The sequence below is a fragment of the Hippopotamus amphibius genome, chromosome 8, assembly GCF_030028045.1.
Source record: "Hippopotamus amphibius kiboko isolate mHipAmp2 chromosome 8, mHipAmp2.hap2, whole genome shotgun sequence".
In the NCBI taxonomy this organism is placed as follows: Eukaryota; Metazoa; Chordata; class Mammalia; order Artiodactyla; family Hippopotamidae; genus Hippopotamus; species Hippopotamus amphibius.
The window spans coordinates 77,806,723-77,934,149 of NC_080193.1; the positions used below are offsets into that span (position 1 = coordinate 77,806,723).

A 127,427-nucleotide genomic window follows, 5' to 3' on the forward strand; every position below is an offset into this window, starting at 1 on the left:
AACACTGCAGCGTCATACTTATTGCTTTATGCAAACATATATCATTTTGGAAGTTAAGAGAAGAAATAAGAAATAAATACGTTTATCTGTTTCATAAACCTACATATTTACCGTTTCTGTATCTCTTTACTTCTTCCCATGATTTAAGTTACCACCTGGATTCATTTCCTTTTCCCCTAGAGGACTTTCTATTTCTTGTAAGGCAGGTCTGCTAACAATAAATTCTCTCAGTCTTCATTTATCTGAAAATGCCTTTATTTTACTTTGTTTTTGAGGAATCATTTTACTTGATCCAAAATTTCTGGTTGACAGTTTTCTCTATAGCATTCTGGATATGCCATTCCACTGCCCCGGCTTCCATCCTTTCAGACGAGAGAAGTCAGCCATTATTGTGCTGTTGTTTGCCTTTACAGATGAGTTGTTTTTCTCTTGTTAAGATTTTCTCTTTGTGGTTTCAACATAATTGAGGTCCTACTATGTGGATCGCTTTGTATTTATTTTACTTGGTGTTCACTGATTTTCTTGAATGTGTAGAATAATGTTGTTGTATACACTCTCATGTTGACCATAAGCCCTTTCTTCCATCTGGTGTGGGGGTGATCCTTCAGATTCTTCCTAGAACAGGATGAGCTTTGACTGGGCTGCAGTTTTAACTCAACTGTGTTCTCTGTGGTTAGCCCAACCCCCAGCGTCCTGGGCCACTGACTTTTTGATTTTATCATTTGAACTCGTAGGCATTTAGCTTCAATTTCAGATATTTTTGGTGCATCTTTGGATTCAGCTCTGGCAGAGCCCCAGAATCCAATCACCACAAGAATGTTTGGGATTATGCTGTTTCCTTCTACTTACCATCTTCTACCCTATGGCTGTTTTCTTGGCAAAACTGAGAGGAGGAAATTTCTGGGCCAAGTGATCTGTCCTTGTGTTTGGGGCTCTTCCAGACTCCAATCTGTACCACAAACCCACTCTGTTTTCCAAGATCTGGCTGATTTCCCCTTATCTTTGCAAAGTCTCTCCATCTACGGTAGGATTGCTCTTACCCAGACCAGGTTATGGAAGATGCCTCAGTGTCCTATTCACCTACGAAAGCCTCAGTGCTCTTGGGCATTTTGTTCATCAAGGCTTCCCTGTGTCTGCCACTTTTTGCTAGCTTCACAGAAACATATAATTTCAATTTTGTTTGTTTGTTTTTCTTCTTATCACAGGAATGACGTCTTCTGAGACCTTTTAAACCTTGGCTGGAAGCAGAGATCAAATCTGCAGTTTCAACTGGGTATACCAAACTGTAGAATGAATGCTCTCAACCGCTCTGTTTTACTATTATTTCTAGTCCTGACCTCATAGGGCTGTTGTGAGGATTAAATGAGCTGGTGCATGTATACCCTTAGCACCATGACTGGCAGGCAATGTTTAACAACCAATAGCTATAGTGATGATTACTAAGCACAGTGGCCTTGGGCAGGGCAGGTGCTGGGATGTTCCTGGGACTTGCTTTTAACCATCACCCAGTGTGATGAATCAAGGCGAGGCAGTATTATTCTGAAGCACACTGCTAAAAATGTGACACCTGATGGTTTTTCCAAGCAAGTATTTATTGAGGGCCTAGTATGTGCTGGGCATACTCCTAGGTCCTCATAAACACGGGTTTGTTTCATCCTTGCAGAAAGAATAAGAGGAGGGTCTTACTCTCCGCCCTCCACAGAGATCTGGAGACAAAGGAGAGAGGAAATGTATATATACTGCAATTTCCTGTGAACTCGACTTTTTGTCTTACACATTTTCAAAATACAGTAATATTTAAATTGAGAGATCCTTTCACTGAGACAGTTATTAAACCTCTGACCTTCACAAGTGCAGGTCTGGTGTTATAGATTTTACGTTTGTGTCCCCTAAAATTCATATGTTAAAGTTGAACCCCCAATGTGATGGTATTAGGAGGTGGGGGGTGTGTCTTTGGGAGGAGATTAGGTCATGAGGGGGGAGTGTTCACCAATGGGGTTAGTGCCCTTATAAAAGAGACCCCAGAGAGCTCCCTCACCCTCCTTCTGCCATGTGAGGACACAGGGAGAGGGTGGCCATCTGTAACCCACAAGAAGGCCCTCACCAGAACTGACCATGTGGCACCCTGATCTCAGGCTTCCAGCCTCTGGGACTGTGTGAAATAAATGTCTGTAAGCCACCCAGTCTATAGTAGTCTGTCATAGCACCTGAAAGAATTAAGACATCTGGGTCAAAGTCCAACATCCTCCATGAGGAATAAAGGATTTCCAGTCACACTGGCCTCTGTGACATTCCCTCCATGTCAGGGAGCAGCCAGCTGGTGGGTGTCCCTGGGAACAGCCTATCCATCCCTCCCACTGCCCACACCTGCAGTGGACTGTTGAACCCCTCCTACAGGGGCCTCAGGACCCTTTCCTGAGGGTGGTGTTTGGATGCATGTGACAGGAACCCCGCGGCGGCGTGGCTGGATCAAACAAGGGTGTGTTCTTGTCACTTACACACAATCGGAGTGGGGTGTCCAGGTCTGGGCCGAGTCAGAAAGGTACCAGGACATTTACCTCTTGCTCGCCGTCCTCAGAGCCAGGCGCCGCGCTCCTGGGCGGCGTGGGTTACAGGCATGGGGTGGACACAACAGGGCAAGCCTCCGTGTTGGATCCCGCCGCCCCTCCCCCGGCCCCCAGCAAGTTGCTTCCGGCTGAGTCGCTGCGAAGCTGCTCAGTGAGCAGGGGAGGAACAGCTGGAGCTGCCAGTGGTCCCAGCCCTCCCGGGACGCTGTCGGCGGGAGCGAACGCCTCCCTTGCTTCCCTGGGCCCAGCCCCGGGCGTCCCCTCTGCGCTGGACCCACACGGGCTGGCGCAGAGTGAGGAAGGACCGCCCAGCCCGCAGGAACCGCGCTCCCTCTCAAGCCTCGTCCGCCTGCATCTCGAGCAGGACAGAGATTGCTGCCCCCGTGTCAGCCGGTGAAGCTGCTACCAGCCAGACTCAAAACCCGGCCGGTGGCAGCTCGGGAATGTGCTCCACGTGCTGGAGGCACGTGGCCCTCCGGAAGGCCTGATGGCAGAGTGGACGCCCGCCTGTCCCCACCGCCAGAGCCTGGACCTTCGTTAAGGCTTGGTTCACAGTTTCTCCAGCACAATCTGCCGGCTGCGGCCCGAGGCTCGGCCTCAAGACCCAGGAGGTCTCAAGTTCCCAGGGTGGGTGGCAGCTGCCTCCCTCTTCAGCAAGTCTGAGCACCCGGCCCCACGCGCGGGGGGCGGGGACCGCAGCTGCCAGACGCCTGGGGTTTTGTTCATTCACTGGGTCTGTGAGAGGCGGCCGCGAGGGCGTTTCGCGGGAGCTAAAAGAAAGGCGCCCCACTGCCGCCTGCTGGAGAAGCGTCCAATTAACTAGACAACCTGGAAACCTTCCGAATGTGAACGGCGCCCCCTGCGAGAGCGCAGATGCGGCCTCCTCCGTGGGCTGTAGCTCTCAGCCGAGCGGTGAGTGAGGGCGGAGGACATGAAGGTGAGTGATATCCCCCCCAGCCCCCCTTCCTGATCCTGATAAGCTCCGGGTCTGAGGGGGGCAGACGCATACAAATAAACCGGGGTACCATGGCGAGGGATGCACCACACACTGCAGGCGCCCTGCATCACTCTTCCGCCCAGCCCAGACCCGCACCCTCTCTGGGTGGCCGTGCAGACCCCCGCCCCCTCTGGATGCTGGATTCAGGCCTGACTCAGTCCTCTGGCCCCCGAGACTGGTCCACACCACGGCCTAGAGCCCCAGGCCTCTGTGGTGACCGCGGCTCAGTGAGCTCTCCAAGACCCGCCATCTCCGCCACGGCCGGTTCCCTGCCAGCCCTCATCCTGGAGAGGCCCGTCCATCTCAGAAGTGAGCCTTGTCTCATGTTTTCAGGAACCTGTGAGGAGGGTTCCAACCTCTCCTCCTGGGCCTTTAATGTAAACAGTTGGTCAGAGTGGGTGAGATCCTGAGACCCACCTCGCCGCTGCTCATTGGGCCTCAATTATCTGCTCTTGACAATTCTGGAGGAAGGCAGGCACTTGGAAAAGAATATAGTGTAAGACTGAGAAAGAAGAAAAGAGATGCTGCCTGCTGAGTCCATTTCTGGCTCTGCTACCTACTGCTGTGTGGCCTTGACTGAGTGGCTTAACCTCCCTGTGCCTCTGTTTCCTCTGCTGTAAAATCAGAATAGAGGGCCTATCGATCTGAGTGTTATCAAGATTAAGTGAGTTAGCCCTTGTAAAACGCTTGGGTAATCACTCAGTCAATATTAATGAGGATTGCTGGCAGTTAAGGAAGAACCATGAAAGAATCTGTTGACATGGGTGCTTTAGGAAGACTTAGATGGAGATGGTTAGCAAATATTTACCTACCAGTTACCACAAAAATAAGTTAAATCGATACTTATTCTATATTGCACCATCATACAACTGAACTTCTGTTTTCTAAGAAGGGAAAAAAGCATTCTTATAATTTTAGAAGCTTCGTCATAATCATTCCAAGAACATTTGACTCAAAACCTTGAGACCAAAGCATTTTGAGGCAGAACAAACAGGGATGGGAGGAAGGGGTGGAAGACAAGGCAAGGAATTGAGGATGATTGTTGACTTAAGCAACCGGAGCCCTGAGCCTGGAGAGTGGGGCGCCTGAAAGAGTTCTGGTTTGGACCTGGTACATCTGTTGGACGTAAATGTGCAGCAGTGAAGATGCTGCATGTGCTGCTCTGTCCCCTCATATCTTGAAAACCTGGGCAGGCTTTCACCTTGCATTCGGCCACACATGTTGGGTGTATACCCCACCTAACCCTCAGCCATTTTTTTGGATCAGCCATTATTTTGTTTCCACGATTTTATTATGAAATATTTCAAGCACACAGAAAATTGAAAGGATTTTTATAGGGGAAAACAATATAATGGGGGAGGAGAGACAAAGCTCCCATGCAGGAAAATTCTAAGAAATATATGTAGATACTTGCTTCTAAGGAGATGGAGCCTAACCCCCACCCCTTGAGTGTGGGCTGCTCATGGTGACTCCTTCCTAAGAGGACAGAATTGAAAGAGGGAAGATGAAAGAGCAGCTTTACACTGAAGAAAGCTGACAGCACTAGCTCAGCCAGGAGATCAAGGTCAACACAGCCAGGAAAAGGTCCTGGTGATAGTGTGCACCCTTGATATGCTGTGATGAGGATGGCACTTTGCTTGTGTGGTCTTCCTCCCCTAAACCCATAAGCTCATTTGTATCGTGAGGAAAACATCAGACAAATCCCACCTATGGGAGATGCTACAAAATGCCTCACCACTACTCCTCAAAGCTGTCATAAAAAACAAGGAAAGTCTAAGAGACTGCACAGCCAAGAGGAGATTCCAAAGACATGATGACTAAATGTCATGTCGGATCCTGGATGGGGTCTTGGCATAGGAAAAAGACATTAGGGGAAAACAAAGGATATTTGCGTAAATTATGGACTTTAGTTAGTAATAACACGTATTTTTTCATTAATTGTGACAAATGTTCCATACTAATTTAAGATGTTAATAATAAGAGAAACCAGGTGCAGGGTATAAGGGCACTCTCTGTACTATCTTTGCAATTTTTTTCTGTAAAACTAAAACGCTTCTAAAAAGTAAAGTTTCTTAAAAAACACAACCACCATATATCCACCATGTAAATCTTACCCTTCACACTTTACATCTTTATCACACTTTACATCTTTATCACACATCTACCCCACCCTCTTTTTTTAACAGCCTCTCTTCACTACCGCTTCCTTTTTAATCAAAACGTCACTCAGGAAGCTCAGGACCGCCTGGCACACAACAGCCACAAGGTCTCTGGGTGCCTTCACATTTGTTAGGCTGGATTTGCTCTCTTGATGCCCCCATTCCCCAGGCTTAGCAGCTGCTGAAAACAGAGAGCTCTGCTGCCACCTAGTGGATGTTTAAAATTAAAGCGTTGGGTAAAGGAAAACCAGGAGGCCGGGTAGGCAGAGGGCCCCTCAGGCCGCCAGCTGCTGCGGCCCAGAGTCGACTCCGCCCTAGTCCCTTCCCCACTGACCCCCAACCCGATTCTAATTTAGACCTGGACGTTTCTTAACCCTGGCCCCAATTCTCAATCGTGGGATCATTTTGTAGGGTTATACTATCCTTTTCGAAACAAACAAACAAAACACCCTTTTTGGAAGGGGGCAGAGCATGAGGAGATTGGGAGTTTTCCAGTTTTGCTAGCAGTTGTGACGACCACGGAGAACAGTCTCAGAGCCATGGGTGTCCCCGCCCTGCTGCCTTCTCCGGCAGCAGCAGCTACGGTCCTGAGCGGCCTCGCTGTGCGGGCCAGTCTCTGCCAGATACCGAGGCAAGAGGGGCAGGAAGGGAGCTTCCCGAGGGCGGGCGGCACTGCTCCGCTTTCCCGGGCCTCCTCTGCTGAGGGAGGCCCCTCACCAGGCTGCCCGCCCGCACTTCACGCCCCCGGGTTAGAAGGAACACAGCAAGCACGTCTCCGTTGGGGTTTCCCTGGAGGCAGAGCCTGGGACCAGCGTTCAAATGCTAGGTGGGATTGCGCGGGGGGGCCGGGTTGGGAGGCCCAAGAGGGAGGGCGTACGTGTATACATACAGCTGATTCACTGCACTGTACAGCAGAAACAAACACAAAACTGTAAAGCAACTGCACTCCAATAAAAAAAGAACTCTAGTCCTTTCCTTACAGAGCAGGACGTGAGCCAGGGGAGGGAAAGAATCCAATAAAAGGTGTGTCAGCAACCCATCGACACAGCGGCTTTGGGCAGAGCCCCGCAGGGGAGCGCCTATCCCGCGCAGCGGCCGGCCGTGGGGGAGCGCGGCGTCGGAGGGCAGTAACTGCTGTACTCCCGGTGCCCGGGGCCACACCAGGCAGCTTCCGGAGAGCGGAAGGGGGCTGCGCTGAGGCCCTGCCGGATGCTCCCGGCGTGTCCGTGTGATGCGGGTCGGCACCCGCCCCCCACCTACTCAGCCCCGGGAAGTTGGTCCGGGCGGCCTCGGCCCAGCAGGACCGGGAGCTGTTGGGTGAGGAGCGGTGCCTCCTGCACGCGGGGGAGGCTCCATAAGGCCCGGCGTGGAGGGGGGGCGGTGCGGGGCAGCCCACCGGGGAGGAAGCAGAGGGAGCCGGCCGCCCGCCACTTCACCTGGAAGCTTCCCTAGGCCCTGCCCGCGGCCTCTGTACGCGCTTGAATCTCCAACGAATGGAGGACTCAGCTGCTGAAAAGCGGAGCAGAACCATGCTGCTCGCACGCAACAAGCGAGTGTGCAGGTGATACAGATGTCACCCCCAAGGAACAGGAGTGCTCATGGGCTGAAGCTCACCTTGCGGAGGACGGTGAAAAACAGAAACCTTTCCCCAAATCTCTGGTGCCCGGCTTCCTGAAGGGCTACCTAGAAGAGTGTTTCACAGTTTCAGAGCACACGACCTCCTGCGCAGACACCGCTGCTCGCCACGCTCGGGGACAGAGGGAGGGCCCCCGGTGCACGCGCTGCACCCTCCTGCCCCAGCAGGGAGGGCAGCCGAGGCCCCGTGTGCGGCCCCCGCCCGACGGCCACGCAGGGACCCGGGCATCACCACCCCCGAGGGTTACTGTGGGACCTTGTGCAAGCGTTGGGCCGCGAGGCCCGCGAAGCAACAGCCAACGCCCCATAAGGCGTGAATTCCCGGAGGCAGAAACACCTGCGAGTGGCTGGAAGGCTCTCGACGTGCTTACGGCCTGAGGCTGCGCGCTCCTCGGCTGCGAGGAGCCGGAAGTGTGTGCTGGCGCCGGAAGTGACGTAGCCGCTGGGCGGGCGGTTAGGTGGGCGCGTGCAGGCGGCTTCGGGGGGCGGCGTTTCGGAGCGTGAGTTCCAGGGTCGGCGGAGAGGGCTGTGCGTGCGAGTCTCACCTCGTCCTTCATGCCTTCTCCTCTCTGCCGGGAGGGTCATGAACTGCGGGGAGGACACAGGAGTGGCCGGCGCCCGCCTCGGGCCCTCTGTGCGGTGCGCTGGGCGAAGGCTCCCAGGCGTTGGTGGTAACTCACGGCCTCCGAGGCCCCGCTTCCAGAGCGAGCGCGTGTGAGCGCGGCCGCCCTCTGGGAGCCTTCGCGGCCAAGATCTGTTTGATCCTCACAAATGAGGAAGGAAGAGACCGGGAGAGGGGCTGTGGGAGGAAGCTGAATTCGTGAGAAAGCCTGAATCTCGGTGTGGACCGCTTCTCACCCTCAGTGGGGCGAGGGCTGCCTGCCCGACGTCTTTGGAGAGGCACGACAGACATGTGGGTGGAACTACTTAGAAGAGATTGTAACAAACAAAACGTTGTTATTCAGATTTCAGGTAAGTGCTTTTGGCAAAAGCGTGTCCAGGAGGATGGAGACCCCATCAGCTGACAAGGGTTACAATAAACCTCGAGGACAGGGTTGTGTGCCACGTGTTAGCAGGTGGCCTGGAGGACCTTTCAGGTGCCATTTAACACTGTGCTTCTATAGTTCTTTCACCATCATATTGATGATAATTTCACTCCAGTAACTTACAAACAGTCCTGCCAAGTGCTCAGTTTTACCTTAGCGTGTTAATAATGAAGGGTCACAGAACCAGAGAAAGGATCTACTCCCCAAACGTTGCAGTCTAAGAAGCGATGCTAACATAAGGCTTAATAATACTTAACTGTGAAAAGAAGGGCCAGGGAGCTCCGACATAAGTGAAACCCGCATTTTTGACACCAAAAATAAAACCTCCTCGAATGGGGGGGAAAAAAAAAGACTTAGAGGCTTGTCTATTAACTGTTCCTGGTTACAGTTTGTGACAGAGTTTGTGCTAGTGTCTCTTGATGGGGTTGTTCACAGTGACACAAATGAAATTATAAGACAATAAAAACAAAAAGCTGACAATGCTGTTTCTCCAAAATTTTATTTTAATTTAAATTACAGGGCCAGCCAGATAATCTGATAAGAAATTTACTTCTCCTCAAAAGAAAAGAAATGCTTCCATGGCATTGTTAACAATTGTATACATCTCCACCTTCTTTTTTAAGGGTTAGAAATTACACTGAGTAACTGACTTATGTAAAATTAAACCTTTGTAACACAAAAAGAAACCACTTCCAGCATAATAGTTTTGGTAATATGAATATAGTAAATGATCATAACTTCAAATGCAACTTTTCAACTTTGAATGTTTTCACATTTTTGTTTAAAAACAACAAAAAGACCAAAAGTCTTAACTATCCCCAGATTCCACTGTGATAGTAACACATCAGTGTTTTCTTTGACACGCTGCACCCCTCACTGTCTTCCACACAAAGGCTCTAGTGCTATCACACCACTGCCAAAGTGCAAGCTGTTGTTTCAAGTTCTAAGAACCAGCTTGGCAAGGAAACCTTTCTTCCACTTGGTGTAATTAATGTCTGCACACTAAATACAGATACTCAGCACTGGACCACGAGAACCAGAACGATGCATCACAGTCAAGTCTGCCTTCCTAAACATCTTGGATATTTTCATTTCAGGGATTGCTTTCTCTACTTCCAATAGAAAAACGTGAATTATTTTACACAGATTTTGGTAAAGACAGCCTCAGGAAAACCAACTATAAATGTAGACTGCCATTTCAATTAAATAGAATTATATACATCTATATTTTCTGGAGTTATTTTCCTAACTTGTGCTCCTAGAAGGAGATCTTAAAGCCTGTTGAAACATCAATTGGGAGTCTCACTTTACTGGCTGATAAATAATTCAATTAGTAAGAGGCTAGCAAAGAATAATTATATAAATTTCTTAATCAGCTACAGCCATGCTGAATTCAAACTGGCAAACTGTGATTTTTAAGTTGTTAGTTGTGATCTTCATATCACTAAGATGAACAGATACCATTCTAATAACTTTACGTAGATATATTCTAGGAGACGTTGTTCTGCTGTGGTCACAGTAACAAAAAAGTGGTGCAAAATCAGTTACTTTATAAATACTGATAATTTGCAGCATTAAGGAACAGGACATTAAAAAAAATAAATTTCCCCGTAGGACACCTATGACTAGGAACTCTTTTTTTCCTAAGAGAAGCCAAGGTTTTAATTATTCAGTTTCACAACTATTGTACTGGATTACTTACTCTAAGAAAGAAAAGGTGCTCTACAGAGGTCTCCCACACACACAAAGAATCACCGTTAATTTAGCATAATCGGTATCATTCATAGATCTGGAGAACTCAGACTCATTTCAAATGAATAAGGCCAATATTATGCAGGAAAGTGTAGCTGACTGAGTTCCAGGTCTGTATTGTGGCCTACTGATGGCACCCCATTAGATAACTGAATACAAAGGATTGGTTTACTTTTTTTCTTTTAATGCTGTGATACTTAAATGTTAAATCAGCATTTTCAGGTGATCTGAAGTATTTCAATTACATATGAGCATTCATTTTTTGCAAAAACTCAATATTAGGTAATAGTTACATACTAATACAATAACATTCCTCTGCTGTACAAATTAAATCATTTAAAAGAAATGAGCATTCTAAGAATTATATACAAAAAACCTGTAAGCATTGTTGAAATGAAATGCGAGGTGTCGTTGCTAGCTCTACTGTTTCAAAATACCTTCAAAAAGTAAAATTAACAAATACCCTTCAACATATCCAGGTTTACAAGTCTCAAGAAAATCAAATGTCAAAAAATTCTAGAAAGCTGTGAAAAGCATATATACATTTTCCTTATGAAGCTTCACACTTTTGAGAAGTTGCTAAGTTTCAGTATCAATTTATTTGTGTGTCAACTTTATCCACCCAAGAAGCTCACATCTTGGATACAGTTCCCCTATGATTTCAAATAAAGCTCTGCACGATCTTCCATGAGCGAAGGCACAGAATCTTACCAGGAGTCCGCGCTCAGATCTTTAACAAAGATAAATGCAAACAGGCAGGTTTACTCTGATAATATCAATGCCCTCTTCCCCTAACACACACTGTCACCTATGCATTTGCCTTCACGAACCTAGCCATGTTCAGAACTTCTATAGCAAACAGTCTTTGAATTCTGAAATGACACAAAGATCAAGAAAAAGTCCACATGTGCTCTAGTGTGCAAGAAAGCAGCAGCTATGTTCTCCAACTCGGACTAAAAAAAACAAAAAAGGTAAAATGAAAACCGTTCACTTAACAGCAGATTAGCAGTAATGTTCCTCATGAATCGATAACAGTGCCTGATGCTGAATAGCTAACAGCAAATGCTGAATTTGGATTTAATATTTTAGGTGTTTACTGGAAATTAGGCTTCTTGCTGAGCTGGTCTCTTCAAATCCCTGATCTGTTTAACTAAATAGGTCTTCTCATCGTTAAACTGTTCATCCTCGGTCCTGTCATTCTGGAACTTGCTGAGGAACTCTATAAGTTTGGTCTGGTTCTTGAGGAGGATGTCTAGGATGGGCTGCGTCTTGTTAGGATTGGCTACGAACACCTGCACAGAAAGAAATCAACATCAGCCACAGGGAAAGAACAAGCCATGGAGACATCTATGCTGAAGTTAGCAGAGCACATGTAGTACACATCCAGTGCTTCCCTGGGGCATGTGGTAAAGTTAGGATTGTTAATCCAGAGGTGTTTGCTCTGGAAGACTTTATTTTACAATTAAAAAGTGAGAATTACATGTTTTAGCACAAAAAGGATTGACATACTCACTCATGCTCTGAAATTCAGTAGATGGTATTAAATATAGACTTTGATTTTAGAATAAAATGAGAAGTTATTTCTGAGCACAGGAGGTCAGAATGGATTTTAAGGAAGCATTAAGAAATGGATTACCCTTTACTCTGTGATTAATAATCTTCTATGCCAAAGATAAATGACACTCCTCTACAAATAAACTTTTCTTGTTCCCAAATCCAAATGGTATATACCCTGTTTCTGGGCCTATTTTTGTTTATATGTTGTACCACACAACTATGAAAATTGAACTGAACGGTGCCACTTAGATTACCAAAAGAAACCTAGTAAAATTTCAGCAGTTTGTAAATGAAATGGGGTTAACTAGTATTTATGGTTTTAGTACTCTACCTTAAAAACGTGGAAGGCCTCAAACTGGATGTTACGGCTTTTGTCTCGTAGAAGGTTCATCATTAATTTGAGGTTCTCGGGTTTACTGATATATTTTGTCATAATTGTGAAGTTGTGTCTGTCTAATAGTAGTTCACCGAGAAGCTGAGAAGATAAACAATTATCTCTTCCATTATCATTTAAGATTTGAAGTAAAACCGAAGTTTTAAAAACAATTCATTAAATAATCATCATTATTAAGCACAGACTATTAGTAGGCACTCAAAGGACTGATGAACTGAACTGAATTAGGACCTAAAAGCTAACGAGTGTCTCCTGTTTGTTACTTGAACACTTACCTTTTCTTCTGGGGTTTAAACCTATGGTGAGTCTGACACAGCTCTCTGAAGAGGACATTCAAGTCACATTTGGCCCAGAATCTGAGACTGCCAGAAACTATTCTTTAAATACACATTTGCATCATCTCAGTAAAAAGAAACCATCAAAGAAAATGGTCAGAAGATAAGTTACTGAATAACTATAAACCTTAGCTTAATTTAAAAATAAGTTTACTATTCTTTATTTATCTGAACTTCACAAGACAAAGGGTTTCATGTACAAATTTTCCATATACTTACCCCTAAACATACCAAACTTATTTTATCTTATCTGATTCAGAAAAGTTTATAAAAACACTTTTCTGTTCCTTCTTAAGCAAGGTATCCTGAAGATAATCTAAGCTTTTCTTAGTGACTCCTCAATGTCACTAATGACAAAAGTCTGTGCTTTCAGCTAACTCTATACTTACTGAGTTCTATAGAGCTGATTATACTGTATCAGCCCTTGATTTTAATATCATCCCTGCTTGTTCTAGATTTCTCTTTTTCTGAAATCAGCAGTCACCTCTTCATGTTGTCAGTGTGCCAACTTCTAGTCAAGGACTAGTGTGCAGGTGGGATAACCTGCATGGGGACAGGGATCAAGCTGCAGTCCTTGTGGACAGAGGCAGAAGCAGAGCGGTGGAGAGCATGGCCCCTGGCACCAGCCTGCCTGGGTTCAAATCCTGACTCCCTGCTCCTTGCCAGCTCTGTAACCTTGAGCAAATTATTTAACTTCCTTGTGCCTCAGTTTAATCATCTGTACAATGGGAGTGGACAATGGTACCGATATCTTATGAGAGTGTAGTGAGAAATAAAAGCGTGAATACATGCAAAGCATGTTGGACCCAAGTCTGATAAGAGACATGGAGTAAGGTCTAAGGGAAGGAAAGTGCAAGGATAGAGCTACTTTGCTATGGTTTACTTGCTTTTGTTAATTCCTTTCTGGGTTCCCGGTTATGTTCTAGATACTTGAAGTTTCCAGATAACTGATCTCTAGATAAATAACACATCATCATAGTAAATCAAAAATAACCTGATGTGCAGGAAAACAAATCTATTCTACTTAGGATTTATAAAGAATTTAGAAGAAGAATTCAAAAGCTCAGACAGGTTTCACATCAATCTGAATCACAAAATCTACAACTTTCAAAGTAAGAAGCCCAGTATGCACTCTTAATGGAGGCTCAAAAGTTAGTATTAAGTATGTATAGATTCATTGGGTGTTCATTTTCTGTCACAGAAACCAAAGAAATACTGAAAACGGCTAATTTCAGTTTGATTACCTAGAGGAGGGTGACCAGTAATTTAAAAAATTTCTTTGGACTAAAACTTTAAAAAGTGGGAAATTCCCTGGTTGTCCAGTGGTTAGGACTCTGTGCACTTGCTGCTGAGGGCCCGAGTTCAATCCCTGGTTAGAGAACTAAGAACCCACAGGCTGTACAATGTGGCCAAAAAGAAAAAGAAAAAAAGAAAAAAAATTGACGTTTGGTACAGAGAATACAAATTTGCTGGTAAAATAAATATAGGGATAAATAAATGCCAACGTGGCTGCAAAAAAGAGAGTACAAATTACATTTTTAGAGTACCACTGGTCCTTGAAATTTCTCCATGTGTTCACAAGAAACTGCAGGAATGAAAGACTTGCTTCATATCCATTATTAAGGTCTTAACAAATGGCAGTCTTAATCTTCCTTTCATGTTGGTAATTCTGAAATATTAGGTCTTGAAAGTCTTTCTCCTTATCTAAGCAGCCCAGGAATTCAGAATACCACCCAAGAGGTATTAGCCCTGGAAGCCAATATCCTAGGCCAGCCTCTCTAGCCAGCTTGGCCTCAGAAAACACTGATTCCATCCAACTGGGGGGAGAAGGCCCTCAGATATAAAGAGGTTCCTAGCATAGGGCCACTTCTCTTTGAGGTCACAGGGAAACCTGCACAATATATATTACACTGATATACAGGGAACAATTCCTTAAAGAGCTGCCAGATGTACTGCATCATCCACCCCTGAAAATGAAAGGATTGTTCCTATCAGCGATCAGAATCACCAGCGATCATCTAGCCAGCATACCTGGAAATGGAGAACAGGTTATAGATCCCTGACACTGGACCAAAAGGATGACTGGGAGGCTAGGCCCCACCTGACTGGAACACTTTAGTAGTGACATGTTTCTTACAGCCTTGAGGAAAATAAAGGAAGTAGCTGGTCAGATGGAAAGGAATCTTTTGGAAATCTGGATGGTAGAAAGTGTTCTTATCAAAGGACTCAAAGTATAACAGATGCTCCTGAAGTCCTTTAGTCAATTTGCATAGATAAGGTTTTCAACAGTGATATCCCTATAGTAGGAAGAGAAGCAGGAATGGAGTGTCTTGATCAAAATGAGTTCAGACATCTCTGAGGGGAAGCTCTCTGGGCAGAGTAGAATTTAAAGTGGACCTGGCAAAAAATATAAATGGACTGCAACCCCTCCTGCCCCCAATCCTTTGTGATTCCATCTACAACTCCTGTCAGGACCACTTACTGACAGAATGAGGGGTATGCATTTTATTAACTGCAATAAGAATTTTCTAGAGCAGGGGTCAACAAACTTTCTGTAAAGAACCAGACAGTAAATATTTTAGACTTTACTAGCCATACAGTCTCTGGGGCAGCCATTCAAATCTGCTGTTGTGGCAGAAACAGCCACAGACAATATGTAAATATATGAATGCATCTGTGTTCCAATAAAACTTTACAAAAACAGGCAGTGGGCTGGACTTGGCCCATAGGCTGTAGTTTGCTAACCCCTGTTCCAGAGTTTTAAATCTTTAAGTTTCAAATGGAATTGTCCACATCCTATTTTGATACAAAGCAGCCAAACCTGTCTATGGTTCACAGTGTCACTGCTCACAGCCACCCCTCTCCCCTCACACAGCAAGCCTGTGCCATCTGGGCAGCATTCTTGGGGAGCCCACACCTGCAGTGCCTTCAACTTAGTGATGTGATTCTAAGTTTTAAAAATAGGCTCCAAAATCTAAAATACTTCATTACTAACAGATTAAATCTTCAAAATTCTGTATGTTCCTTTTTGGTATCTCTAACACACAAGGAGGTGAGCAGGGGCAGGTGCCCTGTATGAACCACTGCTGAACCCCACGCTCCTTTCCACAAAAATCTTGACCATGAACAAATGTGTTTCCCTTGCAAAGGTCCAGGACCAATACCAGCATATCTCCCTCTTCCCAAATACACATTTGAAACAAGGGGTGGAGAGAAATGAACTGCTTAAATAATCTGTCATACCTTGAGTGACTGTCTTTTTGTCACATAATTTTCTGAATGAAGTAACTTCTCATATTCACTGAAGAACTAAAAGACAAGAAAACACATATCAGAATTAATTTTTCAAAGACCAGCAGATAACATTAAAAAGCTTGAGCACAAAATTCTAACAGTACAAAGGCCAATCAATCACTGCCCAAGCTCAGCTCCTCCCGCCTGTTTCACACCCATCCTCAGAGTGATACCCACTAGTTACCTCCATGAGGAAGGCACCTGGGACTGGCCCCCTCCCAGCTATAGCGAGGTATGCATATAGCTTAAATCTGGCCCTCTTCTGTTACCCAGACTCCATACACACACAACATAACTCCGTTTCCCCCCACTGTTTTCTCACTGTTGAGTCAGCTCTCATTTCTTGGTGTTAGATTAGAAAATTCTTATTTTTTTTTACCACTCAACTAGTTCAAAGCACAACTACAAGGAGAAAAGTTACCTGTTCTTTCAAAGCAAGAAGAGAAAATAATTAAAAATAGGAGGAGAAATTCAGCACTATTAAATAGGTAGGTGTCCCAAAGAAGGCAGGACTTGAGCTCAAACGTGAATAATGAGAGTGATTTCGTTTAGAAATGGGGAGGAGAGGTACTCTTGGGGGATAAAAAGGGAAGAACACAGCATGAGTGAAGACCTAGAAAATGCAAAATGATACAGATATAAGAGCTGACGAGTGTCCACTAGATTTACAAAATGGTGCTCACTGACAAGAACAGTGTCCCTGGAGCAGAAGCAGAGGAAAGCAGGGAGGTGGGAAATAGAAGTGAGGGACACACAGGGGCTAGGGCCACACTTCCCAAAAGTGAGAAGACAAGGCCAGTTGGCTTTTTGTTTGTTTTAACTATGGACAGGTTTTTAAAGTTCCAAATTTTTGCAGTACTGGTATGAGACTCTGTTGCGTATCAGTGCTTTACCGAGACTTTTCCTTGCTTGTGGTGGGTGGTAGAGGCTGCCTGCTTTGTAATTTGTCCATGTTAAAACTGTTTCTGCCTTTGCTTTATGATGGGTCCTCATCAGCCATTCATCTGTGGTTTAGGGCAGGGGTTGGCAAACTACAGCTCATGGGCTAAATCCAACCCACTTTCTGTTTTTATACAAGTTTTACTAGAACACAGCCATGCTCAATCGTGTATTGTAAATAAATTCTGTTTGTGAAATGTTTATGGCTGCTTTTGCGGTAGAACAGACAGGAGAGCTGACAGAGGCTGCATGGCCATGAAGCCTCAAATATTTACTATCTGGCTGGCCCTTAGTTTAGAGCTTACGCAGAACTGCCTATGCATTCATTCTTTTGCTTATCTCTAGGCAGAGGTGGGATGGCCATATTTAGTATGCAAGCACGTTAGACTTCTCTCTTCTGAGATGGCTGTTAACCCTACCTTCTCTCAAATGATCATCAAGCAAAACAACTGGATCTGCCTTTAATCAGTAACACAGAAACAGGAGCATCTCAAATTCCTGATGGAAAATGCAAGTTACGATTTTCTGCTGCATAATTTTTAGGGTAAGCTTGGTTGCAAGAAATTATCCTCAAGAACTGCCTGGTTAGATTTTATCCCTGGGTCAGCAATAAAGGACTAGCACAGACAGAGGACAGGCACTGTTTGCGCTCCTCAAAGATTTGCTCTCCATGAGCGGCACTTTAGTTCAGCATTTTATTTATTGCAGAGTCACCCTCGGGGACTACGTCCACCAGATGACACTGTAATTCAATTCCCATCTAAGAATGCCAATGGGAGAAATTTGTTCCAGGTCCCAGTGCTAGAAAAGGCTGTTTCTTTTGAATAAACTTTACTGATACTGTGATCTTTACTTGGTTTTGTTTCCCTCTATGCTTTGATTATTAGAAAGCTCAGAGCCAGAGTGTACAGATTTTAGAGCATGTGTTTTTGCGTAATAACTCCACCTCACCTTAACTGAAATTGCCCATATCTCCCCACTTTTGTTCTCCTCCCTCAGACCTGACTACACTGTAGATACATTTCTGTCTGTTGCCACACATAATTTTCTAAAATCCTGTGAACCAGTGTCATCCATCAATAACATTTAGGAAAACACTTTACTGCAGAATTAAAGTGACATCATTGCCTGTAGTAAATTTCTTGGAAATTAGTTTTTATCTTTGGTAGGTTTTAAATTAAGATACTTATATGTTTAATTTAAAAAAAAAACCCTGTGAGATCAGGTGGTAATAAGAATAATAATGCCAATGTTTATTAAATGCTTATGGTGTTCAGGCACTGTGTCTTGCACTTGACACACACATTCTTATCTAATCCTCACAGCAACCCAGTAGTAAGAAAGTGCTATTAGGAGCCTTCTTTTAGAGCTGAAGATTCTAAAGGCACAGAGGGTGACTGCAGGCTGCTGCCCAAGGGCTGTAGCACATGGTGGAGCTGAGACATGAAGCCAAACTCCACGCTTCTAACTACTGTAAAAGGCACCAACAAAATGACTGTGCTTCTGATATAAACCAACAAATGCACAGAAAAAAACCACACCCACATCCCAATGAACCTAGGCAAAAATAAAAATAAATGACCAGCAATGTTTAAGCCATTGATGAGGCTATTTATGAGGGAATTACTATGTACTCAGCACTGTGTTATGTTACTGGGAGTGGGAGAGAAAGACAGGAAAAGGAACACAGACGAATTAGAAAACACAGGTTTTGTCTCCAAGAATCTTCTAATTTAGTCAAGTAGCACAGTGAACAATGAAGTATTAACAATACCTAGGATTTAAAAAATTCAAACTACTGGAAGAATAAAAACCTAAGCCAAATCTTGGGGGAGAGATAGAAATTTTAAGTGGATTGTTATTATTGTAACTTCTTCGGGAGTACCTATGAGGTCTTGGACAATGCCTAAATTAAACTAGCACGGCATAAGGAAGCATCTGTGGATGTCGTGGACAGCACAGATGACACGTGGTGGGAGAGAACACATGACGCTACTGCTGTGACAATCAAGGGCAACCAGCTTATGAGAGCCCCCAGAACTGTTCACAAACCTCTGGAGGTTCTATTACCAGCAAGTCTGACATCAGCTCAAGCTGGAGGGGGCCCTATGACTGGGCTAATACAGTGTATTCATTTTACAAATAAGGATGGACTTCTGAGTCCCCCAGTGGCAAGGGCCTTGGTCCTGGCCATAAGGTATCAGCAGCAGAGCAGGGGCAGAACTGGCTGCTCTGTCCTCTAGGCTAGTGCTCTGCTCGTCTACCTGCTGCTGTCTCCCTTTCTGTTTGTAAGCAGCAGGAATGTGAGCAACTAACAGAAAGTAAGGGGAAGGTAAGAAGTCAGGTAGTAATTTTCTTTTTATCTTAACTGTATATTATCATTCAGCAGCAAAGTGCTTTATTTTCCTTTTCTAAAGCAAAAAAAAAAAAAAAAGATGCAAAGGGCAGTGTGTCATCAAAAAGATAAAATTCTGCTTTGACCAGGTAACGCTCTATACCTCGTTATGGTAGAGAAATGATTACAGCACCAATTAAAAACATTATATTTCCAAAATAAATATTCTGGTACAAAGTCTAATTAAAATCTTTTATTTCTGGTAACAAAACAATGTGCTATTTTAAAACAGTGTTTCATATACTTACTCTATCATAATGTTGTTCCAAAAATTCTGCACTGAGCAATTTATGTCTTGTAAGTAAATCCTACAAAAAGAAAATACACTTTTTACAGTTGTTTGGCATTCAAGTTCTTTTAGAAAAGAGAATCTTAAACATTCCACGCAATTTTTACCTGATAAAACTGTTGTTAAAAATTACTAAAGAAACATTTGAGCATGAATCGTATTGAAAATGTTGATTCTATGTAAGAGCAAATAAAATCATTAATAGTTTGAAATTGTGATTGTAATGATTATGATTCTCACAGGTCTACAGCTCTTAGAAGGAAAAAATAAAAAACGAATTTATAAGGCAAAGGAGATAAAAACTCAAAAAAAGGGAATCAAGAATTGAAATGAAATAAAAGTAAACATTTGGGATAAAATGTCAAATAGCATACTGCTCCTGGTGGAGAAAGAGGAAATTTCTTTAAAGTACTGGAGGTTCCATTTTCTTCCTCCTAAATTCAGTTACACTCAGTTTCATATTGAATGTAGTCTTTTTTCAGAGGTAGAATGCTTTATAAACATGCTCCTAAGTAAGCAGACTAATACTGCAAACATGTAGAACCAAAAGTTAGTATGACCTAAAGTCTAATTCTATATCCCTATGAAATAGAGCTTGTGCCTCACCCCATGGATTTCCCTGGAAACAACTCAAGGATCATTCATTCAGAAAACATCTACTATGTGCCAGATAAAGTTCTAGGTGCTGGGGCTACAAAAACAAAAAGATGTGGTCCCTGCCTTCAAGGACCTAGAAGTTAGTAATGAACAAGCCTTGGTCTCACCAGGTGGGAATGAGAAGGGAAACACATAATGGTGGGAACAGCCAATTCATCTTTGATGAATTCATGAAGAAAATTCCTTTAGAGCTGCCTACTGGGGAAGTCAGTGCCAATAATCCCCTTTCTCTGAACCAACTGTCCTTTTGTTTTCTTTGTTGTTTATGTTCGAGTTACGCAGGTTACAATGAACTGGTGTTTCCTGAAGTATGTCCTGAGAAATGCGCTAAGGAATGTTCCATGGTCAACAGATGAGGGAAGCGCTGCAGCTCTGATTCCATCGTGGGGATCCATCAGGGTTCAGAAGACTCTGAAGGGAGCTCTTCCACTGCCTGCTTGTGAGCAGCCTTCCCTGAAAGGCCTTCCTTGCGCAGGCATCCCCCTGGCCTAGTTACTTCCAACCTCTGGACCTTGACTCAAACACTGCCTCCATGGGGAACCCTTCCTGACTGGTCACCAGCACCAAAGCATGGCCACAGTTATGACTTGACATCTGTGGGATTATTTTATTAATGTCTCTCTCACAATAGGCTGTAAATTCTATAAATACAAGGGTTATGTCTAGTTTTACTAATCTCTGAATCCCCAGCACCTATGGAATACCCAGCACATAGTAAGAGCTTAATATTTAATAAATAAATGAATGAACCAAAAGAATCAGGGAACATGTTTGGGAAAACACCACATTAAGCAGTCTTCAAAGTATGCTTTTAAGAAGACTTCTAACTCACCCCAAAGATTTACAGGTGTTCAAACTGCTGGATAGGGTATGTGTCCTACACCCATGGAAGATCTACCCAATTTCCCCCCAAATCCCCCCTGGGGAATTAAACAGGCAAACTGAGAAAACCTGGAGTTTGAGTACCTTCAAGAATCTGGAAAGAAATGCGATGAGACTTCCCCATATGGGGAAGGAGGAAATGGCAGGGCCAGAAGAATTTATATTATCTTAGTTTATCGGTCCACGGGATCAGATGGGAGGGAGAGAGAAACATGAGAACTTTAAGGTTATATATCAAGCATGCTTGTTAAAGAGCATGTCCCACCTCTAACATGCTATTGTGGTCTGTCTATGACAGTCTTCCCTGAGTTAGGAAACTCAAGGGCTGGGGTTTGTCTGGACAGATCACTGCTCAACCGGGAATTCCCTGGCATTCCAGTGCTTAGGCCTCTGCACTTCCACTGCAGGGGGCCATGGTTTGATCCCTGGTCAGGGAACTAAGATTCCACAAGCTATGTGTTGCAGTCAAAACAACAACAAAAACAAACAAAAACAAAAGAAAATCACTGCTGAACCTCAGGCCCTAAAGACACAGGCAGGCACTCAGAGACTTGTGGAATGAACTGAATGAACAATGAGTAAGTAATTTAGGGACTACTGTGTCTGGACCCATGCAAGACTGTCATGTCTACTTTTTTGTGGCTGTCTTTCTGAAGGCCACTATGAGGAAGTAGAGAGCCAGGAACCAGGTGCTCACTGCTCTGCCATGACATGATAAAAGAGAATGCCAAAGGAGGGGGTCTCAGAGACTACTGCTCTCAACTGGCATTGGATTCTTAGAAACAGGTAGGTAGAAAGTATTTCTCTGAAAAGCAAAGATCCTAAACGTGCTGTGCAAGAGTTTTTTTTCTTTAGGTCTGAGGAAGGTGACTATTTATCCTAAAAGGTGTATCTCCAGCAGAAGCAAGAGGCTCACAGTTGGGCCACACACAACAAGGGGGAAACTCAAATATCTCCCCATTGGAGATTCTACTTCTTATCATCTGGTTTAAGAGACCAGGAAGCTCAGAAAACCACTGCCAATCTAGGAATCACTCACATCTCCATGGCCCTGGGGTATGAGCGACTGGAAAGGGGTGCTGAGGCTGCTAAAGCAGCCCTTCTTTATGGAGAGTAAAACATTAGCAGGGAAGGAACAATTGCTGGGAGCCAGCAAAGAGCAAAAAGGCTGATACTAAGCTGGGAAAAGAGGAGGTGGGGACTTGGGCAGAGCCTCTGTCTTCTGAGAGATGGGAAAAAACCTTACCCTTGGGACTAGAGCCAAGAGCTCTGGAGAGCTCAAACCAGGCTGGAGGTGGCAAAGGGTGGGGGTGGGGACAGAAACCTATACACCAGAAAATGAAGGGAAGTGGTCATGCAGTCGGTGTCTGGTAAGCCACCTGCAAAGTTGACAGAGTGCACGTGGTCCCAGCAGAGCTGCTGGGTCAGCCAACAGGGGACAGAAAGAACATGATTTCGAATTTACCAACCTATCAAAATTCCAATATAGCCAAGGCCCTTGCATTACCCAGAGAAAGGTCAGGGACCCTCTCCCAAGTCCAGCAGATTGAACCAACTTTTAGGGTGGGCTGAATTAAAAAGATTCCTAAAAGTTATATGAGCTGGGTCTCAAACATCATGTTGCAAAGACAGCGTTGGAATCCCTGAAGAAATGCTGCTAACCCAGGGGGCTACCTTCACAGAGTCTTGGCAAGTCGTCTGGCCCAATTCATACTTGATGACTGTCTATGTCCAAGGACAAGAGACTCAATTCTTCCAACTGTGTTGTTCACCTTTGAAGCTCTGAAAGTTAGAAAGTTCTTCCTGTGCTAGAGTCAAAACCTATCCCCAGGTTATTTCCAGAAAACTGTCAGAGTTACAGAACTAGGTTTAAACCATTTTCTCTAGGACCCACTTTAAATACAAGCAGTGCTCTCATGGCAAGTCCCTACCGAGTCTTCTCTTCTCCAGGCTAAATACGTCCAGTTCCTTTAACCACTCCTCGAATGACAGGTTCTGAGTCCCCCTCACCATCTACTGTCTTCTGAAAGTCATCTATTTGTCTATGTGCCTCTTAAAGTGTAGCGCCTGGAACGGAACACATTTATGTGTTGTTACCTTATAAGCTTATAGTGGGGTGAGACCATCAATAGCTCCTTAGGTCACACGTTATGTGGTCACAGGTAGCTTTGGGGCAGCAGCATCATACTGTTTAATTTTACTGGATATATTCAGAATTTTGTTTACTCAGGGTGGGCTCTCTAGTCAGACTGCCTGGGTTCAAATTCTGGCTTCCCCATTTATTGTCTGACTTCACCCAACATTTCTAGGCTTCAGTTTCCTTATCTGTTAAGAAGATAATACCCCCTTCAAAGGGTTGTTTGAGTATGATATGAAATTACCTACATTTTAGTAAATATACTTTGTAATGATTACATTTAGTGTTATCTATTATTATTATGCCTTATTCCCACATCTCATATTTACAGAGCTGAGTCCTCAGGTGGAAGACCTCAGTTCATCTATATTTAATTTCAACCTGTTATATTGTGGCCTTTCTGGATCTTTATGAAACCTTATTTCAGGTTCTTTGTTATCTGCTTTCTATACCTTCATGGCATACATTTATTGTCACCCTTTATCTAAGTCTTTAATAAAAAATGTTCAGCCATGCTAAGGGAAGACAAATCCATTAAAAATTTCTCTCCAGGAGGGTGGCCATCCATTTCCTGGCACCTTATGGATATGGTATTCAATTACTTACGAATTGCTACCCTGAAACCCCATCTAGCTCCTACCTTTTCACTGTTTCCATGAAAACAGACCTGTATAATTATTCAACATCTAATATATCCACATTGTCATAAAGGAATAATTCTAATAGCTACTGTTCACTGTACACATACTGTGTGAGGACACAATAACCCTGACATACTAGTATTACCTACCCTTTGACAGATCAAAAGACTGAGATTAAATCAGCAGCAGAGCTGGAAACTGAATCCAGGCAGCCACGCCCTTAGCCCCCTGATCTACTGGTGTCTATGAGATTAGTATGACTGAACTTGCTTAGTGGATCCATGCTGGCTGTGACTACACGGTTTCCTTTCCAAAATGCTCAGAAATCATCTCTTTAGCAATACCTTCTAGCATCTTACACAGGTATAATATCAATATCAAGCTCCAAGCTCCACAAGCCTCTCTGGGGAATCTACCTTCTTTTACTCTGGAAAATTGGAAATATATTTGTTGGCCTTTCAATGCCCCTCCCCATCTCCTTAACTTCTCAAAAAAAAAAATAAAAATAAAAATAAAAATAAAAAAAAAATCACGCACGAACAAATATTTGGCCACTGATTTACTATCTCAGTACCCCATTTACTCAAGCTATGGATCTTGGACATATTTTAAATAGGTAGTTTTAATTGTCTTTTAACACTCGGCACCTGTTCCTTGGACTTTAAATCCAGGGTAATGGATGAGTGGCACTTATTTGAAAGTTTGTGTGTGGAGAGTGCATTTTCTGGGAAGGTAGCTCTGGTCACATTCTCAAAAGGATCTATTCTTTTCCATTATACAAATGTTCTCTGCACAGAGGACACCAGAAAACCATAAGAGGAGCAGTCCTCCTTCCCTTCTTGTAAGCACATCTGGTGTGAGGCTGAGACCAGCCCTGCTAGTCTTTCTTCCTGCGCTGACCGGACTTTTTAAGGAGGGGTGGGGTGGTAGCTTCGGTCTGTTTGATAGGTCTGTGCCTCTCCTATATTGTCTTAGTTTGGGACTCTGGTCAATTTTGTTTCTTGGAGAGCTCTCTGTTTAGGGGCCTCTTTAGTTAGCTCTCTCCTTTCTATACCATCAGGAGCAGCTGAGACACAGAAGCCAAGCCTGCTCCTCACTGCTCTCTCTTCTAGAGCTCATCCTTAGACTCCTACATGGTTTCAAGGTTCCCCTTCTTCACTAGAGAATACCTGCCTGACTCTGCCCAGTCTTTCCCTCTCTGACTACCACCACCCAACAAGGCTGCTTTACCTACAGTGATTGCATCACCACCATCTTCTTCTTGGTGAGAATTTCATTCAAAGAAGCAATCCTAATGGAGATGAAATTATCAGCAAGGCCCATCAGGACTGTCAGAGACTGGGACTCACATTTGTGGCACAGAGTTGGCACACCTCTCTCACCTCTTTGCCAACTGTGCCATCTGTGCCAGAAGCATGTCACCCGTGTCCTCCCCTTGGTCAGGCGGTCTGGCTGCCTTCTCTTACCCCACCGCTACTCCTCTCCCCTGTCCTCATCGTCCTCCTCCCAGAGTGCCCCATGCTTAGGCTTCTGGCTTCCTTCCCACGCAGGAGTACCCCTTCTTGACACATGGTGCTACTACACCTCCCTTCACAACAGGTCTGCTGCTTCTGAATGGGGCGTCCCCTTCCACCAACATATCCCAGTCGTGAGTCCCATCCCACCAAGTGCAGCGATACCTAAGATGTCATATTTACCACTCTATGTTATCATCTCAAATTCATTTCATTTTCCTTTGTCACATTAACATATAAATCTCTGAGGTCTTACCTAAGGCTCCTGACATCCTCTCTAATGACTCCATGGCACCTCTCACATTATTACCTTATTCTCATTCAATGTGAAACCCTAATGGCCAGGTCCCCAGGCTTTCAAGCCATTTTAAGGGTGTTCATTCACCCCGAGGGACAAATTTTATTCAGAGACCAAGGCATGTGCTCATTATCTCAATGGCTCTTTATACACAGAACTGAACCCTCACAAGAACAGTGGCCACTTGTTACTGTAACCGTGTTCGTGGTTTCTGAGCACACTAGTCTGCAGGTAAGTGTACTAAATTCTGATTATATTAACGTTACAGTTCTGAATATTCACTTATGAGGTTAGACATTTTACGTAAGGGAATGTAACATATAAAGGCTTGCTCTCATTATGAAAAACACTAATAAACATTACTGCTTTATTAACATACCTTAAACAGCACAGAACCTTGCAATTCAAAACAAAAACGTGAATGTTGTACAGTGGTGTCTATCATATGTGTATTTAATTTAAACACACAACAGGGAGATAAGGTAGGCAGGGGAGGGAGGAACAGTGCTGGTGATTCTGCAACCCCCCCACACCCTGCCTCCTGTTAAATAAACAAGCCCTGGCCTGAGCATGAGATGGAAGAGATAAGTCCAACGTGCCCTTGGGCCTGTCCACAATAGGGAAATCTCTGTCCTGAATGTGGTTCTAGAATTTAAGGACATGTATATTCCAAATTAACATGGCCCTGAACAGAAACCAACTACTATACCTGATGCTTAATCAAAGAAACTGCTGCAGTATGTTCCAAACTGGGAGGAAAACCTGATTTTCACATGTATTGTATATCTATATGCCGTACCTGATGGGTAATTTAACAGAGAAATGTACTTTTGACCATACAGGACTTTTGCCTTTTAGACAGGCTTTAGAATCTAACTTTTCCACCCTTTATAAGCTGTGACTCTACTGCATATACCCGAGTCACACATACACATGTAAAATATATCTTCCTTCTTCCCACTAGAGGGCAGCCGTGTATAGACTTGGAAGGTAGAGAAGCTTTAGGAAAAACAACACACCTGTTAATCTCACTTGTATGTATATTTAGAATTCTATAGTTTTTAAGTTACCTTGAATGTGGCAAATGCATCTGAAGCTATGTCAAATGTCGACATTTCGACATATCTGAAGAAATCATAAAACTGTTCTGACCACAAAATGATTTTTGCAAGTGGTTCATGTCTGATGCATTCTCTTAACATTATTCCACAATTTAGAGCTATTTCTGGAGACTCATACCTGCAAAAAGAAAAGACAAACATGACTGCTTTTTCTGCCCCCCATCACCGTTCTTTTAAAACTCGAACAGTTTCAACTTTTAGAACAGGAAGTTTCAGACATGTCCTAACTCAGTGACAGAGCAGGTTACAAAATGCATCTCTCTGAGTCTTCAGAGGGATTTAGTGTAGAGGGCACACACGCGTTAGTTCACGGTGACTGCTCCAACCCAAAGAAAAGTAACAGCTATGAGAGTGATCACGGGAATAAAAGCTCATTACTTTAAGCTAAAAGATTTGAAGAGACGTATTCAGGGCCAACCCTCCAAATTTTACATGTGGTGCTCTCAACACTTCAGAAAAACCAAAAGCTGAATCAAAAAACAATATGAAACAAACAAAACAGTTTCCTGAATTCACAGTATCTAAATGGGTCTATCAAATATACAGCATTTATATTTCATTGTTTCAACTCAATACTCAAAACAGTACTTTCAAGACTGTTGGCAACACATAAACACTACAAAATTGAAAGTCTGCTCTTCAGGATGTCACCACCAAGTGCCTTGTCAGGGATGGCCTGAGGGCTCTTGCAGCAGACACAGCGGACTCCATGGCACCCTTCCTCAGCTCTCCACACAGCCATCCTCTACACCCATCTCAATGTCTCCTGCCTTTTCCTTCCCCGTGATCAGAAAGAGAACTTGTTTTCCTCCCAACCCAGCAGCCTTTTCCATTCTGATACGCATAAAATCTCTCCGGCTGAACCCTGCCATTCTGCTCAAACGCATCACTCTCTTCCTCCAGCTCCTTTCAAGCTGCACACACAGGCTTAATCTCCTTCCCCACTCACAGTGTCCCCTAGCTTCCTGCCATCGAACCTGTTTCCTAACATTTTACTAGTAAAGATGTCTTCTTGGCTAAAACAAATGGTCTTTTCTCATAACATAAATTCTGCTATTTAATTTCCTGACAATGCAGATCTTTGCATCTCTCTCTTTAAAAAAAGAAAGAAAAACTCTCCCAGTTCTCCTTCCTACTTCGTCTGTTCCTATTTCTTGCCTGGCTGAGGTCTTTCCTCCGTTGCCTCCGGCCTGCTAGTGAATGCTCCTAGGATCTCATGGTTCACACCATGGCTTTTAAATTGCCCCAGCTCAGATCTACCCTGGGCTGTAGTTAGGCATCTTCTGTTGCTTCTGGACAAGTTCAGTTAAAGGTCTACCATAAGCTCTACGAGTCTAATATGGTATCACTATCTTGCTTCAGATACCTGAGTCAAAAACAGCTCTAAAAGAACTTTCTTTGATAATGGAAATGTTCTATATCTGTGCTGTCTACTGAGCACTTGAAATTGGCTAGTATGACTGAGGGACAGAATTTTAAACATCATTTAATTGAAATTAATTTTAAATTAAATAATTACATGTTGTTAGTAGGTACTGTATTGAACAGCACAGTTCTAAACCTTCCCCTCTTTATCTACTCCCAACCTTCCCATCTTTAATGTCACCACTCCTTTTAAATACTTCTTTGCAATATCTCAGTTTCATTTTATTTTATCCATTCCCAGTGCTGCATGAAGTCACACCTAGTCACTCAAGTGCTCGCTAACAAGCATTTTTGTTCAAGCTGTCTTAAGGACTCTACCTGACGTACTAGTGTATCAATACCCTTTCCAGCTTAGGAGCTTAAAATGATTTCTTCTTGCTAATCAAATAGATAAACGTCTGGCTTTAGTGTCTAGGCTTCCCCACATCACAGCTACTCCTCTGGTACAACACCCTCTCCTGCTATGCCATAAAGCGGTCTGATTATCTCCTTACAGTTGTCAATCACTGTGTTCATTCTTGCCCTTGTACTTACTCTCTTTTTTCTGCCTATGCAAATTCAAAACGATGTGGAACCTCAGTCCTAAACCCATCTCTGTTACCAACCCTTGCCTTATTGACTAAACCCACATTTTATCCCCTGAAATCCTCCAGCAGTGTTATCTAGTAGTATTATCCTTCTGTTTTACATATGTTCATCACAGATTATCAACAAGATCAAAACCACGTTCCTGTGTATCATTTATGGCATGGCAGCTAGAACGCTGACTGGCTCTTAGGTGATCAAAATGCCTGCTCACAAAATGGCTGATCACACAATTCATCTCTGCTGATCTGTAACAAGGCAGGAGGCTAGAAAGACAAGGGTAAGATACTTTGGTACAACAAGTTGGGCAGGTTTTGATGGCAGTTTGTCAAGCTTGTCTTAAATGATTAAACCATAAACCTATGAGCACAAGGCAAACAGTTATGCTGTACAACCTGTTAGCACTAGAGTGGAGAGCACATTAACATTTAAATCGCCAGTGGAAAAATGACTGCCTCCAGATTTAAATTAACACCAGGAACAAGAGATTATTTTCGAATGCACACTAATACTGGCAGCATGACTTCCCCAAATGTCTAACATCAAAGTATCAATACTTATAGCCTAAGTGGATAATCACACTGCACTGAAGTAGTTAATGCAAACTATTAATCAACAAGAGCAGCAAAAATCTTTTTTTTTTTTTCTTCTTTTTTGGTCACATCGTGTGGCTTGCAGGATCTTAAGTTTCCCCAACCAGGAAGACTGAACCCGGGCCTTCAGCAGTGAAAGCACCAAGTCCTAACCACTGGACTGCCAGGGAAGTCCCCAAAAGCAGAAAAATCTTAAACAGGTAGTTTCAATAGGGCCCTTGGAAGAAACGGCTCTTTCCGGGTCTGAGGCAGGAACCTGTACAAAATGAGCAAGGGACATCTTGTGCCAGATGGCAAGGAAGCTATCAAAGGCAAAGGGGGTCTATCAAATGCAAATGGGGTCTTGCCAAAAGGATAAAGGAGCCAATTTGAAGGAGCTCCCAATAGTCTAAGATGGGGCAATTTGGACATAAAAATTTGGTCATAATGACTGCGATGGATTGAGACACATCAAATATATTTTAAAACTCCCTAAAACTTGAGGTCATAATCGTGCTTAAAACAATAACATATCACTGCTCATCTAAGGAAGTGGCTAGGGTACCAATTGATTATACTAAAAAATGATAAAGTGGAAAAAAATCAAGCACCTATTCTGTCTTTCCTACGGAAGTCACTGGTGAGAAACAAAACACAGTTAATATACAGAGAAAGAGTAACAGAATTAGGAAATCACCATTTTGAACCTAGACAGTGATCCTCAATGGATACTAAAACCATTACATGAAGGGCTGATGGAGAACTTTATAATGGACAGACTGACAGTACCTGCATCCACTGATCAATCTAAATATCCCCAGAAGTAGGACAACCTGCGTTTGCCCAATAGGAAACAATCCCATCACAATTTCATCCATGAATAACTCCTGCCCCCCAAAATTGAAGCTGAATTTAATCAAACTAACTTAAAAGAATAGAGGATAGAAAAACACGGTTTCGTGTGAAACCACAGGATGCAAATCCCAAATATGTGATTTTTCTACAAAACAGATGACCCAGTTGCTTCAACAAATAAATGGTACTAAAAGAAGACGGCAGGAACTATTACAGATTAAAAGAGTTAAGAGTCAATATCAACCAAATTCAGTTTGCGGACCTTGCTTGAAAAACTGATTTAAACAAACTGAGAAATGACATTTTTGGTAAAAATTAAGGAAATCTGAACACTGACTGGGCAGCAGATAATATTAGGTTTTTAAATGATATTATGATCTATGTTAAAAAAATCTTTTATGTATTATGTACTAGGGATGCATAATGAAGTGATGTTATATGTGAGAAGGAAACACAGGAGGCAAGGAATGGATGAAACAAGAATGTTAATAAATATTAATAATTATTAACAAAATGTTAATAACTACTGAAGCCTGGTGATAGGTAGGAAAGCATTTGTCACGTTATTCCTGAGTTTTATATATATTTTCCACAATAAGACTAAAAGGGGTGACGGGAAGGGCTTTGTAGGTTCCCAGCACCAGTGGCTTCTCCATGCTGCTTCTCCTTGCCTTCCTTAGCTGAGATTTCTGCTCTGGCCAGCTCAGTTGAGAGCTTTAAACCTTTTTTAAAAAATATTACCTCAAAAGTCTTACTATACATGACATTAAATAACGTTCCTATCATACCCCTGGCCACTGTACAGTGAAAACACAGGCAGAGTTAACTAATTCATAGATTTTAATAACCATTGCTTTCTACGGAAAAAGGAATATTGGCTTTAAAAATACACAAAGGCATCTGGAAGCTGCTCTAAGAATACCACAATTTCAGACTATTCACTGCATGTTCATACACGCAGCTCTGGATTGATACAACAGAAAAATAAGATGCCAAAAATTCCGTATGGCAACATCTGAAGAAGCAGCATAGATAGTCAGAACTAGAAAGAAGGAAATAGAATGCTGGCATCCGACACATACACTGACTCAAGCTTTGTCTAAACAAGTTTGAACTTGGGGGAACTGTTAAACCACAGAGATATGAATCAGAGTGAGGCAGGCTATAAAGCTGGGGTAGGAGAGCAAGCTGATTCACGCCAACAGCCATACCAGTAAAACGCTTGCCCGCCAATTTAACTGAACACCATCAATGCACACGTACCCAGAGCTGGCAAACAACTCTGGTATGAAACAACGGGGGGTTACCTTGCCAATCAGTGATGAGGGAGAAGAGGATTTTTTTTTTAAGTTTTAGTTTTAAGGCTTTTTTGGTTTTTGATTTTTTTTCTTTTTTTCTTTTTTTTGAAACTGACAGGCTACCCAAAGATAAATGCCTGCTAAGTTCAACAGTAATTCCAGGAAGATGCACTGTGAATTACCAAATTAAGTGGGTTAGTTGAGTGGACACACACAGGTGAAAAGCAAAGGGAAGTACATCATAAACATGTACTCTGTTGACTAAACAAGGTTAAGCTATACAGCATCCAAGCTCCATTTACTGGGCGGCCTTTACAATCGTAGTGTGCATGTACGACCAAGGAAGATGTCTTTAAATACACGATTTAGCTGATATTTCACACAATTAAGGTTTTTACATCTTACAGAGTAGAAACAAGACCACAGAAGACTTTTTTTCTCATATGATTTGAGAATTTAAAGGCCCACAATACACCTAAATTTAAAATCTCACAGACATTTTCAAATTCAGTTTAGCTTGCAGATTAAATTTTAAGGAGGGAAATGTGTTCAAGAACTACAGGATGGGGCTTCCCTGGTGGCACAGTGGTTAAGAATCTGCCTGACAATGCAGGGGACACGGGTTCGAGCCCTGGTTCGGGAAGATCCCACATGCTGCAGAGCAGCTAAGCCCATGTGCTACAACTACTGAGCCTGTGCTCTAGAGCTCGTAAGCCACAACTATTGAGCCCACGTGCCACAACCACTGAAGCCTGCATGCCTAGAGCCCGTGCTCCGCAATAAGAGAAGCCACCGCAATGAGAAGCCCGTGCACCACAACGAAGAGGAGCCCCCATTCTCTGCCACTAGAGAAAGCCTATGTGCAGCAACAAAGACCCAATGAAGCCAATAAATAAATAAATTAATTAATTAAAAACAACTAAGGGAAAATGAGCTGATGAAATGACAGAGAAAATGCTTTCCCATGTTCACCAACCTGTTTTTGCCCAAGACCACCTTTCCTTTTTATTTTTCAAGTCAAAAATACAAGTTTTATTACATTATACATACCCTTTCAATAACATGAACAAAATATTCTGTTGGGTGCAGATGTACTCAACAGTAGGAGTTCTTGTACCAATTTGTCTTCTGAGAATATTGTTGAAAATTTGAGCCACATCTTTCTTGCCCTATTAGGAAGATAAAAATATCAAAATGCCCCAAATAAATTCAAATCAAGGGTACTGCGTATTTATAATTATGACTGAATATCTGACTTTAAAACATTCAAAGACATTAAATTTTCTTATTTTATTTCTACCTTTATAATTTTAAATTCTAAATTTTAATAGTAAAATATTTTTGACATGAATAACATGTTGACAAAGTAAAATCTTACTAGTATAATTTCAATGATTTCTAACTCTCAGAATCATGTTGACTCAGATATGAAAAACAAAACCTTGCTATATGCTTACATTGTTCAGGGATCTGATTCCCATCCAAAGGGAACAAGCAGCTTCAAATAGGATGCTCGTATTGTAAACAATACATATAGCTTCCTTTTATAGTGATGGAAGGAGAAGAAACTGTACTCTGTTAGTATAATAAAAATGAAAGAATTCTGTAAGAAGTTGAGCTTTAATGGCAAGTAGACATATCCTCCTATTAAACTAGGTCTACTTGGGAAAAACTTTACATAGATTAATAATTAAGGTACTAAGTATCACATGATGCAATAGCTCAGAGATCAGAGTTACACCACTGTACTTCACTAAACAAAACAGGTGGATGTTAACGCTATACAGTGAAACCTATAACCAGAAAGCTGCACTAGAAAGTAACACATGCAGAAGCAGACCCCAAGAGATGTTTCAGAACGGCCACTTGTTATGAGGCTGACAGGTCTGTAGGGGAGTGAGTGAAATGCCAGCTTTCCAGCACTAGAGATCACCCTGGGGCCTGTGCTAGGTCAGGAGCAGTGATGGCAATCTCGAAGAACCAGTCTGAAGGGTACACATTTCTTTTAAGTTAAATTTATGTCTCTAAAGTTCCAAATGAATATTAAATTCAGGGCCCAGGTTGCGGAGTGGGATGGGTAGATGAAGGAGAAGGAACTGGATGGCCCAGGGCATTCTCACCCTTGCAGTGGAAATAAAAATTGTTATTGTTGGAATTTGACACTCTATTAAAGGTACATGAAACCAGCGATATAAATGGAAATATCATAGTTATGTTTGTTCTAAAAGATAGGAATACATTTTTATTCTCCTTTATTATCTACTGATAATATGTTCAAGTAACCTATGAATCACACCTTCCCCACCCTTCTCCAAAACTGAATCTGGCTATAGGTGTCTGTCATTTTCTCCCCTGGTTTTTCAAGTAGCTGAACAGACATCCAGTCCCTCAGGATGATAAACACTGGGGCTTAAACAAAGCACAACCATAACAAAGAGAGAGGAGACTGCTCATGACCATGCCAGAGCCCTTCACTACACGCTTCTCAGACTAGGTTTATTCAGACTGGTATCAAGGACGATTCATCTCACTAATAAATGCGCTAAATATCTAACATGGGATTATTTGGCTGTATAAGCTTGGGCAACAATCTCAAATGCCTACCAGGGATGAGAGGAAATGAAAATGAGTGCAGCAGGCCCTGAGGTAGGAAAAGGAGCTGCGCTGTCTATGGCATACCCAATGCCACAGGCTGAGGGGCCACACGAGATCACAGGCCCAATGTTGCCAAATTTTTCAAGGGAAGCCAAAAATTCAAAAGTGTGTATAAAATCTCCTGCTGTTTTAATGTTATCTTAATTTAAATATTTAAAAGCAGTGCCAAGCAAACAAAACACATATAATCGCTACTGTAATGAGTTCTCAGCAGGTTAAAAAAAAAGGAAAGAAAAAAACAACAACAACTAGATGGTCTCTAAGATCCCATCTACCTCAAAAGTTCAAACATTCTATGGTCTTCTTTAGACTGTTTATTCCTTGAGAGCCAAGGACCAGTGAATTATATAAAACAGCAGCTATTTATTAATACAACCTAAATGAAAGGGCATAACAAATACCTAAAAACTTCACATACAATGTAGTGAAAGAGGAGGGAAAAAACCTGGCCTAAGATACTCTTGAGCTCCTGCCCTGGCCCCACTAATTAGGCAGGCAGCCTGGGCATGCTTACAGGTCAGTACTCCTGAGCCAAGAGCCTGACAGGAATCTTAAAATGTTTCAAAGAAGAGCATATATGGAAAAGGACTATGTATAGTTACTGTTTTTGAAAAGTAAAAAGTTGATTTCTTACCTCAAAGTCAATGAGCTGTAAATCAGCTACTAGGGTGCTAAGGAGCCCACTATTATATAGTTCTTGAGCGAGTTGTGCCACTGCTTCTGTCTGTGGCTCTTTTTCATTTGTGCCATACAGAATTTCCTTCATGGCAACCAGATTTTTGGAAACTTCCTCTGTAGCCTGATTTGGGGGAGAGGAGAAAAACAATTCATTTTAACAAACATATATAACATACCTACAATTGCTAAATACCTTCTCTATATATTACACACCCCCAGACCTTTGTACAAGGTACAAAGGTGGGCAAGCCCATCCTTGCCCTCAGGAGTCAAACACTGCATGTGTGTGCACATGTGGGGACTGACATATGAGCTCGACAGGGAAGGCCAGCAGATTTACAACCTGTACACCTGAACACTGAAAACAATGTTGTTACATAGTAGAAACAGAACAGGGAGAAAAGGTTCAGTTCTGCTCAAAAGGGAAGGAAACAACATGGAAGAGGCACCTGAGCTGCCCTTGAGAATGGAGAGACACTGAGAAGCAAGAACTGCCTGGAGAGAAGGAGACTGAGGGGAAGGACTGGCATGAACTGGGGATGAGGGAGAGGAAGCAGCACAGGGCCTGTCAGAGAAAAGGTGTGGAAGGAATAAGGGAGTGATAGAAGAAAGCAAGCTGAAAGAGGCTTTGAATGCAAAGCTAAAATATTACCAATAAAAAAAAAGTCACTAAAAAGCTTCCACTTCTGGCCAAGCTGAAAACAAGGGTCAGATTTACCTTTCCCCACGAAAAAGATCAAAAATTGGAGAAAATATTTGAAACAACAAATTGTAAACATTCAACTTCGGGCAGCACAGGACAGTGATCCTTGAGAGAAGGAAAACAAATGAAGTGAACCTCACAATTGCCCTAGGTTACTGCCTGGAGAGAATTTCCAGGCTACATCACAGGAAGAGGGAAGCCAGGCAGGATAGGTAATCACCACATGAGGAGACAAAGCTGGGAATCTGTGGAGGCCAAGGAGACCTGGTACTTTTGCAGGGCAAAGTACCAGAGAGGTGAGAGCTATGCTGAAGAGACTGCTAGAGACTTGCAAAGACACATTGCTTCTCTAGCTGAGTACTGGTAAGCACATGCATGCGAGGAAAGTACCCAAGGCCTAGAAACAGAGCCATGGAGCTCACGCAAGGCTCCCATCAACTTGATGGAAAACCTCATACTCACAGGCATCAAGCAGAGCTCTCAAAGGGTTTTGTTTCTGCTGTTATAAAAAATTAGCCCTGGACTAAACTCTGCTCTCCAACAAAGCTTAAAAGCAAGCCTGGAAAGAATCGAAACTGGAAAACACAACCAATAAAGAGGGGAAATACCAGTCAACAGAAACAGCTCTGCAAAGTGACACAGATGGTAGAAATTAAAGATATTAAAAGTTACTATAACTATACTCAGTATGTTCAAGGAAAAAATGAGCATGTTAAAGATATGGAAGACACTAAAAAAAAAAAACCCACCAAAATCAAATACTTAAAAATGAAACTACAATTTCTGAAATAAAAATTACACTGGATGGGCTTAACAGCAGATTAGACACTGAGGAAGAAATGGTTAGTGACTATAAAGACAGAGCAATAAAAGCTATCCAAAATGAAACACAAGGAGAGGAGAAAAAAGACAGCACAGCAGTGAGCTGCAGGATGACTCTAAGCAATCTAATACTTGTGTAACTGCGGTCCCCAAAGGAGAGGGAAGGCAGACAAAATATGTGAAGGCAGAATGGCTGAAAAACCTCCAAATTTGATGAAAACTATAATTCCATGGAGCCAAGAAGTTCAAAAAAATCCTAAGCACAAGAAACAGGGAGAAAACTATGCCAAGGCACAGAATAATCAAATTGCTTAAGTTCAGTGAAAAGAAAAGCTTAAAAGCAATTGGGGGGAAACCAGTGGGGGGAAAATATTACAAAGAATCAAAAAGCAAGCAAACAAACAAAAAAAACCAGACTTCTTGACAGAAATGATGCAAGTCAAAACATAGTGTAGGAGAACATCATTAAAGTTCTGGGGAAAAAACAAAACTAAACTGTCAATGCAGAATTCTATACCTAGTAAAAATATTAGCCAAAAATGAAGGTGAAATAAGAATTTTTAAGACATAGAAAAGCTGAAAGATTTTGTCACCAGCAGACCTGCACTATAGGAAATGTTTAAGTAAGTCCTACAGATAGAAGGAGATTCAAGATGAAAATCTGTGTATACAGAAAAGAATGAAGAGCACTGGAGATAGTAATGTGGATAAATTTAAAAGATTTTTCCATTATTAAAAAAGGTCTTAAGACAAGTGGATGTTTAAAGCATAAATAACTATATTCTGGGGTTATGACATACGTAGAACAAGAATATGTGGTAACAACAGCTCAAAAGGCGGGGCGGGGGGTAGTGTTGTCAGGTTTTATACATGAAACAGTATAATATTTCTTGAAGACAAACTACAAGTTAAATGCATAAGTCCTAAAAGAACCACTAAAAACCAAACAGTTCTGGCTAATAAGCCAACAAAGTAGAATATTAAAGATATGTGAAAAACATAAAGGCTATAAAAAGCTAAATAAACTGATGTATCTATGACCAGAAGTATACTTCAGGGAGATTACTCAGCAGATTCAGAGGACATCAGCATTTAATGGTACCTAAAGTATCATCTAAGTCCACGGTACTCCCTTCTACAACTTTCTAAATCTTACCAAATGATCACATTGCTTCTCCTTAAATATTTTCAGTGTCTAGTAGTGCAGCACTAACAGACTTTAGAATCAGACAGCTGTTAGAAAATTTTACAGTGAGACAAACATTGCCTCGCTATAGTGTCTGCTGGTCCTGTAGATAAGGCAGTATCCTAACTTCTCTTCCACATAAAGGCTCCTCGTTGAAAACAGCTTGCCTGTCTTTCTTAAATAGTCTTCTCCAGAAAAACCTCCTTTCAGCTACTTTAACTATCCTCCTAAGAAAAGTAGGATTAACGTTTCAACTCTATCCAGATGGAATGATGCAGAAGACACCAAAACCACTGTGCAAATGTTGCACATTTAATGTAGCTCAGGGCTACCTTTAAGAATTTTTGCAATGATATCATAATTCATTCAAAGCCAGATCTTTGAATAGCACTGCAATGATGGCTTTAACTCTTCTCACTATTTAATTTAATCTCATTAACAGGCCATCATTCAACACTGTGGAGGTACTTCTGAATTCTGAAGGACATCCAAAATGCCAGCTATTGCGCTCATATTTGTATCATCTGAAATCTGATAGGTAGGTTTGCCTCCCATGGCCTCAATCATTAACCAAAATGCCAGAAAAGAAGTGAATGGAGTCTAACATTATGCCTTTGACTTATCATGCTCTTTTCAGTAATGACCTACTAATAATCTTTGGGCGTGGTTGCTCAGCCACTTACATATACACCTATTTCCAAATCATATTCAAAAGGCTTTTTGTGAAATACTTTCATAAAATAAGCATATACTATTTCCTCCACATTTCCTGAATATAAGGAAATGAAATAAAGTTAATTTGGTACAACCTTTTTACCTAAATTTATGCTGATTTCCACTGACTACTGCTTTCTTTTCTAAATGTTTACAAAGTATCTTCCTAATAATCCCATTATGAAACCTTATTCAGCATCGATGTTAAGCAGAATCTTTACCTTTTCAAGTCTGCTGCTACTACCCTATTCTGCTATTGTCTTAGATTTCTGACAGCAGTTTGTTGTCATCCCATACATAAATTTTAAGTACCCTAGAATGTACTTTTTCTGGGCCAGGAGATAATCATTTATCAACAGTAAATGTTCTCTTATAATCTAATTAGAAATGTTGCCTTTTCAATTTCATTTTATTAATCTTTATTCTTAAAATGATTATTGGACTTCCCTGGTGGTGCAGCAGTTAAGAATCCGCCTGCCAATGCAGGGGACATGGGTTTGAGCCCTGGTCCAGGAAGATCCCACATGCCTCGGAGCAACTAAGCCCGTGTGCCACAACTACTGAGCCTGTGCTCTAGAGCCCACGAGCCACAACTACTGAGCCTGAATGCCACAATTACTGAAGCCCGCATGCCTAGAGCCAGTACTCCACAACAAGAGAAGCCACCACAATGAGAAGCCATGCACCGCAACAAAGAGTAGCCTCCATTCGCTGCAACTAGAGAAAGCTTCCTTCCGTGCAGCAACAAAGACCCAATGCAGTCAATAAAAATGAATGAATGAATAAGGAAGGAAGGAAGGAAGGAAGATTCTCTTTGACAGGTAAGAATCTGACATTTAGTAGGTTTTCTGAGTATATTATCTGCTGAATTTATTCAGTGACCCTAAGCAGAGGGGGGCTAAGTAGTAGACCTTAGCCCCCTCTGCTTCTCTGACTAGATCAAAGTTTAGAGGCTCTTAATAACCCTTCATGTGTCTCAGTTTATACTTTGCTGTGAAATCATGATATGATTTCCAGACCATACTCTATGATTTCTGATAGCAAAGGATGAAGAAGTGTTCACTATGAACAAAGGATGCAGATTAATGTGTTCACTATGTTGGGAGGAGAGTGATAGCTAAAGGTATGGGGTTTCTTTTCGAGGTGATAAAGTTTCTAAAATTGACTGGTTGTGTGTGGTTGCACATTATCTGTGAATAAACTAAGAACTACTGAACTGTACACTTTAGAAGGGTGAACGGTATGATATGCAAGCTATATCTCGATAAAGCTGTTTTTAAAGGAGAGAAGCAAGGAAATAGAAAGCTACTTATGGTGCTTCTAGGATGAAAGCATAAAGCCCTCTTCTTCCTTTTAGCAGATGACACTGCCACCTACATTATGAGTGGGGAGGAAAACACCATGGAATTCTCTCCTCTGCTAACCATTATACTCATCCACCTATATTAACCCTCCTACTTCTGGATTCCACTCATCTCCTGCCTTCTCAGGATCTCATCCTGTCTGTTATCTTATCTCCTGCTCATATAGTCAACTCCCCTCTTGCTTGATTCCCCCAAACTCATTTTTAAATATGATCTAGGTTCTCATTAACAAAACTAAACGAGCTCTCCTTTGACTCCTTAACCCCTTCCCAGCTACTGCCTTCCCGTAACTAAACCTCTCAAAACACCTCCCTATGTCTGTTACAGTCCACATCTCTTTCCTATTCACTCTTTAGCCCAATCCCATGTGGCTTCCACAGCTAGTACTTTAAAGCTTTTAGACAGCCACCAATGACCTGCCTACCATTAAAGACAATTTTTAGCCTTCATCACATGTGAGCTCTTGGCAGCATTTGAAGTTGTTGATTACACCTTTCTTTTAAAACCGCTCCTCCCTGTCCTCTGTGACTTACCAACACCCTATTTTTTTTAAACTCCTGTCTCCCTGGTTGCTCCTTCGGTCTCCTTTTTGGCTCATCCTCCTTTAGTGGGCCATTTAAATACTGGGAATTCCTCCAGGCAGAGTACAAGGCCCTCTTCTTCTCATTCTATCATCTCTCCCTAAGTGATCGCATCCACACCCACAACTTTAATTAACACCTAAATGCAGATGCCTCACAGATTCCTATCTCTAATCCAATTCTCTTACTAGTCTATTAAGCAGCCTGCTTGAAGTGTCTCTACTTGGATGTCTCAAAGTACCTCACACCTAATGCATCTAGAATAGAACTCATGATCTTGCCCCAAGGCCTAGTGTTCTTCCCTTGTTTCCTATTTCTGGGAATGAGATGCCACTACTGATGCTCTTATAAAATATCACAAACTTAGGATTCATCCTCGACTCTTCCCTCTTCCTCACCCTGCCCCAATATCTAATTCATCACCAAGTCTCCAAAATCCATCCATTTATACTCCACCATCACCACCCAAGTCAGAGCCACCACAACCCTCGTCTGGACTACTAACTAGCCTATTGACTGGTTCCCTTCAATTCCGTACAGTCCATTTTCACAACTAGAATGATCTTTTCATAACACAAATATGATTAAGATTTGTTCTTAACTCTTAAAATGCTTTGTCTTAAAATGCTTATTGAATCTTTGTGTTTAAAGCGCTTCAATTACCTACTGCTCTGAGGATGGAGAAAATTCCCTTTTAACATGGCCCCTAAAACTCTGCATGGTCTCACCCTACCTCTCTGACCTTACCCTGCACTACAATTCCTCCCCCACTATCTATACACCAATGCTCTGGTCACATTGGTCTCCTTTTGGGGTCCCTGTGCAGGTGGTTTCCTATGTCCACAATGTTTTTAGTGCTCACATTCTGTCCCACCTCCTGGCCAACTTCTACTCTTCCTTCACTGCTCAGCTCAATGATCACTTCCTCAGAGAAGTCTTTTCTCTGGTACTTCTTCACAGTGTTTTTCACAGTTGTATATAACTCTGCTCTTCCTTGTGATTTCTAATTAATCTCTGTTTACTTCTGCTCTGTTAGGAGTCTAGTGCTTACAGGTGCTCCATACATGCTTGATGAGTGACTGAACATGAGTATACACAATCACTGGGACATCAAATCCAGATGAACACTGGATGTAGGGAAATGTGATGTCCTCACACCATAAAGTCAAAGAATTCCTTTTAAAAAGTGGTGCAGACACAGGGACCTGAAGAAAGGACACTCTGCAACATCTCACCAAGAAAATTTAAGGGAATCTATCCAGCAGAGTTACAGTGGTGAGCAAGAAACCCAACTCCCTGTTTTCTTAGAGAAAACAAGTCTGGAAGAACACACACCAAAACTGAGTACAGTGTGCCTATGGGGAGGGGTAAGAAGAATACTTCCACTTTGCACTGGCTGTATTTCAGGTTTGTTTGAATGTTTCACAATTCATATTTTAATTTTTTAAGAGTAAAATAACAAAGGGAACGAGAGAAACAAATCAAAGTGTTCACTATGTTGGTAACAATTGGTTTACCTTATTTCTGCTCCTATTTCCCTCTTTTCACTCTTCCCCACAGGACATCCCCCCTAAATTTTTAACATTTCTAACAAATAACTAAGTATATAGGTCTATATATGTAAACAGGTCTACCAACCACACCTTGAAAAACAGTGCCACATACAATGCCAAATAAAAAGCTAAAGACTAGAACAGGGCTTAACAGATAAAAGGCAGACTCAAACTACTCAGAAGTAGAGAATGGCATCAAGGACAAGAGACTTGCAAACCTGGGTATCTCCATGGTTAATCACCATCTACATAGGATAACCAGCAGTATGATATAAAAGAAAAACTAAAAGGTCATCAACTTTGTTTATGAACAGTCCCGATACATTAGAGCAATTAAGTTCATATTTCAACTGATGACTTCTAATTTTATATATATTTCAACCATTTGTGTGATTTCTGTTTCCCATTACCCAAGTACAAGCTGATTTTTAAAAAGCTTAAAAAAGAAATAAACATGACCAAATATTACTAAAAGATGATCAGAAAAGCTTACAAAGTTAAGTGTTTCACCAGAAAAGGTGATGCAGCAAGAATTTACTGAGTGAAGATGCCACATACAGAACAAATAAACTTGGCCATTCTTGTTTAGATTTCACTTGGTTCCCTCCATCAGCATTCACCTTAGTGACCCTGCCCAGTCCCCCCTCTCTGGCCAGACTGCATTATGTCAATATGTTCTCTGCCTCTCTGACCACATCCTCCTTATCTGCCACCTCCCTGCTTGTCCCCTCACACCTACTAAATAAGTTATTCACACTTACAGCTCCTCGCACACTATACCCTTGTCAAGCTGCTGAGATCATCATGACACCTAATCTACTGGGCTCCTTAATGACCATGTTACCTGTCCTGCCAAAACTGCAAGTTTCAGGGCTGCCTGTGCTCACAGCTCCAGGTCTCCTGCTCCCCTAAACAATGTTGGATGTCCTTTACTGAAAACTTTCTCTACTTCAGCCTCCAGGGTAGAGAAAGTGACAGAACCTGTGCACACATGGTTCACTAAAATTCATGCTGTTCAACTGCTTTCACTCCACCCAGAAACATTCCTTCAAACTGGATTGATTTTTCAATCAGTTACTCCCAACAGCAAATATTTCAAAACTGCTCCACTTCCCACAAGAGACCTTAGTTCTCTTTCTCTGCTCCTCATCTGAACATCTAGCTTCACTTCTCCCATACTGAGACAAGACTTTCTAATGAAAACATCCTCAACTTCCTCAATTCACCTCCATGTATCTCTGTCTCAACCCTGGAGATACACCAGAATCACTTGGAGGACTTTTAAACAAAGATGCTCACTCCCCTAAGACTTACTAATGACAAAAAGAAAAACAGTACTTTTACATGGAGATGCCCCTTAACCATGTGATCATCGTGAATGGTACCGAGACTAGTGACCTCATGTGCCTCCTGAAAGGACACACTGCAAACGGCACTGCATCACTTCTGTAGGTTTTCTTGCCAAAAAGGCATCACCTACATTGAATCATGAGGAAATATCAGCCAAACCCAAATTAAGGGACATTCTACAAAATAGCTGGCCAGTATTTTTCAAGTATCAAGGTCGTGAAGTCAAAGACAGACTGAGAAACTGTTCCTGATTAAAGGAGACTAAGATGTTACGGCCAAATGCAACATGTGATCCTGAACTGGATCCTGGTCCAGAAAAAGGACATTATCAGGACAACTGCGAAAATCTGAAAAAGGTCTGAGGATTAGCTCATAGATTTATTTGATCATTGTACTGTGGCTACATAAAATGGTAACATTCGGGGAAGCAGGGTGAAGGGTACTCTTTCTCAATCATTTCATCAGTCTTAGAAGTTAATCAATCCTCTTATTTTGCTTTTACTTCGCAGGTAAGAGGCAGCCCTCCTTAGTTCCCAGGCTGATGGCTCTATGTATGTGTGGTGGAGAAAGGGCCTCTACATGAGAAGGAGGCTGTCCTTGCCTCAAGTTCCCCCTTGCAATTTTGCCAGTTGTGTGGCCTCATGCAAGGTTGCTGGGCCTGCTGCCTGCTGGGATCCATTCTATTTCTTAAGATCTCAAATTCCAAATGAAGGTTCTCCCAATTCTCTTTTGCCCTGTCATCTACTCTCACTCTCTAGTCCTGGAGGCTTTGTCTCTGCTCAAGTGACCCTGAATGCCTCTCCCCGCTCCCGCCATTCTCCTCCTGATGCCACAGCAGTTACTACCTTGTCTCAGTGCCTGGCCTTGTAGTGCTCTACCTTCTCATCTGCATCTCTCATTTCCCTCACATATATTCAAGGGCATCAGAAAGGACTTGCTTACACTTGTTTATACACTCTTCCCTCCAAAAGGACTGAGACAGTGATTTACACATGGTCTGACTTCATGATTTTGTTAACTGACTGAACTGTTTAGGACATTTCGTGAGTAGAACATGGTGTTCTGAGACACAGATGCTACACTTATGTAGCTGGTAAGCCTCATATTATGTTTCATGGGTACAGACTACTAACAGTAGCCAACTGCTTTATAAATATATGGGCATAAAGGGAAACATGTGAAATAAGCGTCCCCCTCATGATAAATAAGCCCACTCACTTGAGTGGAAAATGATGTAGATCGTGCCTTAACTAACTCACACACTGCTGACCCATCTAGGTGAGAGACACGGAGTCTTAAGTTCCTGGTTGTTTTCTTGTGGCTTTCAAGAAGTGGTTTACCCTGTATGATTCTACTAAGCAGCCATATATATAGTGGGAGTCTGGGGACACCCAGCTGAGCAGTCACAGAGGAGAGAGGCTGAGGTTTGGTAGAGCTTCTCAGAGTCAAGGCCGGGGGAGCTGGGAGGCAGGCATATTTATCCTATGCCATGAAGGCTCACTGACTTCCATAAAGAATCCGTTGGCAACAACTTTATTTCTCATTAGTATCTTTAAAAAATATTTTTAAATTAAACAATTTAAGGCACAGGATCCACTTAAGCAGTAACCAATATTCCAAAGTTCACACCTACCACTCACCTCACTAGTAACAACATCAGAACTATACTTCTTCCTCTCCCAGGGTGAGGAGACAAGTACTTCAAATTTTTAAGGGTGGTGCCCATAATGATTTCTCCAATAAGAACTAAGGCTGTGAGACTTCCCACTGCCTGCTTTCTCATGAAAAAATACAAGGTGGGAAAAAAGCAACTAGCAAGCCAAATACTAGTGCAAGTGGCCTATTTCAAGACTTCCAAAAATTCAGGTGTCTTATGAAATCTCTTGCCTTAAACCCAATGTTCCCACAGTACCCATCCCTGTACCATTTTACCATCATCAGTGGCAACCACTCAGATACAAAGCAGTGATGCAAAAATACATTTTTAGAAGCCAGAGGAGCTGCTCACTCATCCACAGTGCTTCTAGACCATGTCCCTGAAGTGCTCACAGCTCTTATCACCCACACCTCTTCTGCACCCAACAAGGCCCAACTACTCAGTAGATCCCAAATTGGCTAATGGTAGGAGGTGAAAGGTGACAAGGTGTCTACTCACAGATGGAGGTACAGGGTTAATCTGGCGGAGTACAAGACTGGGTCAGCCCTCCCCTTGTCCCCCAATTTTTAATAGATAAAGTTACTTGTAAAGCCTAACTTACTAATATAAAAAGCACACTTAAACACAGTAAGAGTAAAATGGTTAAAGTATAAACATGGCTAATTCAGAAATTAAAAGGCTAATAACCTTAAAAGAAAATATTCTACTTTATAATAATATTAACTTAAAATGATAAAATATTTTTCCCTTCCTATCAGAGGCAAAGACTTTTAGAAGATATACTGGTAGTGGAAAAATAAATTGGTACAACTTTATTGGAGGGCAATTTAGCAAGATGTATCAAAAGGCTTTAAAAGGTGCAATCCCTCTCAATCACCCACTATACTTCTAGAGAACTTACCCTGGGGAAATAGATAATTACACAAAGGTGTAAGTACAAGCAGTGTCATTTACAAAAGCAATGGATCAAAAGTAAAAGTTATCCCACTGAACTGGTTAAATCATGGTGCACCCCTAAAATGGAAGATTATGGCAAGCTTTAAAAACAATTAAGTAGATCTATACTGACATGCAACGATGTTAACATTAAAACTGAAAAACAAACCAGGACCTAGAATAGTGTGATCTTGTGTTTAGTAGCTTACCTGCCCCAGAAAGAGAGGGCGAGAGCTAGAATATGAATGAGAATCTGTGAGGATATCCCACTATCTTAACAGTAGTCATTTCCTAATTAATTAGGATTAGTTTTTCCTTTTATACTCTGTTGAATTTTCTGAATGTTTGGAATGAACATATACTAGAACATAATACTTCATATAGATATAAATATAGAAATCAATTACAACTATTAGGCTTAATGAAGGAAGCACAGCTCCCCTGCACACACATATGTACCCCTACTCCCATGTTACCTACAGAGTGCTTACAACAAGGTAAAGAGGGAGAAGTCACAAATTTCGGCCTCCTCTCCCCTCGTGTAATGATTTCTAATGAATAGGACTTTGGCAAAAAGATACTGAAGTAAAGAGAAAGAGTCTGATGACACTAAGGCTTTGAGCCAGAAAGGCAACATTTCTTAAACTAGTCAGGCAGGAAGAGAGAGACCAATTCTGGGGCAGAGAAAATGAATTCTGAGTTAAATATGTTAAGTCTGAAGGGATGCCTCAGTATGGAATCACAATATCTTAAGTGCTGAAGAGATGTCAGAGATCATCGAAATCAGTGGCTTTTAAATGCTTTTGGGGCTACTGATAATCATACTTCCTACTCCTGCTGTCATCATTTTTCAAAAAAAGTTCTTGTGTAGAACCCCAATATACAAATAAGGATAAAGCAAAACTGGAAAAGTGGATTAAGGGAGAAAGAGCACCTGAAATCATGGCCTACCTGCTTCTTCAGAGTACCCTTTGCACGTTTATGGAACATTAAGTTTAAAAGCAATTACTCAGCCATAAAAAAAAAATGAAATAATGCCGTTTGCAGCAACATGGATGGACTTAGAGATTATCATATTGAGTGAAGTAAGACAGGGAAAGATAAATATCATATGCTATCACTTCTATGTGGGATCTAAAAAGATGATATAAATGAACTTATTTACAAAACAGAAATAGACTCACAGACATAGAAAACAAACTTACGATTATGAGGGGAGGAATGATAAATTAGGAGTTTGGGATTAATATATATACACTACTATATATAAACTAGATAAACAACAAGGACCTACTGTACAGTATAGGGAACTACATTCAATATCTTGTAATGACCTATAATGGAAAAAAATCTGAAAAAGAATACACACACACACATACACACACACATACACACACGTAGCTGAATCACTTTGCTGTATACCTGAAACATTGTAAATTAACTATACTTCAATTTTTAAAAATGGTTTTAAAAAAACCCTTAAAAAAAAAGGCAAAGCAAACACAAAATAACACTTGCCTTGCACACTACTCCCACCCCCAATTTCTAACCAAAATAAGAATCCTACTATAGTCTATCTCATCAAAAGTATCTTACCAAGTTTCTTTAGATAAGTAGGTAGCTATCTTCTTGTGGGTCACATGGTCTCCGTCACAACTACTCAATTCTGCCACTGAAGCAGGAAAACAGCCATAGACCACGTGTCAATGAATGCATATGGCTGCGTTCCAATAAAACTTTATTTACAAAACCAAGTAATGGGCTGAACTGGGGCACAGTTTATTGACTCAAGCTCTGAAAAATATCCAGTGGGTAGAAGCACAGGCCAAAGGATATGTGAACCTAGGGTTAACTGTGGACACCCATCAAATCCTTCCAATTCTCCCTCAGAAATCTAGTCTCATATCTTGCTTCTCCTTACCCTTAAGCCTTCCTTGTCCTCATAGGCCTCCTACCAAGTTAATCTTCTGCCATTATGTCCATCTTTCCAACATTTTCAATCTACTCCGACTTTGAAACATTACTAGTGAAAATGTAGTAGGAAAGAGGTTGGTGGTTTCTTATAAAACTAAACATGCTCTTACCATATGACCCAAGAATTGTACTCTTGGACACTTATCCTAGAGGAAAGAAAACTTATGTTCACACAAAACCTGTATGAAAATGTTCATAGTAGCTTTATTTATAATAGCCCAAACTGGAAACAGTCTAGATGTCCTTCAAAGGGTGAATGGTTTACCCTTTGTACACACTATGGTACATTCATGGAATGGAATACTACTCAGCAATCAAAAGGAATTATTGATGCTTACAACTACCTGTACAGATCTCATGGGGAATTAAGCTGGGGTGGGGGGGGGGAAGCCAATCTCAAAATGTTACATGCTATATGATTCTATTTACAAAGCATTCTTGAAGTAACAAAATTAAAGGTTGGGAGAACAGATTAGTGGTTGCCAGCAAGGGTTAGGCATGGGGGACAGGAGATGGGTGTAGCTATAAAGGGATAGCAGGAGGGGCCTTGTGGTTATGGAAGAGTTCTGTATCTTGATTGTGGTAGTGGTTACATGTGTGATGAAACTGCACTGAGCTACAACACACACTCACAAAATTGTTAAACTGGCGAAATATAATAAGGCCTGTGGACTGTACCAATGTCAACTTCCTGGTCTTGATATTGTATATAGTTAAGTAAGATGTTACCACTGGGCGAAACTGGGTATAAGGCACATGGGAGCTCCCTGTACACTTTTTGCACCTTCCTGTGAATTAAAAATTATTTAAAAATAAAGATTTAAAACAAAGCAGAACAATAAGAACAATAACAACCACCACAGATTTCTTCAGCTCCCTCAGTTTATCTTTAGGTTGTATATAAGGCCCTTTTCAATCTACCACAATCTAAATCTTTAGCTTCACTTCTTACCATTTTCCTCTAGTCACTCCTATAAAGTTACCCTAAACTTGTCACTGCTTTCTGGACATGCCATGCTTTACTCTGTTTCACATTCCGTTCCCTCTTATTCTCTGCCTGCCAAATACCTTTAAACCAGTTCAAATGTCACCTAATGCTGTCTAATGTACCTGTCTCTGATAGAGGTAGTTAACTGCTTTGCCCTCTTGGTTCCCACAAAATTTCACTCATACCTCCAAGTATGTCTACACTATATTATATTATTTTACACATCTATTTCCTCTACTAGATTATAAACTCCTTAAGAACAGGGACAAAATTTGATCCATGTGTCCGTCTATCTGCCCGTATACATAAGGGCACTAAAATGTCCATGGATTCAATCAAGTTGAATTGCAGAAGATGACAATGGAAGTGATGACAGTAATTACTCCTATTGTTATCTTTTGCAAAAAAAACTGTCCTGCCAACTACGATGGCATAAGGAAACATAATTCTAATGGGAATCGTTGTTTATAAAGTCATCTTTTTTAGAAACAATTTTGAAATGATCTAATAAGCCTAATTTTCCATGCTTTTGTTCACTATTAGTTTATACAATTGAGTTTATTATAATTTACATGTAACCGGTTATTATTATTGAGAAATGCCTCAAAGAACCCAGATTTTTTTGAAGAGGAGGGGGCTTAAATAATTTATTATTTTGTCTTTTTTTTTTGTTTCTTTATACCCATTCTTTAACAAAAGAATCATTTTAAACAAGAGTCCTCTAAATATATACCAATCTATATTCACTGCCTTAAATATTAATTCATTCTCAAAAAGGGATTAGATGATCTCATTGAAAAGTGGAAGTTTTTCAAGTAAATTAAGATAAAGGATGTGAGATGGAATCTAAAAGTAAACTGAGAAATATTGCTGGTACCAAATACTTAATAACAAGACCAATTCTGTTATATTAATTTCTAAATTAAAAAAAAAAAATCCTACACACATCTGTCCCTCTCTACTAAAGAAAATGTCTGAGTATACTAAGCTGAAAGATCACGGACTAAGAAAAACCTATTAATAACCTTCTGGTGTCAAAGATTACTCTGAACAAGTTTAGTAACCATGAGTCACTGTTAAATGGCTATGTTATGAAAAGGCTACTCCCTTCCCCCCTCTTAAATATGCCAGCAAACTTACTTCTCTCATGAAATGAGTGAATATAGCTATTCAACACTGTGAACACATGCATTCACAGTGGTGAAGGGAAGCAAGTATAAGCTGAGCAAGGCAGCTATACCTTCTTTATATAGCATGCAGTGGTCAAAAAGTGTGTAAACAGTCATTATGTATACCAGATCTATGTGGCTGTTAGCAATGAAAGAACAAATTCCACTCCACCTCACTCCCATGCCCCAGCTACCTAAAAATAAGGATGGTTAAATAAACCATTTCTAAAGCTATAAGGAAAGTAGTTTTCAAATTCTCTTTAAAAGGTATGGCACAGTTCCTAAGGGAGTAATCTATTTGCATTATAGACAATTCTTAATATAGCAACTGTGTACCATATAGAACAAGTAAAAATATCAACAAACTACGAAGAAAGAAAGACACTCAAATGTGATATCATTTTGTCTACAAGATCACAAGGAATGAATGAGAAAATGCCCATGGATGTAACAAATAAAGCAGAAATGGACAAAATTTTACCACTGGTTTGGCAGAGCTAGGAGTGAATACCACCTCTGATTCTAACATAACAATATGTGTCCTAAGAAACAATAGCTTTCTTCATGTGGATCAAGAGAATAATAACAAGAAATAATTCTACCTCCAAATAAGATGGAGGCCTATTCTCTATAAAGGCACCTTGCAAAATATGGTGTTGTATCAATGTAAGTATGTGTCAATCATACAAAGCTTGAATTCCTTCCACAAGACCTACGTGACCATCTAGCCCATACCAATACACATCCAGAGACAGGAAACTTGCTATCTCCCAAGAAAACCAACTTCCACTTATTACTTTCCCTAATATCAAGATGAAATTGGACTCCCTGTTTTTTCTCCACTCACAGGGTCTTAATTCTATCCCCTGTCACTGTCTGGAAGCTTCCCTTATCTAATATTAGATGATGCCCTAAAAACATTTTACTAAGAGCTCTAGGGCTCACATTTTATTCTTTCTCTACATCACATCTCCAGTTCACTGAACTGTTTCCTACGACAGAACTATGAATTTCTGTGCTAACCTGGTCACTCCCCTCTCAACACACTCTAGTTTCTCTACGTCCTCAAGTATGGACTTGTCTATACAGAGCAGAAGATGATCACTTTGAATTTAGTGTTTTTCTATTATTGCAACCTAGGTTTTCAATCATCTGTTTTGGCTGCATTATTACATGATCTGTTTATTCTCAGGGCACACATCTGTGGTTTCTAAGCCACCTATATCTCAGCTGGTACACGGAGAGTCTTTTACTCTCTTCATTGAGTTATAATTAACACACAACAAAGCACACATATTTAAAGTGTACAATTTGATAACTGTGGACTTATGTACGCACCTCTGACGCCCTCAAGGCAGCGAACATATCCATCACCACCATGATTCCTCTGTAATCCCTTCATACAACCAACCCTACTCTAACCCTTCACATACATCCCTGCCAACCCAAGAAACCAATGATCTGCTTGCTTTCTGTCATTATGGCTATTCACAGTTTTGTATAAACAGAATCATACATTATGTACTTTATAGTCTGGCTTCTTTCGCTCAACACAACTATTCTGAGATTCATTAATGTTGTTGTGTACAGCAAGAGTTCATTCCTTTTTATAGTATTCCATTCTATGGATGTATCAACAACTGGTTTATTCACACACCTGGGCAATTTCCTACTTTGGACTATTCCAAAAAAAGTTGCTAAGAACATTCAGGTAGAAGTCTTTGTATGGGTATATATTTCTTATTCTCTTGGGTAAATACCTAGGAATGAAACGGCTAGATATAACTTCAGCTTTTCAAGAAATCGCCAAACTTTTCCAAAGTGGTTGTATTATCTTACGTTCCTACCAGCAGTTTCAGTTGCTCTGCATAACCACCAACATTTGATATAGCCAGTATTTTCAATTTCAGCCGTTCTGATAGCTGTGAAGTGGTATCTCATCACAGCTTTACTTCGCAATTTCTTTTGATTAAATCTTTTCAAGTGCTTATCTGAAATCTATATATCATCTTTGGTGAACTGTATATTTAATCCCCCTTTTTTTTTTACTGGATTGTTTTCTTATTCAGTTTTGAGAGTTCTTTACATATTCTCAATGCAATCGTTTATCAAATATATGCTTTGCAAAGATTTTCTCAGTTTGTGGATTTGTCTTTTAATGCTTTCAACAGTGTCTTTTGAAGAGTTGAAGGTTTTTGTGTTGATGAATTACAATTTATCATTGGTGTCATATCTAAGAATAATTCGCCTATCCCAAGGTTGTAAAGATTTTTCTCCTACTTTCTAGAAGCTTTATAATTTTAGGTTTTACATTAGTTGTGTGACCCATTTTGAATTAATTTTTGTATATGGCATGAGTCATGGGTCCAACACACTTTTTGCACATGTGGCTATCAAATTGTTTCAGCACCAACTGTTGAAACTACTGTCCTTTCTCCACTGAATTGCATTTTCATGTTTGTCAAAAACTTTCCATACATGTATAGGTTTATTTCTGGATTCTCTATTCTGTTCCACCAGTCTATCTGTCTATCTAATATGCCTTTATGTTGATATCACACGGTTTTGATTACTCCAGCTTTATAATTCTTGAAATCAGATGGTGAGAATCCTCCAGCTTTTTGTTCCAAGTTGTTTTATTCTAGGTCTTTTGCATTTTCATACAAATTTTAGAACCAACTTGTCAATTTCTATTAAAAAGACCACTGGGATCACAATGAAGTTATAAATAAGTTGTGGGAGAATTGACATTTTAACAATAGTGAGTCTTCCAACCCATGTATAAGGTGTATCTCTTACTTACTTAGGTCTTTCATCTCTTAGCAATATTTTGTAGTTTTTAGTTTGCAGGTCTTTCATTTCTTTCGTCAGATTATCTCTGTTTCATATTTTTTGATGCTATTCCAAATGATACTTTTTAATTTCAATTTTGATTTTGTCACTGATAACTATACAGAAACACAATTGCTCTTTGTATATCAATATGATAACCTGTAACCTTGCTAAACTCATATATTACCTCTATTAGCTTTTTTTGTAGATTCCTTCAGCATTTCTGGCTAGATGATCATGTTCTTGATACAGTTCTTCTTCTTTCTTTTCATGTCTTTTATTTCTTTTTCTTGCCTGACTGCACAGGCTACAATCTCCAAGTACAAAGTTGAATAGAAGAGGTGAAAGTGGACATCCCTGTCTTATTCTTGATCTTAGAGATAAATGACTCAGCCTTTCACCATTATGTATAACACTACCTGTAGGGTTTTTTACAAATGCCCTTTACTAGGTCGAGGAAGTTTTCTTCTCAGGAGAGCTAAAGTTAGGTTTAGAATTTTTGCTTCTATGTTCATGAGGGATATTAGTCTATAGTTTTCTTGTAATGTCTTTGATTTGGGTATTAGGACAACCCTGGCCTCATAAAATGAGTTAAGAACTATTCCTTCCTCTTAAATTTTCTGGAAAAGTTTGTGTAGAAAATAGTGTTAAATTTCCCTTAAATGTTTGTTAGAAATCTCTAGTGAAGCCATCTGTGCCTAGATTTTTCTTTGTGGGAATATTATTAACTAAATTTTGAATTACTTTAATAGATATAGGGCTATTAAGGTTATCTAATTTTTTCTTGAGTGAGCTTGAGCAATTTTCATCTTCCAAGGAATTTGCTCATTTCATCTAAGTTGTCAATTTTATTGGCAAAAAGTTGTTCATAATATTCCCTTATTACCCTTTTAATATCTGTAGAATCTGTAGTGATGTCAGCTCTCTCATTCCAGATACTGGTTATTTGTTTTTCCCCTGATCAGTCTTAGCTAGAGAGTTTAACAACTTCATTCATCTTCTGAAAGAAACAGTTTTGGTTTTACTGTTTTCTCTGGCTTTTATTTAACTAATTTTTGCTTTGATCTTTATTTATTTCCTTTCTCCTTACTTTGTGTACAATTTGCTCTTCTTTTTCTACTTTCTTAAGGTAGAAGCTGAGACTTTTCCTCTTTTTCTATCATATGCATTTAGTGTCATAAAATTTCTGAGTAATGCTTTAGCAACATCTCACTAGCTCTGATTTGTTTTTATTCCACTCAAATAACTTTCTAACTTCTCCTTTGATCCGTGAGTTATCTAGAAGTATATTTAGTTTCCAAATATTTTAGAATGTTTTTCAAGGCTGTTTCTGTTATTGATGTCTAATTTAATTCCATTGTAGTCACAGGTATATGTCACATACAATTAACCTTTTACTTGCTAATTTTCTGCCTATTCTATCAATCATTGAGACTGGGATATTGAAATCTCCAATTATAATTGTGGATCTGTTTCATCTTCTAGTTTTATCAGTTTTTGCTTTGTTTTATTTTGCTTTATCTTAAAGCTGTTATTAGGTGCACAAACATTTAAGGCTGTTATGTCCCTTGGATTAACTGACCCCTATTTTATCATGAAATAACTATCTTGGATAATATTCTTTGCTCTGAAATCTAATTTTGTCTGATATTAATAGAGCAAATCCAGTTTTCTTTTGACAGCTGTTAACATGGTATTATCTTTCTCCATCCTTTTACTTGTAACCTAGTTGTGTCAGTCTTTTAAACTGCATTTCTTGTGAGCACATATAGTTAGGACTTTTTTTTTTTAACCATTTTTTACAACTGAAGTATAGTTAATTTACAATGTTATATTAATTTCAGGTATACAGCAAAGTGATTCAGTTATACATACACATAATATTCTTCTTTTTCACATTTCTTTCCAATGTAGGTTCTAATAAGATACTGAATATAATTCCCTGTGCTATATAGTTGGTCCTTGTTGTTTATCTATTTTATATGTAGTAATGTGTATATGTTAATCCCAAACTCCTAATTTATCCCTGCTATCCCTCTTGATAACCGTAAGTTTGTTTTCTATGTCTGTGAGTCTATTTCTGTTTTGTAAATAAGTTCATTTATGTCATTTTTTTAGATTCCACATAGAAGTGATATATGATATCTGTCTTTCTCTGGCTGACTTCACTTAATATGATAATCTCTAGGTCCATCCAGATAGGACTTTTTTGTCCAACCTGACAATCTCTGCCTTTTAACTGAGGTGTTCAGACCATTTACATTTAATGTGATTATTGAAATGGTACAGTTAAGTCTATCATCTTGCTATTTGTTTTCCATTTGTTCCATCTGTTCCTTAATGCTGCTTTTTCTTCTTTTTCTGCCATCTTTTGGTTTAATCAAATATTTTTAGTGATTATGTTTTATTTTCTCCTTTGGTATCTCATCTGTTTTTTTAGACCCTAGTACAGAGCTATACTTTTATTTGTATTGCACTTTATCAGTTACAATCATGTCCCTCCTCCAACTCCTGCCCCACTATCCCCAGCTAACTGACCCTCTTTGGTGGCTGATTTAGCCTCCTACAGAGTTTTCTATCCTTCTCCAATTTTTGTCATTCACAAGTTCTGCTAATTAAGCCCTTTAATTCTCCTCAGATAAATCAGTGACAATAAATGTTATCAAAAGTTTAGAGTTGGGGATAGTATCCTGCAACAGATCACCAAAACCCTGTCTAGGTGTTTAGCGTTATCCATGAATGAGATCCACTGGGTATAATTATTCATCTAATCATGAAAGTGTCCACTGACCATCCTGAACTACAGGGGAAGATAATTAATAAACACAAAACTATATGGAAGATACTAGGACCAACAGGGTAGATCTCTTGAGAAAGGTCATTTATTTCACTATTTTTGTGGGTGACAGTACTATGAGGAATGTGATACTTGGCCACCATTATAAAATTCAGAAGATACCTGGCTGGGATATCCTCTTATTGGCCATAAACTCAACATACAAATTATTACAACACTCTCAGTAATACATGTTTTATCCTATTCAGTAGAAATTAAGAGTTTAGAAGAGTTACAAGTTGACAGTGTTTCATGTTAACTCTGTATTCCATTTTCAATAAATAAAAAATAATTACTGAGCTGCCTTTGGAAGGCTTATGTTCTAACAAAGGGAAGAATTAGTTTAAAAAAGTCATTAAGTACATTAAAGATGTTAAGTGATACACAGAAAAATAGAGCAAGATTGGAGGGAACGGGAATGACAGAGACTAGGCTGCATTTTAAACAGGGGGTTGGGTGAAAAGTGACATTTGAGCAAAGACTTAAAGGCAATAAGGGAGTAAGCCAAGCAGAGAGTGGAAGACATTCTAGGCAAAAGGAACAGCCCAATGCAAAAGCCACAAGGTAGGAGTGTGACTGGAGTGCATGAGGAAAGCAAGCCAACGTGGGGAGAGTATTAATTAGGAGAAGGGACCATTGAGGTCATGGCCTAACTGACCAGGACAAGGGTGGGCATTTATTTTTCAGTAAAAGCACCAGACAAGAAATATTTTAAGCTTTAGAGGCCACATATAGTCTCTATTGCATATTCTTCTTTGCTTTTTAAACCAACCCTTTAGAAATGTAAAAACCATTCTTAGCTCATGAGCCTTAAAAAAACAGGTCTAGGCAGGATTCGACCTGTAGAACTTAGTTCAGCCCTTGTAAGGATTTTGACTTCTACTCTAAGGGAAATATTACTTGACTCACGTTTTGAAAGAAATATTATGGTTGTGGAAAGGCAAGGGAGATCAGTTAGAAGAACAGTGCAGTAATTCAGAGCAAAGATATTGGCAGCTCAGACCAGGGTGGTAACTAAGAAAATGGGGTGAAGTGGTCATTACAGTCTGGCTTTTTAGCAACCCCCCACCCCAATAAAGCAGATGGATTTGCTTACGAATTGGATCTGGGACGTGTAAAAGAAGTGATGGATGACTCAAGACTTTTGGCCTGAACAACTAGAAGGATGCTGTATCATTAACCATGATCGGGAAGACTGTGCGTGGATGTATGAAATGTGTGTTTTGCTTCAAAACAAAGTAGAATTCATATTTTGTAAATTCCAGCACAACTTTGTAACTACTTTATTTATTCTTCCAGAACTTCAGAATCATTTTTTGTCAAGGTACAAAAAGATCCTGCTGTGATTTGAATGGAATTGCTTTAAGCTTAAAAATTAATTCGATAAGAAATGGCATCTTAACTATATTCCATCCAATAACATGGACCAAGTATTCTTTTGTAACTCTGAATAAGGTTTTACAGTTCTCTTCATATAGGTTCTGCATACTTCCTGATGAAAGTATTCCCAGATAACTTATTTTTTTGTTGCTGCTACTGTAAATAAAATACTTTTTTAAAAAATTACAATTTCTAGATCATTTTGATTGGCATTTAGGGAAGCTATGAATTTTGTATTTAGCTGACCTAGTGAACTCTCATTTTCACATTCTCTTGTGTTTTGTAAAGATATATGACTATCTCAACACTGTAATTTCCCCTCTTTATTTGAAACAGCTGTATTTTTTATTTCTAAGCCATTTCTTTATGCATTGCCTAGAATTTCCAGAACAATGCTAGATAACAAGTCATAGCAAGTATCCTGGTTTTAACAAGACTACTTCAAGTTTTCAATCTTAAGTATGATATCAAAGTTGTTTTTTACGGTTTTTAACTCAAGAGGTTAGATTTTCATCTTTCCATTGTTTTCAGGTCTCAGTTTCCTCTTCACCATTTGCATTAGCGCTATTTCCTTCTGAACCTTGCTAAGAAAGTAAATCAGAAAGTTCAGAGTTTTCCCCCTATTCCTAATCTATTTCAGAATAAGTAATCTGCATTGATTGTTCTTCAGAGTTGTCACTTTGATTTGAAATAAAATTTATTTTTCATAAATGCAACTAATTTTCTTTGCTTTGTTTATCCTAATAGCAGGAGGTCTATTCTTGCTTAGGTTTAGAGCAGGAATTCTCAACCTCTGTGTTAACTGGAAAAGGTTCCCTGAGACCCTTTCAAGTGGTCAATGAGGTCAAAACTGTTTTCATATCTATGTAAACACATAATTTGCCTTTTCCCACTGCTGCCATTTGCACTGATGGTGCTGACCTCTAGCCTGAGTCAAGGCAATGACAACAAAGTTGTAGTAGTTATCGTAGTTTTCATCATCATGCACTCAGTTTAAAAAAACTGTTTCACTTAAGAGTGTCATGAAAAGCAGAAAAAAACTTCATGTTATTAAATTTTGACCTTTGAACATACATAAATCTTTTTAACACTTGGTATGAAAAATGGGAAGTTCACATAAAGCACCTTCTGCCCCTTACTGAAGTATGACTGCCTGTCCTGAAGAAAAGTACTTGTATGATAATGTTTGAGCTATGAGGTGAACAAGCTGTTTCCTTTATGGAACATCACTTTTCCCTGAAAGAAAAACTGACAAATTATTCTGGCCTGTATATCTGGCAGACATTTTCTCAAAAATTAACAAAGTGAACCTGTCACCTTAAGGAAAACAACGAACAAGCAGAATCTGTTGCCAAATTTGAATACAACATGAATAAGTTTGATTGCTTTCCAAAACTACTTTTCTTTTTTTTTTTTAATTTTATTTATTTATTTATTATTTTTTGGGGGGGTACACCAAATTCAATCATCTGTTTTTATACACGTATCCCCGTATTCCTTCCCTCCCTCAACTCCCCCCCCCACCCTCCCTCGAGTCCCCCCCACCCTCCCTGTCCCAGTCCTCTAAGGCATCTTCCATCCTCGAGTTGAACTCCCTTTGTTATACAACAACTTCCCACTGGCTATCTATTTTACAGTTGGTAGTATATATATGTCTGTGTTATTCTCTCACTTCATCTCAGCTTCCCCTTCACCCTCCGCCCCCTCCCAAACCCCGAGTTCTCCAGTCCATTCTCTGCATCTGCGTCCTCTTCTTGTCACTGAGTTCGTCAGTACCATTTTTAGATTCTGTATATGTGAGTTAGCATACAATATTTGTCTTTCTCTTTCTGACTTACTTCACTCTGTATGACAGACTCTAGGTCTATCCACCTCATTACATATAGCTCCATCTCATCCCTTTTTATAGCTGAGTAATATTCCATTGTATATATATGCCACATCTTCTTTATCCATTCATTTGTTGATGGGCATTTAGGTTGCTTCCATGTCCTGGCTATTGTAAATAGTGCTGCAATAAACATTATGGTACATGTTTCTTTTGGGATTATGGTTTTCTTTGGGTATATGCCCAGGAGTGGGATTACTGGATCGTATGGTAGTTCTATTTGTAGTTTTTTTTTTTTTACCACAATCTTTTTTTATTTTTTTAATTTTTTTGGGGGTACACCAGGTTCAATCATCTGTTTTTATACACATATCCCCGTATTCCCTCCCTTCCTTGACTCCCCCCGAGTCCCCCCTACCCTCCCTGCCCCAGTCCTCTAAGGCATCTTCCATCCTCGAGTTGGACTCCCTTTGTTATACAACAACTTCCCACTGACTCTTTTACAGTTGGTAGTATAATAGTCTGTGCTACTCTCTCGCTTCGTCTCAGTTTCCCCTTCACCCCCCGCCCCCTCCCATACCTCGAGTTCTCCAGTCCATTCTCTGTATCTGCATCCTTGTTCTTGTCACTGAGTTCATCAGTACCAGTTTTAGATTCCGTATATGTGAGTTAGCATACAATATTTGTCTTTCTCTTTCTGACTTACTTCACTATGTATGACAGATTGTAGTTCTATCCACCTCATTACATATAGCTCCATCTCATCCCTTTCTATAGCTGAGTAATATTCCATTGTATATATATGCCACATCTTCTGTATCCATTCATTTGTTGATGGGCATTTAGGTTGCTTCCATGTCCTGGCTATTGTAAAGAGTGCTGCAATAAACATTATGGTACACGTTTCTTTTGGGATTATGGTTTTCTATGGGTATATGCCCAGGAGTGGGATTACTGGATCATATGGTAGTTCTATTTGTAGTTTTTTAAGGAACCTCCATATTGTTTTCCATAGTGGCTGTACCAACTTACAGTCTTACAGTCCCACCAACAGTGCAGGAGAGTTCCCTTTTCTCCACACCCTCTCCAACATTTGTGGTTTCCAGACTTTGTGATGATGGCCATTCTGATTGGTGTGAGGTGATACCTAATTGTGGCTTTGACTTGCATTTCTCTGATGATTAGTGATCTTGAGCATCTTTGCATGTGTTTGTTGGCCATCTGTATGTCTTCTTTGGAGAAATGTCTATTTAGGTCTTCCGCCCATTTGTGGATTGGGTTATTTGCTTTTTTGGTATTAAGCTTCATGGGCTGCTTGTATATTTTGGAGGTTAATCCTTTGTCTGTTGTTTCATAGGCCACTATTTTTTCCCATTCTGAGGGTTGCCTTCTAGTCTTGTTTATGGTTTCTTTCGCTGTGCAAAAGCTTTTAAGTTTCATGAGGTCCCATTCGTTTATTCTTGATTTTATTTCCATGATTCTAGGAGGTGGGTCAAAAAGAATCTTGCTTTGATGGATGTCATAGAGTGTTCTGCCTATGTTTTCCTCTAGGAGTTTTATAGTGTCTGGCCTTACATGTAGGTCTTTAATCCATTTGGAGTTTCTTTTTGTGTATGGTGTTAGGAAGTGTTCTAATTTCATTCTTTGACATGTTGCTGTCCAATTTTCCCAGCACCACTTATTGAAGAGGCTGTCTTTTTTCCATTGTATATTCGTGCCTCCTTTGTCAAAGATAAGGTGCCCATATGTGTTTGGGCTTACTTCTGAGTTCTCTATTCTATTCCATTGATCTTCCTTTCTATTTTTGTGCCAGTACCATACTGTCTTGATCACTATGGCCTTGTAGTATAGTTTGAAGGCAGGAAGCCTGATTCCACCAACTCCATCTTTCCTTCTCAAGATTGTTTTGGCTATTCTGGGTCTTTTGCGTTTCCATACAAATCGTAAGATTTCTTGTTCTAATTCTGTGAAAAATGCCATTGGTAATTTGATAAGGATTGCACTGAATCTGTAAATTGCTTTGGGTAGTACAGTCATTTTCACTATGTTGATTCTTCCAATCCAGGAACATGGTATGTCTCTCCATCTGTTTGTGTCGTCTTTGATTTCTTTCAGCAATGTCTTAAAGTTTTCTGCATACAGATCTTTTGCCTCCTTAGGCAGGTTTATTCCTAGGTATTTTATTCTTTTGGTTGTAATGGTGAATGGGAGAGTTTCCTTAATTTCTCTTTCTGCTCTTCCGTTGTTAGTGTATAGGAATGCAAGAGATTTCTGTGCATTAATTTTGTATCCTGCTACTTTACTAAACTCATCAATGAGTGCTAGCAGTTTTCTGGTAGAGTCTTTAGAATTTTCTATATATAATATCATGTTATCTGCACAGAGTGACAATTTTACTTCTTTTCCAATTTGTATTCCTTTTATTTCTTTTTCTTCTCTGATTGCTGTGGCTAAAACTTCCAAAACTCTGTTGAATAATAATGGTGAGAGTGGACACCCTTGTCTTGTTCCTGTTCTTAGCAAAACTACTTTTCTGATGAGATCACAGTGGTGTTATTTTAAATGTAGATTTTGATATTGAATAATGTGTCGATGTTTGGAAGATGTGTGTAAGTCAATGATCCAGTACTTTCTAAGTGATCAGTGCACTTTACAAAGTCATGCAGGGATAAAGGACCTTTGCAAAGTACAGAGTATGAAAAATTCATTTATACAGTTTGAGTCTATTACAACCAAGAAACTATCAACTGTTGAATTTGGTGTGGTATCAAAAAATATTCAAAGTTATCTGAAAGGCTGTTAAAATACTCCTCTTTTCCAATTATGCTTGAGGCCAGATTTTCTTTATATACTTCGACCAAAATAACATAACAGCCATCTTTAAAAGAAGTTAGTTTCATCATATTATTAACATTTATCTATACCTCTTACTAAGGTAGGCAAGAAACTGCCTAGAATTTCCACGGAAGATCTAAAGTAAAGTTGAATTGTAAAAAATCTCACTAATTATAGACTGCTTCCAATGACAGACATAACTAAATAGCCTATCATTATAAATATTAATCCCATGAGTGTGAAATTCCTTTCTTTATAAGAATACAGATAAACCACAGAGTCTTAGACTTAAAAGGATGATAGAAATTAAGCAGTTTAAGTGTTAACTCAAAACAGAAAACAACCTCCTAAAACACAAGATAGGATGGAAAATGTTGCTCCAATCAAACACTCATCCAGTGAATTATCAGGCATCCAGCCCATGGGAGATAGGTACTATGGAGAGCCAGAAATGACACATGGATCAAAGAGCTCAAGGTCTAGTAAGGAAGATAAAAATACAACACAAATAAAATCATGTTGAAGATGACAACACTCCTGCCATTTTCAAAGGAGGTGGCCAAATGGCAGAGATTTGTTTTACGAGGTAAGGGGAAGGCCAGGAGAGGGAGTATTCTGGGAAGCCATTTGGGAAATAGAAATGAACAGGATGGTTCTGAAAACTGAATGGGGGCTGAGGGGAAAACGGTGCAGGGGGGAAACAAGACAAAGACAGTAAAGCTGACTGCTATTAATTGCCTTCAACGAACAGAGACAAGCTGAGATTGTTAGCGCATATAGAATAAAGGAGAAAGGGGTTGAAGTTCACCTAGAGAACCACGGGCCAGGTCACAAAAGGTCTCGTGCTAGGTGAGAAGGCTGAACTGAAGGTTTAAAGCAAGGGAGATATCTCAGAAAGAGCCCCAAGGAGGCTACTGCCAAAGGCCATAAGGAAGGTCATGAGGATTTTCGTCAAGTAGGAATGGAAGTCAGGATCAATTAATAAATCCCTTAGGAAGTAGGGGTTCATACTATTCATTGAAAGATGATGTTTTTAGAGAGAAGGGGGTGGAGACAGATTGGGATGAAAGTCAGGTTTGGGACTGTGGTGGCTGGGTAGAAGAAGATACTTGTCATGGATACAGGGAGCACAAAAAGAAAATCAGGAGAGGTATCTCCCCAGGAGGACCACAGGTGGAAACACTGATCTCAGAAATCAGATAAACCACACTGACAATGAAAAAAGCCCTGAAATTTAAATAAAATTGAAAACCTCAAATGAAAAACTGAGAAAAAAAGTTAGAACTGTGTTAGATGGTAGTACAGGAGAAAACACGTAGTATTTAAGCACCAGCAATTGCCACTTTAGGGCTATATTTTAAAAACCCCAAATAAATCCAAATAGGGATTTACTGATGTTTAGAAATCACCTCATAATTTGTTTTACATTCGTTCCTAATCAAAAGATTAAAAACATAAAATAAAGCCAAATACATACCTTTTCTGCTTTTTTGTCAGAAATGTCTTGCTTTTCCAGCACGGCCATGCTCTCCTTCAGGTTCTTCACGATGTCTGCAGGAGATTTGTGAGATTTTCCAAATGGGAACGGCATGGCGGCAGCGACAGGCGCCTCACTGCGCTCTGCCTGCTTTACCTGGGGACACAGCACAAGGTACAAGTGAGAAAAAGTAAAATGGATAGAAGACATACTTTCTAAATCCTAATCTGAGAAGAAAACCAGTGTTTGAGAAAGTTATTTTATAACACTTTCAAAATCAGTACTAGGAAACCCACAAATATATGAGAAATGATAAAAGAATTACAGAACACGTGGTCTTTTTCCAAACACCTTTTTAATCCCCTGCTCTCCTAACCACCCATTTGAGGAGGAACATGAAGGTGCTGATGATGGAAGATAACTAGTACCGCCAGGCCCCCTACTAAGCAACTGAATCCATCATCAAAGGGATCTATTCAAACAATTCCCCGAGGACATTATAATTACTCCCATTTACAGGTAAAGTTGAACAACTGACTCAAGGTACTAAAGAGTAAAACCAGCTCAGGTCTGTCTTGATCCAAAGTATCCTTATCACCACACTTTACCTCCAATCAATATCAACAGATTTATCTCTTTTACAGTTGAAGAAATGGAGATAAAAAGTTAGTTAAGGAACTTAGTCAAAAAGCACTAGCAACAGACCCACTCTCTAGGTCTCTCCAGATGTGCCTTTTCCAGTGTTCATGCTGCTTCCTCCTAAGCATCCTGTGGGCACACCCATCCCCCTCTTCAGTCAGTCCTACGGTCTCAGGGCTGGAGAGAACCTTGGACAGAGCCTTGGACAAATCTCCCATCACATTTTCAAATTCTTTAAGTGACAGTTTCAATGTGTACCTTTTTGCGTGGATATGACTATCTCCTATGATGGAACTCACTGGCTAAATTGTGGGGACAATTAACTTTTAAAAGTTCTTAAACTTTTGCAGGCAGCAGAAAACATCTCAACCACATAAACCACGATACTACATTATGCAAAAGGAGGATACCAACTATTCCAAAAAGTCACCATGAAAAGACAAAGTTACAAGATAAACAATGGAAGTAACTTAGGAACACATCAGAAGTTCCAATTTCTTTCACTAAATAAACTAAAAGAAGTTACAATCACAGGCATTAAATAACCTCATATAAGATACCAAAAGATAAACACATTTCAGGAGAATCTTACAGATCACTTAGATCAGTGATTTTCAAACTCTGAGTTCCAAACTCCTATATTTAACTGTCCCTGGCACCCACTGCCCACCTCTGTCAAAGTGGGGAGAGGTGGGTCTCAGATACCAGAACCCTACTTTTTTCCCCCATCAACATAAAATATCTCTGTTGCATAGCGTTGCAACACTTCCTTTGACCTTTGCCTAAGACTTCACTGGAAGAAAGTATTGGAATGTTTTCTCTCTAAAGTTTTGAGATATAGCGAACTGAATATCTGTTTACAAATAAACATTTAGGGGAAAAGAACATGCAAATTAATGCTAACAAGAAGCCTACAATTAAATCATGAGCAGGTATGTTATTTCTTGATGTTTTGATATGATCTGTTTGACCAATCTCTATACCCAAACATCACCTATATAGTTCACCTTCTGTCAGCTTATAAATCCTCTTTTCATCACATTAAAACCACATCTTCATTAACCAAACGGAAATGTCCTCAAACACAGGTTCTCAAAATTCAAAGATGCATAAACTTACTTCTAAGTATCTTTTCTACGACAAGAAGTTTGGATCGACTACAGGCGAGTTACTCCCAGGTGGCTGCTACATTTTCTGACTACCTGGCAAGAGGGGACCCAAATTCTGGATCGCTCTTTTCCATTACTTTTTTCTTTTTCTTTTTAAATTTTTTTAAATTAAGTTAAATTAATTTTTTTGAGGAGGGGTAGGGGCAAGAAACAAAGTGGATTCACACTCACAATAAGTCCTATGAAAATATAATCTTCCCTATTTGTACTCCACAAATAATAGCAGTGATACTACAAGTCAACACTGGGTAAAGGGTGGGAATGCTGAATGCTATTTTGCAGGAAATGTTATGGTGCTATGCAACAGAGATATTTTCAGCTCTGGCTCAATGGTGGAAGAAGTGACTTTCCAGGGCAAAGGGAGTTTTAAAAAGTCCTTCCACACATCAAATATTGGTCACAGTAGAAAGAGTACAGCTGCTGAAGATAACACATATATAAAATGCTTTTGTGAAGGAAAGGGGAAGCATGACATCGTCATTCCTCTTAATTAATACACTAGGCAGCCAAGATTCTGCAGAACCTATAAACTAATAAAACTGTACTCTGAGGAAGTACAGTTAGTAACAAGTACCCAAAACAAGAAGTGGCACTCCTCAGCAGGCTCCAATCCAAACCCAGCACTGAAGCTGTTCATGACGTGCTTGTATTTTCTCTCTGCCCTCTCTCCCCCTCTCTCATACACACACTTTATTCTTTTGATTTATTGTTTTAAAAATACATTTAAGTATTTTTATTATTATTATTTTTTTTTTGGGGGGATTAAGTATTTTTAAATGTACTTAATCATTAAGTATAATGATTAAGTATAAGAATAAATAAGAACTATATAAATAACTATTATAAAATGCATAAATAAAAACTATATCATATAGTTCTTATTTCAAAGTCTGAGGGCAATAATTAAACAAATCCTTTTATTTCTTTCACTTAAGTCCTCAGATTCACCAATTCTTATTCAACACAACTAAGATTTTGGGGGGTCAAAAACAAGGAAATAACACCCCTTAAAACTTCTACATTAGAATTTGTTTCTTATGTTTAAGTTTCCTTTGTATTAAGCTTAAATATCTTTATACTAATGTATGCCACTCAGTGATCTAACTTTTTAAACAATTAATTGAAAACATAGAATAGTTTAAAATTCATGAATGGCTCCTAAGTGATGAATAAGTAGGCAGACAATACACGTGCCAAAAACACGGCTAAAAGGCTAAGAGAAATGCTTTGAGAAATAAAAGTTTTAATAAACAGATTAATATGCACACAGCTACTAAGTATTTATTGTGTTACTGACTTTACAATGAGTTTAATAAAGAAAACAAAAGCAGCTATTGAGGCAAATGCTACAAGTAATATGGTGAAATAATGGATGTGTCATATAAGTATGTTCATTAAAGATGTGGAGAAAGATCCCAAAACAATTGATCAAAAGAGGTAGTACCTTTGGGGAGCAGGAAAAGTGTGGGGGACTGGTATTTTTTCTTACAAGCCCTTTTTGTAACTATTTGCCTCCTTCAATTTCACATGTATAATTTTTATAAACATAAAAATAAGTTTAAAGAAATCAATGGATAATAAACAATCTATCCTTAATACATAAAAAGTACTATTCGTAAAACATTTCCATGGAAGGCTGAATGACAGAGAAATGTTAAGGCTGATAATTTAGTAATCTTACTAATCTCCAAAGTCAGAGCCAAGAGAACAAGCAAACGTTGATCATGATCTGTAAGAAAACTATTTAATGTTACACACATGTGCACGTATACACACACACACAAACACACACAGCTTAAAAAAAAATGCATGACTAAACTAGATTTCATGAATCACTAATTGATTTTAGAGACAATAAAGAACAACCTGAAATCCATGTGAAGATTTGGAACCAAATACAAACTTAGTTTAAGAGTTGAGCAGGAAGCGTCAGTTTCCTCACAAGCAACAGAAGTTAATCCTTTCACAGAACAACTCACCACCTTCCAACAAAGCCCAAATGATAGCAAAGGCACCACTGAGAGTGAACTCTCCAGCCCACATTGCTTTCTCCCAAGAGTGGAGATGGTATCTTCAAGGGGGCCTGGTCCACCATCAAGCAGAACTATTCACAGTGTGCTGTGTCCTTGAAGGATGTGGGACATCCAGGCACATATCTGAGTTTTGGAACTGACAATCCCAAGAGTATGGAGATGCCAAAGCTGGAAGTAGCAATGGCTAAACAAGGGATAAGATGGTTACAAGACACCTTTCATCTGCCTGACTCTCATTTCTCCCTTTCTTCATCGTAAGTATTTGAGAGAATTCTAGGGAACAATAACAACAAGAGTTCACTGAGTAAGGCCCTTCAATAACTTTTCATTGCCCTTATGGTAAAATCCAAATTCCCTGTCATGGCTTTACTCATCTCCAACTCACACAGCCCTCTAGCCTGTATTATAGAGGTCTAGCCATACCATTCCTTAAATATGCCAACTACCTCTAAGCCATACTTGTGAATGTGGTAAAAAATCTTAATTTTTAAATTTAGATGGATGTATTGATTTTCATTGTTACTCAACTATTTTGTATGTTCCAATTTTTTCTTAAACTATGTTTTGCCTAAACTATGTTTTAGACATAACTGGAGTTCACAAAGGAAATGGACAAAAATACATACTATAATTGAAAAAATTCATTTAGTTTTCAAACACTAATTTCCCTATCCCTTCAAAACAAAATTGGTTCATAATAAACCTCAGTAGGATTCCTTGGGCTGAGTCAAAATTATTAATGCCATTGGGAGAAGGCCAGCCACTGTTAGCATTATAGAGGGCTGTGGAAACCCATACATCTCTCCAAGGGTAAGCTTGCTCCTGATGGTTCATTAGTGATGTAGTCCTGAATCCCTAAGGTAAAGAAGACTCAGAGGGGACACTTAACTTGAAAACTGGGAGGAGGGAGGACAGGGATGGGGAATAATTTAGCATGCTTTTATACTAAAATTAATGTTTATGAAATAACATGCTAAATCTGCATGAAAGGGATTTGCATGAACATTTAGCACTGCACATCCCTTAGCTTTTGTGCATTTGTTTTCCTGTCTTTCCAAATGCCCTTTCTTTCTGCCTTTAATTCAATGACTCACTTTATTCCAGTGTTGACCTCCACTGAAGGTTCTACCTTGGCTGTCTTCTTATCCTGTATTCTCTGAGTGATCTCATCTACCCATGTTTTCAACAACCTGAAATTTACCTCCAGCCCCAACCAACCAACCTGCTCCCTATAGATGTCCTTCAGGCAACTCAAATCTCATCCCCAAGTCCTGTTTATTTTTCTAAATTACCCTTCACAGTGAATGGATCCATTGTTCACCAAATCACAAAACTTGGTCATCACAGCAGACTCTTTTCACTTGTTAACTCTTCCATATAATCAGTTCATGATTTCAGTAAATTTTGTTTTCTAAATCTCTCTGTCCTACAGACATCAAGTATAGACCCTCACTATTCTCCACAAAGGGCAGTGGTTGTCAATGAGGCCAATATCACCCCTAGGAGATGTTCTGGAAAATTTAGTGGTCACGATGATTGGGAGATTTACTGATCTGCTGAAATCACTTTAAAAGGGGCTGAGAGGTTGCTTTTTGTGCCACTTGTTCACATAAGCATAGCCCTCAGCTGGCTTCTATATCCTTTGGGGTAGGGAGGAGAAGGCTAGGCTGGGAGTCAGAATAATTGAAGTCTTTCTATTTATTCCTGCATCTATGTCCATCACTGAGAGTTAAACTTCGAGCTTTAAAAAAATGGTTATACGGTTCATTATGCAGAATTCAAACATTCAAGGACTACTCAAGGTAGAAAGTGAAATATCACCTCAAATACTACAGGGACAGCTAGTATTAATAGTTTGATATATATTTTTCTTTTTTTATACTTGCTATATATTTGTGATCTTTTGCCCAGGGAGTCTACTCTTTTCTCCAAAATGGATGGAAACAAGATGATAGCAGAAATGGTCACTACCATCTTACAAAGCCAAGTCACTGCTCTGTTAGGTTAATACTCCTCAGAGTACAAAGCTTTATATCAAGAAACTGCTGGAGAACATACAGAACACCCACTGGGAAGCTAGAAGGGTAAAGTCATTAGTTAGGACTGCTAGGCACTGCCCTTCTTAGGCAATCTGATTGCTTTTGGCTCATGCAACACACCCTTAACCCCCTAACTGTAATTAACTCGAGTCACCTATGTACTGATAAATACTGAAAAGCAGTCAAATAGTCCACAAGTCCATAAGTCACTAACTAGGACATTCATTCATTCAAGTACCAACTGTGCACTGTATGTCACAAACTTAAGGCACCAAGAGTGGCATGTATGGATGTGGGTGTATATGTTTAAAGACAATAAAGAAAAGCTGCTGAATGACAACACATTCCTAGACAGTTGAGTTCATAGGACTCTACGCTAACATATCTGTTAGATCTGACTCATAAACTTGGTGGTCAAATGCAAAAATTGCAAATAAAAAACCTCACATACAATAAGAAGACTGTTGCACACAAGGACTATTAAGGTACTTAATTAAGCAGTCATGGAAGGTGTGAAATGTAGTATACACCTGAACCTATTTTTTAGATACCTGGCTCTGAGACCTAATCCCCTGCTTCTACGGTTAATGTTACTTGATTCAGATAAATATTAAATAATCTACAACATGCCAGACCTTGTATTAGGTGCTAGACTATCCATATAGTAAGGTAGGGCAATTATATAAGGCACAATAGTTAATTACATGGGTTTTAAAGACAACCCAGGGTCAAATGCTGACTTCACCATGCCTCAGCTGACTTAGACCTTTCTAAGCCCCCTTTCCTCATCTCTAAAATGGGAGAAACAACAGCGACCTAACAACTTGGTATAAGAATTACATGTTTCAAGTGCTTAGAACAGCATCTGCATATGGTAAAATCTGAATAAACAGTAGTAAAGGATAGCTACGTGGGTTTTTTTTTTTTTTCTTCTAAAATCTTATACATGACTAATATTCCCAGAGCCAAAATGGGTTTAAAAAAAGGTATCCACGCACACAGTATAGCAATATAAAATGAGTGATCTTATCCTTTTAAATCCTGCATCTAAAAGTTTTGATTCAGTTTTTGGAAGGATAGGCTATATGCCCTTCTAAGCTGCAAATAAGATGCAATGGTTCAGCTCCATTAAACTAACCATGAATAGCTTTAAGAAGCAGCTGAACCTTTGGTTAATTACCAAAGCTACCATATACATAGCTCATCATCAACTGTGTCAAAACCAAAATTAACTGTTTAAGAGCACACAAGCCAACTTGTAAAGTGTGCTTTGTAATTAACATATCTTGATCAGACTTTCAGGGCCAATGATGTGCAACACTGGATACTACGCAGAAGTCAAGCTGACATATTTTTATAGCCTAGATGGTAAATCAGATGGTTGCCATGGTGGTAATAGTTGCAGTATTTAAAATAATGTAAGATCTCTCCTATAGTACTATACTTCACAGATGACAAAGCCCTGTCCCTTCTCTGTTTAATCCCTCCCACTTTCCCCAATTCTTGTGGTGAATACTTCCTGTACATCTTTAGATTTACATAAAAGGCCAGCCCTGAGATCTGATGTTGAGTGTGTACATCAGAATTCAAGGCAAGTCTCTTGACTTTAAATTCTTTGTATTTATCTGTCCTGTCATCTTACATACAGGTCAAGCCATAAAAGTATGACATAACTATCAAAAAGTAACCAGAAATAAATGTTCACTGTCTTTTCATTTTATTTTATTTTGTTTTGCTTTGTGATTATTTTTTAGCTCTTTATTGCAATGTAATTGCTTTACACTCTTGTACCAGTTTTTGAGGTACACCAAAGTGAAACAGCTGTATTTATACACATATCCCCATATGCCCTCCCTCCCTAGACTCCCTCCCACCCTCCCTGTCCTGACCCTCTAAGGCATCACCCATCATCGAGTTGATCTCCCTTTGTTATACAGTAACTTCCCACTAGCTATCTATTTAACAGTTGGCAGTGTATGTATGTCTATGCTACTCTCTCATTTCGTCCCAGCTTCCCCTTCGCCCCTGGCCACCCCAACCCCATGTCCTCCACTCCATTCTATGCATCTGCATCCTTATTCTTGCCCTGTCACTGGGTTCATTAGTACCATTTTTTTTAGATTCCATATATATATGAGTTAGCATACAGTATTTGTTTTTCTCTTTCTGGTTTACTTTGCTCTGTATGACAGTCTCTAGGTCTATCCACCTCATCACATATAGCTCCATTTCATTCCCTTTTATGGCTGAGTAATATTCCATTGTATATATGTGCCACATCTTTATCCATTCATCTGTTGATGGGCATTTAGGTTGCTTCCATGTACTGGCTATTGTAAACAGTTCTGCAATGAACATTATGGTACATGTTTCTTTTTGGATTATGGTTTTCTCTAGGTATATGCCCAGGAGTGGGATTACTGGATCATATGGTAGTTCTATTTGTAGTTTTTTAAGGAACCTCCAAACTGTTCTCCATAGTGACTGTACTAACTTACATTCCCACCAACAGTGAAGGAGGGTTCCCTTTTCTCCACACCCTCTCCAACATTTGTTGTTTCTAGATGTTTTGATGATGGCCATTCTGACTGGTGTGAGGTGATACCTCATTGTGGCTTTGACTTGCATTTCTCTGATGATTAGTGATCTTGAGCATCTTTTCATGTGTTTGTTGGCCATCTGCATGTCTTCTTTGGAGAAATGTCTATTTAGGTCTGCTGCCCATTTGTGGATTGGGTTATTTGCTTTTTTGGTATTAAGCTGCATGAGCTTATATATTTTGGAGATTAATCCTTTGTCCATTACTTCGTTGGCAAGTATCTTCTTCCATTCTGAGGGTTGTCTTCTTGTCTTGTTTATGGTTTCTTTTGCTGTGCAAAAGCTTTTAAGTTTCATGAGGTCCCATTTGTTTATTCTTGATTTTATTTCCATGATTCTAGGAGGTGGGTCAAAAAGAATCTTGCTTTGATGGATGTCATAGAGTGTTCTGCCTATGTTTTCCTCTAGGAGTTTTATAGTGACTGGCCTTACATGTAGGTCTTTAATCCATTTGGAGTTTCTTTTTGTGTATGGTGTTAGGAAGTGTTCTAATTTCATTCTTTTACATGTTGCTGTCCAATTTTCCCAGCACCACTTATTGAAGAGGCTTTTTTCCATTGTATATTCTTGCTTTCTTTGTCAAAGATAAGGTGCCCATATGTGCTTGGGTTTACCTCTGGGTTCTCTATTCTGTTCCATTGATCTTCCTTTCTATTTTTGTGCCAGTACCATACTGTCTTGATCACTATGGCCTTGTAGTATAGTTTGAAGGCAGGAAGCCTGATTCCACCAACTCCATCTTGCCTTCTCAAGACTACTTTGGCTACTTGGGGTCTTTTGCATTTCCATACAAATCGTAAGATTTCTTGTTCTAATTCTGTGAAAAATGCCATTGGTAATTTGATAAGGATTGCATTGAATCTGTAAATTGCTTTGGGTAGTACAGTCATCTTCACAATGTTGAGTCTTCCAATCCAAGAACATGGTATGTCTCTCCATCTGTTTGTGTCGTCTTTGATTTCTTTCATCAGTGTCCTATAGTTTTCTTCATACAGGTCTTTTGCCTCCTTAGGCAGGTTTATTCCTAGGTATTTTATTCTTTTTGTTGCAATGGTAAATAGGAGAGTTTCCTTAGTTTCTCTTTCTGCTCTTTCGTTGTTAGTGTATAGGAATGCAAGAGATTTCCACGCATTAATTTTGTATCCTGCTACTTTACTAAATTCATCAATTAATGCTAGCAGTTTTCTGGTAGAATCTTTAGGGTTTTCTATGTATAATACCATGTTATCTGCAAAGAGTGACAATTTTACTTCTTTTCCAATTTGGATTCCTTTTATTTCTTTTTCTTCTCTGATTGCTGTGGCTAAAACTTTCAAAACTATGTTGAATAACAGTGGTGAGAGTGGACACCCTTGCCTTGTTCCTGTTTTTGGAGGGAATGCTTTCAGTTTTTCCCCATTTAGAACGATGTTGGCTTTTGGTTTCTCATATGTGGCTATTATTATGTTGAGGTAATTTCCTTCTGTGCCCATTTTCTGGAGAGTTTTTATCATAAATGGATGTTGAATTTTGTCAAAAGCTTTTTCTGCATCTATTGAGATGATCATATGGTTTTTATCCTTCAATTTGTTGATATGATGTATCACATTGACTGATGTGCATATATTGAAGAATCCTTGCATCCCAGGGATAAACCCCACTTGATCATGCTGTATGATCTTTTTAATGTGCTGTTGGATTCTGTTAGCTAGTATTTTGTTGAGGATTGTTGCATGTATATTCATCAGTGGTATTGGCCTGTAATTTTCTTTTTTTGTGACATCGTTGCCTGGTTTTGGTATCAGGGTGATGGTGGCCTCGTAGAATGAGTTTGGGAGTGTTCCTCCTTCTGTTATATTTTGGAAGAGTTTGAGAAGGATAGGTGTTAGCGCTTCTCTAAATGTTTGACAGAATTCACCTGTGAAGCCATGTGGCCCTGGGCTTTTGTGTGTTGGGAGATTTTTAATCACAGTCTCAATTTGCATACTTGTGATTGGTCTGTTCATATTTTCGAATTCTTCCTGGTTCAGTCTTGGAAGATTGTACTTTTCTAAGAATTTATCCATTTCTTCCAGGTTATGCAATTTATTGGCATATAGTTGCTTGTAGTAGTCTCTTGTGATCTTTTGTATTTCTGCAGTGTCAGTTGTTACTCCTCCTTTTTCGTTTCTAATTCTGTTGATTTGCGTCTTCTCCCTTTTTTCTTGATGAGTCTGGCTAATGGTTTATCAATTTTGTTTATCTTCTCAAAGAACCAGCTTTTAGTTTTTATTGATCTTTGCTATTGTTTCCTTCCTTTCTTTTTCATTTATTTCTGCTCTGATCTTTATGATTTCTTTCCTTCTGCTCACTCTGGGGTTTTTTTGTTCTTCTTTCTCTAATTGTTTTAGGTATAAGATTAGGTTGTTTATTTGATATTTTTCTTGTTTCTTGAGGTAGCACTGTATTGCTATAACACAGCTTTTGCTGTGTCCCATACGTTTTGGGTTGTTGTGTTTTCATTGTCATTTGTTTCTAGATATTTTTTGATTTCCTCTGATTTCTGCAGTGATTTCTTGGTTGTTTAATAGTGTATTGTTTAGCCTCCATATGTCTGTATTTTTTACAGTTTTTTTCCTGTAATTGATATCTAGTCTCATGGTATTGTGGTCGGAGAAGATGTTTGACATGATTTCAATTTTCTTGAATTTACCAAGGCTTGATTTATGACCCAAGATGTGATCTATCCTGGAAAATGTTCTGTGTGCACTTGAGAAGAAAGTGTATTCTGTCATTTTTGGATGGAATGGCCTATAAATATCAATTAAGTCGAGATGGTCTAATGTGTCATTTAAAGCTTGTGTGTCCTTATTTATTTTCTGTACGGATGATCTGTCCATTGACGTAAATGGGGTGTTAAAGTCTCCTGCTATTATGGTGTTACTGTTGATGTCCCCTTTTATGTCTGTTAGCATTTGCCTTATGTATTGAGGAGCAGCTATGTTGGGTGCATAGATATTTACAATTGTTATATCTTCTTCTTGGATTGATCCCTTGATCATTAGAAGTGTCTTTTTAAAAATGATGATTTTTAAATTCTGATCAAATAGACAAAAGGCAATTTCTAAGATTATTATGAGTTAAATAAATATGAAAAGAATACCCTTGACTGTCCTCTCTCTCCTTCCCCCACCAAAAACAACCCCACCAAAACATCATAAAACAAAAACTGGCCCATATCTCTGTTCTATATGCTTTGGAGAGGATTTTTATTGCTCATCGTTGACAACCCAAGTTCCTTTTCTATTAAATACCAGAAATGCATTGCATAGAGAGCTAGGAACTACTTTCCTGTTCCAACCAAGTCTCCATCTGAGTGACCATGAGCTTCTCCAGCCACTCATCCTTTGGGAAAATGCCATACTAACTAAAACAAACCTCCTTTAGGCACATACTCAATATTTTTTTTTCCAGAACATTTTTTAAAAAGTGAGATTGTTGGAAACTTCAAATCTAACATTTTCAACATTTAGAGGTGTAAGTTAGGGTAGACTCTTCTTGGTGGAACATTCTCCGTGACCCTAAAGCTAAAGGTACCAATTACATACATCATACGAACCATTAATTCCATTTTTTTTTTTTTGGTAATCAAAAGTAGTAAATAACCACTAGGTAATCAATCTTTAATAGTATTCCCACAAGTTTAAATTTCTAGAAAAAAATTCCTATTTTAAATTAATAGCTTGTTATGAATGAATTACAGATCGAGAACTCAATGAAATGGGCTTAGTAAATATGATGTTTAGGAATAATTTCATTTTTGTGTTCTTCTAAAATAGGCTTTCTGTTAACCCTTGAAAGTTAGAACTAAAGTTCTTTTAGTCACACAAAACATGTGAATGTCAAATTATGAATGTTTATGAAATATGCTGTAATGATAAAGTTCATTCTTTATTTGAACAACAAAGCAAGAGACACCTGCTTAGAGGAGAGAGCTTTGCTTCAAAGTAATTTTTAGACAAAAGTAATTATACAAGGATTTTTTTTTAAAGTACCAGTTCTTGTTAAAAAAAAAATCTGCGTATTAATTTTACAAACAGGACCTCAGGTTAAACCTCAAACGCTTTTTGAGAGAACCATACTAGCAGTGTCAAGTGTTACTGTGGTAATCTCAGTGTATCATGCAGTCATTATGGATTTCCAACACTAAAATTATGATAATTAAGTACAACAGAATACTTCAAGCTACCTTAAATTCTTTCTGGAACAAGGCAGGGCACATATAAACAATCACTCAAACAGTTCTAGAATTCACTTAAAGATATGGTTGGAAGTATTTTAACCAAACTGGAATTAGCTAGGTAATTCTTAGAAGTTAAGACTGTATCATATTTCAGAGCTCTCTGACTTCATTCTTGTAAGTTTAAATAACCTTAAAAATACACACACACACACACACACACACACACACGCACGCACTAACTTGAATCTGACTTCTGCAGAAAAGTCTACTCTTATACATCTGCTTTTTGTTCCAGTTGAGCATTGGCTCCATAAATAGTTTTTAAATATCTTTTGTTGCTTAAAAGAAAGGTCGTTTGTTCAGGACTAAAGTAAGTGTCATGAATGGGACTACTTTTCTAAATATCTTCTTCCCCCTAGTTGTGACTAAATGAATATCAAGTTCCTAACCCACTTAATAATATTATAAATAAAATCAAATTTTATAACTTGAGGTCTATGTCCTTATATTTCAATTATCTGTATGAACATAGCTTGGTAAAACATAATATTTTATATCAATATTTCCAAACAAAATATACCTTTAACAATGTCTTTTAAATTCATTATAAAAGTAAATATATACTTTCTTCATAGCTGAAATTGTTAGACCAAAACAGCTCTTTTCTGAGTTAGCAGGGGTCATTGCAGCATTTCTGCAAAGGACAGACTGTTCTGTAACTATTTCAGCAAAAAATACTCAGGTCATAGGCTTTGGGTCTTATTTCTAATTCATTACTGTATTTCTCTTCTGTGCCCAACCTGTCTGCCCAGCTTTACTCTTTTCTGGAAGTCATATAAAATGAGTGAGGGTAAAGAAATTCCTGGTCTTTCTCTCTACTAGCCAGACCTATCTGACTCAGGACAGTTACCGAGTATGTTGCCAGTTCATCTTTATAAAAACCAAAGAAATGATCCCTGACCTGCCCACCTTAGGAAGCAATTTCTATAAAGAATGACTAAGTAAAGGGCTGTTCTGGCCACAAAAAGACCACACAATGTTCTGTAAACCAGATACCAGAATAAAAGAAGCTAAGGAGACTCTGAGTGCCTGGGGGTCAAAACATGAAGATTATAACTTGTACCAAAAGCTTATGCCAATTTATACTGCCATCAACAATGCAGCTATTTCCTCACCAGCCAGTCAACACCAGTCCTACTAATCCTTTTGATTTTTGCCATCTGTCAGAATAAAAATGCTATTTTCTTGACTTCCTTCTCTTCCCACCCACCAATCAATTTGATTCTTTTGATTTGAATTGCTGATCACTGATGACAATGAACACACTTTCATGCCTACTATCCATTTATATTTCCTTAGCAAAATTGTTTGTGCATTTCTAATGCCAACTATTCTACTGGGTTTGGAGTCTGTCTTTTTCTTATTGATTAATAGGATACTTATAATTATGAATATTATCCCTTTGGCTGTTATTTTTTTGCAAATATGTTCTCTTAGTTTGCCACCTGCACTCCAAATATTTGTCAATGTACAAAGCTTTCATTTTCTTATAGCTTTATCTATAATCTTTTTCTTTTCGAATTCTGGATTTCCTGTCAGGCATGTAACTGCATACTGACTATGATGCAAAATTCCATATTATAGACATCAGGCATTATTTACAACTAAACAATGGTATCCTTTTCTGAAATTAATTCTAGTAGAATCTAATTTAACAAACCTCACTATGGTATCCAGTTTGACAGTGAGGCAACTTTCACACTAGCACTGCTTAGTTGTGGGAAAAATCAATTAAGAAATTCATTATAGTAACATGAATTCATGACCTTTCTCCAATAGCCACCTAAGTTATGTGGGGGCCGGAGGTGCAGAATGTATTCTTAAAAAAGGTAACTATACTAAAATACATGTTACAGCACAGACATACACACACTACCAAATGTAAAATAGATAGCTAGTGGGAAGCTGCTGTATAACAAAGGGAGATCAACTCGATGATGCCTGACGCCTTAGAGGGCCAGGAGAGGGAGGGTGGGAGGGAGTCGTGGGAGGGAGGGAGGGAATATGGGGATATATGTCTAAATACAGCTGATTCACTTTGGTGTACCTCAAAAACTGGTACAAGAGTGTAAAGCAATTATATTCCAATAAAGAGCTAAAAAAATAAAATAAAATAAAATACATGTTAAATAAGGATGATGGTAAGTAAACATTCAAATATATTTTTTCAAAAATATAGGTCTGTGATTTGAGAACATTTTTAAGATGTCATGTAGAAAGAAGAACTCAAACACTTTGAACAGTCTAATCAGACATATTAATATATAAATTACCATCACCATGCCAGCCTGTGAGCTGTCTGGGAACAAGAACCAGAATATTCACATTCAGTCTGCATTACATTTAGCACTGTTGACAACCAAATTCCTATAAAATACATCCAGTTGTGCTTTTGTTACAGATAAAGAAGATAAAACTTGGGGGAGCTGACTTAATCAGAGGACTCCCCTCAGTTATTCTCCAGGATTTCAGCTTGTCACCAACCCTTTTAAAAGTGTGGTGTTCCAAACCAGACCCTATACTCCTCATGACCTAACCAGCCAAGACTACCTATACATAGATTTCATAAATGTAGTCTTAAACTCCATTAATAGTTTTGATACATGGTATGGCAGCTCTCTATTGAGCAACATAATTGACCAGTACATTCTACAGTGAACCATGTCTTCAACCATTGTTCACTACTGCCTTTTGGGACATACCTGCTAGACTGAACAATTATTCCTATTAAATTGCTTCTGATTTAGATTCAATATACATTTGACACTTCAAAAATTCTTCCTGGGTCTTGAGCCTATTATCCAGATTATTATTAGCCTTCCTTACCAGATTCTTGTCAACTACAAAAAGGTCTTCCATTATTCCTTGTTAAAAGTACTGTACAAATACTGGAACCGTCCAATTAAAGCCAGCCAGCCATCAGTTTGTATTGTGTATACAGTTATTTAAACAACCACAAGGCCACCTGGCCACCTAACTGCATTACCCCTAGCAGTGACAGCTTACAGATTTCTCTGATTTCAAGACACACGTATATTCATACATAAAAATTAAGTATCACATACACACAGACACACACAAAGTATTACCAAATAGCACTTATCCTCACTATGTAAAATTACACTGACATTCTCCATTCTATTTTATTCTGTCCTAGTCCCCTGCTCCCTTCCCCCCCTTTTAAAATGCTAGTCAGAGCCCACTAAGTTGATTTCATAACCAACTGATAGGATGGGACCTGCACTTTGTAAAACAGATTTATAATCAACCTGAGTAGTTCATTTAATAACGATAGCTATCTTATTCACAATGCTGAACTTCGCAAATTATCACAAGGCAAAAAGATTTCATCACTTGGTTTAAGACTGAAATCATAGTTTCATATTACAAACTATTATTTAGAAACATCTGTAATACATGACTAATTAACTGATTTCCATGAATATATTAAAGGCCTTTTATCAGTGTGGATCTGCCACCTTTAATTTTATCTACACTGATTCATTCACAGATGTTCTAAGGAATTTAGTTACATTATCATAGGTTTAGAATTAGTTTCAGAAAACATGAACTTCAACTATTTCTTGACAAATCAGCACTGAATTTAATAATATGAAAGGTTGATCAGTGTCCACGTTTTAAAATGTGAAACCATCAAGCTTCAAGGATAAAATTATAAATCCATTTTTCTTCTGGTTAAAATTACTACTCACTTTGCCACAAGGTTGTAGAAGCACAGTCCATATGATTATGAGCAAACAGAACAGCCTCTTATTTACCCACGTTTGGTAAATAAGAAAAGCAAATAGCCAATCCTGCTCTTTTAAAAAGATGGTAATTCCTTACAAAGAACGTGTAATTCAAAATTTGAACAGCAAACAAGTAAGAAAATTTGAAACAAAGTTCAAATGTGAAAAAAAAAGCCTTTTCAAAAATTATTTTTTGTCAAAAAATTAAGATACATTGAATAAGCAAGAAAATACTGTGGTCTAAAAAGTTACATCTGAGAGTGTTGAAATGATTTTTATTTTTTTTCCTTTTAGTCATTCCAATGAAGAACTGTATTTAAAAAAAAATTCCTTTTCCCAAAATTTATAACCTTAAAACTTATTTCTAGAGGATCAGATGTAAACCTGGAAAATCACTCTCCTTCAAGGTCCAGCATTGCTATTTCTGTTCTGGCTAAATGCCCACGAAAGCACAAACATGCCACAAAACCAGCATGAGCTGAAGCACCATAGTTGGAGATTCGAAGGTTTGTTTTCTTTTTAAACTGCTCAAAGGCCACTGTATGGTAGTATTCAGTGTAAATAGATTTTTTTCCAGCAGAAATATTTAGAGTCACAGAGTACACAACTGCATGGCCCTTTAAAGGATCACATAGAACATTCTACCCAAAGATGATTTCTCTGAGAATTCTTCGAACTGGTCAACATTCCTTTCCACCCCTCCAAATCAACACGCTAACGGGCATATGGAGGCTTGATCCTGGGTTGAGAGAAAAACTCTAGATGAAATAATGAAGCTGAAAACATTTTATTTCAGAGGAAGTAACTGAATACATCTGTCAACTGATTGGCATGATCATATATAAAAACTCTTGCTTGTTTTTGGAGGGAAAAAGTTCCCAATCCTATAGCCAAAATTCAGCTTGTGGACCAAAAGATGTGGTCATGCCTCATCTTGTGGCACACCCTCACAAGGAATTCCTCTAGGACTTAGAATACAGCTAGGGAGACAAGGCACATACAGGAAGAGTGAAATCTGTGAAAGACTAATACATGCCACCAGACCCTGCATGACAAAACCCAAATAAGAGGGATGAGTGGCAAGCTCAGAGGATAGACAGGGCACGGCATGCTGAAGGTCTCACACTTCAACAGAGGAGATACTTCTTGAGCTGCATTTTGCAGACACAATAAATTTGGATAAAAGTCAGAAAATGTATTACAACTGATTAGAGAGCTTTATGCAGCAATCTGAACTCTGGATAAGGAAACAAATATTATTTTGTAATTTCATCAAGCTCTGGTGGGTAATAAAGTGTGGAATGAAAAGGAAGGCAGAAGGCAGTGAGTTTACAGAACTCACTGTAAACTCAAGTGCTGTTTACAAAATAACCACACGGTTTCTTTTACTGCTCAAAGAACATTCCACACTATGGAGTGCTGCTTTTCAGGTGAGTGTTGATATCACATAGTCACAACGGAAAACTTGCTTTTTAATCTGAAAGCTGTATTGAAAATGTACAACAGAGACATCTCATACCCAAGGGAGCATAAACAGTTAAGTTTTAGGTAGAGATCCCAAAACATTCAGGAAAAGCTACAAAGGATACATTTTCTTACTTTAAAAACTTATTTCCTTCTACAAAAATTGTGAACATAGGATTCTCTTTTTCCTTTACTGTTTAAGCAGAAGCGTGCTACCAACCCAAGTGAATATGATTACTAGGCCTCAAAAATCCACCTTTTCAGTTTTTAACTTGATCTACCAAATGTTTGGGGTATTGCTAACTATATCAGCAACGTATCAGAATCATAGTGATTTAAACAGGAAATTAATGAGTTAAATGTTAAAATTAGGCTTTCTACAGGTATTCTGGGGGTAGGGGGCACAGAGGTTGTTTGTTCCGTAGAAGTGGGAGTATGGTGATCCAGGCCTAAGTTTTCCCAAACTAAAATGGCACCAGCCATGACTCTGGAAGTGGCTTTTAAACCTCGCCCTAAGGTCTGGAGCAGGTGAGGGTCCACCTCCTCTCCAGTCCAAACACCTCACTTCTATCAGTTTTTTTATGTTGGGCTTCTATGTCAGAAATTTAACAAATTTTTTAAAAAACTACTGCCTTATGACATAAAACACTGTCCATTAAACATGCTTAGGGGACTCCCCTGGAGGTCCAGTGGTCAAGATTCCATGCTCCCAATGTAGGGGACACGGGTTTGATCCCTGGTCAGGCAACTAAGATCCTGCATGCTGCGTGGTGCAGACAGATAAAATGAAAAAAACAAAATCAAAACAAACAAACAAAAACACATGTCTGCATGTGGCACACAGAACTATTTTCTGAGGAAAACAATGACCTGGCCTCCAAGTCAATTTAGGAACTAGATTTGAAATCAGGTCCTGGTTAAGCTCTTCAATTTTCAAAGGCAGATGATGAGTGCTGCCAGTCCCCTCAGCTAATTGTTAAAGCAGAGTAATTACTAGAAAACTGTAACCTTGGACCTCTCTGGTACTCAATTTTGATAAAAAGTTCAATGGCATGAATGATTACAGGGGCCATTTCCATGGCTACAGAGCATCAGAGAAGTAGTGATTTAATTAAACTACACTCCAGCCTAACATTATTCCTGTCTTGTACTAAGATGCCTTAAACTTGAATTGTGTACTTTTATAGACACTTTAGAGAACAGAGAGAAGTGTATCAAGGACCCAGAGCATGCATCAATAAAGGATCCACAGGGTCTCAATTCCTGGAAAAATTATGCTTCTCCTAAGTGGCTGGTTTATTTTTTATCTCGTGAACACAGCCTTGCAATTGTATTCTTCTTTGTCCTGGCTTCTAAAACTCAAAGCCAAATGATGGTCCCCAATCAGCTAATATAAAAGACATACATTTATTTATGTACTAATCCTGCCCCAGGAATCATTTTGTCTTTCCTTATTTTTCCTTTGCTCCTTATCTAATTCTTTGGGGGTGAGGAAAAGGATGGGACAGAAAGGGAAAAAGAGAAGGAAACATATCTCTATTTTTTTCCATTTCCCTAAAATGGAAGGCAAGGAACATGAAAAAAATAACTAGCTAATTTTAACATAGGGTGTGGCTTTTAACCTTACCACCATGATAAACTTGTTAAATACTGAAAGATCTAGTGTGTTCATTTTCTTGCTCAGGTGGAACTGGTAAAGGGACATCCTGTCTGGGGAGAGATAACTAAATTAAATCAAACAGGGAGAGTGTATCAAGGCAATCAATGTGTATGGTGTGCAACAAAATAAAGTACTTCCATTATTTTTCTTCAGAGTCAAATAATTTCTGTGAATAACAATGGCCCCGGCCTCCTTTCTAATGTGAGAGATGGTTGTCACAGCTCCTCCATCTCTCAAAGAGCTCTGACTCCAGCATGCTATTCCTGTACAGTCCCTATCATTCGGTAAGTAAGAATAAATAAAAAAAATACTTCCAAGTTTATTCAACATATTTTTCAAGCCCCTATTACCTACGAGGCTTTACAGATACAAGGTCTGAATGGCTGTGTTTACAGAAAATATTTTTAGCTAGTTATACAAAATGTATTCTATTCAACTAGCGTAAAAAATACCATTCACAAATTAAAACAACAGCCGAGTTGTATTTCAAAACCTCTATATTCTATTCCAGTGTCTTCTAGGAAATTAGGAAAAACAACAAGAATACAACTAGGGGTTAGCGCATCTGGCCGGGGTGGGGGGTGGATGGCAGAGGCAAAGGGCATTCCACTGCAGCTGAAACAAACTGAGAATGATGAGCTAAGCCAAATGCTACCCAATCAACAACAAGCACTGCTAGTTTAGACTGAAAGCAGATGAACAAAGCAGAACAACATTCCACCTAGCCCCTCCTGTGTTTCCAGGATTGTTGATACAAGTGCAGCGGCTTTTTAGTCAGATGTGGACTTCCTTTAGGACATTATGGTCCTAAAGGACCAATTCTTTAGACTCCCCCGGGCCTTGAGAATATCTATGGCTAGAGGAGCTAAGACGGAGCCTGCTTTTAAGACTAAAAAGAAAGATAAAGGACAAGAGAATAGCAAGAAATAGGTGGCCTCAGGGCAGACAAATAACCAAGAAGTCCTTTGGGAGTTGTATCTTGGACACTTAAACCAATCAGATAGGTGGATGAGAATCCCAACAATCTCACAGTTGGGAAAATCATAGGATCACTCTATAGGGTCATAGAGTCCCCAGCACCTTCTCCTTCAGGCAACTGCTCCCCCACCATTAACATAGCTCCAATGGGAGGTGCTATGGTCCTATAAGAATCATATCTCTGCTGTCTCCAGCAAAGTAACCTAGAGGGGCAGGCAGAAGTAATGAAAGTGTCTATCAAGGGGCTGAAGTTCCATGAAAGAAATGTAGGTGGCGAGGCTTCTTTCTATCAGGTGGAAAAAGCTGGTCTGCACAGGGGGTGGGGGATGGGGGTGGGATGGGGTGTGCATGGGGTGTGCATGGTGGTAAGTAAGCAGAGAAATGCAGTGGTGAATGGACACTCACAACAGAGTCTGTATTCCTGGTGAGAGAACTCTTGGTGAGACCCTGGTGTATTTCTGCCTTTTCCCAACAGCTTGAGTGTTTGACTCTTCCCTGAGATAAACTTTCACTAAATCCCTGTCTTGTTGGAAGAAACCAGAGTTCCAGGGGCTACTTCCTAGGCATCACTGCTCCAGCCCTGTGCCTCATAAAGGCAACTCCAATACGGTTATTTAGGGCTTAGACATTGCTCTCTCAGCCTTTTAGAGGCCAAAACTGGCATAGTGAAGACTGAGAGTGGCACCATCTTTTATTCTTCCGTGTACTCCGCATACTAACTTTTGGGGCTGGAGATATGAAATGTGTCATTAAATGACAGAAGTAACATGAAAAAAATTGAAAATGTGTTAATAGATATGTCTGTTTATTGTCACAAATTGAGAATAAAACTCAAGATTACATAAGCAAATGCAAATTAAATGCAATGTTTTCCCCTGGCCATCCTAAACTGAACCCTCAAGATGATTTTGTGAAATCCTTTATCTTTCCCTTGAAAACAGCTGCCCTAAAATGTGGAAGAAATATGCAAAAGTTTAAGAATTAAAGATTACATAAATATGTAGGTGCATGAATACAGGTATATCATCTCTTTAAAGAGTCCTTTTAAGAAACCATAAACAAAATGAAAAGACAACCTACGGACTGGGAGAAAATATTTGCTAACGATGCAACTGAAAAGGGCTTAATTTCCAAAATATACAAACAGCTCATACAACTCAATAACAAAAAAACAAACAACCCAATGAGAAAATGGGCAGAAGATCTAAATAGACATTTCTCCAAAGAAGACGTACAGATAGCCAACAGAAACATGAAAAGATGCTCAAAATCGCAACTTACTAGAGAAATGTGTATCAAAATTACAATTAAGTACCAGCTTACACCAGTCAGAATGGTCATCAACAAAAAGTCTACAAATAACAAATGCTGAAGAGGATGTGGAAAAAAGGGAACCCTCCTACACTGCTGATGGGAATGTAAATTGGTGCAGCCACTATAGAAAACAGTATGGAGGGTCCTTAAAAAAAAAAACTAAAAATAGAGTTGCCATATGATCCACCAATCCCACTCCTAGGCATATATCTGGAGAAAATGCTAATTTGAAAAGATACATGCACCCAAATGTTTACAGCAGCACTATTTACAACAGCCAAGATGTGGAAGCAAGTAAATGTCCAACAACAGATGAATGTAAAGATGATGTGGTATATATACACGATGGAATACTACTCAGCCATAAAAAAAGGATGAAATAATGCCATTTGTAGCAACTTGGATGGACCCAGAGATTATTATACTAAGTGAAGTTAAGTCAGAAAGAGAAAGACAAATACCATGATACCACTTACATGTGGAATCTAAAGTATGACACAAATGAACTTATTTACAAAACAAAAACAGACTCACAGACATAGAAAAACTTATGGTTACCAAAGGGGATAAACCATGAGTTTGGGATTAACATATACACACTACTATATATAAAATAATCAATAAGGACTTACTGTATAGCACAGGGAACTCTACTCAACATTCTATAATAACCTATATGGGAAAAGAATCTGAAAAAAGACTGATATATGTATATGTATAACAATCATTTTGCTGTATACCAGAAACTAACACAACACTGTAAAACATTGTAAAAAAAACTTTTTTAAGTCTTTTTCAGAGTTATATGGCATCCAACAACAGCCATTTACAAACTAGAACTCTGCAACTTCTCTTTCTTCAATAGTTCCTGAGAAGCTACATGTATGAGTGGGGGAATAGTGAAAGAGGAAATCTGGGCAAAAACAAGGTGTTTTACATTTAGAATTCTTCCATTCAAGTGTGTGACTTGAGGTAAAGCAGAACTTTTTAGAGTCAGAACATCACCGTTATCATTCAGAGAAAAAAAGTCTCTTGGTTCCAATGTACAGAAAATACTTTTGGTTCCAAAGAAGGATCAGATAGGCAGCTGCCATGCCTCCATGTTAATGCCTCAAAAATCAAGCTACTTTAGGAGGAGACACCTGAGGAATTGAGAGACAACCTTGCTCCTTAAGCCTCAAAAAAAAGGGGGGGGGGGGGAGGGGAGGGAGAGGTATGAATAGCTAGTTTTGCAATTGCTAAATGTTAGATGACATAACTTCTCATCCAAATCAGGACAATTCAGGGAATAAAGGGTGACACAATGAATAATTATGTGAAGACAACAGGCATAAACCTGGACTTTTCCTGGCAAACCAGGACGTTTGGTTACCCCTACTAAACTATGGCTATCTTGCCTCCCCTATGACCAGACAACTTTTCTATTTCATTTACCCTGATTTAGCAAGGGCAAAGCACCCTCCACTTAGAGCAATGCCTACCAGGGTCACCTGCATATAAATATTTGTCAGTGATGATAAAAATAAGTCTTTCTTGGCAATATGTGGTATTTCAAATCAGCAAACACCTACAATTCACCAGGAAGATAATATGCCCATGTCATGGAAGAACTGCTAACTCTTCAATCTCCCACCAACTACGCTGCTCCAGGCCAAGTGCTCAACAATTTGCCAGTTCCCCTATGTCTAAATATTACCCTGATTCATCCCATCCTGCTCTCATTGCTGAAGGGATCAAAACAGGCTGTTCCAATTGATCTAATTTCTCCCAAAGGTTAACTGTACACTGTATTTACAACATTAACATAGTATTTACACTGTATTAGGTATTATAAGTAATCTAGAGATGATTTAAAATATACAGGTGGATGTACAAAGGTTATATGCAAATACTATGCCACTTCACACATAAGGGCATATTTTGGTATCTGTGGGGGTCCTGGAACCCACCCCCCTCAACCCCTGCCTGTGGATACAAAGGGCCCGGCTGTATATGAAATTGCTTTATCTCACGTCTCAATCTATCCCTAGTAGCATAAACATTATCAATTTTTAAAATCTCTATTTAATAGCCTCCGCCCCATTGTTTATTTGCATTTCTTTTATTTAGCCACTATTTGAATTGACTACTCATTTACCCAGTGATTTTAGTCTTACAACCTGTTTGAAAAACAATCTTAAGAGTTGAGAGCATAAGCTCTTGATAATCAGACTTAAGTTCAAATCCAAGTTCCACCATCTAGGAGAAGTGTGCACAAAAACTTTGGGGAAAACATTTACCTTCTGAGTCTCGATTATTTACAAAATGATAGGATGACTATTAAATTTTGAACATGAATAAAATACCCGGAGTAGCATTTAAAACATAGAGCTTACTAACAAATGGCAGTTATCAGTCTGTATGAGCTTTTACTATACTGAAGTAAATATTAACCTTTGCCTAACATCATGCAAATTTTTTCCACATATTTACCTTAGTGTTTTTTCCCTTTCAATCACTTGACAGCAATGGAAATAAGCCTACTTCTCACCTAAAGGTCTGATAAATATTCATATAAACGTTCTTTCTAATTTATGTTTTTTAACTCATTCTCCCATAAGATTTATTTTCATAAAGGGGTAGCTTAATTATCAAAATTGATTTTCCCAAAGAACAGATAACCAATTATCTAAAAATCTTTTGCTAAATCCTTCCTCCTTCCCCACTTATGTATGATTTCACTTATGCATTAGGTGCATATATACCTCTTACTGAACTCCCTAAGTTGACTTTTTAAAAATCTGACTGTACTCTCTGGCCAAGAATATACTAATTTAACTTGGGAAATTTTCTTGCTTCATAGCATTCAGCATTCACATTCAAGAACATGGTAACTCTCCATTCTTAACTCTTTTTTTCACTCAATTAAGTTTATACCAGTTTTCTTCAGAGATCCCAAACATTTCATATCAATCTCCCCAACTTAGGAATTGCATTTTTTGCTGCTATAATGAGATTTTTCTCCCAGGATATTTATAACTAAATATTGCTAGCAAGAAAAATGCTACCAACATTTAAATATCTTTACGTGGTATACAGCTATCTTACTGAACTCTCACTTTTAGCTTTTCAGTTGATTCTGTTGGTTTTCCTAGGTTTAAGATCACAACATCTGCAAATATTGCTATTATCCAGCATTTTTTTTCAAAGTTATAACTGATGAATTCTCACACTGGCCAGGATAACATCAAACATCAAGGGTATAGGGCACGCTTGTTTCATTTTCTGATTTCAAGGCGGAAGTCTACCAATGTTTTCCCATTAGTAGGCTGTTTGCTGTTGGTTTAAGACAGATATTCTTTTATCTCCTACCAGCTTTGAAAGAGTTCATCATCAGGAAGAACTGCTGAATTAACATTGTTATCTCAGCACATACTGGTATGATACAGCATGTTCAATGTATGCTGGTACCAGACCCCAAGGCTTCAAAAACTAGGCTCTGTGACTTATTGGCAATTTATCCTTGGACAGATTATTTAACTTCTTGACCTAAATTTCTTCACCCATAAAATGAGGGTAATAATTACAACCTCTTTCTTAGGGTTGTTTTGAGGATTATTAACTGAGATAATATATTGGAACAATGCCTGGCACACAGTAAGTAGCAAGTGCTACCTGTCATTTGTCTTCTTTAACTAAGAGAATTTCCTATTTAATTAAATTTGCTGCAGTTTTACTGAGAATTCTCATGGCTATTTCCACAAGTGAAACTGAAACATAGTTTTCTTCTTTTGTAATGTCTTATCAGGTTGTTTTTCTTATATTTTACTGTGGTTTTAAGAATTCATGCCGGTTTTTAAACATGAATTTAATATCTTCTGGTGTTTTATTAGGATCTAGAATAAATGAGATAATTTATTGATAAGTTTTTCAAGATTTTTAAAGGAACTTATCATTTCTATACTATAGCGGTCTGAAGCTCCCCTCCCTGTTTTGCTTAGGAGGCCATAGCCTTTAATATACATGTAATATATTCCATGATTAACCATCTATTCAAGTGCTCCAGCTCTTAAGACAATTCCTAAAAGCAACCAGTTCCACTTTCATCATTAGCTCTTACAAAGTTGCACATGACATACAAATTTAGAGGCACCATCTTTCTCTCTGGCCACTTCCTTCTGGATGTACTGCTAGGTCTTGTTCCTCTTCCCTATTCCTTACTCCTTCCTCTTCTTAACAGCAACAAAAGTGTCTGCAAAAGATAGCTGTGCCCTTTCTAAACACCTATGATATCCTAGGCTAAGGATACTTATCCCTCACTACATTTAATTGTAAGAGTGGGGGAGCTTTCATAAGACAAAAGAGAAAAAAGCTAACATTCTTCACCCTCAACCCCCCTCCCCACCCCCCATAAGGTTTTAGCTTTAGTGAGGACGGAGTGCACTCTCCTGTTGTCCAGTCCTCTTCCTATCAACTTACTTCCAGTCACTCAACGGGTAGTCTTCAGGAACAAGAGCAAGACTAGCTCTTGAATAAACAAATGGGTTATGACCAATCTTAAAGAACAGGGATGAATGATTTTAACAATATAAAACTAGGAAGTATGTACTTTGCTGTGCGCACATACAGGAAGATGGTACCAGCTCCAGTTCCTTCTCACCTACTTGAGAAGGCAAGGCACAGTGATGCAGCCCACTGTACATGTGACTGATTTGCCAGATGCAGCTTAGGAAAAGCATATTATTATAAAGCTATATTCTAATACAGTGAACACAAGTAAAATGATCTTGTAAAGCCATCAAAATGACTTCTAAGTCCTAAAAAATATTCCAACTTAAATTATACGATTTAACATTTTTCAGATAATCTCAAATATGAGTGAAACTATGAATCCTTACAAATCCATATCTTGGCTACATCCTTATCCAAGACACTTAACAGAATCCTATTAGGAAAAGAAATAGTTAATAAATAGACAGTAGCTCCTAGAAATCAACACTTTTCTAAGGACTCATCCCTTTCTGGAATCTGTCCAGCAATCAACATCAAGCTTAGTGTCTATGATTTGTGAATTCCACCTTTTCCTTTTTTGGAAGAACAGTACATTAGCTTCTCTCCTCTTCCTACACAGCTTGCTTTCGTCACAGCTCCTCAAAGACCACCAACAGCTACTCAATAATGTTAAAGTTCTCTTAGTGTCCTAGGATATCACACATTCTGACCAAAAAAATCTGATCTCATCTGTTTCTATAACATAAATTTCCTATGTTCCAGGATGATTCTACATTTCAATACCTTGTGGTGAAGGCAACAGAGTATGTTGGGATACAAGCGTACCCTCTGGGACCAGGGTTTCAAATCTAGGGCCCCTTTCTAGGTGTATGACTTCAGACCAATTACTTAGCTTCTTTTCCTCTGTTTATGCAACTGAAAATATGGGAATGAAAATTGGATTATTACAGGATTAAATGAGGTAAATATAGGTAGCAGTCTTAAACTTTATATCAGCAGGTAACATATATGTGCCATGTTAGTAATTATTTATTCTTTTTACCTCATTCCTTTTGCTTACACAAGTACAAATCTTTAGCTTCTTTAATATGGAATTGGTCTGCGTCAGTGATGCTGATTAGAACCTCTCATTTCAGCAACTGCAGGTAATACTGAGGACAAATGGGCAATAAATGAAACAAAAGGAGAAAATTTAATCAGGGACAGGCAATGTAAATGCCTCGGTAGATGACAAAAATGTCTGTAGTAGCCAGCTAAGTTCAGGACAATGGAGAATAGTCTACACCTGGATTTGGCCCCCACCATCGTTAATGCCCTCTAAATGTTCCTTTTCTTAGGTCAGGATATAAAAATTAAATCCCTAGTAGCAATACAAAATATTGAGGATGGGGAAATTTTAAAAATGCAGAAACGGAGATAAAACAGGAAATAGCAACTTTTACCTTGTTCTTCTTTTAGTGAACGACAACTATAAGAAAACTAAATTAACCACTGACATAAGTATGTACTTATTTGTATTTACTTACATGCTATAAAGAAAGATTATGATAAACTTAAGATATTGTTAAAAATAGTTTAAAAATACAATGATATGGCATGAAGCAATTATGAGTCCATTTACAACTATGAGGCAAATCAACTTTAAGTGGGTCCTTATGGCTATTTTATTTTATTTTTTAAAGATTTTTTTTTTTGATGTGGACCATTTTTAAAGTCTTTATTGAACTTGTTACAATATTGCTTCTGTTTTTATGCTTTGGTTTTTTGGCTGTGAGGCATGGGGGATTCTTAGCTCCCTGACCAGGGATCAAACCCACACCCCCTGCATTGGAAGGCAAAGTCTTAGCCACTGGACCTCCAGGGAAGTCCCTTTAGGACTATTTTAAAGCTTACTATTCCAAAGGGCTGATAACAGAACAAATGACATATCCAGCTACAGATCAAAAAGAGTTCAGATTCACCTGAAGGCCACTTTAACACTTTCAAAGTCCTAAAATATTTTTGAAAGTGTGTAAGGTGCAGCAGGAGTTTTAGAACTTCAGTTACCATAAAAGCTAAAAAGTATTGGGCACTTAAAGCATATCAGACACATTATGAAAGCACTTCTTACCAAATCCTAGAATTCTCAAGACTACTTCATGTATAGGTTCTATTCTTGCTATTTTACAGATGAGAAAGCTGAGGAAGAATGGGCACTAAACACCTTGCCCAAGAGAACACAACTAGAATCTAAATCCAAGAATTCTAAGGCTAGAGCCCTTCCTCTTCTAGGCTGAACTTTAGTTTTCTCACTCACAAAACAGTCTTGACAGTATCTTCTCACTCTAACATGTTAAGAGTTTATAAATTCATGTAACCTCACAGTGTTTCTAAAATTGAATGGTGAATTATTTTACTAATAACATACATTCAAAAACAGAACAGAATAAAAAGTATCAGAACGCATGAACTGTACGTAGGAATGTGTTTAAGTATTATTTCATGAAACTTCTTTTTCAGTTTTGACAGTGTGTTTATTTATGCGCTGGGTCACTGATCAAAAACATAATTTCTCACCGTGGGTTGAAGTTTAAAGGGGGGGGGCTGAAAAGCCACTCATCTGAAGTGTTCATTCTATTACTTAACAAAACTGAAAATAAATTATTCCAGTTTTAATTGAATTTCAACTTGCTGTGTAAGTAATCATTCCAATTAAAAAGTAAATGCTTTGAATTCCATACTAATAAGTATGCAAATAAGAGGGTTTCCCAAATTATGTTCCAATAGAACCCTCCTTCAAGGTGTTTGTGGGTATTTCCTGGGGGAAAGGAGGTGTTCTTGTTACCAAATAAACTTGAAAATTGGGAAACACTGTACCACTTCCCTCCTGGACAGTCACAATGCACATTATTAGAAACTCTGAAAAGCTCTGCAAAAAGACAATAACACAACCATCATCAAAAAATAAAAACTAATTAACTGTTTTTAATCCAGTGCTTTCCTAAACTTAAAATTTCTCTGGAACCTCTCCCACCAACTACTAATCTCTCATAAGACTAGTGTTCTGCAAAACACAATTTAGGTAACACTGCTTTACGTGAACTTGTCAGGAAAAGGGAGATCCTAATAAGCCTCAGCTTTACAGCATGTAAACCTCATTCACATACGCACAAATACAGCAGAGATAAATGAAATACATAGAAAATGGTAGTCTGGTTACGTATTTCATCTCTGCTGAGCAGTTCTATCAGAATATTACATATCTGAATCATTTAATAAATACTTACAGAAACAATGTATCATACTCTGAAATCACGATGTGGGGGAAGAACGGAGAAGAGATATGAAAAAAGGTTAAAAAAAAAAGCCCATAACTCAAATACGTTACAATCTATTGTACAAAATTTACATAGGAAATCTATTGATACAAATACACACTCAGGAAAAACTTGCAGCACACACACACAAAGGTGGAATAGAGAATAAAATCATACTGTAAATAGACAGCCAAATGATCTGCAAGGATCATTTAGTGACCTGAGTTCCTGTCTCCCTGCTGGAGAATCCAGGATAAGTAAACTGGCTGAGAACATGTCATCAAAGAGGGGAAGAGTTGTTTACCTGGACTAGAAAACCTCTGAGACCAACATATAGAACAGGACCCAGCATAATGGGTAATAAAAAAATGCTTGTGGAACAAATTAATTCATAATAGATGTCTGAGGAGTTATAAACGCTCAGGAGTGGTGAACATCACTCTCATCTCTTATCAGTGACAGAACCCTGGGCTGGAAACAATCCTATGATCTAAGCCAGCCTACCACCCTTTCACAGGCAGAGGATTAGTACCAATTATAACCAAAGAATATGATCTTAAGCATGTTCTTCACATCTTCAAGTCTGTTTCTACATTTCTGGTACTTTCTTTTCCACTCACATTGCCTTTAGTTAATATTTTTCCTTTCCCCAAAACAAACAGCTCATAGAACTTCATAACATATAGTATTTAAGAGTTGACAGTGAAACTAGATGTGAGGCCTGAGGATCTGTTACTCATTAACTTACTAAGCTTGTACTTTACAACCACATAACATTAGTTCGTAACCACTTATTCATAAGTACAAAAGAAGAAAATTTGAAAAAAAAAATACATTTTGATGTTACATTACCTGAAGCAAAAAACTACTATATTGTGAAATAACACGAGGCACCTGACCAAGCAGGAGAAAAAAAATGTTAAAGCATGCTTACATGCCACAGAGCTCCTGTAAAGAAACTGACTTCAAGACCGCAGGCAAAAGAGAGGTGCCCAGAAGAGGAAAAAAAATGCCTACGGAACGCTTACACACAGGATCACTGAAAATAAGAGCAAAAGAGACTGAAAGGGTTTTTCAGTCTGGTCCCCTTAGTATAATAATGGGATGACTGAAGACTAGAGAGGTGGAAAGACTTGCCCAGAGTGACAGGATTAGCGAACAAGTCAGAACCCAGCCCAGATCTTCCAATTCCCAGGCTTCTGCATTGCCCACTCTTACACAAGGCCTCCCATCTTCTGTACAAGACTAACATGAAAAATAAACACTACCCACTGGCCTAATAACCACTAATCAAATTATGACTCTATACAACTAGAGCATTTAGAATAAAACATCCCATTTTGTGTCATAACATGTGGTTGCTGCCCAGAAATCTATTAATACCCTCATTAGGGTATATTTACAAATCTTCATTCTAAAGTACTAAATCAAAAAAAGTCAGCAAGAAACCAAGACCCTATGGAGAGAAATAAAACTATTTCATAAGAGAGAGTCACACATTTCAAAGTGAGGCAGACGTGGGTTCAAATCCTAGCTCAACTGTGCAATATCTGTGTGACCTTGGACATGCCGTCACTTTGGCTTCCATCTGCGATGATGCTGAGGGATAATAACACTTGATTCTTCATCTATTTCAACTTTATATTCATACAACTACCCCCTCCCCCCCCAAAAAACTTGCCAGCTAAATCATGATTATAAACATTAGTATATTAAACACCTTTTTAAAAAGGATTATGTGACATAAAGCATTTAATATATGAATATAATCTTTGTAAATATTAGTGAAAAAGTTCAAAAAAGACATTACTGCATAAAGTATAAAACTTTCTTTCAAGCAAACTGGATAAAGAATAAAGAACCAGACTCTACATCAGTCCTGCAACTAATAAGCAGCACAATCCTAAGCAAGTGACTCCACCTCGCAGAAAACTCCACCAGTTACAGCTCAAAGTCAGCCACACGCTGCTCCAGTTATGGTGCGGAAAGAACCATTCCGACTACAGGGTTCCTAAAGCTCTCTTCTACTTGAAACAGTCTAGCATCAGCATCAGCAACATCACAAAACTTGGTATGAACTGGCCCTGTAGACACAGTAACTTATTTAAAATTCCCCTACAATCTTCTCAGATGGTCTATTATCATTCCTATCCAGGGAATCTAAGCTAGAGAGAAGTGAAGGAATGTGCCTCAAGTTACAGAGCCCATAGGAGGGGTGAGGGTTCAACAATCCAGGAGTCTGGCTGCACCTGAGCTTTCAACCACAGGTAATACTGACTCTCAGAATCCTATAAATTCCAGAGTGGGCCTTAAACTATAGACATGTAAACGGAAACCTGTTAATGCTATTTCTTCCTCCTGCCTAAATACAGCTGATACATAATCTACTGTGGAGGGAGAGAACCTTAACTAGTATGTTAACAGCACCCTGTAAAAGGACAAGCTACAGTTCCTTAGACAAAGTTATAAAGTAGCAACTTAATTAAGATCAAGCTACAAAATGTGAATTCTGTTTCTCAAACATTTTATTAAAATAATCAAAGTCTGTGATGTTTTGACATTATCATACTTCCTTCGTCATCAAAAATTTATCTGCTGGATAATGCTCCCACGGAATAACTATCATAAAAAACCAGACTGCCACTAAATATTGGTTACTTAGATTTTCAGCCTGTGTAACTATGCACATAGGAAAATGTATATATACATATAAAGAAGCACATACAAACCTACAACTTGAACATTGTCTTCTGAGTATGGAAATCTCAAATTAGACACAATGTATTAAGGGTTATGCAAATAGGTATGTGCCAGACACTGCCAACATAAAGGCCAGGGCAGGCTCCACCTCCCTCCTTTGGAGCTACTTCACACCTGACTGATTTCTTGCAATTCTCTGCTTGCCACTCTTCCTTCCTCTGCCAACTTAACATCACGGTTGCTAAAAAAAAAACCACAATTCGCCATCCCCTCACCCCTTCTATCTCAAGAGAAAAGTTAAAAGCACAATGGGGTAGAAATCAAATCACATCAGAGGACCATACACACACGCACACACCCCAAAAATGCTGATTGCAATAAGCTGTTAATCTCAATTTCACCACCACAGTCTATCCATCTGCTACCCAGTCTTGCAATAACTCTTTTCAGAATCCTTGGAAGGCCAAAGAAACAGAAGGAGAACAAACATTTAGCGTTTACTCCCAGGAGTCTACTCTATAAATGCTGGTGGTACAAATATTTGCCTCCCTTGGCTCTGCCCTCATACTCTAGACTGATAAAGGCAGTGATTAAGGTCCAGTTGGATAGTCATTTGAGTGGTGTGTCACACAAAGTAAGAACTCACATAGATCAATTCCTTCTTTAATTACGGATGGCTCCAATACCACTCTTCTCTCCAATAAAAAAACAAAATATAGACTGAGGACTAAATTGTTATACAATTTTTAGGCTATTTGGCTTGATATGCATTCACACAAATACAAGATCTTTATATCTCAAAAATTAAGTAACAAAACAAATCACAAGCAATCTAACCAAGAGGTTCAAAGATTTGATTTTCTTTCCCACAATTTCATCACACAACAAAGTTTTACCAACGTTTTGCCACTGTATACACTAATCTACCTATCAGACTCCTATTTCTATTAACACCAGACAACACCCATAAAATCAAATTTCTAAATAAAAGAAGCGATCGAAAAGAGGGAAATTGATTTTTAAAACACAGATACCACCTACTTGCCTGCTGAGGTGGAGGAGGGGTGATGCGGCATCTGGGTTTATGTCTGTATTTTTAATGGCAGACAGCACAACTGTGAGTGATCAATAAACAAGTCCTCTTGGAAAAAAACTCTTGGTAAAGTATAGCTGTAATTACAGAAATCTATAACCTACAAAAGCTGATCAAAAGAAAAATACTTTAGTAAATATTCGAAAGTAATAAAGGATGCCTTGTGGTATACACATTTACAATATACAAATAAAGATTCAAATAATACCATATTTGGACTTCCCTGGCAGTCCAGTGGTTAAGACTCTGCTTCCACTGCAGGGGGCATGGGTTCAATCCCTGGTCGGGGAACTAAGATCCTGTGTGCCTCCAGGTGTGGCCAAAAACTTTAAATTTAAAAAAACAGGGACTTCCCTGGTGGCGCAGTAGTTAAGAATCTGCCTGCCAATGCAGGGGACACGGGTGCAATCCCTGGTCCAGGAAGATCCCAACATGCTGTGGAGCAACTAAGCCCGTGGGCCACAACTACTGAGCCTGCACTCTAGAGCCTGCTAGCCACAACTACTAAGCCTGAGTGCCACATCTACTGAAGCCTGAGCACCTTGAGCTGGTGTTCTGCAGCAAGAGAAGTCACTGCACTGAGAAGCCTCGCACTGCAAAGAAGAGTAGCCCCTGCTCACCACAACTAGAGAAAGCAGCAATGAAACCCAATACAACAGCAATGAAAACCCAACAGAGCGCCCCCCAAAATTAAATAAATATATATATATGTTTTTAAAAAATCACTGATCTTTAAAAAAAAAAGATGCAGTGTTAAAAAAAATTAAAAAAAAAAAAAAAAAAACAGAAACATACTATAAAACCAAGCCCCATACCTAAGCTCGGCTTTCTTAGCTATTCTGTTATATTAACTTTATGAAAATTTATACAGTCTACCTCAGCATTGCACTTTAAATGCCATTAGAAACAGAAACAGAGACCTTATTAATACATTTTAGATTGTAAAGCACAAGGGGAAAAACTGGTTTAAACAAGAACCTGCTAATGAACTACAGTGGTATGCCTTGAAGAAAAAAAAAAAGTCCCTTTTGTTACAGCAGCAAAGTATTTCACAACAAATTCTATATTTTACTAAAGAAATACCAAAAGAAAAATGAAATAGATCTAGCCTGAATCTTTGTGATGTCATGATCAAAGAGTAGTTAACCTGTATGGATGACCTTAGTATAAAGACAACTTTTAGGGGCGAGGGGAGATGGGGTGGTGTGGGAAGGGGAGGTGCATCAGTGTATGGGCGATATTATACCAGCTATTAAAGTAATCTTTTTACAGTGCCTTTAAAAAAAAGTACATCCACTCATATAGCAGAAATATGTGCTCTCTTCCATACCCGAGGACAACACACATCCCAAGTAATAAAACCATTCTTTAGTCAACAAGCAATAAGATCCAAATCTTACAGAGAAGTTTAAAAATAGTCTTCAAACAAGAAGTCTTTAGAAAAAGTTCTGTCCACAGCAACAGTTATTAAGCATGACTAGTGCATTTTATCTGAGGTCAACAAGGCACTCCTGCCAGAAAAAATAATACACTTAAAGAAGACTTCCCTAACACTCAGGTAAAAATATTTTTATATGAAGATATTTAATGACAAAAATGAAAAGCCTAATAAAAGCTATATATATATAGTTTATTTCATTATGCAAAGAAAAAATAAACATAAAAAGACTGAAAAGGAACTATGTGAAAATGTTAACAGTAACAAAATCAAAGTGGTAAGATTACAGAAGATAATTTTTTAAAATTTTACAGTATTTCCTGCATTTTACAAGTCTGTTTTTTAACTGAAAAAAGTTGACATTCACTTGTCATAGAAACAAACAACAAGTAAGTCCTTAAAAAACCAACACTGGTTCTAAGCCGCTTCCATAGGCCATATTTCTAGACTTCAAATACAGGTGCTAATTATTTGCTAGTAATCTGGAAAAAAGTAACAAAATAAAGCCAAAGACTTTCACTTCTGGCCCTCCTATAAATATTTTCATAACTAAAAACTAACAAAGACATTTCTGCCTTTCTACAAAAAGGTTCTAGGTCCAACTTTTTATTAGTAACAATCTGATTTTTTAAAGCATCAGTTTGGATTGCCTTACACAAAAACCATCTCAAAGAACTAAGTTACGTTCAGGTCAGTAGTTCCAAAATGTAGACACCTAACACAGGGCAAGTTTTCATGCATTTTAGTGAACTGCACCAACAGAAACACCTCATTTTATACACACCCTCCCAGTACTTCTTAAGAGCCTGACATCTAATGAAGCTTTTTGCAAAAGCTACTTTGCTTAGTTAGCCTGGACATAGATTTATTTGAATATCCAGGAAGCTGTCAAAATCGATCTCAAACTGCACTATATTCAAGGCACAGACTGTCAACTCTTTACTGGGCCTCCTCTCCTTCCTTTCACAAGAGCGCCTTTAATATCCCCTAGCTTACATTTCCGGGCCCCTGAGTCACTGAGAAATGAACTCTAAGTTTTCCTTACAATGCCACTCAAACAGCTCCTCTACAGCATTCAAGGATCCGGCCCCCAAACAAGTCTTTGGCTTACCCCCACTCCCCACCAGAGGCCCTACGCAACAAACTGCATTATCTACTATTTCTAGACTATATCTTTTTACCTTTGTCCTCCAGCTCTGCTGCCCCTCCACATACGGTTCTCTTCTGCAACCCTCTTCTCTCCCAAATCCCGTCTGGCCTTCAAGACCTGCTTTGTACCGCCTCGCCCAGGAAGCCTTCCAGATTTCTGCTGGGCGGAAGTGATCGATCGGTCTGGTCTTCCACGGGTACCTTTCTAGCATTTTGTAGTTCTTTTACAGGACTTATCACCTCCTTCCCGGTATCGTGGTTATTTGTGTACTCGCCTTATCTCCCGCACCAGAGCGTAAGCTCCTCGGGGGAGGGGACCGCGGGCCCAGGTTCCCCTATGAATCCCTCCAGTGCGGACCGACCAAGGCGCCTGCACGCAGTCAGCGCGCAGACTGCTTCAACCGAACTCGGGAACGCTCTGGCCGCACAATTCCTAACCAGAAATCGGTTAGGCATTTTCCCGAAATGAAGATTGCAGAGATGCTATCCGCCTCCCGATAACAGGAAGTTTACCAGGGGCCAGGAGCGAGGTGGCCGGAGCCCTTGTAGGGTGGGAGTGACAGCTGGCCGGGCCCGCACTGCCCTGCCCTCCCGGCTCCGGCCGCGGACGCCCCCACGCCGCCAACCCGCCACAGAACCGCGGAGGGCTGGCAGGAGAGCACGCGGTCCCCGGAGCCCCGGCCGCAGGCCCCTGGGCGCAGCGCCGGCGAGGACGAGGAGGGAAGGTTCCGCGAGGGGCCCGGGCCGGGCGGAGAGAGCAGGCCGCCGACTCCCGGGCCGGGGCCGTCGCTGCCACCCGAGAAAATGGAGGCAGCCCCGGAGCTGGGGACAGGCCGGGACAGGGAGGCGGAAGCCGGGCTAGCGTTCGCGCCGCGAGCAGGGTCGGGCCGGGGGTCACTCACGGGGCTGGGCCGGGCGCCTCCCTCTCCGCCTCCGCGTCGTCGCCGTCCCCGTCCTCGGCCGCCGCCGCCTCGGGCTGCTCGCTCGGTCCCCGCGGCGCGGCTTGCGCGCTCGGCCCCTCCGTTGTCTTCCGCCCGCTCCTGCTCCCGGCGACAGGATCCCGCGGCGGCGGCGGCGGCTGCGCGAGCGGACGGCGGCCCAGGGGCTCCCGCGGCGGCCGCCGCACTGCTGCGCTTCGCTGGCTCGCTCGGGCTGCGGCTGAGGCTCTGCTGCGGGACCCCGCGCTGCCTTCGCCTTCGCCTTCGCCCGGCTCCCGGTGGCTCAGACTCTCCCAGGCCGCGCCGCTCCCCACTCCCGGCCCGAGCCCGGCTTTGACGTGCACACTGCGCAGGCGCCGAGGGCGCGACGTCGGGTAGCGCCGCAACGCCCCCTTCGGCCTCGGGCGCCCCCGGGCGGCTGGGCGGACTCTGGACATAGGCGTGCGCGCAGAGCCAAAGCGGGAGGGGGCGCAGGGAAAAGCGGAAGCAGAGGACAGGAGTTCATCTCCTTTAACTTGCCGCTTAAATGTTGATGCTCAGCCCTAACTCGTGTAAGCACTCTTCCCGGAAGAATCCTAGGTCCACTTTCTACGACCACTTCCTGAACTCTTAACAAAGATTTATTATTGCTAAAGGCCGGGGGCTGACTTGTGCAGACTCATTCCTTCATACTTTCGAGGGACAGTTAGCTCTCATATTAGCATCCTCTGAGACAAAGCTTAGAAAGTGATGGAATGATCCATATTAATAGGATACAACAGCCTGGATTTAAATCTCAATTCCACCATTTAGTCTCTATGGGCTGTTTCCTGTCCCTACAAAAGTAGAATAGTACTGTACCGTAGGCTTGTGAGGATGAAGGAAATAATGCATTGCAAAGCTCTGACAACAGACTCTGGTAAGTAAAAATGCCATACATGCATATTTTCATTTTATTCTGTGGCTTTGCTTTTAATTTGTAATTGAACAGGTATTTTTGAGCATCTACTGTGTGCCAGGCACTATTTTAGGTGATGGGGCAGTGAACAAAACATTACCTCCTCCTGGGACAAACAGTTAGCAAATAAGCCAACACATATATGACATCAGATGGTTTTTGGTGCTATGGAGAAAAACCACACGGGGTAAGGAGGGGAGAGAGTGCAGGGTACTGTTATTTATAGTGCTCCTGCAGAGGGTTAGCTACTTGAAGAAAGAGCCTGCTGTGAGCATGTGTATGGAGAGGCAGAAGGAACAGCAAGGACCAAGTCCCTGAGGGGGGGATGCCTTGGAGCCCAGCAAGGCAAGAGCTCTGAGGGCAGAGGGGAGAGATGAGAAGAGAGGGGTGGCCATATAGACCAAGGTGAGGACTTCGGTATTTACTCTGAATGAGAGTGGGAGCTATTTGGAGGGTTTTGAGCAGAAAAAGGACGTGGTCTGACATTTCAAAAGAATTACTCTGGTTGTGGTGTGAAGAACAGCCTGAAAGGCCTGAGAGTTTCGCCCAGGAGACCAGTTGGAAGGCTTTGGAAATAATCCAGTGACAAGAAGACAGACTCAGCCCAGTGGAAGACTAAAGAAGTGGTGGTGCTTTAGACACATTTAAAAGGGGGAGCTGACATGATTTTACTGATTTCTAAGGTTTTTTTGTCTTTTGTCTTCTCAAGCAACTGGAAGATACAATTTGATGAAATAGGGAAGACTTAAACAGAAACAGATATGAAGGGAGGAGCATGGAAATACATTTAGTGGCGTATTAAGTTTGAGCTTCCTATTAGACACCCAAGTAGGAAGCTCGATGTAGAAGTCTGGGGTTTGGGGGAGAGGTCTGGGCTGGAGATAGAATTTGTGGAGTCCTCAGAGTAAGTAAAATATCAATACTCAATGAGATCATTTAGGGAGAGAGGGTTAATAAAAGACAAGGCCAACGGTGAACCGAGGCCCCAACCTTGAGAGGTCAGGGAGATGACAAGGAACCAACAAAGGATGCTGAGAGGAGCCAGCAAGGCGGGAGGAGACGCAGGAGAGCCTCCCAGGCTGGATGACCAGGGTTGGAGGATGGGGTCCATGCCTCTGAATGTGGCTCATAATTCAAGCAGGGTTAATACTGGTGATTGGTCATAGATGTCAGTGCCATAGAGGTAACTAGTGGCCTTGGGAAGAGCTGTTTCAGCAGAGATGGGTTGGAAAGCCTGACTGGAGTGGTCTCTAGAAAGAATAAGACCTAGAAAGACCTCTAGAAAGAATTGGGCTCTAGAACGAGAGACCATGGGTGCAGCCATTTTTTCATGAAGCTTTGCTCTAAAGGAGAGCAGAAAGATGGAGTGATAGCCAGAAGGGACTATGAAGTCAAAACAGATTTTTTGTTTTATTTCACTTTGTTTTGTTTTGAGGGCGGAAGCTGTTAGAGCCAGCTTACGTGCTAACGGGAATGATTCAGTAGTGACGGAAAATTTGTTGATGAGTGGGGTGGGGAGGCATTTTCTGGAGAGTTATCCTTGAGTGAGCAAGAAGAAAAGGGTGCTGCGCATGGTGGGGGGGTCTGACCTGGGAGCCCAGCAAGGCAAGAGTTCACTCACAGTAACGGAGGACAGGCACCCCGGGGATGAGGTGCCAGAACGCGTAGACGTTCCCTTTGAGGGCTTCTCTTTTCTCAGGGAAACAGGAAGCAAGGTCATCAGCCCAGAGCATGGAGGGGGAGGAGGTACTGAAAGCTGGAGAGGAGAAGGGAAGGTGTACGGAAGGGCCAGTCGGTGGGATTAGTCTGTTCCTCGGAGGCCACAGTTTGCTGGGAAGGTGCAGGCACAGGAAGGTGGGGACTCGCATTCAAACAGGGTTATCTTTGTTAGATACCTCCACGGAGAGAAAAAGGGGAAGGAAAGGGGAGAGTGTATACAAGGAAGTAAGAATGATAATGGCCGACTCTTGCCTCCAAGCTGCACAGGAAGGAATGAGGAAATAGGGGAGGAGGGCAGGGACCCTGTGAAAGTGGTAGCAGAGTCTAAGGAATGATGGGTGAAAAGACGGTGTAACCAGCACAGTGGGCCGAGGGAGCTGGAAAGGAGGAGGTGCTGGAAAGGAGGAGAGACAGTTTGCTTACCCTGAGACTATGGAAGAAGCAGGTTCTGGTAAATGACAAGGCCTGGAGCAGCTTCTCAAACTAATGTCCACGTGCATTACCAGGGGACGTTGTCAAAATGCAGATATCGGTATTGATTCCATGGGTCTAGGGTGGGGCCTGTGATTCTGCATTTCTAACAAGTTGGGGATTGTTGGGAGAGGCTTATTCTTATTCTGGTTATAGTCTTGATACCAAAACCTCAATAAATGCCACACACACACAAAGAAAACCAGATTAATCTTGCTAGTGAATATATATATGAAAAACATAAATAAAAAGTATGAAATACGAGTCAAATCATAACACGTTTAAAGTTCATTCCAACCAAGGACAATTGATCTCAGACATATTAGAAGCTATTAGAAAAACTACAGGTGTCTAGGCTCAAAGAGAAATCGGCTGCTGCAAAGCCCTGAGCAAGCTGATTCCTGGAGCTGTCTCTGCTTCTCTCTAGTTAGCATGGAAGGGAAGTGCCCAGCCCTCTTCAGTGAGCAGACTGCAAGTTTTATCTAATTTTGAAACTTTGTTCAAGGAGGACGTTACCCCCACAGCTTTTTTTTTTTTAAGAGGAGAATTCTTTTTAACTGTGGTCCCCCAAAGGGCAGTCTTTATTGTGCTGACATTCCACAAAAACAAATTGAGACCCAGTTTCTCACAGAATAAAAGAATGCATGGAGGTGGATAATCCCACATGCAAGATTTTTATTCCTTTGATTTAAGGGTCAGAGCAGGATTCCAGATTAAGCTCTTAACTGGGATAAGTCCAGTACAGCCAAGGATTGTAGCAGCAAGATGGCAGAAATTTTTGGAGAAGGGGTTTGAAACAAACCCTGAAGCCGAAGTGGAAGGAGCAGCATCATCTGACTACGTGACCATCTGACCACTTGACTTTGCAGTTGGGGAGATACCTTCTCAATCCTTCTAACAGACTCCAAGCCCTTTTTATTAATATACTATATACGTATCATATAATATATTCTATAATTTATAATCTATGAGGCATGACCTCTTTCTGGGAATTCCTCGACCTCTTCATCTTGAAGTCCTCTCAGCAGAGGCCCCTAACTCTCCCATGCCATGTCCGCAGACCTCAGGGTCACATGGCAGGGTCCTCATTCTCCTGGAGCCTGTGTTGGTCTTGTGTAAATCTTCCATCACTTTCGTTTCCCTTCCTCTCCTCTACTAAAGCTGGGCCATCGGATAAAGGCACCTCCCCCTTAATCACACCACTGGTGAAAAGACTTTGAAGCCTGACTCACAGCTTCCCTCCCCACCCCACCCCATGCCTGACTTCTCCAGGGCAACATAAGTGCCACTCATCCAATATATTAGGTCATGGTTCCCTCGTATTCTCTGCCCCAGTGACCTTCACTTCTGTTCCACTCAACAATCACTTGGTTAGCCCCACCCTAGTCTCTGCAGTCACCAAGATTCTACCTTTGAAGCTTGAACTCTGTAACTCTCCTCTTTAACTGCTCCTCCCACCCATTCACCCTTCCCACACCCTCATACCCACCAAACCTGCTCTGAATCTCATTGAAACTTTGTTTATTCAACAAATAGGTATTGAGAGCGCATAATTACTGGGCACAAGCAGTGGGAATGAGACACTGGGCCAATACATGGTCCATGATTTCAGCGAGCCTGTGGTCCAGGAAAGGCATGCAAAGAAACAACAATTACAGAGGAGTGAGACATAAAGCATGAATAAGATTTAGCCAGTTGAAAATGGGGGTAAATGCTCAAGGAAAAGAGTATGAATATCACCCAGTGCAAGAAAGCACAGTGAATTTGGGGAAGTGCATGTGAGTAGTTCAGTATATAGAGCTTAGAGCTTGACAAGGGGAATTTTGTTTTTTAAATTTGCTATTTTTTTCAAGCCTTATTGAAATATTATTATTATTATTTTAAATTTTTATTTGTTTGTTTGTTTGTTTGTTTGTTTATTGGCTCTGTTGGGTCTTTGTTGCTGCACAGGGGGTTTCTCCAGTCGCTGCGAGAGGGGACTACTTTTCATTGTGGTGCGTGGGCTCCTCATTGCCGTGGCTTCTCTTGTTGCGGAGCATGGGCTCTAGGTGTGCGGGCTTCAGTAGTTGTGGCACACGGGCTCAGTAGTTGTGGCTCACGGGCTCTAGAGAGCAGGTTCAATAGTTGTGGCGCACGGGCTTAGTTGCTCTGCGGCATGTGGTATCTTCCTAGGGCAGGGCTCGAACCCGTGTCCCCTGCATTGGCAGGTGGATTCTTAACCACTGTGCCACCTAGAAAGTCCTTGAAATATTATTGACCTATAACATATGTAAGTTTAAGGTGTACAGTACGATGATTAGATATACGTGTGTATTGCAAAAGGATAACCATAATAAAGTTAGTTCAAATCTTCATCCCCTCACATAATTATGATTTCATGTGTATGTGTGTGGTGATAAAATTTAAGATCTACTCTCCTAATAACTTTCAAGTATATAATATGGTATTATTAATTACAGTCACCATGCTGTACATTACATATGTACATCTCTATGTGCATTACACACATGATATATGTACATTATATGTATATGTACATTATATATGCATTATATTTACATTAGATATAGTATGGACATCTCTCCATTTCCCCCACCTGCAGCCCCTGGCAACCATCATTCTACTCTCTATTTCTGTGAGTTCAGCTTTTTAATTTTTTTAAATTTTTAAAATTTTTTTTCATGATTTTTATTTTTATTTATTTTGACATATGATAAACTGCATATATTTAAAGTGTACAATTTGATATTTTTTCTTATTAGTAATGTATATATGGCAATCCCAGTCTCCCAATTCACTCCCCTCCCCCATTTTCCCCCCCTTGGTGTCCATATGTTTGTTCTCTATGTCTGTGTTTGTATTTCTGCCTTGCAAACCAGTTCATCTGTACCATTTTTCTAGATTCCACATATATGCGTTAATATATGATATTTGTTTTTCTCTTTCTGACTTACTTCACTCTGTATGACAGTCTCTAGGTCCATCCATGTCTCTATAAATGTCCCAATTTCGTTCCTTTTTGTGGCTGAGTAATATTCCATTGTATATATGTACCACATCTCCTTTATCCATTCATCTGTTGATGGGCATTTAGGTTGCTTCCATGACTTGGCTATAATAAATAGTGCTGCAGTGAACATTGGGGTGCATATGTCTTTTTGAATTACGGTTTTCTCTGGGTATATGCCCAATAGTGGGATTGCTGGGTCATATGGTAGTTCCATTTTTAGTTTTTTAAGGAACTTCCATACTGTTCTCCATAGTGGTTGTATCAATTTACATTCCCACCAACACTGCAAGAGGGTTCCCTTTTCTCCACCCTCTCCAGCATGTATTGTTTGTAGATTGATGATGTCCATTCTAACCATGTGAGGTGATGAGTTCAGCTTTTTTAGATTTGCATATGTAAGTGAGAACGTAAGGTATTTGTCTTTCTCTGTCTGACTGACTTCACTTAGAAGAATACCTGAATACCCTCGAGGTCCATCCATGTTGTCACAAATGGCAGGATTTGCGGGAGGAAATTGGCACCAGATAAGGTAGGAAGATAAACAAAGGTCCAATGATAAAGGTCCATATCATCCATGTTAAGGAGACCAGGTTTCAACAGGAAGGCAAAGGGGGTAGATTGGGTGGAGTGAGCATTGAAACTTTAAACCGTGGAGTGACAAGCTCAGATCTGTGCTTTAGATGTATAAACATCACTCTGATCCTGCATGCACTGTGGGTAGGAAGAAGGCCAGATTATTGGTAGTGAGACTCGTGGGAGGCTATTCTCATTCTGGTAAGAAATTATGGGGCCTTAACTAGTGAGCATGGAGAAAAGTGAATCAGTTAGGAAAAAAAATCTAGAAGGCAGTAATTAGTGATTTGAAGGATACAGATGGTGGGGGGTGGGTAGAAAATCAGATGAAAACCAGGCTTTTGACATGGGCAACTGATTGGTTAATAGGGCTAATTAGTTAGATGAGTGCCATCAAGGGACAGTCAAAAGATAGGAGGGAAACCAGGAGAGCATTGTGTCCCACAGGCACATTTCCAGAGAAAGAACAGTCAGCAGTCTAATGCTGCAGTGGGATCAAGTGATACAAGGTTGGAAGTTATCGGTTGGATGTGACAACAGGAAGATTTTGGTGACCTTGGAGAGAGCCGTACCAGTGGAGTGATGGGTGAAGAGGCACTCGTACAGCAGTGAGTTTAAGGTGTGAATGGGAGCTATGGAGAGGGAAAATAGGAGCAGAGGTTGCACTTTCAAGACAGGGAAGTGGAGAGGAAGGCCTGGTCCAGAGAGGGTTGAGGATAGTGGAGACTTGAGCACATTTAAATGCTTGTGGGAAGGAACAGTTAGAGAAGTTAAAGATACAAGGAGAAGGGAGTCACAGATGCCTGGAGGTCCCTAAGGAGGGCGGAGACTTCATGGGAGTGTAGGAGAAAGAAGAGGGCTCCTGCTTTGTGATAGAAAAGACAGAAGAGGATAGAGGTCCAGAAAGGTGGTGCTCAGTGAAATCAGGAGAATGTTTCCGGGAGTTGAGGTATGCAGGATGTGTTTTGTTAAGGGTAAAAAAAAAAAAAAAAAAAAAAAGAGTAGTTTTGTCCTAAAGTAAAAGGACTGGTTTTTCCAGAATGAGAAAGAGGAAAGAGTAGGTCAAAACCTGAGTGTATATAGAAAGTTACAGAAGGTTCTAGAAAAGGGAATTTTATTTGTCAAAGCCAGCTAAGATTTGATGGATTTATTTATAAGATTTTCAAAGAGTTTTATTTTTATTTTTTTAAAAATAAATTTATTTATTTATTTTATTGGCTGTGTTGGGTCTTTTTTGCTGTGCGCGGGCTTTCTTTTAGTTGCGGTGAGTGGGGGCTACTCTTCGTTGTGGTGTGGGGGCTCCTCATTGCTATGGCTTCTCTTGTGGAGCACAGGCTCTAGGCGCGTGGGCTTCAGTAGTTGCGGCACATGGGCTCAACAGTTGTGGCTTACGGGCTTTAAAGCGCAGGCTCAATCGTTGTGGAGCACGGGCTTAGTTGCTCCGCGGCATGTGGGATCTTCCTGGAGCAGGGATCGAACCCATGTCCCCTGCATTGGGAGGCGGATTCTTAACCACTGTGCCACCTAGGAAGCCCTTCAAAGAGTTCTAGAATCAAATATACTGACACAAAACTAGAATTTGGTTTTCTCTTTGTTAAAATGAGAAAATTATTGGTCTGCCCTTCATGAGATATTTGGTAGAGTGACTAATGGCCCCCTAAAGATGGCCCAATCTCTGGAACCTGTGAATATGTTACCTTACATGGTAAAAGGCATTTTGCAGAGGTGATTACATTGAGGACCTTGAGTTGGGGAGATTGTTCTGGCAGTCTGGTGGGCTCAGTGTAATCACAAGGGTCCTTATAGGAGGGAGACAGGAGGGTCAGAATAAGAAAGAGGTGATATGACAACAGACACTGAAAGAGATTGCAAGCTAGTTCACTGTTGGCTTTGAAGATGGTGGAAGGGACCATGAGCCAGGAATGAGAAGGGCCTGTAGATGCTGTAAAAGACAAGGACAACGATGCTCTCCTAAAGCTTCCAGAAGGAACCAGCTTTGCTGACACCTTAACTTTAACCCATTGAGACTGATTTTGGACTTCCCATCTCTGGAACTATAAGATAATAAATCTGTGTTGTTTTAAGCTCCTGAATTTGTTAGAGCAGCAATCAGAAATGAATATGAGGCTGTAAAAAGTTATTCTTTACCTTCTGTGTAGTTTGCCAAGGTAACAAAGATTCTGTGTTTTGCCAGAGTAACCTTTTACGGTTTATGCTGACTTTATTATGTCCTTGATTATTTAAGAGAACAAAGTTTTCTTACTTAGAAAGAACTAAGATTTTTTACAATCACATTACTTCCTATGTTTGTTTTTAAAATCCTTTCTCGTCACTTTAAGTAAGTAGCCAAGTATTATTTCTCAGGAACTCATGATCCTACCTTATTCAGGTTTCAAATATCCCAACAACTTTTGATATTTTGCCTTTCCCCAAATTGATCCTAAATGATATCTTCTGCACCTAAGACTGTCTTTAAGATTTCCCAAAGGAAAAACCACAGTGAATTTGTTCTTTCATTGTAGAAAGAGAAATACCAGGAAATAATTAGGTGTGTTTGATGGTCACTATTGATGAGCTGCATGGGAAGAGTTATTAAATCAGAAGAGTTGCTGCTTAGCATGTCCCAGGGTAAGTTGGCATGGTAAACTGTAATTAAATCTGGATTTCAAGAACTATGTGCTATGGGGGAAATTCCTAGAGTGTTGTCAATGCTGTCACTGGCCCTTGTTGTTTCTTGGTGCTGGTGTACCTGATAGTACAGTCATCCCTCAGTATCCACAGTGATTTGGTTCTAGGATCTCCCACAGATACCAAAATCTGTGGATGCTCAAGTTTTTCATAGAACATGGCAAAGTATTTGCATATAAACTATGCACATTCTCCCGTATTCCTTAGATTACTTATAATACCTAATACAATGTAAATATTATGTAAATACAATATAAATGCTATTTAAATAATTGCAGTGTGCTGCAAGTTCCAGTTTTGCTTTTTTGGAACCTTCTGGAGTTTTTTTCCAGAATATTTTCTATTCTTGGTTGTTGGAATCTGCAGATATAGAACCCATAGACACAGGGCCAACTGTGGACAACCACAGTAGGTGTTGTGAGTCATAATTTCAGCGATTTCTTAAAATGGCTACTCGGCCACAAATTCTTTAATTTGAATTTAACATCTACTAGAGTGGCAGTTTTCAACTGGAAACTCATGTCCTTTACTAGGGACTTAATTAATATGCAGATGTTTAGGACCAATTCCAGATTTACACAGTCTTTTTACTTGATATTATTTGTATATTCTTAGTGTATATTATGTCAGGATTACTATATGTTATATCTGAAGAGGTTTTCCTCTGAAGATTATGTTCCTCCATTTTTATAAATTAGATATAATATCCAGTCTTTGAAAGTAGAGTTACTTGTTAACAGATATTTTGTCCAAAACGTTTTCTGGATTGACTTTATTATTTTGGTTTGTTTGCTGTAGAAACAACCAAATTTCCTTGTCAGTTGTACTATTCTTGTTATGAAGTCCCAGCAGATCTTTCACTTTTGAAAATTGTCAGCAACAGGTTAACCACAGCCATCTTATTTTGTCATCTAAAGATAGTTTTTTAGGTTTCTCTGATGCGTCCCTGAAAGCACTTGCAATCAGCTACAGACTAGAGTGCTTGTCTTCGACAAAGAACGGCTGTCTCAGAGTCCTGTGGGAAAGGACTGTGCTAGGTACTTTGGGGTACAGGCTTCCGATAGCCTTATTTAAACAACTATAAGACCATACCAGTGGACTGAGTTAGGATTTCTAGAATTCTAGTGGAGACACAGATGAATTCATGAAAATACAAAACCCAAATCCAGTGGAAGAAGAATTAGTTACCTAGGACTGAATGAATGAATGAGGGGTGATGGTGGGTTTTGTTTGGAATATTGTTGATGTTGTCTTAATATTTTGTTTTCTGGGTATTCTCTTTTCTCTAAAACTATCTATAACTCATAGCAATTCAGTAGACTCTGCTTTGCTAACCAGAAACAAACCATGTGTACATACCTTATTCTCCCTTTTTGATGGTTCCAAAATTCAGAAACTCTTGTGAGTATTCTTAATTTCATGGCAATATAATTATTTGTACAGGTTCAATAAGCATCTGCCTTCCTTGTTAACAGGACATAGTTGAAAACACTGGTTATGAACCCAAGGCTTTGCTTGGAATATCGTATTTGAGAATGATGTTCATTTAATCAGAAATGACCTGACACTTTTAAGGAACTAAGGTTGACTTTATGGAGCCGATGGTTACAAAACCTTCTTGGGAAAACTGGTCTGGTACTTGTTTGCAGAGTTCCCAGCCTTACAGGTGAGTAAGAAAGATCACTTCCTGGGAGGCCCACGAACCTTAGGATAATTGGGCAACCTCGAGAAGAGAAGTATTTGCTCAAATTTTTAAAAGTTCCAGCAAACAAACTTAAGAAGGCCCGTATGGAAAATTGCCATTTCTTGATGTAACTATGTAAATAGGCCAAATCTAATGAGACCAGACTTATTTTGTGATCAAGAAAAATCTTTCTTTGAGATTATCTTTCTCAAAAGAGGGATAACTAAAAAGAGAAAATTTGTGTTGTAATGTATAGCACACCCTTCCAGGTTATCAGACTCTCACCCTGTGCGATGCCTTTGAGATTTTTGGCACCTCTTTGTACGTTGCAGGTAGCTGATGACTGTGCAGACTCTGTCTTGTCTGATGAGATGTCACTGACCTCCTTCCCCTACCTCTCAGGGAAAAACCAGTTTTGGTACCTACCTTTAAATTGGACTGGATCTGTTGCTTTACCAAATTGTCGATCCTTCCCACATTGTCAATTCTTTCAGTTCTTTTTAATACCTGACTACAATCCTCCAGGCTAACTGTTCAAATTTTTCTTCCTCCCACCTAACTCAGCATCACCAAGAACTAAAACTCGGCTGCCCAGATCCCTATCAGCACTCTAGGTTGACTTGCAGCTGGCCTTTCCGCCCACCCTAGAATCTGAAGAAGCACTGCAAGCTGTAGCCCAGGGACTTGGCATCAAACTTGAAGGACCCAGCTCCACGATAGACCATGCACAGGCTGGAATTCTTCCTGGACAAGCCGCTTCTGGACCACTAAGGAAGTCCAGCAAAATACTTGGGTCACAAATGCCCTTGAATGAGAGGTAGCCAAGACTGTGCACACCATCACCGAGAGTATGGCCATCTTAGCTTCAAGCATCTCAAGGAGTGGTGCTACAAGAGTTTCTCCCTCTAGAATCCCCTGGACTGGTCAGTTCTCAAGGTTCAATTCCTGGCTCCTTAATAAAACTTTTACGGTATTATTTCTCTATTTTAGGCATCCTTCTTTTAAGATATCTGATCTCTAGGACCATAAAACAACTGACCTCTGCCCCATCTCTCAACAGATGGGTCACCAGTTTTATAAGAACACCACCAGCAAGAATCCTGGAGAGACTATTTCTTAGGCCCTGCTTCATGCCACTCGGGAGGTTTTTGCTTGCCTCTGAGTTGTTCAGTGACAAGTGATTGGCATCTTGAACAGGAAGGCGGGACTGACATATTGAACTTCATCTACGCCCTGTGCAAATTAAGCAGTGATGGGTTAGGAACCCCACCTCCCCTACCTTTCACACCTCAGAAATGACAAACCAGCTAACCACAAAGGACCACGCTGCCCTCAGAGGTTCCGAGGGACGTCTCAACTGCATCCTTCCTCATGACTCCCGTAAGACTCCAAGATGACTCTCTTGTTTACCTGCCTCTATAAAACCCCAGATCCCCTTCCTTTTCTTTGAGATGTTTCTCATTAATTAATGTTCTCCTTATTGCAATAACCTGAATAAATCATCTTCTTAATTATCAGGTGAATTTTGTCTGTCACAGCTCCAGTGAGGACCTCTCTTTGATGGCAGCCAGCGTATCACCCCTGACTGTCTAGCTGGAATGACAACCATCTGTGCCCTGAGACTCTGTTCAGTCCTCCTGCAGCTTCACCCTGTGGACAGTCACCCTTTCAACAGCTCAGGACCTGAGTAAACAGAGGAGGACAGCATGGCCCTAGATACCTCAGGTAGTGGTGGAGTTGTGGAAGGAAACTCCCACATCCTGTGTTGAGTGGGACAGAAAGGAATCCGTCTGAGATGCTTCTGAGCTGAGCCAAGGGTAAACATACGAAGGGCTGCCTTTAAAAGAAAGAGGAAATGATGTCCAGGCAGCTGACGTCCCAGCTGGACAGGTGCTGGACAGAGTGCAGGCTGAGGCAGAGCTGGACCACAGCAGGTGCCGCTCACTGGGGAGCTGTCGGAGTGACCAGTGTGAGGGGAGGGGAGAGTCGGAAAGCCAGAAATGCCAGGGGCAGCCCTAAAAGCTGGGGCAAGGGGAGGTGCCAAAGAGGGAAAGTCCAGGGGAAAGACTAGCCAGAAAGTAAAAGGTGTACAGCCTTGACCAACCCTCACCCCATCTCATTCCTCTGCTTGGCAGGGAGCAGGGGCAGGCAGGGAAGGCTCCATGGGCAGTATGTGCATCCTCAGGGGTCTTTGATGGTAGCACATGACAGGATTTGTTGCCTCTGCAACTTCACAGGAAGTTGAATCATAAAGAGGCCTTCCAGATTTCAGCAAGCGCATGATGCTGAGAAGGGTGAGGAGTCCAGATGATGTCTCCATTCTGGAATTGTCTCTCTTATAGCCTGAGGGATCTAGACATCCGTGGTAGTTTTTTGTTGTTTCGTTTTGTTTTTTTAATGTGTCAGACATGATTCCCCTTGGTGAAGCAGACATGTCTGGGGCAAGGTCCCAGGGGTCAGTGATAGCCAGGGAGCCCCTGAGAATCCTCAGGGCCCTTGGGTATTCTCTGTGTTGTCCTCAGACCTAGCACAGTGCCTGGGACTGAGGAGAGATTTTATGAAGCTTGAGAATCTGTGCTTACTGTGTAAAGTGTGTCCTGGGTCATAAAAATTGACAAAGTTAGAAAGCTCATTAGAGGCAGGATAAGGGAATGGGCCATGCTGACTAAATGACTTGTAGCCAGGGGTCATATTAAACACTTTTAATAACTAGAACTTAATAGGTATGTACTAAGCAGGATGGATTCTGGCTGAAAATCATCTCCATGTATAGCAATGCTAAGACCTCTCTGGGCTCTGGCTCACTTATTATTTTAACAAAATCAGGGAACCGAGAGGTGGATTGGCACTCACTGGGCTTTGAAATATGCTTCCAGAATTTGGGTGCAAACTGAGACCACTAGGTAGTCAGTGGATTAGAATTCAGCCTTGATGAATAGGGCTGTGATGGCTGGAAATGGGGCTCTGGTCCAGGAGATCACATGCATTGTCTTGGTGACATCATCCAGAATACCAGCAATTCAAGAGGCCAAAACCATTACAGAGTCCAGTTTTTCAGGGGTCTCTGGCATCCGAGATGAATAAAGGAGCCTTTAGAGTCTTCTTGGGCCTTGCCTTGATCTGAGCATGTCCTTCCAAAAACCTGACCTCTGGATGTTTCTGGGTTGGCATCCCGGCAGCAGTACAGGCCTGTGTGCTGGCTGTTCCCCAAGGAGCATGCTGAAGGGGTCATAATGGCAGAGCAAGCGTCACCTGTCCTCTGTACTCTGAAAGTCCCTCCCGAATGGACAGGACCTTGTCCAGGGGCTGCTGAATGCAACACTGGCCTGTTGCTGGTGTCTGGTTATGCTGGTGGTTCTAGGAGTGCTCAGCTATAATTTATTTAGAATGGAGACTCTTCCTTGAGTTGGGATGGCGTTGGCCAGCTCCTGTTATTTGGGCCCAGATGATAAGGGTTTAGCTGAGTGGTTGCCTAGGCTAGCTTTTTGAAAACTCCAATCACTGAAGGTCAAGTGCCCACTCTAAGTGGCCAGGGCTGAGTTTTCCTTTCTCTTAGAGCTGTTTCAAGCCACGGTGGATACCCTTTGAGGCCCACTCTGTCAGTTTCTGTTAAGTTCATCTCTCCAAGCCTTAAAGCCTCTTTTAATGTTATTTGTGTCCTGGGAGTTGGTTTCTCACAGAACTAGATTCTTTGAAAAATAGGCACAAAAGCAAAAGTTTTCTAGCAACATGGTGGCCCCATATACATGTTTGGGAGGTTTCCAAGCCAGATGGACATACGTGGGATGGGTTAGAATAGGCTTGGATGAGGGCAGATAAGATCAGGTCTGTGCTTTTGGGGGGAGTTTTTACTAATTTGGGGGTCCAAAGAATATTCCCTTTATTTGGAGGAGGTCTGTTGACAAGATGGTAATGGAAAAGTGAGTTTTTGAATACCTATGGCAATCAGAGAAGTATTATTCCTGGTGTATAAGTGTTTCGCCCCTTGAGTGCAAAAACCTGGTCAAGTCAACCTTAAGTATTTTGAATATACTTTTGGGAGAGGGGACATTGGCCCACACGTGGTGTAAAGACATGGTCCAGGAAATAACTGTGGGTCAGAACATCAGTCAAGTAGGGCTTCACCCTGACCAGGAGGGCTTGGAGGACCATACCTGTGAGTCCTCAGAATTCACACGGTGTGGCTTAGGCCTCAGAGTATCAGCAAAGACCTGGACTGATCCAAGCACGTCCAGAAGGCCTTCTCCACTGGCCCACAGGCCCACATCTGAACAGTTTGTCCTCAGAATGTCCAGCTTATGGATGGACTGGTTCCTCCAAATTGACTTCATGAATTGAAAATGATTGGAAATGAGTCTCTTATTGTGACCACCTTGATTAGGGCCACCATATAGGGTCTGGGCCTGGTGAGAAAAAAAATAGAAGCACGGGTTTGATGGCTAAAAATACTTACCCGGGATTTGTATGAATATACAACCTAGTTAGATCCCTTCCAGACCGATGTCTCCTGTCTTGGTGGCCCCAGCCCTCATGCAGGGCTGGCCTGTTTTAGCTGGAGATCCCAGTTTTACTTCTCTACAAAGACATCAGTCCTTTCTGGGTGCAGTCAAGGATTTGCTAACTCCCCATTGTAAGTTTCTTCTAAGTTGTGCTGAATGGAAGACCTGAGCTTCAAGAGATGAATATAGTCTTTAACCTCTGCTTCTGGTTGGAGGACACCTACCTAGGAGAGAGCTGGTTGCAGGAACTGGGAGAGGCTCCATGTCTAAGTATCCAAGTGAGTCTGAGGCCAATGGTTTCCAGTTGGGTGGGGCAGCAGCAGTGTGGCCTCCAGTACAACATACAGACAGAAGCTGAGGAACTTGTGGGTATGCTCTCAGTGGCAGAGGGGAACCCCAGTACAGGGACTTATCTGTGCTATCTGTCTATATTGGTGTGAACCAGAATTTAGAAGCTCTTTGACATCCTGTAATTTGTCATGAAAAAGATCACAGTTACCTATGAAAGGTGGCCAGACCTTCCTGTCCTAGGTTTTAGGGTGGATAGTTGGGTCTTGATTCCTGGTGAATGACATCTTTCTGGGGGGCTGGGAGGAGGTAGCTGGGAAAGAGCATCTATTAAGCTGAGGAAAGTGACGTGGTTCCCTTGGGTGGTTTGTCCATTTGGCTAATGTGTGTGTGTGTGTGTGTGTGTGTGTGTTGCATACAGGTGAGTGAGTGTATGTGAGAGTGAACATGAATGTGTATAAATGTGAGGGAGATACAGCACGAGGTGGCCTGTAACACTTACATAGGAAGCTGACTGACCCACCCCAGGCAGTACATGCTGGGCTGGTCAGAAAAGCAAGATGTAGAGTTCTATTAACCTGTAGTCTACTACGCAGTTCGTTCCCTACCCCGCTCCCCGCCCCCCCCCCGACAAAAAAATGGGTTGAGTTTGGCAGGTAGGACAAGCCTCAATACAGGCGTACCTGACCTCTTACTGAAGGGCGACCAGTGACCTGTGCCGGAAGAAGGATCCAGGGGTCAGAGTCTTCCAGGGACTGGAATAGAGGCACGAAGCCTTCACTCAAGCAGCAGCCTGGGCTGGAATCCAGCCTTCCCAAGATTCCGCTACAGTGGAAGAGAGCCCAGGGAAGTCACCAGTTTCTGTGGTTTAGTCCCACTGCTTCCAGAATGGATTGTTCAGACCTAGAATCATGAAGAAGACTTTTTCCAGTCCAGGCATGGTCTGAGTGAGCATGCCACTGAGTGGCACATGCCCAGATTGGTGCAGCCAGGATGCAGTTAATGGACTTGGCATCTGGCCTCCACTTGCCAGCAGGGCCTCCAAGAAGGAGCTACAATATCTCCAGCTATTTTAAGATCAATACAGAAGATGTTATTTGTATTGCCACAGCGTCTGAGGAACAGTACGTAAGGTACATAAAGTGTGCTGGAGGTGGCCCAGAGCAGATTCATCAAACTGAAACTTGATTTCTTCCAGGCTGAGGATCTGTGTATATAGTCTCAATGTGGCTTCTGCAAACCCCAGTGCATCCAGCCATACCAATTCCACATTCACAGCACACTCTACCAGCCACACCCAGGATCATGCAAATAAATCTCCAGTCACTTCTGGAACCAGCACAGGGATAGGGACAGACTGTGCAGTAGACAAGTTTCATATGAAAAGAGATAAAACTTATTTTCAAAATATATAAAGTATCAACACGGTAACATCTGCATTAAAAGTGCTTGCAAACTCTTTGTAGATCTGAGATGATCCCAAGTGTTCAGTGGCCCAGACCTCTTTTTACCGTGATTATACCACAAACCACCTCAGAGCACAGGCCAGTTTATGGGTAGATGAGATACTGCTAAAAACATAAAATCCTGTCGAGTTCACCAACAATCTTTACAGGCTTGCATTTGAATTACCAAGTAAATAAACTCTAACACTGGAATGTTTTTAATTAAAATTACATTAAAACAGCCCAATTTCTACCTCACCGTTTCAAATGTAAGTTCCATCACTGACTGTTTTAACAAAAATTATCTCTAAAGAGAAGTCATCTTGATTAAATTAAAGCATGAATTACATCATACAAAGTATTTATAAGCATGTTGTTATTTGCCAAGCTATTTTATGGTCAAAAACTCAGTTCTGCATTTTTATATAATCTATATTTTCTAAATATAAACCTGTTATACAACTTTATACTTTCCTTGAGCAGAATTGGACACACTTATACAATTGTATGCTGAATTATAAACAAAACTGAGCGTTTTTACATTTGCTTTACCCAGTCATAAAGGTAACATAACGATTGGCAATTCTACCCCTAAAGTCATTCATTAATAATTCCCTTCTCCTAAAGTAATGAATGCCCTGAGTCACTACTTACACAAGCTCTGTAAGCTTATCTATCTTGATATTTTAATGTCTTTCCCTGATTCTTATAACTGGGACCTGCAAAACCAGAAACCTTTGACATCCTGCAGAACTTCTCCAGATCAATACAGATCAAACCCTGGTTTTACTTTAAGTATTACCCTGCTCCATTAAGTAATGAAATCCTTTCATAAAAGGCATTTCAAAAAGTACGCTAAACATTCAGATATTAAAGTCAAGTACAAATAGCCAGATATTCACACAGGAACAACATTTTAACAAAACTGATACAATTCAAATTGAACCAATCATTTGGGGGTGGGGTGTAAGAGCCTGGAAAGGAGCTGGGTTCTACCAGGGGTGAATTTAGGCATTTTCTCCAGATCTACTCTCATGTACCTAACAGTGTTCCTTCATTTCTTTAAAAATTAATAGGGAGCTTTGCACCAAATGGTCTCTATCTTCCGATTAAAAAGAATAAAGGAAAGAAAATGTCATATTTTCACCTTCCAACTTTACAATAATCAAGGTTCATGGTTTCTCAACTGTTCCGGGTGTGAAAGAGTTTAGCCTCTGGCTCTCAGAGGCTGAGGATTATTTGTTCTGGATGTTCTTTTTTGCTCCTTGCTGAGTCATTCGTGAGGCTTGATCACTTCATTTGAGCTCATTTGCCTTTCCCAGGCCTGGAACCAGCATCGCTCACATCTCAGTTGCCATTGTAAAGTTTCAGTGAGGTGATCGATTATTACTTCACCTTAAATTTTTTCCTCCTGTTAACCCTTCTCTATTTTCTACCCCCACCCCACACCCAGCTTCTAGTCTGTACTCCAGTCCTGCCTACAAATCAGAGCACTTCCCCCAACAAGCCCAGCAAGGGCCCCTCCTAAGACCTGTAATGACAGTTGTACAGAGTCTGAGGGTAGAAATCAAACAATTCACAAAGACTTGAAGACTGTTCTTTAAGATCTTGAAGTAATAGTATTAAAATAGCAAATTTTTTGGAAACTACTACACACAGGTCCTGTGCCAGAGGCTTTATCTACGTGATTGCTGATCCTGCAACAGAAAGGAAATGCTGCATTTCATCAAATCTAATGTTACTCTATGTAACGTTAAAAAAACACCCTGTCAACTCTATTGTAACCTGACATTGATTGCAAATTGCATCCTAATTTCAGAGATATTAAAATGTGAAGAAAAAAAAGGGCATCTTGGACTTAATGGTGAGGAGTTTTACAGAGGAAGCCAAAGCTCAGAGAGGCTGTGTAATGTGGCCAGAACCACAGAGCTAATCAGAGGCCGAGCCGGGTTTAGATTGTGCCAGAGTCCGTTGCCTCTCCAGAGGTTTGAAGGCTTTTTCTCCTGAGTGGTTTCTTTTTTCTTGCCTGCCTGTTCTCAGGAACCAGTCCCTAAGCCATCTGTCCTGGAAAAAAGAGCCTCCCCTTTCAGTTACTCAGACTACTGACAAGAGCTAAAGCAAGTGCTGTTTTGAGGCCACATCCCCTCTTCACTGTGCCTAATTATAGAGACTGCCTATTCTGCTGTCGCTACATTATTTTCTGCAGGGGGAGGATGGGAGGGGAAGGAGTGGGGGTTGATGATGGCCATACAGGCTTCCCCTTCCCCCCACCCCCCGCCTGGCTTCTCTACTTCTGGCCCCGAAGCAGCAGGGGAGGGGGCCACAGCCCTTGCAAGTGGGCTAATAAAAGCTGATTTAGGGAGCTGGGAGCTGCTGGGGAAATCTACCCACGCCTCCCCTTATCGGGTCTTCTTGTCTTTCTCCACCCAAATGCGCTGCCCCTCTGATCCTGAACTCAACATCACCCCTTAGACTTCAAAGTTTTGTTTCCCTCTGAAATGCTGTCCTGTGTCTCCCAAGGTGAACTCCCAACTGCTGAGCCCACTTCCAATTTACTTGTTTATTCGTTGGATGATTTAATAAATATTTAGTGAGCAGCGACTACGTAGTACTCTGAAGATGAGTGATGAGCCAGCACACACACAGTTCCTGCCCTCTGGGGGTTCACAGCCTAATGAGAGAGATGGCTGTCATCAAAGAAGCTTGTGAATTACTGTAAAATGACAACTGTGATAAAAGGTTCTCAGGAAGAGCTGCAGCTGAGATAGCGCTCCCCCAATATTCTGTGTGCTCCCCTGCATTTCCCAACCCCCCACCCTTGCAGTTTCAGTGGGAGCCAAGTGATTAATTCTGGCTAAGGACCATGAATGGATGTGATGTGTGTCCAGGGAAAGACTTTTAAGAGCTGGTGCATTTCTTTCCACTCTCTTTGTTCTGTTTTGATGACCGTGGGCACCATGTAGATAGTGGAGCTATAGGATGAAAGAGGGCTACCCAACCCACATAGAACTTTACATTTAGGGGAGATAAGCCTCTATTGTGCTTGCTCACTGAGACCTTGGTTTGACCCAGTAGCTGATAGTAATTGCCTTACTAATACAGAATCACATGTTCCTATGAGGGAAAACAGGGAGACAACTGACCAGGTAAAGGGCCAGGCAAGGCATCCTTAGGAAAGTGACATTTAGGTTAGGGTCCAAAGGAAGAGTGGGGGTTAACTTGGAGAACAGTGTGTACTGGGGAGGGGTGGGGGGAGCATTCCAGACAGACTGACAGCCTGTGCAAAGGCCCTGGATACATTTCAGTCCTTGTCTTCCTGGGCCACTTTGTTCATGTGACATGGTGACCACACTCATTTTTTCAGACTTCTCACTTCCTTGGCTTCCAAAGCAGCCTTTTGCCTGGTGTTCCTTCTACTCAATCAACCAATTCTTCCAAGACTCTTTGATGGAGGCTTGGGGTCTTAAGACCAGAGTCTTGCTCCTTAGGAACTCATGTTCATTGTGATACTCTTTTCCCTCCTACTCTGTGCCATTTCTCATCCCTCTTAGAATTTCTATCACTTCTATGCTGCCAATGCTCTGATATATATCTTCAGCCCTGATAATGCCTCTAAGGTTTTAAAAAATTATTTTATCACCTATGGGTTGCATCTCTTGCTCCTCCATGAACATGGCTGACCACCAAGTCCAAGTTCCTCGGGGTATGTACCCTTAGGTCTCAGATCCTGCTCTTTCTTAGTCTTACTCCCTGTCTAGTCATTGCAGACTCACCGGAATTCCAATACACGCTGTGATGCCTCATGTTTCTGAGTTTTAATACTTTGAGCCTGAAAATTCCTTCTGCTCCTTTCTTCTCTGCCTCATTCTTACTCATCCTCAGTGCTCACCTTAGGCATCACCTTTCTGCCGGGAAGCTCTGCCTGTCTGGCATCCTCAGGCAGAGCCATGTACTGCTCTCCTGGGCATGCCTCCACCACTGCATGTAACACAGCACATCAGACCCAGCCTGTCTCTCTCTCTCTCCCTCTCTCTGTCTCTCTCCACCTCTCCATCTCTCTGTCTCTGTCTCTGTCTCTCTCTCTCTCCCACAGCCCCCACCCCTCTGCACACTTGTCCCACTCTCCCCAAGAGAGTTGGGAAGCTTTGCCTTTGTGTGTGGCACTGACTCCAGTCTATGTCACCTCCAGGCTGCAGTGTCCACAAGCCAGCTTCTAAGCAGCAGCACCTCTGGGACTCAGGACTCACTTCCACATCCCCAGGAGGAAGTGACTGGGCCACTGTGGGTCCGGATGATCTGTGGGCAAACTAGAGTGGGGGTAGGAAAGGGATCTCTTGGAACACAGGGCTGCCTATGTGAGCTGTGGCCAGCAAGGAAATGATACTCATCTCTGGTAGAGCTGATTTAAAAAATAGATCACAAAAAGAAACTTCTAGAAAGAAGCACTAAAGCTGGATCCTCTTCCCCATGCCCAGAGCCAGCCTCTTGGAGTGGATTATGGCTCCTGTGATGCTACCTGGGCAGGGTTGTTTTCTGATGCATCTGAGTGTTAATGCTACATTGTGATTCACGTTTGTTGAAAATCAGAATTTTGTGTCCATTGATTCTTTGCCTGAAGTCCTCTTCTGTAAGGGTTCGCAGAAATGATATTGGCTGGATCCCCAGAACTGGCTTCAAGAAAGCTTGAGCTGGTGTTCCTTGGCTGGTCCTCGGATCATGTAGAAGCTGTGTCTTGACTTTCCTGGGCCCTCATTCCTTGGAGACTGGCTGATGATGATGGATTCAGATACTCAGGGGACTTTGCTGCTCTCAAGGGGCTAGTGGCCATGCATGTGACAGTACGGGGGGAGAGGACCACTCAGCAGGATGCCTACCTAGGTCTGGAGCCCCAAAGAGAAACCGAACCGAATGCCTGTCCCCCAGAAGCATGTAGTGAGAGATACACATAAATGACTCCCTCATGCCTCATCCCTTTTGCTGCTTTGTTTATCTTCATAGAATTTCAAATCTGACTTGCCATGTAGTTTACTTATTTATTTAACTTATTTTTGTCTCCCTCCCATACACGCTGAAATGTAGATTCCACAAGGGTGGGGATTTTTTTGTTTGCTTCTTTTGTTCACTGCTGCATCCCTAGGGCCAAGGACAGGTGTGTAGTAGGTACTTAAGTGTTTGTTGAAGGAATGAATGAAATACTGGGAGTAAGATCTGTGCCAGGTGCCGGAGAAGTTAGTACATAGTAGGGAATTTGAGATGGCTTTCTGCAGCCAGTGTGCCTAAGCTGTTTCTCTCAGCATTAGCCAAGTGAATCCAGGTAGGAGGAGGAAGGAGGGTGTCACAAGCAAAGGCTCAGAAGGAAGGACTAGCCTGATGTCTGCTAGGACTGGCTGCCCTTGGTGAAGAAAGGCTTCTGGATGTGGGTGCAGCTGCAGGGGCTGTGTGTACAGGGACCCAGGGCTACAAATACTGATTGGGTGAAAGTAGAGCTTGCGGATGGGTAAGGCTGGGTGACACACAGGCACTCACTCCTGTGTTGGAACTCAGTACAGGACCAGGAGGGGGTTGTGGCTTGTGGAGACCTCTCCCAGTAACTGGACAGCCAAGCTGCCTCAGCAGCCAATCCCACTGGACACAGAGCGGGGACTCCGTCTATAACAGGAGAGAGGCTTAGGATCTTGGTCAGCAGAGGGACAGAGGGGCCAGGACCTGGCAACAAGCACCCCAGTTGGCACAGCATTCCAAATGTCAGGGAGACAGTGAATGATGGTGACTTCAACCTGACTTCTTGTTTTGACTGGGGTGGCTCTGCCCCTGCCACATGAAGATGCTGCTGGGGAAGCGTTCCCTGCAGAAGAAGGCTTCCTTGTTTTCACCTGGGATGGTGCCCTTGCTCTGCTTTTAGCCCAGCCGGCAGAGGAGCCCCACCCTCAGCTTCCGAGGTACCAGTGTTCAGCTTACAGGCTCATTCTCAGCCTCGGTCTCTGAAGGCAACTCCCAGGAGAAGCTGGGTCAGTTCATAGGCTGAGCCCCACATTCTAAGCTTTCCTGTTGAACCTGGGTCCTGCGTCGTGTCACCACCTGTCCTCATGGTGAATTCCCGTCTCAGGCCCTTGCTGCCACCAATCCTCATTTGGACAGCTTCAAGTTCATCAGAGATGCTCTTACAATGCTGAAGGTCACTAGGCCCTGGGGCCAGGGTCAGGGTTGCTTTTGTTCTGGGAAGCTCCTTGGCCCTATGCAAATGTGCCCACTGTCCCTCTGCTCTGCTCTGCAGAGCAAGGTCACAGGGCAGTGATGCTGAACACTGTCGCTGCTGCAGCCTCAGAAAACATTCTGCGGCCTGCAGTGCTCCTAGGCATGTCACACCACATTCAGCCCACCCAGCTCCCGCTGGGGCAGAAGGCCCCTCTGAGGTTGGCCTGGAGCTTGCAGTTTGCTTACACCCCAACTCCTCTGCTATGATGGCCCCTCTAGGAAGCGCCCCATCTAGACTTGCAGCCCTTTCAAAGCCCAGCCCTTGGTCCTAGGATCCAAGGGTGGCTCTGGCAAAGGTCAAATGTGGGCTGGGCCTCGGCTGATCTAGATGCCCCCTCTGGTTGGCACAGATGCGGCTGCATCCCAGGCAGCCTCTCCCCAGAGGCCTGAGTAGGGAATAGGGGTGGGGGAGGGTGGGGGGAGGAGGTTCCCTTCTACCCTCCACCTCGCTCTGTTTTATACCCTATCTGCTTCCCACAGATAGGGGCGCACTGGATTGCTTTGCTGCCCCCCTGCCCTTTCTCTGCACTCCACTAAGCTACTCGCTCTTTCCTGGGCTGGCTCTTCCTTTGCTTCCGCACCGGATGGGGAGAGCCCATTTTGCTAAAAGCTAACTTTTAGCGGCATGGGGTGGGGGGCTGGATTAAGTCATTAGAATTCTCTTTCAAGAATCCTAACTTGCAAGGCTATTTTTTTTTCTCCATGGACTTTGAATAGTACCTAGACTTTTTTCTTAATTTAACTTTAGTAACAAATCCTAAAATTTCCCCAGGTAGGTATTAGAGCACAGACAAAGGTGGACGTTCAAGGCCTCACTAATATTTTTCAAATCCGTTGCATACTCTTCTACTCATCCATTCATTATGTACAAAGACAAAGTTCTTGCTCCAAAAAAGAAAAAAAATTAATTAAAAAGTTTTGTTTGGCTGTTTGAGGAAAAGAACTGAGATCTCCTCTTTGTTTCCTGCTTCATGTTTTCTGGATAATGAATGAGTCAGACAGTGAAGGAATCTGTTGCGGGCAGCCCTTTATTCTCGTGTCTGAAGTCCCACCATCCCTGTTGCATTTCTGGCCTCCCTTGTAACCCCACAGCTGTCCTACATATTTCAGAGGAATGTGGGGTCTCTCCCTCTGGTTGTCTACTGTGGAGAAACCGTTCCCCAGGAGACGATGGCAGGATGTCAGAACACACTGGACCAGCGGAGAGGGGCGCCCTGCAGTTGTCAAGGGGACACAAATGGAGGTTACGGCTTCCCCTGCATTCTGCTGCCTGGGCGTTTGCTCGGGAGGCAGGGGGGTGATAAAGGAGAAGGAAGTCACATTTCTTCATACCTGCCTGTGCTCACTGAGTATTCACAGATCACCTGTTGTGTGACATCCAAGGGTTAGGCTTTGAAGAGACAATTTTGTCCCCGGCTCCGTGGGCCTCCCTCTGCAGGAGAATGCAAAGCTCGCACTGGGAACAGAGTCACGGCAGCGCTGGACAGCAGCTCCGTCCATGGAGCCTCGGTCATCTTCTCCCTCACCTCCTCCCACCCCAATCTGCAAGGGAACTCCCGCAGCCCCCTTTGTGCTGCATCCCATCTCTGGCATCCAGTGGTTAAAAATCTGGGCCTTGGCTTCTGAGTGAGCAGTTCATATCCTGCCTCTGCTATTTACCAGTTGTGTGACCTCTGTTAGTTTCTCTGAGCCTCAGTTTCCTCATCTATAAATTGGGGATAAAACTAGGACTCCTGTCATAGGGTTCTGTGAAGATTAAATGAGATTGTGCTGGGAAGTGTTTAGCTCAGGACCTGGAGTGCCACAAGTCAGGGGTTCTGTGATCCATCACCTGCCTGGAGTCTGTACCAAATTCTGGCTGGGAGCTCCGAGCTGCAGCAGAAAGAGGAGGGTCTGTGGCTTTGGTTGGGGAAATAAGACCAACCATGGGGAGAAAATAGAGGACAAATTAGGACCTAAATTGTTATATAGGCCACAAACAGATTAGGATTTATATAAGGGAGAACTTGGGTGGCTAAGGACGTCTCAGAGTGTGTAGAGCTGGTGACTGATGGGACCAATGGAAAATCTTTGGTTAAGTAAAGGCCATTCTTGTGAAGCTGAGTTAGGGCTGATTCCGGTTAAGCTGGTCCTGTGCAGCCCACCTGGTGGGCTCCGAGGAGCTTTTACTGCCCCAAGGTAGTTTGTGCTTGGATATATTAAGCACCTACTATGTGATAAGCATACATTTACAGAACAGCTCTAGTTTCACAAAACATTATTTTAGGAAATATAAATATGTGATTTGGAGACTTGCTGTTAATTATATACCTAGAGGCTTCCTGGGTAGATGTTTGGCAGAGCTCAGAAGCTCACTTGTTTTTCTGTGATGAGAACCCAATTTAGAAGTTTTTCATTCTTGAACCTAGGCTTGGTTCGGTATGATTTTACTCTGTAATTCCTGGCCCTCCCTTATTTTTCTAGTCACGCAAAACTTCCTTATTTAGAAAAAAATATTAGTTACAAGTTGTTGCTTTTCTTTCTTTTTTTTTTTTTTTTTAATTCAAGTGCCCACAACACTTGAGTTTGTGGTTATGTAGGAGAATGGACTGTTCTTAGGAGATGCAGCTGAAACATTTAGGGCTGATGTATCACCAGGTCTGATTTCACTCCCAAATGTTTCAAATACTGGTAGATAGATAGGAAACAGGGCGAAATAGTAGCAATTGTTGAAGCCAGATGGAGGGTTCATGAATGCTTGTTGTCCTATTCTTTCCATTTTTCTCTATGTTTGGAAATTGACAACTACAAAGGTAGAGAAAGCCCATTGAAATATAGGGGGAAAATGAAGTAAGAGGAATAGCTATCCTTTCTTGGCTGGTAGTTTTAGGATCTAGCCTAGGGCACTTCCCTTTTCATGCCTGGAGCTGGAGAGTGTTTACCCTCATACTTCAGGCTTCTTCAAAACTTGGGTCATTCCCACAGGCCTCCGATTTCTGCTCTCTGCCTTGAGGTCTCCTCTGAGCCTCTCACTGGCTTCACCTTCAGCCTACTGGTCTTTCTGAGGATTCGCCAGACCCTGCCCTGGCTGCCATGGCAACAAAGGAGCAGCCCCCGGAAGGATGCTGAGAGGGGTTGGAGAACCTCTTACTGTTGAGACTTCTAGATGTGGGTTCTTTTGGGAACACTTTGTGTGAACCTCAAGGATCCCTAAACAAGCACCTGTCAACCTCAAATTTTGGGCAGAGGGCTGGGGTTGGAGTAGGGGAGAGGACCAAGACCCTCTCCTTAGGTTTGGGGTGGGGGGTGTCTTATGGAGGAAATATCATCTCACTGGGCTTATTGACAGATTTATGTCTTCCTGATGGAGTTTCAAGGGTGATTTAAACTGTGAGCCCTTTCGACCTTATTTGCTAACTTTAGACATAACCCCCATGTAGCATGCGATGGCCCCGGGTAATAAAGTGCTCATTCATTCCTTCCACCCGTACTGACTGAGTGCTTATTTTGGGCCCTGCACTGTGCCAGCACTGGGGACACAGGCCTCCACTGTGCCTTCACACTGCCATTGCCCCAGGAGCTGGGAGAGGAGGTGGGGGTCAGGGCAGGTTTACTCCGAGGGGTGGGACCGGGGCAGGTAAACGCCGGCTTGAAATTAGACAGAGGGAGGTGCTTTCTTGGAGGGTGGGAAGGGGTCACGGTGAGTGAAGGCACCATCTGATCAATGCACATTCTCTGGGCGAATGGAGATTAGTGGGCCCCGGTCAAGCTGGGGAAAACCTAAAATTAGCCTGACCAGCTGGGCCTGGATGGTGTGGGACTCCCCCTTACCCCCCTGGCCTCCTCAGGTTTCAGAGAGCATGAGTGTGTGCAGAAACAGCGTGCTTTGCCCAGGTCATGGCAGGCAGAACAGGGCACCCGGGGCCAGGCTGGGCGGGGGTGCAGCTCCCAACAGGGATGTGGTCCCCCATGGGGGCCCCCTGGCCCTGCAGGGCCTGACAAGAGGGA

The 127,427-nt window shown here is 40.8% G+C and overlaps 1 protein-coding gene across 5 annotated transcripts; it reads right to left on the reverse strand.

The window, feature by feature from the left end:
- Nucleotides 1-8,887: 8,887 nt before the first annotated feature.
- On the reverse strand, nucleotides 8,888-100,221 carry CAB39 (calcium binding protein 39). 5 transcript variants are annotated; one of them, XM_057745697.1, is made up of 10 exons: nucleotides 99,836-100,221; nucleotides 90,300-90,408; nucleotides 62,863-63,018; nucleotides 34,634-34,798; nucleotides 32,395-32,513; nucleotides 26,559-26,727; nucleotides 19,319-19,378; nucleotides 15,686-15,751; nucleotides 12,045-12,188; nucleotides 8,888-11,448 (listed from the first exon to the last, which is right to left on the reverse strand). In XM_057745697.1, the coding sequence occupies exons 3-10, from the start codon at nucleotides 62,974-62,976 to the stop codon at nucleotides 11,260-11,262; spliced, it is 1,026 nt and encodes a 341-aa protein (XP_057601680.1). In that variant the 5' UTR covers nucleotides 62,977-63,018; nucleotides 90,300-90,408; nucleotides 99,836-100,221; the 3' UTR covers nucleotides 8,888-11,259. The 5 variants fall into 5 exon arrangements, with proteins under 5 accessions (XP_057601680.1, XP_057601681.1, XP_057601679.1 ...); XM_057745698.1 differs by lacking the exon at nucleotides 90,300-90,408 and adding an exon at nucleotides 99,209-99,366; XM_057745696.1 differs by lacking the exon at nucleotides 90,300-90,408.
- Between the last annotated feature and the right edge of the window lie 27,206 nt (nucleotides 100,222-127,427).

Bases quoted from the DNA above. Each gene is read 5' to 3' on its own strand.
- CAB39 (XM_057745694.1), bottom strand. From the start codon at position 99,145: ATGCTAGAAAGGTACCCGTGGAAGACCAGACCGATCGATCACTTCCGC. The intron at 15,752-19,318 runs GTAAGTATATGA...CTTGTCTTTTAG, and splicing joins TGGAACAACATTATGATAGA to TTCTTCAGTGAATATGAGAA. The intron at 11,449-12,044 runs GTAGAGTACTAA...CTTTCTGTGCAG, and splicing joins AGGCCTTCCACGTTTTTAAG to GTGTTCGTAGCCAATCCTAA.